The sequence below is a fragment of the Corvus moneduloides genome, chromosome 14, assembly GCF_009650955.1.
Source record: "Corvus moneduloides isolate bCorMon1 chromosome 14, bCorMon1.pri, whole genome shotgun sequence".
NCBI classification, from domain to species: Eukaryota; Metazoa; Chordata; class Aves; order Passeriformes; family Corvidae; genus Corvus; species Corvus moneduloides.
In genome coordinates, this window is record NC_045489.1 from 5,772,941 (window position 1) to 5,912,657 (window position 139,717).

The window sequence follows — 139,717 nt, forward strand, 5'->3', positions numbered from 1 at the left end:
GCATGTGGCTGTTGAAAGGTCAGGGGTCCTGGGGGTCTCTTGGCTTCTCCTGGTAAATTAAGGCTGTGTGTTCCGATCCCATCCGATGTCAGCCCCTCTCCACCTGGGAAGGGGATGGGGGCACCTTCCTGGAGCTGGCTGGGCATCCCCTGGGTGTGTGTTAAGAGAAAATGGAGGCGTCCCCTGCTCTTTCTCCTTGTGCCACCCTCATTAGGGCACAGTGTGTCCTTAGGGATTGAATTCCCAGCAAGGCAGGAAAAGCTCCATGTCTCCACACCTGATGTGCTCAGCGGTGACCCCATTTTCCAAATCCTTTGCTGGAGGCAGCTGCCCTTCCTGAGGCCCTGGAAGAGGGATGTGGTGCCAGGGAGCCCCGAGGGCGGCTGTGGGTCCTGTCCCCGTAGTGCTGAAGGACAGGATCCTCCTGGGAGCCCTTTTCCACTAGCCAGCATCCTGCAGGCATGGCCTGGATGAGCTGTGACCATGCCAGTGAGCAGGAATGTCCCAGGCAGGACCTTGGGAGTGGCTCTTGGTAATGGCAGTGCCAGGGCAAGGAACAGGCAGGGAACGGACAGGGAGCAGACAGGGAACAGGCAGGGAATAGGCAGGGAATAGGCAGGGAGCAGGCAGGGAGCAGGCAGGGATCAGGCAGGGAATAGGCAGGGGACAGGCAGGGAGCAGGCAGGGAGCAGGCAGGGAACAGGCAGGGAGCAGGCAGGGATCAGGCAGGGAATAGGCAGGGGACAGGCAGGGATCAGGCAGGGATCAGGCAGGGAGCAGGCAGGGAGCAGGCAGGGAGCAGGCAGGGATCAGGCAGGGGACAGGCAGGGGACAGGCAGGGAGCAGGCAGGGATCAGGCAGGGGACAGGCAGGGAGCAGGCAGGGATCAGGCAGGAGACAGGCAGGGAGCAGGCAGGGAGCAGGCAGGGAATAGGCAGGGGACAGGCAGGGAGCAGGCAGGGAGCAGGCAGGGAATAGGCAGGGAATAGGCAGGGGACAGGCAGGGAGCAGGCAGGGATCAGGCAGGGAGCAGGCAGGGAGCAGGCAGGGAATAGGCAGGGAATAGGCAGGGAGCAGGCAGGGATCAGGCAGGGAATAGGCAGGGGACAGGCAGGGAGCAGGCAGGGAGCAGGCAGGGAGCAGGCAGGGAGCAGGCAGGGGAATAGGCAGGGGACAGGCAGGGAGCAGGCAGGGAGCAGGCAGGGAGCAGGCAGGGAGCAGGCAGGGAACAGGCAGGGATCAGGCAGGGAATAGGCAGGGAGCAGGCAGGGGACAGGCAGGGAGCAGGCAGGGAACAGGCAGGGAGCAGGCAGGGAATAGGCAGGGGACAGGCAGGGAATAGGCAGGAATCAGGCAGGGAGCAGGCAGGGGACAGGCAGGGATCAGGCAGGGAACAGACAGGGATCAGGCACGGATCAGGCAGGGAACAGACAGGGATCAGGCAGGGAATAGGCAAGGATCAGGCAGGGAACAGGCAGGGAACAGGTGGGGACAGGCAGGGAATAGGCAGGGATCAGGCAGGGATCAAGCAGTGAATAGGCAAGGATCAGGCAGGGGACAGGCAGGGATGCTGAGAGCCACAACATTTTGGGAAAGCGGGAGTCCTTCCTTTGTGGGGGACATGGGAAGCCCAAGCCTGGACAGAAAGCAGCAGGCACAGCTCTGGAATTTTTCCAGCAGAGAAGGGATACGAGTGGAAACGGGAAAGGCAAGGCTGAGGGCAGGAGCTGTGGAATGGGAGATCCAAAGATTTCTTTCAGCCTCGAGGAGCCAAACTTGCCTGGAGGCAGGAGAAAGGACAGGAAACAGGGTTGGCTGAGGCAAGGGTAGGGAACAAAGTCCTCCAGCACTTCAGAGGGAGAAACTCTGCCAGGGAATTTGTGCCTCCACGAGAAACCCACAGGCAAGAAAAGGGAATGAAGGTGGGAAGGACACTGCAGAGGAGAGGGAGGATTCTCTGTGACTGACTCCTTCAGAGCCAATGTGACAGGAACGCCGGGGGCGAGGGGCTGCCACTGCTGAGGAGAATCCCAAAATCCCCAGCTCCAAGGACTACAAGCCCCTCCAGGAGTGCAGGCGGATGGAGCAGCTCCGCTGCCAGACCAAAGAGATCAGGCTGGGAAGTGGCCAAGGAAAAACATGATTGTTAAAAATGCCGATTCATCAACTTTGTCAGGAGTAGATCAGCACTATTTGCCTTTTTCACTGCAAAAAAAGAGAGAAAACCTCCCCAAAATACTGAACATGTTTTTCTGTTTTGAAAATCCTGAAATTAAACTTAATGACAGGAAAACATATTAAAAATAAATGACTGTCGTGACCGAAACAAAAGCTTGGGAAAATCCGGGGGGAGCACGCTTGGGTTGTCCTGAGCTCCTCTTTGCAGATATTTTCCCTTCCTCCACCTCATTTTTTAGATGTGGCATCCCCAATGCCCCATGTTACAGCTGAGGATGGATTTGGATGGAGAGGAGCCCATCCAAGAGGATGATGAGGATGAGATGGAGTGGCAGGAATCCACAAAGGATCCTGGAATGTTGGGAGGGGTGGATGGAGCTGTGAGCCTGAATTTTACCTGCACCTCTCCACTCACTTCAAGCCAACATTGAACCCATTTTGTGTTCTGCTCCCAGGATTCCCAGAGAGGAATTACAAAGTCCTTCAGGCGTAACGAGGTGCTAAAGTTATAATGAATAAGGTTTTAATTAAGCTTGTGGTCCCCAAAAAAGACCTCGATGAAAGATGGGAGCAAATCCCACTGAGGGAATCTCAGCCCTACAAAGAGCGAGGCTGTGTGAGACCCGTAATGGCTCTACCAGAAGGGCTCTCCCTTGGACTGAGAGTGAGAAAAGATGCTTTAATTGCTAATCCAGAGGAATTCGGAGCTATAGGCACAATGTCCCCTCCCCAGTGCCGAGCAGATCCACAGGGAATTCTTGGAGCAATTAATCATGGGACAAAATCATTATAAACATAGAGAGGTGAACCCAAAGACTGGAGGCTCCTCTGGAAAAGGGATTTTAGCAGAGGAGAGGAAGGGGTTGGAGCAGCTCCCAGCAGTGACTGCTCTGGGTGACCATGGTGGCCCCAAGGAAGGGCAGTGGTGGCATTTCCTGGCTGCCGTGGGGAAGAGCTGCTTCTAAGGGAAGATCCCTAATGGAGCTCGCCATCCCGGGGGCTGGAGCAGTGGGTTCAGGATCTGGGGAGCTGGTGGATGCTCCATTGGCTGTGCAGAGTGACCACAGGGCTGTGGGACATTCCTGACAGCAGCACAGGAGTCCCTCACCCCTCTGTCCTGCGCAAGGGAGGGCACAAAACCCTGCAGGACCTCGGCTGGGGATGTGCTGGGGGGATGAGGGCAGGGAGAGGGACAGGGAAAATCCAGCAGGAACCTGCTGGGAAATCCCACGATCATTTCGGTAGGAAAGGATCTCCAGGACCATTGAGTCCAACCCTTAACCCAGCACTGCCAAATCAGACTCTCTGGGGAGCTGAGCGTGCCTGGAGAGCTGGGGGGCAGAATGGGGACCCCCAAGTGCCATCAGCCTGCAGCTGGGCAGTGGGCAGGGCTGGAAGGGCTGGCAGGAATGGCAGGGCTGGACAGGATGGCAGGACAGGCAGGACAGGCAGGACAGGTAGGGCTGGCAGGACAGGCAAGGCTGGCAGGGCAGGCAGGGCAGAGGGCAGCATCCCGCCTCTCCAACCAGCTTGCTCAGCAGCATCGGTGCAGCCCCAGGTCTTGTTTACCCATCTCCGCAGAGCAGCCAGGGGCCCAGGCAAGCTCCCAGAGCCCCGGCCCGTGTCTGGAAGCACTTGTTCAGCCGGAGCCCGGAGGATGGGGAGGGAGTGGCGATGAGTGGAGCCGTTTGTGTGCTGTGGACGCACGATTTAGCATCGTCGCTCTTCTGACACGACCTGCCCGCGGGGGAGATCCCGGTGTCCCGGAGATTCCTATGGCTGCAAAGCCGATCAAAGACCCCTCACACCTCCGGGGGAGATGGCAGGATGGCCATGCCCGGGCCCCAGGCATCCGTGCAGGGCTGGTGTGGGTCTGAGGTCATTTTGGTGCAGAGCTGGGGGATGTTTCTATAACTGGATTTGCTCTTGAGCCGGTGGAAGCAGCTGGGGAAGGTGTGGCCGCTCCTGTTCAGCTGCTCCTGCGGCTCCAGTGTCCTGGAGGGTTGTCCCAGGAGAGGAGACCTGCGGGAAGGAGGGGTGGGATGCCTTGAATTTAGTGAGGGGTGGGATGTCCCCACACCGAGGTGGCTTTGGGAGGCTGGGATTTCCACACGTTTCTCTGGATAAGGACAGTTGTGCCGAGCGCTGCCCTCGTGCACTGACCCGGGGAGGCTGCGAGTGCGGCTGGGAGGAGCAGCAAAGGTCTTGATCAAAGACGGGTCACTCCCGCGAACACCCCCGACCCCCCCAGAGCTCCCTTCCCACCGGCATCTGCCGGGTAATGGCTTTCAGGTGTCCCGCGGGGAATCGGCGGAGGGAGGTTCAAAGGCAAAGGTTCAAAGGGAGAGCGGGGGCTCCTGAGCGAGCCCAGGGGTGCGGCAGGGCCGGGGGGCTGCGGGGGGACACGGGAAAAGGGGGACGTGACAAGAGTCCGGTCCCCCTCCTTGTGCCAGCCGGAGGCCGATGTTGAAACCTCCTTTGTGCCATGGAAGGGCTTGGGTGGAGAAAAATTCAAAGGAGGAGTTTTTATTTCCCCCTATTTCACTCCAAAACCAATGTCCTATTTCCTGCCCTCCCGATTTCGATGAATGGCTCTGAAAACACGATTTTCCCTATCTTTTTTTTTATGTGTGGGGGAAGTGTTGGCCGTTTTCTGACCAGTCTCACTCCCCGTTTGCCCTCGTCCCGTTTTCCCTGAGTCACGGTGCCACCACCTTATCACGGCTGAGCGTGTTCCCCACGTCCCAGGGCTGTGACATTGGCCCGAGGAGGCAGAACCCACACCAAGAGTGAGAAAAAGGAGGAGATAAAAGTACTTTTATCCCCGGGATGTGAACATGCTTCACCCCAACCTGGGATGATGTGGAGAGAACAAGTACAAGGAAAGAACCCAGGAAAGGGGGATCCAGAACTACCGGCGGGGTGATGGGGATAACCAGGACGGTTTTGGGGTGCTGTTGATGGCGCTGGTCCCACCTGCCTGGCGGAGGCTTTGGCATCCCGGGGCGATGGGGCTGCTTTGGCAGCGAACACCTGCGGGGCTGGGCCAGGGAAAACAAAGGTGAGGTGTGGGATGGAGGGCGAGGGGCTCGCCGGGTCGGCCGGCTCCTTATCTCCCGCACTGTTTGCTCCAAGATTAACCCGAGCCTGCGAGATGCGAAAGTCCAAGGAAAACCAGGGCTGGGTTGGGATGATCGGGGGCCTCCCCCCTTCCCCCGGCGGGAGGGCCGCGCACTCCAGGAGGGCTGGGGTTTAAAGTCCAGGCGGTTGCACGGTGATTTACGACTCATTATTCTCTGGTGCAAGAGCTGGTTAATGAGCAATCAGGGGCTGGGCAGGCGCGGGGGAAGGGGGGAATTGCGGGGCATTCCCGTGGGGAAGGGGCTTCTCCCCCAGCTCACTCCGGGAGGGGAGCAGCGAACAGCGCTGGGAAGGCAGGGGAAGACCATTCCCAGCCCCCTCAGCTCAGGGACGGCGCAAAGAATTCCTGGATCTTTTCCATGTTTTACACACGCCCTGCCACCGCGTTTAGCTGTTTCCCCATTACTTTCCAATCATGCCAGTTATCAGGAGCCCATTTATCTGATAATCTGGGACCTGGACTTATTCCCTGTTTTTGTAGTACGTGATAACACTTCCCATCCTGCTGACTCCATCAATTTGTCTGGAGTGGTGTGGACGGGCGCAGGAAACACTCCTCCCCCAAACCGGGCCAGAACCAGCTGGATTACGGTGAAACCTGGAAGAGAGGGAGGCAGCTCTGCTTCGCTCCTCGCTCCCAGCCAGCCGGCGATTCCTGCCCGGTGAGGGGATCTCGCTCCCGGCGGGGTCCTGGAAGAGTTAGGATGGAACAAGAGGATTGCCTGCACCCCGTGCCCTCGGGGCTTTGCCTGCCCTTCTCCACAGAGTGCGGCACAAACAGCAGCAGATAAAAAACCCCATAAGTGACCCCCAGGGCAGGGAGGGAGGGGGTCGGGAAGGTGAGCCAGACCGGCAATGCCTTTGGCAATGCCTTGGGAAGGCGCCGCAGGGAATGGCTGTGCCTGCACCCTCGGTGCCTGGAGCATCCCAAATCCCTGCCAAACCCAGGGCAGGAGCGGGGCAAGGCAGCCCCTGGCTGACCCCAGCTCTCCTGCGGGATCGTGGATCCTGCCTGACTGGAAGGCTCTGGGGCTTCCATGCTCATTCCGAAAGCTTTAATTCCCGGCCGGAGCAGCCCCTCGGGCCAGCCTGTCCCAGCAGGGCAGGGGACAGCCGGTCTGTGGTGCCGGGGGCAGGGACCACCATCAATCACCGCCCCGGGAGGGCTCCGCGGGGCTCGGACGATGTGCTGCCCACGGGTCACCGCCTGCGGCCAAAGGGCACCGCCCGGGGGCTCCGGCTTTGCTCTGGGAAGTGGCTCTGGAATAACAGTCCCTGTTCGGCTCATCCTGCCTGCAGGGAGCGGGCGGCGGGTCCGGGTGTGCGGCGTGGGACAGCCCCGGGTGTCCCAGCCCGGATCGGGGGCTGGACCAGCCGGGTGTCACTCGTGCCGTGAGGGGTTCCCAGCACTCCCTGTCACAGGAGCCGCGGGCCAGCCAGGGAGAGTTTCCCTGCCTGGGGTACCTGCATGGGATGCTCTGCTGAAGGTGTGGGATGCTGTCCTGGCAGGAGTGGTCCTCTCTCTGTGTGGGTGCTCTCCTGCCTGTGTGGAATGCTCTGCTGCTGACGTGGGACGCTCTCCTGGCAGGAATGCTCCCCTGTCCCTGTGGGATGCTCTCCTGGCAGGAATTTTCCCCTGTCCCTGTGGGATGCTCTCCTGTCAGGAATGCTCCCCTGTCCCTGTGGGATGCTCTCCTGTCAGAAATTTTCCCCTGTCCCTGTGGGATGCTCTCCTGCCTGCCAGGCAGGGCTTGTGGGGCATGAGCCGTTTTTGGAGAGGCCCAGCAAGTGCTGCCTTGTTTCCCTTGGGTCCGCGACTCCATCAAAGCAGTTTTCAGCTCAAAGGTCGGCACACAACCTCCACTTTACTCCGTGTCTCTGCTGCAGCGTCCCCAGCCCTGCAGCTGGGACCAGAGAGTCCGTCCCAGCCACTGGGCTGACACTGGTGACACCAGAGCTGCTGCCACCACCCTCCTCTGCAGGCAGCAAGTGGCTGGAACGGGGAGAGGTGGCCCTGGCAAAGCCCAAATGCTGTGATCCAGGAGTGCTGGAGGAGACAGCCAGCTCCTCCCTCCAAATCCCTCCTGTTTTGTCTGCGCTGCAGCTGTGGGGAATGAGCAGAAAGCGGCAGAGCAGGGACGGAGGGTCCAAATCTAATTTAAGTCAGCGCATTAGGCCAGGGATTATTTGGCTCAGGGACTGCTGGCTGCGAACAGGATCCCGGGGAAGCGCTCGGTTTGGGATGTCGGGAAGAGCTACCATTCCCTGGGCCTGGGTCGGATACGCTGTAATTAATATCAGCGAGGAATTAGGAGGGATTTGGAGACAGAATGGCCTGAGATTAAGTCAGACAGCAACGTGATCTCAGCTTTGTTAGAAATCCCCTTCCGAAAGGGCCGGTGCTTCATTGCAGCAGCGGGGCTGGGAGGCCACCCGGAACTGTCCCCCCTGTCCCTGGTCACCCAGGCAGCACTGGGACCATGCACAGTCCTGCGATTCCCCCTCATCCTGCACCCACGGCCTGAGGCATCGCCCAAAGTGTTGGGAAGGGCTCAGAGTCCTCATGTGGTGCTTCAGAAGCTTTTCTTAGTGGCCCTTCTTAAGTCCCCTCTGACAGGGGCAGAGGAATCCTCTCTTCCTCCCCAGGGATCAGATATCAGGGAATTAAGCAAGGAACAGGATCCAAATCCTCCAGTTCCTCCCTAAGCCGTCTCTTACACAATTGGGTGCCTGCAGGACGGTCCCTCTGCCTGACCCTGTCCTTCTGTCACCCCTCACCCATGTCCCTGTGTCAGGTGACAGCTGGAGCATGGGAGGGTGGCTCTTCTGTGGGATCAGAGAGCTGGTGCTGCTTTTGGGAACTTTTGGGGTATTTTGCAATCCAGGACATTGCAGAGAACCCGGACTGCAGGTCCAGAGGCAGGAGAGGAGGAGGAGGAGGAGGAGGAGGAGGAGGAGGAGGAGGAGGAGGAGGAGGAGGAGGAGGAGGAGGAGGAGGAGGAAGGCAGGCATTGGGGCTGCTTTACCCAGAGAAATCCCCATGTTTGACCCAGCCTCCCTTTTGGGATTGCTGTGACCCCCTTGGCTGCAGAATGAACCCGGAGCGGGAGGAGAGGCCCTTTCTGCTCCCCCAGCCCTCGGTCCTGCTGGTGCTCCAGGGGCATCACACCCCAAATTCCTGCAAGATGGAGCTGCAGGACCAATTTCCAGGACTGATTTCCACATCGTGCTCCTTGCACGTGCCCAGGTGCTCTCTCCACAGCCCAGCAGCCCAAACTCTCCCTGCCCCGGATTCTCCCAGTTCTTCCTCTCCAGACGTCACTGCCCAGCTTGGCCCGGGCTCTCCTTCCCGGTGCCAAAGTCAACAGGGCCACGGCCATGGCCCCGTGGTGACAGCCCCCAGCAGCCCATGGACAGGTAGGAAATAAATAATGTCAGGAGATAAACAGAGCAAACACGGCCTGGGCTGCTGCATTTGCAGACCAGTATTTGCAGACCAGGTGTGTCCACCCCACCCACCTGAGTCACCCCGGGCTGGGTGTGGCTGGGGGGGGACGGTGCCCTGGGGGCTCCCCAAAGCTCTGCTGGGGTGCAGCCCCTGCTTTCACCAGCTCTTCTTCTCTGTGCCCATAAAGGAGCACCTGGAGCACCCATGGGGCCGTTCAGGGGAGCGTTGCCCCCTCAGCAGACCCCACTGCTCCTCTCCAGGGTGGTTGTCAAAAGCTTTGGGGGGCCCCACAGCACCCTGAGGATTCCCTGGGAGATCATGGAATCACAGAATGGTCTGGGTTGGAAGGAGCCTTAAAGATGGTCTTGTCCCAAACCCCTGCCATGGGCAGGGACACCTTCCACTATCCCAGGTTGCTCCAAGCCCCATCCAACCTGACCTTGGACACTTACAGATGCCCCTTCTGGAGCCCTCAGTGCAAGGCTTGGTTTGGTGGTTCTTGGAGTTCTTTGAACCAGGAACTCAATTTCCAGACCATCCAAGAGGTTTGGGAGCCCTGGGCGCCTTCAGGGACCTCAGCTGACCCTGGTGACCCCACAGCTGGCAACAGGAGCAGCAGGAGATATCCTGGAGCAATCTGGGTTTATCCTGCCTTGCTCCCAGCTTTGCCTTTCCCTTCTCTGCTCACATCTGGCCACATGTGGCTGTGTCATTTGCCACACCCTGGGCCTGCAGACCGTGCGTTCCCTGCTAGCTGGTGCTGATGGATGAGGGAAGGGCCAGAAGCGTGGATCACATCCCAAACCCAGCTCTTGGCGTGGCAGTGACAGACCCCTGGATCCAACGGGGAGCTTGGAACGGGCTGCTCACTCTGGCAGAGTCTCCAGGGATGTGCAGAGAGATCCCAGGAGAGCCCAAGCTGCCCCATGGTCTTGCTCAGGGCTGGTGAGGGACGGCTCCTCTTTGCCAGGAGAAGTTTGGATGTGGCAGAGATGCTTCTCCTGCTCCTTCCCAGCTCTGCCACCAGCACGATTCCCACAGAGCTGGTGGGGCTGCCCCAACACCCACAGAGCAACTCTGCTCCACCACAGCCACTCCTGGGATGTTGCAGCTCCACTCTCCATCAGGACGGCTCCAGGGTGTGACACAGCAAAGGGAGACTTCCCTTCCTCCATCCTGACTTGGGCTGCCTGGAGAGGTCAGTATTCCATGGGTGCACTGGAAAAGTCAGAGCATTTGGGAAAACTCCCACAAAACAGGGCTGAATTCCTAAAAAAAAAAAAATCATTTGGGAAATTCCTTGGAGCATCATGAAGTGCAAAGGAAAAAGTCCTGCAAAGCACAAAGAAATTTTTTTAAATCACCAGGGAAAGTTCCTAGAATTCCTCATCTGAGGAATTTCTAGGAAACGTTGGAAGAGTCTGAGAAAAGTCCTTGGCTGAGGTTTTCCGGATGGAAAAGTTTCTCAAAATATTTGGAGAATTTCATACCAATACCCTTGACTGAGGAATTCCTTGAGAGCCCTCGTGGGAGTCTTGAAATTCGTTGGGATGCTCCTAGACAGGTTGCTGATAAGGAAATGCCAGAAAACTTCCGGAAGAGAGAAAACTCACAGGAAAAATGGAAAATTCTGGGGAAGTTTCTAGGTGGAGGAAAGTCAGGGAAGCTCTAGGGCATTCCTTGAAATTTTTCATGTTGGAGAAGTCTTATGAAGCCCTTGAACATTCCTGGAAATGTTCTAGACACAAGTCATAGGAAATTCCTAGGAAGCCTTGGCATTGCGAGAAAGGCTGAAGGATTTAGGAGGATCACGCCCTCCTCAAACTCACAGGACAAAACCCTACAGGAGCTGTAGGTCCCTAGAAAGCTCCAGGAATTTCCCAGGAGGTTCCAGGTGAAGGACTCGAACATGGTGCCCACCCTGATCCTCTTTACTTTCTGGCCCAAGTCCAGCAGGATTTGCCTGGAGCTGATTCTGTTTTCCTCATGGATGCAGAGCTGACCCTTCAGATCGGATCTTGGGGTGGTGAGAAGTCTCCACTGGTGACAATTCCCACAGGTCCGTGGAGCTGCTTGGTGGGAAAAGCATCGAATCCGTTGTCCAAGGATCGCGCTGTCAATTTTCCCATTCCAAACCTTTATTTGTCTCTTCATCCCCTTTTTCCTGGTCCATTTTAACTCCCTCCATGCAGGTGTTATCCCAAACCCTGGATCAATGTGGTGCTTTCCCCTGCCATCTCCTCATTCCCTGGTGTGGATCCGTCGGAGCCGAGTGGCAACAGATGAGGGAAAAAAAGGACATTTCCTCTTTTGTTCTCTTTCCTGGCTCCAAGAGTTCTCAATATTCCACTTGCCTTTTTTGACTCTTGCTGATCATTGAAAGGAGGCCTTCAAAGGGGCTCGGCAGCGTCTCCGAGATCTCGTTAAATCCCAGTAATTGCTGATACGGAGCCGCCGCGCGTGTCCGGATGGGGGGAAAAGCTTTTCATGTTCATTACTCTGCAATTATGAGCAGGGAAGTTCATCTGCCATTTTATTGCTCTGTTCCATACGACCATTCCGTTCCCCTGCGATTCCTCAGTGCCAGCAGTAATTTGGAGCCGCTCCGAAGTGCTTGGCTGTGCTCTTCCCTCTCTTGGATCATTTTGGGGGGCACCAGAGGAGGTTTCTGGCCAAACTCCTGTGGGACCTTGTTGAAAGTCCTCTCCCCTGCACAAACAGGCTGTTCCCCAAATCCTGACATCCTTAACCAGGGATTAACATTCCCATTTATCCCCAGGCTGCTCTTGCCTCACCAGCCTCAGCTGAGTGACCTTGCAGAGACCTTTCAGAAACCCCAAATATTGCAGCTTCTCTGCTCCAAGCCTCATCCAGGAGCTCAATTACTCTAATTAAGCTCATGTTACAGCACGGCCGGTGTGGACAGACCAGCTCCAGGACTGCCAGGGCTCTGTGCTCATCCCACTTTTCTCCTGGAGCACCTGAAGCGGGAGACTTGGCAGGTCTCTATCCCAGGCAGGGCATGAGCTGAGTGACCTGGAAATCCATGGACATCTTCAGCTGCTGGTGCGGGAGAGATGAACCTTCAAATCACAGAAACCCTCTGGGAACATGGAGTCCAACCCTTCCCCAGCACTGCCGAGGCCACCACTGACCATGTCCCCAAGTGCCACATCCACATGGCTTTTAAACCACTCCAGGGATGGAGACTCCACCCCTGTGCCAGGGCTGGACAGCCCTTTCCCTGAGAAATTTTCCTGAATATCCAATGGAACTTTCTGTGGCACAGCCTGAGGCCGTTCCCTCTCCCCCTGTCCCTGTTCCCTGGGAGCAGAGCCCGATCCCCCCCGGCTGCCCCCTCCTGTCAGGGACTTGTGCAGAGCCACAAGGTCCTCCCTGAGCCTCCTTTGCTCCAGGCTGAGCCCCTTTCCCAGCTCCCTCAGCCGCTCCTGGTGCTCCAGCCCCTTCCCCAGTTCCCTTCCCTGGACACTCTCCAGCCCCTCAATGCAGCAGCACAAGAAGAGCAGAAGGTGGAGAGGGATTTGGGAAAAGCTCCTTGGGCTTGAAAAAGGTCTTGAGATGCTGCTGATGGTCCCGGATCCTTCCGCCAACACCCGCCGAGGTCGGACAGATGGGAGGAAGGGGGCCGCCAAAGGGCCTCTTTTGATCCAATTTTTCTCCCTTCTTGAGTGAGGAGTTCGATGGGAGTTGGTTTAAAGTAAACAGAGGAGTCCTTGGGATGGGCTCTGAAGGGCTGGCAGCATCCACAGGGTTGGCGCTGCCCCGGACAGGGAGGATGAGGCGTGGGATAATTCCCAGCATCCATAGGATGTTAGTTTTCAGACTTCATCAATAAGACTCTTCTCCTGCGGCTCCCCAAAATGTTTATGGAAGAGATACAGGAAGGGGGGAAGATCAAACCTGCTCTGGCGAGGCCTTGCTGGCTTTATCTGTGGTTTATGAGGTGGCCAGACCTTGGCGGCTCTGCTTTAACTTGTTTTGATCTGGCCGTGCTTTATGATGATTATTCTGAAATGTTTTGACAGGCATGAGCCTCACCCGTCTGGGCTGCTCTGCCGGGAGTCCCGGGGCAGCGCTCCCACAGCCTGGCTTTTCCAGAAAAACCCAAAAGTTCAGAGGGGAGATGATGCCTGTCCTGAGGATGCTGCACCCGTGTCCACCTGGGAAGACTTGGCTTGTTCACGGCCCTTTCCTCTGCTTGCAGCCTCTCTGGGGTTTGCTGGTAGGGCCTTTCCGAACTTTGGGAATGGTTTCCCAACAGATGTTTGGGCTCTCAAGCTGCATTTTTGGTTTTTCCCCCAAAACTATCTCTCATTTGCAGACATTTCATACTTTTAGTTAAAAAATTCCCAGCTGCAAACCACATTTCTGGGAGGACCATCCCTTTGTGTTTCCAGCGAAAACGGGAACGTTTCAATAAATCATTCTTGGGTTCTTTTTAAGTTTTTTTTTATGGACAATACTTGGAGCTCCTGGCTGGATTTGGGGACAAGTCTGGAGGGGTGGTGGGGTGAGCTGTGCTGGGCTCCCAAGGCCGAGGGAGGTGTGGGAAGGTGCTGGTGGTTCCCAGGGATCGGCAGGATCACATCAGAGGCAGCACCTTTCCCACCTCCTGTTTACAGTCCTTCCTACCAGTCTCCATCTCAAAAACCTCAGGAGCTGGAGCCACGCAGGAAATAATCATGGAATCACAGCATGGTCTGGGTTGGAAGTCACCTCAAATTCCATCTTGTCCCACCCCCTGCCATGGGCAGGGACACCTTCCGCTTATCCCAGGTTGCTCCAAGCCCCGTCCAACCTGGCCTTGGACGCTTCCAGGAATCCAGGGGCAGCCACAGTTTCTCTGGGCAGCCTTTAGGTGCTGGAAGGGGCTCTAAGGTCTCCCTGGAGCCTTCCCTGCTCTGGGTGAACACCCCCAGCTCTCCCAGCCTGGCTCCAGAGGGGCTCCAGCCCTGGAGCAGCTCCATGGCCTCCTCTGGATGCGCTCCAGCAGCTCCACATCCTCCTGCTGTTGGCCCCGGGGCTGGAGGCAGCTCTGCAGGTGGGGTCTCACCTGAGCAGGGCAGAATTCCCCCCTCCCTACTTCCCACACTGGGAATCAGCCCAGGCCTTGGGGGGTTCTGGAGTCCCTGGGGCCGAAGAGGCTCCAGCCACGGGCTGGTCCTGCTGGCTGTGCCCAGCCCTGCTGCCAGAAGCTTGGCATTGGCTTATTCCTATCAAGGACCTACTGGGAATTAGGGATGTGCTGCCCTTGGTGTGGTCTCTGCTCTGTTCTCAGCCCTGAAGGACCAAACCCGCCCCTCTCTGCCATTCGCCTCTCGGGGTGGCATGCAGGGCATTAGAAAATGAGGGTAAAATTGCCTCCTGCTAATTTGTGCAGATTCCCTCCCCTCTTCCTGGGTGCTGCTGCCCACCCTTGGCACTGCCCTGCTCCCTGAGCATCCCATGCCTGAGACTTGAGATGCCCTTTCCAACCAATCCACCCCAGGATGCTGGGGCGGAGGCAGCGGGTGGTTCACTGCATCCCTGCACGATCCCAGCTGGAAGGAGGGCAAGCCCAGGTGGAAGGAGGATGGGCAGGCTGTGAGCTGTGGCCGTGTTTGCATCTCCGTGGGTGTTTTCGTCATTAAAATGCTGTGGGAAGAGGTTACCTTGCCTCCCTCAGTGTTTGTTGCTCCTGAGCTGGAAGCAGGAGCTCTTTGTCAGGGAGAATGGCCAGGAGTTTTGGCTGGAAGGCTTTCCGTGGGCTGCCGAGGGCGTGTGGGCACCGGCCGTGGCTGTGGCTGCTGTCCACGGAGGTACCGAGGCTTTGGCAGGGAGAGGACAGGGCTGGGGACTTCTGGACAGTGTGGGTTTGATTTGTGCCACCCCGATGGCAAAGCCCGATGTCCCTTTTAATGGCCAAAGCCCTCTCTGTGCCTGTCACCTGCATTTCTGAGCTCATCTCTCTGAGGACCCCTCCATCCCCCCTATCTCCTGCGGGTGGTTACTGCCAGGAATTATCATCTGCCTCACAACTGCTTTGATCTGGTGCTCCCGGAAAAGGAAAACATGCGTTTTCTCTCTTTATTTTATTTTAAGCATCGTTTATCAGTGTAGCAACACCTTGAGGTGAAGGGGCATGCGGGCAGGGTCCCCAAACCATCCACCCCCTGAGGAAAAAGGCTTGGGAGCACCTGGAAGGATGGGATGGCTCGGGATGGGATGGCAGGGACCCCCTCTGCCCCCCATGGTGGGGGGTTTCACACAGCCGGGCATCCATCGGGCTCCCGATGCTCTCCCAATGCTCTCCCGATGCTCTCCGTGCCTCCAAGCAGGGCTTATCGGGGCTGGACATGCCTTGGAGGCAGCGCTGAAATGGATGCTGCTCACTGAGCTCCTTAATTGCTTTTAGCTGTAGACTTATTAAAGAACAAGATTTAAATAACGTCAGGGGGAGGAAGAGAAAAACACCTCAATAAAAACAAGCTGAAGGAGGGAGTGGAGAAGCTTCCTGTGGTGCCGAGCTGGAGTTACGGCGAGAAGTCGTCAGCAAAGGCTTCCAGGTTTCCTATTTTTCCTCCAAATCTGCTTTGAGTTTAAGCAAATCCCCAAAGATTGCCCATGAATAGTCATGCGGGAGCTGCCTGTGCCTGTGCTCCAGCCGCTATCCCAAAGAACTGGATTCCTGGCAAAAAGGAGATGAGAAAAAGCACCAGGTTTTCCTTGAATATTCCTTATTATTTGGGGAAGGCTTGTAGACACTTGTGCTGAGATCTGATAGGAAAAGATTTGCCCAATTATGGAATAGAAACGGTGCCGGGGGTCGCAGCCAAGGCAGGGAGCGGCTCCCGAGGCTCCGCCAGCCCAGCCCGGGCACAACCCCCCTGCCAGGCAGGGAGAGCTGCCCCTGCCTCTCCTGGCACAGCCCTGCACGTGTGGGTGTCAAACTCCGAGCGAAAAAATCATCCCGAGCACCTGGGGGAAATCCAACAGTGAAAAGGAGCCAAAACACTGCGGGAAAACTTCCCTTGATCACCCCTTGGTGTGCTCAGGGGTCGGGGAATGGGAGATGAATCCCAGATTTGCCCTGCGTGATGGGGGCAGATCATAGAATTCATCCCAAGAAAACACCCCGGAAAGGGCATTAGGAGGGGGACTCGTTGTGTCTCCATGGAGTTAATTGGGATCACGGCAGGAGGTGGGAAGAGGGTGCTGAGGAACCCAACACAAGCCGGTGGCTCTTGGCGTGTCCGGGGGCTCTCGGTGGGATGAAGGATTCACCCAGGGCTTGGAATTTGCCCCAGATTGCCTCACCTTTTCTTGGTAGAAAAGACCTTTCCCCCAGCAAGGTTTCTAGAAGTTGCTCTGGACTTGGATGTTGGGATTTCAAATATCAAAGGAACAAAAAGCTGTGGGTCACGTGTTTCTCTCCACTGTATCCGGTAATCCCACCAGCCATCCCCTTTCCCTGGAACTCAGGTTTTTTTCGGTGGAAATGCAGGAGGAAAATGGCAAAAAAAGGGGGAGAAGAATAGGATGGTAAATGGGAAAGAAATGTGAGAAGAATGGGATGGGAGATGAGAAGGAAATGGGAGAATGGGATGCTGGCAGGGCAGGAGCTCCTGCACCTCTGGAACCGAATGCTCCGGGCTCAGGATCTCTTTCCTCTGCGCCAGACCCAAAACTGCCTGGTCTGATCCCAGAAATGCTTTTGCCTAGGTCTGAAACTGGGAATAAACAAGGAGAGCAGGGCTATCCCTTGGCTCTCAGGGGTGCCCCTTGGCCCACAGAGAGGTCCCTCGGATCACCAGGGTGTCCCTGGGCTCTCGGGGGTGTCCCTGCGGAGCTGAGAATGGCAGCCGGAGCCGGGAATGGCAGCCGGAGCTGGGAAAGGCTGCGGGAGCAGGCGGGAAAGGGGCTCGGCCGCACGGGGCCCGTCCCTGCCGTAGCTGCAGCTCGTTAAAGTCTGGCTGGAGGCGAGAGAGATGCCTCGATAAAGATGTGAAGCGAAATCGAGGGTAAGTACAGTAATCTCCCAACTTCCCACCGGGGTGTGAGCGCCCAGGTTGTAAATAGGCTGGAATCAAAGACTCATAAACCATGCAAATTGCTCCGTGTGTGTTTGTCTGTCTCCTTCCCATGTCTTTGCCCCTCACCTCCTTCCTCTGTGTCTCTATCTCTCTATCTCTCCTCTTTCCATGAGCTCCGCTCTGCTCCCGACGAGCCTGTTCGGGCGAGGGAGGGAGGCTTTAAAAGGCATTTTTGTGGTTCTGGGCAGCAAGTCAAAAAAAATCTGCTTTTTTTTCCCCCCTGCCACCCTGCCCCCCTCCCCATTCCAGACTCAGGGACACGTCACCCCAAACCTACACAGCCATCAAAATAAACATTAATTAAGATATTTCCAGTGATCTTCACTGTCACAAATTACCAGCCCCACAAAAGTAGCGCTGCAACTGCTCAGGATGTTCAGTTTATCCCTTTTTGCGATTGCTGAGAGATAAAACTGAATTTCTCCACTTTCTTCTTCTGCCTTTCAGCCCATCCTGCTCCTCACAGGGAGCCAGCGGGGCTGGAAAAGCAGCGGCACCACGGAGCTGCATCCCCAAAAACTGCAGCGGGGCATGGAGCGATGTCCGAGTGGGAATCACGGAGCCATGACCCACCTGAATGGGAGGAATGTAGAGCCTTGTGCTCTGTGAGAAAGTGAGATCCCCTCCTGGGTCCTGCAGGGGTGGGGATGGGGCGTGGGGGATGCAAGGATTCAGGGATGCAGTGGTATTGGGATGTTGGGATGCAGCGGTGCAGTGTGAGGGGATGCAGGGAGGCAGGGATGCAGTGGCACAGGGATGCAGTGGCACAGGAATGCAGGGGCACAGGGATGACGGGAGGTACAGGGAGTGCAGGGGTGTAGGTGTGCAGATGTGCGGGCTGTGGGGATGCGGGGGATTAGAGGGGAGACAGGATTCAGGGATGCAGGGATGCAAGGACACAGAAATGTAGGGATACAGGGATGCAGGGTTGCAGGGGGTAGAGGAGTGTAGGGGTGCTTGGGTGCAGGACTGTGAGGATGCAGGGATGCAGAAATGTAGGGATGCAGCACCACGTGGGTTCAGGGGCACAGGGATACAGGAGCACAGGAGAGCAGGAGTGCAGGGTACAGGGGTACGAGGGCACAGGGGTGCAGCAGTGAGGGGTCCGGGGGCTGGATCTCCCTGTCCCGGCTCCCGCAGCCGCCCGGGAAGCAGCGTGGGCCGCCCGCAGCAGGCGGGCTGCCAGGAGCCTGAGCTGGCAGGGCAGGGTGGGGAAGCAGGAAAGGGAGCCCCGCTCCTCCTCCCCTCGGGGAGAGCTGTGGCTCTCGGCGGGAGGCTTGTGAGTACACACAGACTCTCTGGAGCCTCCCATGTAAATCCTGGCAGGACGCAGCCAGCTCTGAGCTCATTCACGTGAGATCACCGGCTCGTTCGGGGCACGCGGGTGGGGACGTGCCGGGAGCTCGGCGGGACCCTGCCCCGGGGGGCTGCCCTCCGCTTGGGAGCTGGGAGAAGAGCTCAGCCCATCCAACCCCTCTCCCTCCAGGTCCCTCTTACAGCAGCACCGTGTCCGTGTGGCCACACACGGCATTCCCCAGCCTCCTGCAGCCAGCTGGCAGGAACCAGCTGTCGTGCCAAGATACGGGCTCTGATCCTGGGGATGGCACGTGGGACACTGGGGAGGGAAGGTGTGACACTGGGGATCAGCTCTGGCACTGGGGATCAGGTGTGGGATGGGAGATGGGGCACTGGAGACGGCCGGTGTGGCAGTGGGAATGGCAGATTTGACCTTGGAGATGGAAAGCCTGATCCTGGGGATGGAAGGTTTGGCACTGGGAATGGCAGGTCTGACCGTGAGGATGGTGAGTTTGACCCTGGGGATGGAAGCTGTGACACCGAGGATGGAAATGGTGACACTGGAAGTGGAGTGTCTCATCCTAGGGATGGAAGGTCTGGTCCTGGGAATGGTAGGTCTGGCCCTGGGCATGGCAGGTGTGGCACTGGGAAAGGAAGATCCGGCCTCGGGAATAGCGGGTCTGGACCTGGGGACAGCGAATCTGGTCCTGGGGACAGCAGCACTTGGATTTTCCACCCCGGCCAAGGAGCGGAGGCCACGGCAGGCGGGGGAACAGCCCTGGTGGGGGCGATGCCTTGGGCCACCCCCCGGCAGCCGCGTGTCCCGGCACTGCCTCGGGCTCCCGGCACTTCCCCTGGGATAGGACACAGCCCCAGGTCACCTCCTGCTCCTCCGCCACCCTCCACCACTTTTCCTTTGGTGTTCAAACCCCGCGGGAGCTCGGTCTGCAGTTGCGACTTCCCCTGGCCGCTGGCGCTCCAAAGAAAACAGATCCATGTGTTTGAAAATCTCGGCTTACACAGCATTCCTTCAGCTTCTGCTCCTTTTTGGGGCTTCTCCTTCTTTCTCTGGCTCGGTGACCTGAAAATGCACTTTGTGTTTTCCCCGGGAGAGGTGGATGAGGAGAGCTCCGGCATAGCTGCATATTAAACCCCGCGGATTTTCCCGAGGTGCCGCTGCCGCGCTCCCGCTCCAACAAATTTTTAATCGCTCGCCCCAGATAGACCCGATTAGATTTATTTTTTTCCCCCCGCTAACAAAACCATGGCGTTTCCTGTGCTCCTTTCTGGCTATTCAGGCCCCTTTCATGTCTCCCTGCCTGTGGAAGGACGGCCGGCCCCGCACACCGGGATAGCGGCGGGAATTTCAGCGGGAATTCCAGCGACAAGCTGCTTATCTTCCCTGCCAGGTCATTAACGAGCTGCTGGTGCCTTTTGCAGGTCATTAAGGGAGATGTTAAGGAATGACCTCGGCTGTGTCCCCTTGGATATTCCCGCCTCCTCCAGCAAGCTCTGTACGAGTGGGTACATTGCTACCTTATATATATATAAATATATAAAAAGACACATAAAAATGTATATAAAATACACATATATAATATATAAACATATAAAAAGGCATAGACCACATATAAGTATATAAAACTCATATATATCCACATACAAATATATACTGATGCATATATACCCACATATCTATTTATAAAATTACATATATGTGTATATATATATATATAGATATACACACACACATTAATATATGTCTATAGATGTTCCTTTTCCCACCATATTCCTCGTGGAATCTCCCACTTCAGGGCTTCTCCTTCTCCAGCCAATTTGAGGCATTTTCCTGATATTTTCAACAATAACAGTCAAAGAGTTAAAGGCAGCTCCCCAGCATGTCGCACCCCTCACCTTTGTTCTTACAAGAGTGAGGTGATTCACTTCTGATGGGGTTTTTAGGATGCATCACTTGGTTTTCTGGGAATCTCTGGATGCTCAGGACCCGTCTGTTGCCCTCACTCCATGTTTAGGGTGGCACCAGCTGCCTGCCAGGGATTTTTCTTGTGGTTTTTGTTGTCCCTTCCCTGCCCCTTTGTCAGCCCTGAGCCCCGCTCTGCTCTTTTCCAGGGCACAGCCAAAGCCACGGATTTGCTGGAGGTGGGGAATTATGTGTCCTGCCCTGGAGAGCAGTGGGAAGACAGAGCCAGGAGGGAATTCGGCCTCTCTCACCCATTTCTGTGGCCTCATTCGTTGAAGCCAGTATTCCTCCCTTCCCAGAGGTCCGGAGGAAAGGGAGCAGCTCCAGTGAGGATGTTTAGGATTAAACCTCTACTCCAGTTCCATTAAAACTCCTGATTAAAGTGCTGGACTCCAGACAATGCTTCCCTGACTTCCCAGTGCCGACAGCTGCTCCTCCAGCTCCCACTTTCCATCGCCAGCCCAACCCCTTTCCAGCCACCTTTGAATATTCCCCTTTCTTGCAGGGTTTTATTCTTTTTCTTTAATGTTTTTTTTTAAACCCCAAATCCATGAGTGGCCACTTCTAGAAGCGATAAAAATCTTATTCCCTGCCTTTGGATTTTTTTTTTTTTTCCAGGCAATTGCAGCTTGCAACACCTTAATTATCGCAGCTCTGAAAACCGGTTAAAGATTTTAATACTTCCTTCCCCAGCCTATTATGCAGCGACTTCTCAGCCCCATAAAATTTTCCTCTGGAGCCCCATGGCCTCGTGCTGCTGCATTTCCCTGCTCTGTCCTTTCCCGATGGATTAAACACTCCCAGCTCCCCCTTTCCCTCTCCTCCTGGGGCAGGTGGGAAGCGCCTGGATTTCCAGGTGGAATATGGGGCTTTTTAAAATTGAAATCCGGTGACACAGCCAGCAAAAATGTTGCATCACTTTAATCAGGCAACACATCTGCAGAAGGTGCAAGATTCCCGGAGCCTGAGCGCGGGAATGATGGGATAAATCACGGGAAAGGCGAATCCTTGACATCACCTTCGTGGCTGGGTTTGATGCTCTGATTTCACTGCTTCCCTGGCACCCATCCTGCCTGGCTGGCTGTTATTCCACGGGTACACAGCTCTTTGGATGTCTCCATGCATTCCACATCCTTCAAAAAATCCCTGAGTTTTTTTTTGTTGTTGTTTTATAGAGACTTCGGTTAATCACAAATTTTGGCCCCATCTGTGCAGGGCTCCTTGGAAAAGCACTTTCCAGGGAGAGGGGCCACGCCTCTGCGAGGGTGTTGGGGTACACGTGCCAGCCCGGTGGGATCTCATCCCTTTCATCCTAGAAAACACTTAGGGGGAATCTCTCCCTGGTCCCACAGTGCCTTTGGGATGAGAGAGGTTTATTCCCCACCGATGTTTTATTTAGGTGAGTTTTAAATAACTCCAGAGCTTTCCTGGGGGAACCATCCCCCGGATTTCTGCACTAAGCACTTTTTCCTGGTGTTCAGCCGAATTTTTCTTTTCCTTTTTTTTTTCACTCTGTTTTATCCCATTTCTATTTTTTTTTCCACTCAGAAATTTCTCAGGTTATTTAAATGTGAAGTGGCTGTGGAATACATTGGGCTGCAGCTCATCACTTGATGAGGGGCTGATTGGGCTCAGAGAGACTCTGCCAGTGGCGGGGGAGGCAGGAGAACCGGGAATTTTGGGAATGATGCCGCGTGTCACCATTCCAGTCCCTTTAGAATGGAGCAGGTGAGGGAAAATCACCCGGATCATTCCCAAAAATGTAGTTTTAATGAGGTTTCAAGGGAGGTGAAAAGGGAGGAGAGGGAAGCCAAGAGTCCAGAATCCACACAGTGCAGGAAGGGCACAGTGGGATGTGCGGGAAGGGGGCATGGATAGGACACGAGGCAGCTCCTGGGCCCCAAAAAGGTGAAGAATTTGGGAATTCAGAGATGCCTTTTTCGTCCCTCCCCAGCTGTAGGTGAGGACTCCGGGGAACACCAGGTCTGTGGGTGGCTTTTGGATTGCTCATGGAATGGGAGCCTGGAGCAGCACCCCAGGATGGAGCTGTGTGGGAGCTCAGTCCCCCAAAACCTGTGACACCCACGTGGGAATGTCCATGATAGCCCCAGGAATAGCGGGGCAGAAGCAGGGCAGGAAAAGGGAAGGGAGATGGAAATCCCGGTGACTCTTTGTGGAAGCACCAGAATCACCCACCATGCCTGGGATTTTGGACATGGATGGGGGGTTGTTGTCCCCTGGACCTGCTCAGAACCCCCTGGCTCAGCCCCCCAGGATATGGATCCCCTCCGGCTCCAGCCCAGAGCCCAGCCCAGATCCCAGTGTCACCGCTGCACCTGAGGCTGGGAACCATTTCCCACTTAATTTATTGGGGTTTTTTACCCCGAACCACGCAAGGAATCGCCCTGGTTGGGCACCACCGATTCCTTCCCTTGGCTGGGTGGGAAGAACTGGCGCTCTGCTTCCCTGGGCAGGTGTTTCCTGCTGTGGGACAACGTGGGGAGGGCTGGGAGCAGGTTATCCCCGTTCTCCCAGACTGATTCCCACCTCTCCAAGGTGTCCCACTGCCCTGGATGAGACCTGTTCCCATTCCACGAGGCCTCTCCCTCGTTACAGGTGTTTGCTTTGGTGTCGCTGACACATTCCAGAGTGGGCAGAGGCCACAATCCGGGTTTTTCCCGGCGTGCCAGGTGTGGCTGTGCTATGGAACTCTCCATGAAGTGGTGACCTTTGGAAGCTCGTGCCTGGCTCACCTGTGCCTGGCTCACCTGCTCCTGCCCTCATCCCAAGGATCCACAGCACCAAATTTGTCCCCATTGGGTCGAGGTGATGGAGTCTGATCCCAAAGTGTTCCCAAAGTGTTCCTGAAGGGATCCTGTGCCCTCCTCACCAGGGGAAGTTGGGCACAGGGGAGCCGTGGGGACATCATCCTCCTTTCCATAGGATTCCCGGCTCTGGATCCCCACCTGAGCCTGTGCCGGGAGAGCGGCATTGCCATGGCAACAGGGCTTGATGTCACCGGCAGGGATGGAGGGGCAGGAGAGTGAGAACGGGCAGGGACAGGGCAAGGAAAGCCGGGAACAGGCAACAAGAGCCAGGAATGGGCAGGGAAAGAAGGAATGGGCAGGGAATGGGCAGAGAGACCCGGGAATGGGCCAGGAACGGGCAGGGAATGAGCCGGGAGTGGGCAGGGAATGGGCAGGGAAAGCCGGGAACAGGCAGGAAGAGCCAGGAATGGGCAGGGAATGGGCAGGGAGAGGGCAGGGAAAGAAGGAATGGGCAGGGAATGGACCAGGAGCAGGCAGGGAATGGCCAGAGAGACCCGGGAATGGGCTAGGAGCAGGCAGGGAGAGCCAGGAACAGGCAGGGAATGAGCCAGGAGTGGGCAGGGATCCAAGGCCCCTCTCCCAGGACCCAGCTGGGTGCTCAAATATATAAAAAAATCAAATTTTTGGATGTTTTTTTCCCTCCTTCCTCAGGTATTTCCTTCTCCTTCGGGTCAGGATGGCTCCAGAAGAGCCCAAAGCCCGCTGCTCCCTGTGCCCAGGGAGCCCCCACACTCCATGTGCCACCCCCAACTTGGGGTTTGCATGGAAAAAGTAGAAAAATCGCGTTTAAAACTTTGACTTTAAAATAAATTTTATTAATATGGAGCCAATTTGACCCCGATTTTATCTTTTTTTTTTATAATTTTCTCAACAGAAACTGAACAGACCCCACCATTTTTTGGAATTTTTGAGCTTTAATTTGAATTTTTAAAATAAAAACTGAAGGGACTCGGGGGCGTTTTGGTTTATTTTTGTACTCAAAAGTGACTTTTTTGTTTGTTTTTCAATTTTCTCAAGACAAATGAAAGCCACGCCAAAATTTGTTGGTTTATTTTTGTAATAGAAAGGAACTGACTTGAGGGTTTTTTTTTAAATTTCCTTAATAAAAAGTGAACAGACTCGGGAGGGGGTTTTATTTTATTAATAGAAATTAAACCAACTCCAAAGGGGTTTATTATTGTTCTTGTAATAGAAAGTGAAGTGACTCCAAAGATTTTCTTAATAGGAAGAAAATTAATTCTGGATTTTGGCTCCCCCCTCCCCACGGCCAAACTAAAAAACGATTAAAAAATAACAGAAACTCCAAAAAGTCCAGAAGGCATAAAAAAAATTGCCACAGAAATGAAGAACCCACTTTAAATAAAATTTTAAAGGAACCTCAAAATGCTTCCAACAGAAAAGAAACTTTTAAAACGTTTAAAAAAAAAATTAAGAAAGAAAAGCTCCAAACAATTCTGGAAAGGAAAAAAAAAATTAAAAAGTTTAAAAAAAAAATAAAAAAAATCAGAAGATCAAAAAAAAAAATCAAGAAACCTTGGGAAAAAAATTTAAAATCTAAAAACAACCCCTAAAAACCATCCCTAACCTCCAAAAACTACAATAAAAACCCCAAACTAAAAAAAAAAAGAAAAAATCACGCAGACTTAAGAGGGTTTAAAAAATGTAAAGACCTTGGGAAAAAAAAAAACTTTCAAAGAATTAAAAAGAAAATAAAAAAGCAGCAAAAAAAATTCCAAAATAGTAAAAAAGAGAAACCAATCAGAAAACTGAAAAAATACATAAAAAATACTCTTCAAAAGAGTTTAAAAAATCAAAAATCTGGGAAAAAAAATCAAAAACTCTGTAAAAAAGTAGACAAATACCCAAATCTTAAAAAAAAGTGGTGAAAGGAGAAATATTTTCAAAACACTTTAAAAAGTCTAAAATATTTTTTAAAAAAATTCTTTAAACAAAGGCAAAAAAGTCAGAAAAGACTTAAAAAAAAAAACTTCAGAAAAAGTAAAAAGAATTTAAAAATCTTTTAAAAGCCTGAAAAAAAAAAAAGTTTAAAAAAACTGAAAAAGCCTCAAAAAATTCCAAAAACACACAAATTTTTTAAAAACCCTCGAAAAAAGTCCAAAAATATTGGAAGAGCTTTAAAAAATCCCTCGAAAAAAATAAAAAATATTTTAAATTCTTTTAAAAACCCTCCAAAACGTCCATGAAGTGGAAAATCTTTTTTTAAAATGAGGAAAAATCTGAAAAAATCGTTGAAAAAGCCTCGAAAAAATTTTTAAAAACTAGAAAAACTTCAATAAATTTCTTAAAAAATGTAAATACCCTGCAATCCGCTGGAAAGAAGTCCCAAACCGGTCCAACTCCTTTAAACCCCTCCCAACCGAGATATTTAATGGAATATTTAATGCAATATTCACGTTCCGTTCCGGCTCCGCCGCCGCTTCGGGCCTAGCCAGCGGCGTCCGCTGGGGGGCGCTCTAGGATCGCGGCTGAGGGGGGAGGGCGAGGCCAAGCGCGGCGCGCAGCGGAGGGGGTGATGGGCTCGACGGGGATGGGGCCGGGCCGAGGAGGCGCCCACAGCGGCGCTCTGCCAGCTCGTCCCCAACGCTGTCCCCTCCTCACCCTCCCCCCAGTAACCCGGTAGCAACGGCGGGCAACCGGGGGGGCATAAAAAAAGGCAAAAATCCTCCGCACTCCCCTTAAGAACCCACAATGGGCGTGCCCTCCCTCAAGGCCCCCCCCGCTCCGCTCAGCCATTGGCCGCTGGTCCGGGCTGTCCGCGCCGCTGCCTGCGCGGAGGGGTAGAGCGTCTGCCGCGGCGGGCGGCGCCTCAGTCGGTGCAGGGCGGGCGGAGGCGGCGGGTCGGGAGCGGAGCGGGAGGAGGCGGCGGCGGAGCGTGATGGGCGCCTGACGCCCGGCCCGTCCCGCCGCCGAGGGACGATGGCGCGGCCCCGCGGCGGGCGGTGGCTGCTGGGTGTCCTGCTGGCCCTGTGCCGTCTCGCCGCGCCGCTCGCCAAGAGCCTGGAGCCGGTGTCGTGGAGCTCCGCGAACCCCAAGTACGTGCGGCGAGAGAAGGGGGGGGGGTCGGGAGGGACGCGCCTCGCACCCCCCGCGGGGAAAAAGGCATCGAAACCGCGTTCTAAATGCGAATTTAACGGAAACAGCGAGGTTTTTAAGGAAAAATCGCGCCTGGAGGCTGCGGGCGGCGGACGGAGCGACCCCCGGCTGAGGACGGACCCGCGGCGCCGCGCTGCTTTCCGTACTAAAAAAAAAAAACTCCTTTCATTTTTTCCCCTCCGTTTTTAACTATGCGTTTGCTTTTTGCAGCTTTTCCTCTCTTGAAATCCATTTTTATTTTTGAAAACCACGTTTTGTTTCTTGATTTTTAATTTTTTTTTTTTTCATTTTTCACGCCTCATTTTTTTTCCCCACGGATCGCCGCTTCCCTCCAGCGTTTGGATTTATTACCTTTTTAAAATTTTTTTCTTTCTGGGTTTTCTCATCCGAAATCAGCCGCGGAGGAAGGCGAGGGGAGTCGTTCTGCCTCCACCTCGGGCTGGGTCCGAACAAAGCGGGCGGTGGGGCTGCTCCGCCTGTACAGACACCTAAATTCTATAAATTTATATATTTTTATATAAATATATGGATGTGGACGCGGCCGCCGTGCAAGAACAATATGAAGGGCGAGGAGGAGGAGTGGGGGGTGTTCGGTCGCCCCTACCCCGGGGCTGGTGGTCAGGATGGGTCGGTGGCCCTTGCTCAGCTTTATCTTGTAGATCATGGAATGTTTATTTATCTTACCCCTTTCTCCCTTCAAAAAATTCCTGCCTTTAGCCTGCCCTTTTTTTTTTTCCCACCACACTTCTCAGGGCAAAAAATAACCCAAAAATAATCCAAAGAGTTTTTGAGGGTTGGAAAGAACCGAAACAATTTGGACAACCTTCCTGCCTGGACACGTATTCCAACCAAATGTTTATTCCCTTGGTTTCTTGTGGGGGGGAAGGGGAAGGAACTTTGCAGGCACACTTTGTGTGTCCCCAGCTCTGGAAGCGCCGAGACAGCGGCTCTGTCACTTCGTTCTCCTCGGTGTGTTTTTCCTTTCTTTGGGAGTTGTGTCAGTTGGCTGGGAGCGGAGAGAGCCTTTTCCCTCGGGAATTGCCCCGCTGGATTCGTGAGCTTGGCGAGGGGCAGGCAAATTGGTTCCAGAAAACAGAGTTTTTATTTGAGAAAAGGCAGCTGGAGGTGGAGGCGGCTCCGGTTTGGTGGTGGGGGATGCCATGTCACCCTGCTTCCCGTCCTTATCCTGCGTTTTCCTTGAGCTGCCGAGGCCTGGGAAGTTGGGAGGAGGCCATGGCCATCGGCTGGCACAGAGGTGACACACCAGGACTTCCCACTGAGCCCTGGAGTGGTGGGCTTGGAGATGTCCCTCCCTGGGGTGTCCAGGGAGAGCTCGAGGGGTTCCTTGGTTTTCCCGAATTGGGAGCTTGGTGGTTTTCTGCTCCCAGTTTTTGAAGCTCAGTGGTTTCTGCCTTTGGTTCACCCTTAGTTCAGAGCTCAGACGTTGTCTGGCTTCAGTTTTCCCCCAGTTCGGATCTCGGTGGTTGCCCGCTCTCAGTTCTCCCTGAATTCAGCGATTGGGGTTGTCCACCCTTGGTTTTCCCCAGTTCAGAGCTCAGAGTTTGTGTGCTTCCAGTTTGGAACTCACTGGCTGCCCACTCTCTGTTCTCCCCAAATTCAGATCTTAGTGTTTGTCTGCCCTCGCTTCTCACCCAGTTTAGAGCTCGGTGCCCTCAGTTCTCCCCCAGTTTGGAGATTGGTGGTTGCCCACTCTCCGGGAATTTGGAGTTTAGGGTTTGTCTGCTCTCGGTTGTCCCTGGATTTGGAGCTCGGAGGTTGTCCGCCCTGGGCACAGCTTTCTGGGGATGTGGAGCTGCTCTTGTGGGTGCTTCTCCATCCCTGTATCGCCACAGGGACAGGAGAGAGTGGGAAGCGCCCGAAATGTCGGCGTTTCCACCCAGGAATGGCTTTGCCGGGACGTGCACGGGCAAAACCCATGGAAGTGTTTCGCCTCGGTGGGGATTGTTGGGGCCCGGCCGCGGTCCCATTCAGATCCCTCCAGTCTGTGCCCCTGCGGAGCGACCCTGGATCTTCGTGTCTGGGATTTATTTTCCCAGCTCCGAGCTTTGGAGCGTGGCATCGGGCAGAGCCTCCGCATGACTGCTCCCAGCAAACCCAGTTGAGGAAACCAGTCTGGGGATTGGTGTGCTGGGCAAAGTCCGTCTCCATCTGGAGGAAAAGTCATGCTCTTGGTTGGACCGGGATTATCTTCCGGATAGATCCATGAAAACCCTTCGCCACTGTACCTTGGGCTTCCAAGCCCCTTCCTGGGGCGATGCCGGGGCTGTGCCAGCCCCCATCCCACTCTGCCGAGCTTTAACTCTTGTTTTTAGAGTAAAGAGAGCTAAAGCCTTTAAAAATAACACAGCTAAGTGGAATTTTCCAACGGATCCGAGGAGCAAGCATGGTGCTCCGGGCCCGGCCGGCCTCAGTGCGATTGCCGTAAATAAGGAAAATATTTTCCTGCCCTTTCTGGGCAGCTGGGAGCTGTGGGCTCCAGCTCCACCAGCAGGTCTGGGGCTCCTGGTGTTATCAGAAGGATGCTGATAACACATCCAATAGATGGAATGATTTCCTAATCGAGTTAAGTTAGGCTTAAGCTGTGTGCTGGGTTGGGAAGCCCAGGTCAGCTCCTGGGTGTGTGTCCCAAAGCCAGCGGTGAAGTCATCACCCACCTCCCACTGTGAGGATGTTGGGTCTTAAAAGGGAAAAAAATAGGCCTAGGAATGGTTTTGTTGGAAAAAGTGGTAATTGTCTCAAACCTGTGCTTGGGATGAGCTCACCCTCTGAGTGAGCTTTCCCTGGGATGCCTTCAGAGCCCTTTGGAAGGGGGCTTGGAGAGGCAATATGGCTTTAATTTATTCCATCGTGTCCAAGGGGGGCTTTGGGGAAAGTGCTTTTGGGATTTACTTGTCCCCTTTGCTGCACAGCCGGGGGGCGGTGGGAGCGTGCTCTCCTTGGACAGCCGGGAATTGCCGGAGGAATTCTGGCTAAATCCTTTCTCAACTCCCTTGGCTGTAATTTGGGAGAAATATTGACCCTGGTGGGCTCCTGTACCGACCGTTAAAGGGAAGCATTCCTAATAAAATATGGTTTGGAAAATTCATTTCAGGCTGGAATTTGCCTCCCCAGAAAGTATTTTAATAAGGAGGTGGGGGAAATGGGACACATCATCCACGCGGCTCCAGAGAACGGCTCCTTTTGCCTCTGCTTTTCCCTCTTCCCCTTCCAGAAAGTTTTGCTCAGCTTTGAACTTGTTAAAAACAAAACAAATGCATTTATTTAAGAAAAAAAAAAAAGGTGAGGGGAAGAGGAAAAAAAAACCCCAGACAAAACTCTAATCCTTCGTGGTATTTTTATTCCGCCTTTAATGACATGATGGTGTCCCATGGAATTCTGTCAGCGCTGGGGTTGAAGCCTGGCGGATCTTTGCCTCTTTTAATGCCGTTTTACGAGGGACAAAGTGCTTGCGGGAAGGCTGTTTCCGAGGGGAAAGGCTGGCCCAGAGCTCTGGAGAGGGGGGATTGCACTTGTCGGAGCAGATGGAATGGAATTACGGGAGCTATGGGTGCAGGAGGCGCTCCATGGTGTCAGGATTTGGGAAATAGGGAAAACTCGCTGCTTATTTTTAATTAAAAGTCGTTTCTGGCTTGTGGAGACTCCCCCTTCCTGAGGCTGAGAGGTGGGGAATGGCTTTAAACTAAAAAGATGGGAAGTTTAGATTGGAAATTGGGAAGAAATTCTTGGCTGTGAGGGTGGGGAGGCTCTGGCACAGGGTGCCCAGAGAAGCTGTGGCTGCCCTATCCCTGAAAGTGTCTGAGGCCAGGTTGGACAGGGCTTGGAGCAACCTGGGCTAGTGGAAGGTGTCCCTGCCCATAGTGGGGGGTGGCACTGGATGGGCTTTGAGGTCCTCTCACAACCGAAACCATTCCAGGATTAAGGATTCTGTGTTCCCATCAAGAATCCCATGGCCCCCATGTGTACCTTGGCCTTTCCAGGGCTTTGCTTCATCTCCGAAGGCTGGGTTGGGCAAAGCAAGCCTGGCCAGCCTGCTTTCCAGCTGGAGTTTCCCTTTGGTATGGGGGGGACCCTTTGTTGGGTGCCAGGTCTTTGGGAGCCCTCCCAGCTCCTGCTCCCCACAAGGCAGACTCCCTCGTGCCCAGCCCACGTTTCACCGGAGGTGTTCCCCCTCTCCCTGTGCCAGGGGGAAAGGAGCACCCGGGGCTCCTTGCAGGTCGTTTGGGAATGACTTCATTAACTTAAATTAAAAAAAAAGGGAAGGCAGGGCTGCGGCTCTTGCAGTAGCCGGGTAAATACCACTGGATTCCATAAAATGGATTTAACTGCTTCCTTTAAAAGAAAAAAAGAGCCATGATGGGGTGGCTGATTGATTGTAAAAGGAGCCGGAGCTTTCTCTGGAGCAAAACAGCTGCTGCAGCTCCTTGGATCCGCCTGGCAGCGGGGCTGGACGGGGCTTCCATGGGACTTCCATGCCATTTCCGACCGACAAGGGCTGGCAGGGAGCTGGCAGGGGCTGCTTCTCTCTGCTGCACCTGAGCTCCTGTGTCACTTTGGGGGATCTAAGCTGTTCCATTGAATCCTTATCCCAAATGGGCTGGATGTGGCAGGGCAGGATGTGCCCGTGCCCTTGGTGGTGGGGTGGGGTGGGCTGGGGGTCCCTCTGAGCAGCTTCACGAGGTGCTGTGGGGCCCCCCAAACAGGCTTTATTGGGGACTCAGGGTGTCCCCAAGCCCTGTCCATGTTTTTAGGGATCACAGGGGTCCCAAAGAGCCGGAGCGCACGAGCAGCCCCTTGCATGACGTCCATCAGGAGCGGTTTGGATTGTCGCCTGTAAACCAGAGGCTTAGCAGTGGGGATGATCCCTTGTTTCCATGTTGGATTGTGTGTCCCAGCTTCCCCCCGGCTTTCCCATAGCTTTGTGCTCCCTGCCCCTGTGGCAGCACACCCTGTCCTCGGCACAGCAGTGGCCGTGCTGCTGGGAAGCCTGTCTGCCCAAGGAGCGCTGGACTCCGGTGGGAAAACATCTTGGAGCGATCAGTAGCACATGCTACTTGGAGTCTGGCAGCTGGAATAGGGTGGGGAGAAACAAAGCTGATTCCATTCTGTCTCTAATTAATGATTGCTGGGATCGAGGAGCAGGAGCAGGACTTGCTCGGCGCTATCGCGGCGTCACATCTGGGCAGGAATGCGCGGCCCGGCTGCAGGGCTTTTGTTGTGCAGGGCTGAGGGAGAGCCCAGCTCCTTGCTGCTGTTTCCTGATGCTTTTCCCCTTCCCATCCCTTGCTCTGGGTTGGGTGGTGTGGCAGAGAATCCTGCTCTGGAGAGCAGGAGGGGGATGGTGGTGGTGGTCCTCCTACTCTTGGAGAGAGTTGGTGCACTCCCGGCATCCTTCGGGATGGGTTTTCTTGCCCTTTGCGTGGATCACCAGCTCATGGCTGTGCCAGAGCTTCGGAATCCCATCTGTGGTTGGAGCCCTGATGATCTGCTCAGGGCTGTGCTGGAACCTCTGGGTTCCATCTCCCATTGGAGCATCAGAGCTCAGCTCGTGGCTGTGCCGGAGCCTGGGGATTCCATCTCTGGTTGGAGCAGTGGTGCTCAGCTCACGGAGTCTCAGGATCCCATCGCTGGTTGGAGCCTCAGTGCTCTGCTCGTGGCTGAGCCTTGGAATCCTGGCACTCCTGAGTCCCCCAGCCTGTCCAGGCTTGGTCCCAGAGGAGTTGGAAAGCCAGGGCTAAACGTCCTGCTCGGTGAGGCTGGATTTGTGCACACGGTGGGGTTTTCCTGGCCCCTGCTCTTCTGTGGAGCAGGTTCTGCTGGAGCTGGAGTGGGGACTGCAGGCGATCCCTGGAGCACAGCTTGGGGGCCGCCAGTCCCTCCTCCCTGGAGGATGAGGGGACAGGTTTGGAAGGTTCCTCGTGGTGTTCCAGTGAGCAGTGGCTTCTCTGTGAGCTCTCCCTGCCGGAGCCCCCAGGCGGGATCCGAGCCGGCTCAGGTGCCGGCGTGGCAGTGCTGCCCCGGCCGAGCTGAGCTGAGCAGCTGCACTTCAAAAATGCCAGCTATTTATAACCCTGGCTCGGCTGCTCGGGAATAACCTTTTCCTACCCGCAGCTGGCCCTTCCCAGGTGGGCTGCTCACCCTTTCAGAGGCCATGGGCCTGGGCTTTTCCAAGGGGGCTGTGTGAGGGCAGAGCAGGGGGGTTGGTTGGTGTCTAGCCATGAACTCCCCTTGGTGTTTTCCAAAGGGTCTATCCTGCTGTGGTGCTGTGCCTGCACAGAGATCCATGTGTGCTATGTCTGCTGGGGCTGGGCTGTGGTGAGAAGCTTGGAGTCACCTGGTTTGACGTGGATTGGCCTGCTGGTGCCAACATGGAGGTGCCGGGGTGGGGTATTTGGGAGATGCCACACAAGCTGTCCCAGCTCCTTCTGTCCCAGCACCTTCAGGCCGGAATTTGGGAAGTACAAAGCCCTGGAGTGGGTGCCCTCCCTAGTTGGGAGTTGTGGCGGGTTTTGGTGGCACCCAGGCCTGCGTCACTGCTGGTGATGGGAGAGGAACATCCCACTTCCCAGCAGTCCCTTTCCTTGCCCCTGGCATCCTGCCGGGATGAGCCCAGCCCTGTGCACCAGCTGCCATGCCTGGCTTTTGCCATCCAACCTCTTCTGAGTAGGTACTTTGGGAAAAGCAAAGTGCCTTTTCATGGCTTATGAGCTATAAACCCCCTTACACCATTCCCATTGATCGCAGAGTGTGTCCATGTTTTCCTTCTCATTAGGCTGGGAAGCGTCTGCGGTTGCTCGCGCGGGGCTGAGGCTCGGTGCCGTCTCCTCTTTGCCACTGATTTTTCCCTTTTAATGGATTTCTGAAACGTGGGAGCACGGCCTGGTGTGCGGGTTGGCAGGCGGGGCTGGCAGCCTCTGGATGTGGAGGGATGCAGGGATGTGCTGGCGCTGGGCTCCGCGCTCTTTGTCTGGGCTCGCTGTAGTATCGCAGCCAAACGCGAGAGGGAGGGACGCAGCCCCCTGCTCCCACTGGGATTTCAGGGGGCAAATCCTCAGTGGGGGTTGGAAGGGGAATGGGCACAAAGGGACTCCCCCATTAAGACAGGGTGGCCAGTGTTCCTGTGCGGGGGGTCAGGCGGCTCCCAGTGCCGCAGGGATGCCGGTGTGCCCTGCCTGCGGCCGGCCGGGAGCATATGGAAAGGATCTGGGTGTAATATCCCGGGCTGCTCCGCGGCTTTGCTGAAGAGGCCACTTCAGCAGGGGACGCGGCGTGGTTAGTCCTCCCGGCTGACACATCCCAGGCCTTCCTCCGACTTGAAAGAGCTTGAGTTCGCCTTTGAATCTGAGGATTTATAGCCCTTTTAGGCCTCTCCAATAAAAGCACGGCTCCCTCCTCAGACAGAGCCCACCGTCTCCCTCCTCCGAGCTCATTATCCTGGGGATTTGTGTTGCTTGCTCTCGCTCTGTTGTTCGCTACCGCCGCTTTCTTCAGATGTGTGGCCGAGAACTTCAGAGCAGAAAAGCTGAGCTGGAGCGGCCACAGGGCCCAGCCTCGCTCCAGGTTGGAGCAAGCATGGATCCACATCCAGTGGTGTTCCCAGAGAGAGCCCTTATCTGCTGATGATCCCCTGCAGTTGGGGAGCATTGGGGAGCAGTTCCTTTTTGTTCCGTGTGCTCCCTCAAGGATTGTGAGCACATCAGGATGAGCTCCCATTGCATGGAGAGCTGCAAGTGAGTGTCTGCTCCGTGTATCCATCCCATCTTCCTCATCCCAGCACGTGTGGACACTGGAGCACCCTCAGCCCCACAGATTTCTGCTTTCTAGAGGCCCCTCAAGCCTCGAACTGTTTAAAGGGAGGCTTAGGGAAGAGGCCAGAGAAACGACATAATAATTATTGTATTACAAATTGTTTCCTTTAATGGACCCTGTCGGATCGCTCAGTCTGCTAAACACATTGTGCCCTCCCCCAGCCCCTTCCCACTGCTCCAGCCTCCCCTCGCAGCCCTGGCCTGCCAGAAAATTCCTCCTGGTGAGGAGCTGGGGTGGTGGGATGAGGGATGGGGCTGTGTGTGCATCCACTTGCTCCCTCTGCTCTCCGTTTGTGAGGGGAGATGGCGTGGCTCCGCTTCCGCTTGGGGATCCTCTCCCTGCGGGTCCCTGCCTATTTCCCATGCTCCGGAGTTTTGTATTGCCTTGGATGTTGCATATTCCAAGGGCTTTTGGCTGGTAGCACCCCCAGCTGATTCTGGGGGCTCATGGACGTGGACTCAAAAACCTCTTGCTGTGCAAGTGCTCCCTCCCTCCCATTCTTTCCTGGCGTTCCGGTGTGTGCTGGCGGAGGCTCCCAGGCAGCGTTTTGGCAGCTCCCAGCCCCGAGGGCTGTGGGGTGTAAGGAGAGGAGCCACCAGCGGCTCTGTGAATTTTTTCGTTGCCCCCCAAAGAATAAACGTGTTGGAATTAGGCAGCAGGTTACGTTTCTTCAAGGCCAGGCAGCAAATATGTTTTAAATTTGGCAGCCGACAGCGGAGAGCGGGTGGGAGAAATTTTCCAGGTATTGCGTTACACTTTCCCCTAAAAGGGCTCTGCTTTGGGGCTGGGGATTAAAGGGAGGAGAGGAGGGGGACCCCCTCCCTTTCACGTACTTGCAGCCCCGCTCTGAGGGTGCTGGGACTGGGATGCCCTCCCTGGGTGCTGCCTATCCAGGGTGATGCCCGCCCCAGGTGGTGCCCATCCCGGCTGAGTCAGGCCCTGCTCGGGGCAGAGCTGTGCTGCGGGGGATGATCGGGATTAACTTTTGGGCTTCCTCCCTCTGGGTGCGATGGGAAATTTACAGCGTGCTCTGGGCACCGCCCCGGCCTGCCGGGCTCTGCCTGGCCCCCCTCCCCTCCTCTCCTCTCCTGTCCTCCTGTGATGTCTTTAATAAACGCTTTATGCAAGAGCAGACCTGGGATCCACTCCCAGCACGGACCTGGGGCTCGGCCAATTAGTCAATTATTTCAAAAGAAGAAATTAAAAAAAACAAAAAAAGATGAAATGTTATTTTTGTAAGAGAAGGTCTGGCCCATGGCTCAGCCAGCACCCCCTCTCCTGTGGGAAGAGCTGGGGTGGGGGAAGATTGGGGAGCTCTGTACAGCCCCTCCCTCAGTGACCATAGCCTGCAGTGGCTGAATCCCGTGTCCCTCTTGTGTCTCCCCCCATGTTCCCAGGACAGGGAGCTGCCCCTCACACCAGGCAAGGGGAGGGGGTCTTGGCAGCTGCCTGTGCCCTCTGCACCAGGCTGTCCCTGCCAGCCTGTCCCTTGTCCCTGGGCAGCCAGGCGGGTGGTCCATGAATGTCCATCCCTGCCGGAGCTGGCACTGGTGCATCCATTGTTCCCAGCTTCCTTCATAGCATGTGAGGAGGAGGAGGAGGAGATGCTTCCCCAGGAGGTGGGAAGGGCTGTCCCAGTGCCACTGGGGATGCACAGCCCCCTTCCCTCTCACTGGGCCAAGGAGGCCTGCCTGGATGGGGGTTTCAGGAAGGCGCTTGGAAGTGTGAAGGGCTGGAGGCAGCTGGAATTTCCCCTTCAGCTGTGTTAGGGTTTAAGATTTGTATTATTCTTCTTTCATGGAAATTTGTGAGGCCGAGATCTGGTTGTGCATCCCAGCCGGTTTGTGCCCTCCTTTTCCTGTGACCCCCTTTCCCTGTGCCCCCTTTCCCCTGCCCCCCATTAGCAGTGCCTCAGCTCAACTAATTACTGAAATAATGGAGGCAGCAACATCCTGGCAAAGCAGTGCAGGGAGCGGAAAGGAGAGGAGGGTCCCTTGTGCTTCCTGGACCCCCAGCCCTCTCCTCCTGCTCCGTCATTTGCAGCTTTGTGCGTGCTGCTCATTTAATGGCAGTAGAAGAACTTTTTCCTATTTTCCTTCTTTTTTTCACTCCCCTGAGCTACAGGAAGACTCGCTGGCAGTAGGGGATGGAGGAAAGCCTGCTCATGTTGCCTTGGTTTTCCCTCCCTGCAGTGAGTGGTTCTGGGGTGCAGGGATGGGGTGGGGGGGGCCCAAAGGAGTCCATTCCCAGGAGCAGCTCCCGATCCTGGTGAGGTTTAATACTTGATGCTGCTTTTGATCTCTGCCCTGACATGGTGAGCGCTGGATGCTGTTCCCTAATTACCCCCTTCACATGGGGCTGTGCTGGGTGTTTGTGCTCACCCGGTCTCTCCAGAAGAAAAACCCACCCTGCGAGGGCGTGTGTGGGGTGGGGGAGCCCACGTGCTTTCCCAGACCATGGAGGAATCCTCCGGGCTCTCCATATAGCCCTGGGTGCTCCCACCCACGGCAGGCAGTTTCATGCTCCCTGCCTGGTTTCATAACATCCAGGAGAGGCACGAAAGTCTTCGTGAGCCACCTCCCTCAGCTGCATGTGGAACTCGTGGGCTCAGGATGGTGGGCAGGGGTGCCCCTTTTTTAGGTGCTGGGGGTTTGCTGGACGTGCCAGCCAGCTAGAAAAGTCCTGGTGCCCATCGACGAGCCCTTCTTGGCTGGGTTTTCTTTTTGGGATGCAAGCTGCTTGTTGTGCCCTGAGCACCGTGTGGGATGAGGATATTGCCAGGGAGAATGCAGGGACTCCTTAGCCTGAGGAGGGGGTGTTCAGGGTGGTGGGGAAGGGCTGTGGGATCCTCCTGCTCTCCTAGACAAGGCCTGTTCCTCCTTGTTTTTCCTCTTTGAGGATGGAGGCACGTGGGTTGAGGATGGAAACACATGGTTTTAGGCTGGAGGCGTGTTGGTTTAGGATGCAGCACATGGTTTGAGGATGGAATTGCATGGGGTGCGTTGGAGGCATGGGGACCATCCCACAGAGCTCCCAGGAGTTCATCCATGCCTGTAAAACAGTTGGAGGCTTTTGGGACATCAAACTTGGAAGTAAAATGTTGGAAGTGCTGCAGCGTCGTACCAGGGCACGGGCAGAGGAGAGAAATTGTTGTATTCCTTGTCTGAGTGGGGTTTCCTCCTTAAGGTGCCTACAGGTGCCTGTTGCTGGTGTGCCCAATTCTCCTGTGACCTGGCAGGAGGGACCTTGGCCACCCTGCCCTCTGTCAGGAAAGTCTCCACTGCATCGTTGGGATGAGGGGGAAGAATTCCTTTCCTGGTTTATGACAGAGAGATTGCTGATACTGGGAATGGTTCCTTGCAGAAGGAGTGGGTGACAGATACAAGAGTGCTGGGATAATTGCTTCCAGATGCTGCCTCCCCTTGTCTGCGGGGCTGTGTGTGTTCCAGAGTCCTGCCAGCTCCAGTGAGCGAAACCAGGGAGTCATCCCAAAAAACAGGGCTGGCTGGAGCAGTGTCAGACAGCTCAGAATCCTCCACACGACTCCTGGTGTCACCCCAGCTTCTGGTGGCCAGTGTGACCCTGTGTGGCTGTGGGAGCAGGCGAGTTCGCGGGGACTCTCCCAGGTCTGCCAGCCCCCGAACTGGGGCTTCAGGAGGAATACCGAGTGCTGCGGGACCGGGATACACTCTGGAATTGGCAGTGCCGGCTGCATTGTGCGCAGCAGGCAGCTCTCCTGGATCCTGCCTCCCCTTGTGCCATAAACACGGCGTTTTTGGCATCTGGGCTTTCTTGCAGAGAGCCTGGTTGCTGCAGCAGCATTAATGATTATTTATTGGCTCTTAATGCCAAATAACGTCAACATCTGGCTGACGCAGCACACGTGTCCCTCATTCCATGAGGCATCTCCGGGTGCTTGGCGTTGGGTTGGCGTTGGGCTTGTGCACTTTAGGAATTAGAAGGTTGCAAATGGTGGGGTTGTTTGGATACTCCCCTGAAGGGACAGATTCTTGAAGGGCTTCGCTGCTGACCTTCTCCTTAATTGCTGCTCTGTGGCGCCAGCAGGACCAGCTCAAAGGGAGCAATGAAGCATCGGCACCGGCGCTCGGCCCAGGGTCCCCCGAGGGGAATGCTGCTCCCTCCCTTCTGCTGGGATGGTGCCTCTCTCCATGAGATTCCCTGTGCCTGGCAGCTCGGAGCTCCACTCATAACACCTGTTTTAAGGTTACCGTTCTAACCTTCATTTACACCAGCAGTTGAGGCAGAATTTTTCTCAAGGTGACTGCCACAGAGGTAAATCCAGCTGATTATAAAGGTGCCAGGGAAGAAAAGGGAGGAAAATGGCTTTGCCGCACATTCTTGCTGATGGACACAGGCTTTAGCTCCCTGCAGCTTTCCCTGCTTTCAGCCCCAGACAGAGCTTGGAGGGAAGGAGAAAGGAAAATGTGAATGGAGGAAAATTTACTTCTGTGATTCCTGTGTGGCTTCTGAAGGTGAGAGTTGAGTCACTTTGCCTGGAACCAGCTCAGCAATTCCACCTCGTCCCCAGAGAGTGTCTGAAGTCACACAGGGAGAAATAATGCTGGGGGTTAAAAATAGATGCTGACAATAGGAAGGGAGGACTGCAAAAGCTCTGTGTCAGGCAAGGTGGACAGAGCCTGGTGAATGGCATTGGGACTGTGCACTGCTAGAGCTGGGCTTTACTGGGTTAAACTGGAGTTAAACCTCGTTTGCACTTGGAACCAGGAGCCTATTTCAGTCTTGGGCTTGTGTGTCCATCTGGCATCCTGGGGAAAGCACCTCTGCTTTTAAGGGACTTGGAAAAATGAGGGAGGATGTGGCACTGCCGGGGCCAGGGTTGGGGGAGAAAACAGCTCAGTAAATCCAAATTGCTGGAGGAGGACAGGTGGGACAGCGAAGGGGCAGAGCAGAGTCTGGCACTGGCACCTGTGGAAATGTTCTGGCTCCGCTGGCATTTTAAAGACTCATCTGCAGAGTGAAACGCTAACACTCGATCCGCTTCGTTGCCAGCTGGGATGTGCAGTCATGACCAAGCCCAGAGCGCTTTGTCGGGGTCTCCCAGTGCCACCAGTGGCCTCCATGCTGGGAGTGGGGTGTGCAGGGCGCTGCTTGGCTGGGGACAGCGGAGCGGGATGGTGGCTCCTGTAGCCCTTGCCCGAGGCTTTTGTTGAAGCTCACTGAAACCATCTGTGGCCACCGGAGCCCGAGCAGAGCCCCGGGCGACAGCGGAGGCTGGGGCAGTGAGTCCACGGCCCCGCGGAGGGGACACGGCCAGCGCCGTCCCCCGGGGCGGCCGCCAAGCAGCAGGCGGGAGGAGATGGGGTCACAGCTCCCGCTGGAGCGGGACCAGGAGCGATTCCGGCTTCTCTCTTAGTTTCCAGCTCTTTTCTTTCTCTCCTGTTCCTTTCCCGCTGGCAGTGCGCTCGGCCCTCTCCTGGGGCTGCGAGGACAATGGGGCTGCGAGGTGGGGTGGGAGGGGGACGGAGATGAAAGGGGAAAAGTAAAATCGAAGCATGTCTAGAAGGGCATTTTGATGTAAATGGGACTTTTTGATAGACTTGGAGAGACATCGGCAGAAAGGGCACCGGCCCCCTTCGGCGCACTGAGCTCCGGGCTCAGCTCTTTCATTTCGTCAGGAAAAGGGCATTTTTTCACCTCCTGTTGGGTGCAGCCACGGTTCCTCCTGGTCCTCTCCCCGTCCCCATCCCTGCCCGTGTCCTGGTGTGAAGCACTGTGTGCGTGTCTTAATGAACTCCAGCAACCGGAGCTCCTGTTCAGATGCTGAAAGCAGTGGCTGAAGCTCAGGAAAGGGAGATGGCTGCTTGCAGCCCATGGGCGGCCGGGAGGGCCCGGCTCCATCCCACCTTCCTCCCCCCGGGCAGCTCCCTCCTGAAACCTTCCCCCTCCCCGGGGAAGGCGCGTGTTTGATCCGCTCCCATGCTTTTGATCCCAGCCTTTGTCCTTGGCACCGTCTCGCAGCTCTCGCGTGTCGGTGGAGATGTGGCCTCACCGTGAGTCATCCTCCTTCCTTTCTGCTGCTGTTTTATTTTTCCCTTTTCCTTCTCCTAAGAGAGCACTTAGTAAAAGGAAGCAGCGCATTCATCCAGGAAACAGGAGCACAACAAACGCCTGCCGTTTATCCTTTCAAAGGCGTCTCCCTTGAGCTGTTGCTGCTGCTGTGACAGGCTGGGGAGAGAGGCAGCTGCTGGTGGGGGGCCCGGGGATGCTCCCCTGTGCATCGTCCCCGGGGTACCTGGTCCTGCCTAGCCTCGGGGAGCCCTCGGGGGGTCACCTTCCCATGTGCTGGCAGCTCCTGACCCTGCCCAGGCGGGAGGAGGAGAAACGAGGACAGAGCTGCTCCCTGGAGAGAAGTCTGACAGGTCGGGGGGCTGGGAGGGGGGGCCGGGAAGGTCGACTGGAGCCGGCATCCGTGTCCATGTGCCGGCGCTGGGGAGCCCAGGAGGAGCCCTGTCACTTCTCATCTCGGAGTTGTTGCCTGAGCCCGGGGCTGGGCTCGTGTCCTCCCCGCACCTCCCCGCCGCTGCCTTCAGTTGTCTCGCACACCGAGCTGTCAGCAGCCCAAAATTTACTGCTGGCATAAACCCATCAAAAAGCCAAACTGCTGGTCGGTAAAAATGGCAAAGCAATTGCAGGGAAACTTGTTTCTTCCTCTGACAACTTCTGAGTCAGTCCTTTAATCTCTAATCTAGGTTTATGGTCATTTTATTGAAATGCTGGGCTCTGTGGAAAGCTGACATGTATGACCATCATAAAACAGGAGTTATGGGAGCCCAGAATTGCCTTGATGGTCCAAATGTCTGCAGGAAGCATTTTTAAAATCTGTAATTGGGATTTATTTGCCATTGTGGCTCAAACTGTCAGGAGAAAATAAAATAATCAGCCTGGGATTTTTTTTCCTCTTTGTCTTTTGACTCTTTCCACATATTCTTAAATCTTTTGGTGCTTTGCTTCCGTGCTTAATTCCCTTGTAATGGGGGGACGTGGGTGAGAGGAGGGAGCCCAGCCCTGTGGGTGTCCCGGCTCCCATCCTGGGGGTGCAGGTTCCCCGTGCCCTCCTGCCTCTGTGCCCTCCACCTCGGGATGGCTGGGATCTCATGAGTGTCCCATGGGATGTGGTGGTCATGGACACGTGGGGGATGTGGATGTGGGGACATGGAGCAGCAGGGGAGCCTGGAGGAGGCCTCTTGGCTGGTTCAGTGGAGGATGTGATTTGTGGGTTGGTGAGACTTTGTTGGAGATGGATGTAGCAGGAAGCGTGTGATGGGCTGGCATAGGGAGAAGAGACTCCTGTGTCCTGCCAGAACCTGTGTCAATCAAAGCATCCACTGCCATGGGGTTAAAATGTGCCAACACCAGAGCCCAAGGCCAAGGGCACGTTTTGTACCAAGAGCCCATCTGAGGCAGTGCCATGGAGGGGGGTGGGCGATGCTGGAATGGGCCAAGTCCTGCTGGGTGTTCGGCAAACCTCACGAAGGACCTTGGTGCTCCATGTCATGTTTTTTCTTTTTTGGATGTGTTGAACCAACCCAGCTTTTGGGGTTTTTCTTCCCAGTCTGTGAGTGACTCCTGTGCTTTGCCTTATGTCTGTCCATGTCCAATGGACATCCAGGCTATGGATGCACCGTATGGTTCTTGTCAGTGCTGCCATTCCCTGGCTTGCCTGGTGCAGGATGCACCCGGAAAAACTCCTGCCCCTTCCCCGTTATCTGCCATTCCCAATTTTCTCTCCATTAACCTGCGACCGTAAGCAACACCCAGCAGTGCCAGGTCCAGAGTTACCCTGGAATAATCTGCTGGGCTTGATAAATATCTCTGCTTCCGTTTTGTTTAACAAATATCTCCTTTAATGGCACAGCTTTTTGTTAAGCTTCCTCGCATTATCATCCCGCTTAATCATGCAGGGTGACTTCTAAAAGTTCTTTTTTTAAAAATGCCACTTTTTATCCAGGTTTTAAAATTGAAACTCATTTTTTATCCAGAGGCAGGATATAAATGAGTCTACTAAAATTAGATTAATCCTAATAAGAATGTCAGTTATCATTTCTGAATACATTAATTTTTTTTTTTTTTAAATTTTACATGCCTCTTTAGCTATAATTGCTGGTGTAATTTCTTACACAGACATGGTGTGTCCTCATGGTTGACAGAAATACTTAATGCAGTGTCGACACCGCACTAAGTTCCAAATTAGTGCGTCGCAGACACTGCCAACAGTTTGAACTTTCTCCTTAATAAGTTAAAAAAAGAGAAAGGCAGAGAAAAAAACATCTTAAATGCAATGAAAGACTTACATGGATTGAGGGGGTTGGAGTGAAGTGGGATAGTTGGAAGCTAGAGCCCCATGAAGGGCTTTTGTGGGAGAGGGAAGCAAGAAGGGATGGAGGAGCTGGGGGTCCTGGAGGTCAGGGAGGAGATTTGGGGTCCAGTGAGGTGTTTGTGGGCTGAGTCCTGCCGGGGGCTGGCAGCTGCAGGGCAGGATGGAGGAGCTGAGGGGCAGGGAGGAGATTTGGAGTCTGGTGAGGGATTTGGATGAGTGAGTCCTGCTGCAGGGGCTGCAGGGCAGGATGGGGTGGTCTCGCAGCAGTACCAGTGCTGCTCACTTGGGATTTTCCCAAGCCAGGATAAATGACCCTGTTTCCTGGGGGACACCCCAAAACCATCACTCCAAGGTGGGGCTTGGTCTCTGCTCTTGCTGCTCCGGTGGGTTTGAGGGTGCTCTGTGTTGGGGACCGGCTCTGCCTGGGGGGTCAGCGGAACAGACGGACACCAGCCTTGGAATAAACTCCCGTTGGGTTGGTGGCATCAGCCCTCTCAGGCTCCCGGCATGGTGACATGGCTGGGACGTGGCCCCAGCCTGGTGACACACACTGAGTGGGGCGAGGACCACCGCTGGGAGTGCTGGAGCTAGCGGGATTTTGGGACAAGGCTCTGGGGGATCGCATCTGGCAGCAGAGCAGGGGGGCAGGATGTGGTTGGGGGAGACTTTGGTCTCTCCTGCTGCTCTCGCCAGTTTTCTTCCATGAGTGTGGGTGGCAAGGCAGAGGATTTCGTCTCGGGGGGAGGATTGGGAACACTCCCCGTCCGCAGGCAATTGGAAACTGCTGGCGCTGGAGCGGGACAGGCTGGGTGCTCTGCCCTCCTCCTCCCCAGGCCCAAGGGCTGGGTTATTTTTAGGTTTAAACACGAGCTTTGCTTAGTGCCTTGTGAAAGCTCCCTCTGGGAGTGGGAGCCGTGTGTCCCGGCGGAGTCTGGTGACATCCTTGGAGATGGAATGAAGCACCAGTCCCAAGATCTCCGGCTCTGGCAGCGCCCGTGACTCCAGAGCCAGTGCTGGGTTCTGGTTCCTCTCCTCTCCCATTCCCAGCTGGAAGTTGTCTGTTGGATTGAAGTTCAGCTGTACGGTAAATCTGGCCTAAAAATAAAAGCAAGTACAAGCCAGATCTCTGGACTGGAGGAGAGATTAAAACCTGACACTGCTGTGCTGTGCTGGCATCTCTCCTGGCCCCTCCCTCAGCTGCTGCTCTTCCAATCAGCCTTCAACTGGGTAAACTGGGAGCAGTGGAAGGGCTGCTGAGGGGGAGCACAAGAGAGTCCCAACTCCTTCCAGTGGTGAAACCTTTAGGAGGGTCTTTTTCTGTGGATATGGAGAAAATTTGGGCTGTTGTGCCAAAACAGGACCTCACAGTAAAGAGGGGATGTGGGCAGCACTGGGAAGAGGTTCTGGGGAGAAAGGGGCAATTTCTTCCCTCCTGAGTGACATCCAGAGCAGGGCTGGAGGAGGCTGGATCCAGCTTTCCTGCAGAGCTGGCTCTCCAGGCTTTGCTGATGGCTCAGTTCTGTGCGGGAGGACAAGAGGGGAGAAAACAAATAAACTTTTGAGAACCTGTGACTCATCTTTAGCTTTTTCTCCCAGAGCTAACCCAGCCCCATCCACCCCCGTGGAGTGGGGCCAAAGGTCCTGGGCGGCCGAGTGCAGCGTGCCGGTAGTGGGGACTGGTGTGGGAGTGAGGAACACAGGGTGACCTGGTTCAGCCTGGAGAAGGGAAGGCTCTGGGGAAATCTTGGGACCCCTTCCAGTGCTTAAAGAGGCTCTAGGACAGCTGGAGAGGGACTTTGGATGAGGGACAGGACAAGGGAGAATGGCTTCCCACTGCCAGAGGACAGGGTTAGATGGGATATTGGGAAGAAGTTCTTCCCTGTGAGGATTGCGAGGCCCTGGCACAGGGTGCCCAGAGAAGCTGTGGCTGCCCCTGGATCCCTGGCAGTGTCCAAGGCCAGGTTGGATGAGGCTTGGAGCAACCTGGGATAGGGGAAGGTGTCCTGCCCATGGCAGGGTTGGAACTGGATGGTCATCAAGGTCCCTTCTAGCTGGAGTGGGCAGCTGTGGGCAGATGTGCACATGCCCTGTGTTGGGATGGGGGGGTTGGGAAGCTCTTCATAACCCGCCAGGGCCGGTGGCAGCCGAGCGAGTTCCCAATAGTGACGCCGGGGCTGAGGGCTGGTGATTTGCAGCTGCCTGGGAAGATGGCGCTTCCAGACAGGAGCCAGAGCTGGAATGCCAGAACTCGGAATGCCAGAACTCGTTTGGCCACTCCAAGAGCCAGGGGATCAAAGGGCCCGGTGTGAGTCAGGGCGGCGCGGTGGGGGTGACGCTACTTCCCTGGGACCAGGGGCTGGCAGGGCTGGCGAAACCCGGGAGACCTGTCGGGGCAGGGCAGGGCATCCCACAGCTGGGATGGGGAACCCTCCGCAGGGTTTGCTCCTCCCTGCCCAGTTCCTAACATTGGGATTAATCCTTCAAACTGCGGCATTGCATCCCCAGGCTGAGCCAGAGCCCCAGGGACCTGGGTGGGTGCTCTGGAGCTGTCACCCAGCCCTCAGCGAGATCTCCAGGGATGGAAACATGAGCCCTGGGACACAGTGAGGGGCTCCTGGGAGCCAGGGGAAATCCTGGAGACCCTGTGGTTTCTGCTGCTCCCTAGGACATGTGTGGGCTTTATTTTTGTGGTATTTCTCAGAAAAATGGGGGAGGCTGGTGTCTCTTCGCCCTTGCTTTGGTGGTGGCCAGAGAACTGGGAAGCTGAGGGATTTGGGGAGCCCTCCTGTACTCCTTGGAATGCAGCAGCAGGAGCACCCAGTCACTGTCCCATGGGGAGATTTGAGACTCCCAGCTGCAGTCTGTGTTTGTGAGGTGCAGGGTTAGTGGGGTGTCAAGTCCTGGGGTTCAGGAAGGAAGGGGCTCCCTGTCTCCTAGGGCCCAACCACCAGTTGTAACTTCAGCTCTTGGCTCTTAGCTTTCAGTTCTTCTTTTTTTCCAACTGAGCTGGAGAAGTGAGAGATGGGAAGATGGGGGATCTTGGAAAACGCTGGGGTTTGTGTCAGGTCTGGTGTGCTGAGCCCCCCACCCAACCTTCCATGTGCCCCCAGCCCTGCTCTGGGGAGGGGGGGGCTGCAATTTGCCTCTGTTCTGTCCTGACTGGGGTTGATCTGCATAAGAATGAGCGGGGCTTGGCGGGGAGGGCTTGTCTTGGGTTCCTTGGGCATATTCCTGCCGCTTTCCTGTCCAAGTGGGCGCCTGGAAGGGCAGCCCCTGCCAAAGTAATTCTTTGCTTTGGAACGAGGAGACGAAATCTCCTCCGTTTTATTTCAGAGGGGTCAGGCAAGGAGTGGGAACCCCGCTGATTCAACCGTGTTCCCTTTTAACCTGCCTCTCCCTCTCTCCCCCTCCCGGCCCCCCGTCCTCCGGATGAGCGGGGCTGTAGCCAGGGCACGAGTGGCCAAACCGAAGCCGGAAAACACACGGAGCCGAGCAGGAACATGAGCTGTTTCCGATGGATCATTTAATATCTGCAGCATCCCAGGGCTGGGATTGTGCAGCTCCTGGTGCCGTCAGGGTTTTGTGATGCCTGACGTGTGCTGGACTCTGTCGTTCTGCCTCCATGTTTTCCCTGTGGGTTTTAGGTGGTGGTTTTTGGGATGGGGGTCACGGTGCAGCATCCAGCTGCCAGCCCCTGTTGGGGTAGGGATTGGGGTGCAGGCAGGAGAAGGTGAGTGCCCATTGCCCACACCTCGGCCCCGCCGCCGCCGCCCAGCCTCATTGTCTCACTTCTCTCTCCATTCCTACGCCAATTAAAGCGCTGTGTTGCCATTCATGGCCCTTATGGTTTTGTTCAGTTGTCTGTCAGCTCTTGTCAAGCCCTGTCCCCTTCCCCTCCCCCGTTTCCAAAAACAAAACCCCTGACAAACCCCCCTTTGAATCCCCTCTTACCTCACTCCCAACGTGGGGCCCCATTGCCGGGGGATGCCGGCGGCGGGGAGACCGCTCCCCATGCTGCCTTTGTGGGCCGCCGCCCCCCAGCCCTCGGCCTCCCGCTTCTGCCAGCATTAATTAGATAACTCGGCCCCTCTTGATTCCTCTGAGGGGAGATCGGGACGATCCAACTCCGGGGAGAAAATATGGCTTTTCTTCCTCTTTATTTTTTGGCCAAGCCCTTGGTTCCGTCGCTGCTGGAGGTGCTTATTGTGCTGGGAAATAACATCTTGGGGGGGGGGGGGGGGGGGGGGGGTGGGGGTGAGCCTGGGGGACTCCCAGTGTTCCTCATTCCCTGTCCGTCCCCCAGGTGGGTGTGGGTGGGAGCCCGGGGTCCCCCGAGCCCATGCCAGCGGCTGCAGAGAGTGCTGCAGGTGGCAGCAGCAGCCTGCACCAGTGGTCTGGCCCTAATTAAATCTGCTCCAAAATCCGTCAATTAGCAGCAGGTTTTGTTTCCCCTCCCTTGCAGGATTTGCATTGAGATTGTTCGGGTGCAGCGTCCGAGTGCATGGAGTGTGCGCGGAGCTGGGAGGACGGAGCAGCACATGGCTGCTCCCGGCAGGCCCGGCTGCTGCGAGGGTTGGGAGTCTTCCCTCTCCTCCCCCTCTCTTCTTCCTGTTTTTCGGGGCATGAGGGTGGTCAGCAGCTGTCCCTGGAAGTGAGGGACTGGCATGAGGATACATCCTGGCCGAGCCCATGCTGGGACAAAGGAGAATGTTCTCCTTTTGTGGGCGCTGCCTTTGGTGGTGGTGATCTGTCGTCCTCCTTGGGGCTGCTGGTGAGTCACTTGGATACTCTCCCTGGCCATGCTCTAATTATGGGGATAGCTCAGGGAGAAAGCCCTTCCTGCAGCCCTGCTGTGGCACAGGAGGGCTGAGTCACTGGGGCCAGGGATGTCACCAGCTGTGGTGGCAGCCGCTGGCTGCGGGTGCCGAGGTGTGGCTGGCATCCCACAGCATCCATGCCACCTTTCCTGAAGCCTGCTGACCTGTTCTCCCAGCATCCTAATGGCTGGAATCCTCCTCTGCTCTTGGCTGGTGGTAACCTTGGTGTGACCCTTCCCTAGGAGAAGGGTTCTGGACTGCAGGATGGAAAAGCAGACCTGTCCACAAGCTGCACGTTTGCAGCTGAAACCAGGATCCTGCTCCCGACTTCCTGCTTGAGAAACCCAGCAGTGGTGGGTATTTTCATGGGAAAGTGGGCTCTCTGGTGTTTCCCCCAGATGCTGGGTAAGGGCTTGGTCTTCAGATCTATGGCAGCGACTGCAACATATAAGCAAAGCTCAAGGAGCTATAGTGGGACCTTCCCTGCATCCCACCTTCCCTGCGTCCCACCTTCCCTGCTTCCAGTGCTGCTCAGGGTAAGCAAGGTGCTCTCTTGGCCTTCAGTGTTTGAGGCTGCTTGGGGAGAGTTATGGTCCAAAGTGTTGAACATGAGGCTTGTATTTGCCAAACCTCTGTGTGAAGTGTTGGAGTGGCCTTTTGGCCGTTGCCAAAGCCATGGGAATCTTCAGAGCCACCGGTTTCCCTGCGGAGAGATGCTGGGAGCCAGACCATGACTGGGGCTGGTGTTTGAGTGTGGACAGACTACACTGCCTTGGGCATCACCCCCCTTTCTGGGCAGAGAGGAGCAGTTTGGGTTCATTTCCCCCTGCACTCAGTGTTTCCGTCCCTTCCACTCAATCCCAGCCCTGGCTTGACCATGACCCGTAGTCGGTCACGGCGCAGAGCTTTCCGGGGTGTCTGTGCCAGGGGAACACTGGCTTGGCCATCTTGTAACTTCACCTCAAAAAATGTCACCCCTGGCACCCGGGGGTGTGGGGTGGGGGGGTTATCAGCCTGCAAGGAGCCTCCCAGCTGGCAGGAAAGCAACAAAGGGGTTTTGGGGAGCAGCAGAGTTGGAAAATGGCATCCTGGAGCTGGGGGGGGGGGTCGGTGAGCGTTGCCATGGAGACCCGTTTATGCCTCACTGATGCGTCGTGTAAATCCGTTTGGAAACGAGAAGGGCCTTTTGTCTTTGGGAGGGTTGAATGGGCCTCATTAAACCCGAGATGAGGAAAAAAAAGGCCCTTAGAGTGTATCTGGGAGGGGGACGGGACAGCCCCGGGGGGGCTCAGCAGAGGCTGTTCCCTCTCCCAGAGATGGTGAGGAGCCGGGGGGTCTGGAAGGTGAGAAATACCACTGAACAGTGGAGACCAAAGGAGTGAAGGAGATAGGAGCTGCTTTCAGATACCTGGAGTCGCTGGCTCTGTGTGGCCACCTCAGCTCCAAAGGATGGAGCAGAAATAGAAGAGGGCTGCCGAAGGGCAAGGAAAATAATTATCCATAGATTAGCAGGGGGAAAAAAGATGGCAGGCTCTTCTAAAGGAGACTAATAATAGAGGAGCACATGAAAGGAGTGGGATCTGAGAGCGTGGGGGTTCGTGTGCTCCTATTTACCCTCTTGTGGTGACGAGCGGCACGATGGACAAGCGAGAAGGCGACAGATACAGAGGGAGGAACCTTTTCATTCCACTTGTAATTAACTTCCTTCCATGGAGTATCTTTGTTCCCAAGAGCTGAATGGGAGTCAAAAAGGAGAAAGGGGCTGTGCCTCTGCATGCTGGCACCACTCCGGGGAGGGGCTGTGGATGCTGGTGGTGTGCTGGGATCAGGTGGGCCTTTGGGATTAGGGTGTAATTCCTCTGGTTTGATTGTGCTCAGCTCTGGAGAGCTGAAGTGAGGTGGATGGGGGCTGCAGTGTCTCACTGATACCTCCTGGTGTCACCAGGAGAACCTCTCCCTGTGACATGGGGTGTCTGAGGTTCCCAACTCAATCTCCCTGGGGACCATGTGGTTGTCCCTGTCTGGTAGCACCGTTTGACCTGTGAAGTCCTGCTTGACGTAAGTGAGGTCCCAGTTTTTACTACTGACCTCTCAATTCTCAGTGAAAACACAGATTTTGGCAAGGGCAGAGGTGTCTGGCTGTCACCAAGGGAGCTTTGGACAAGCTGTGCAGGGACCCTCCAATGGCTGGAGTGTGATGTGGCTCTGTGACATCGGGGTCTGGAAAACAGCTCTGCAGTGGCAGAGAGTCCCAAGTACCTGGGCATGGCTGCTGTGTCCCGGGGAAGCTTGGAAGAGTGAGGCAGAGAGGGCAGGGTTGGATTTGTGTGTGGCTGGGCACTGGCAAATCGCAGGGCTCAGGAGTGTTTTTCAGGATCCCACACCCAGTTTGAACATGGGGCTTTGGCTTTTTTACTGGATCTGGCCCTTTCCCATCCCTTCCTTGAGGTGATTCCCAGTGGGTGGGAGCTGTGATCTGTCTGGAAGGACTCACACGTTCTGTTGGTGTGGAGAGCTGGGCCCACGGGGGCTTCAGCTGCCCAGACACCAGGAAAACCTCCCAGCTCCTGCAGGTCTCGCTCTGCCGGGCATTGTCAGCCTTCCCTGCCAGACGTACACGTCCTCCATGTAAGATCCAGTTATTTTTGGATTTCTTTGAAGCAAACAGCATTTAGCATATGTCATCTTATATGTATGTCAGCATCAGCTTTAGAATATCTTCTCCAAGGAGAAGGTTCTTGGGAAATGTTGTTCTGTTTCTGCCAAGCCTGAAATCAGGTGAGGAGTGTCGTATGCCGTGGACGCGAGGAAAGGTGATGCTGCCCTGAAGATTTTGTAGTTGACGTGGTTCAAGGAATGCCTGGATCCAGGGGGAGAGCAGTTGGAAAATGTGTCAACCCATTCTTTAAAAAAATTGTATTTATTGGTCTTCCCTAACAAAGAGCTGAAGGGCTGTTGGATTTTAAGGTTCCAGATTACTTACCTGCAGGACACTTGTGTCTGCAGGATTGCTGGGAATTGTTGGCTCATCCATGTCTCTCCATGTGTGCCCACATGCAGGAGAGGAGCCTGCATGGGAGAGGGGTGTAGAGGAGGGGGGTGTCATTCCCAACACGACTCCTGAGCTTGCTCTGGCCAAACTTGCTCGGTTTTCCTCCTTAACTTGTGTTCTTCCTCCTCTCCCAGCAAACCCTCTCTGGGATGCCTCTGACACCGGGCCCTGGCTGAGTCCATGGCTCTTCCAGCAGGTCCCACCTGTAGCCCCTGGTCACTCCATCAGATCCTGCATTTTGAACCCCCAAGGGGAAGTGAGGGGGGCTCTGCAAGGGATTGGGGGCCCCACCAGCAGCCTCCCAACCAGGGCATGGGAGAGGCTGCACTTTAATCCCATCTCCCTGCTCCGGCATCCCGGCATCCCGCTGCCAACAGAGCTCCCGTTGTTTACCCAACTCGAAGGAATCGGTTTACAAGGCTCACAAATCCCCTTTTCACCTTTCCCATCAGAAAACACCTCCCGAAACAATGAGGAAATTGGACGCTGCCACCTGATCGCTCCCAAGGAACCTGCGGGGCCGGGAGCTGGGGGCCAGGAGCGGCACTGGGGATGAGGATGCCTGGCTGGGATGGCCGGGATGGTCCCTTGGCTCTGCAGGTGGGCAGCCACGGGTGCCACCCAAAAATCACCTCAGGGGCTTTAAGGGATGAAGCTGCCAGTGCTCTCCACCTGTTCAGCTGGCAAAAAAATACTTGTTTTAAGCTTTAATGGCTGTAGTTAAATATTCCTACTGCCTTGGACACCAGGAGAAAGGATGCTGGGATGTTACCTGTGAACTGGTGATGGTGCCAGTCACAGGGTCCCAGAATGGTTTGGATTGGAAGGGACCTTAAAACTCATCCAGTTCCACCCCCTGTCATGGACAGAGACACCTTCCACTATCCCAGATTGCTCCAAGCCCTGTCCAACCTGGCCTTGAACACTTCCAGTATGGGGCAGGAATAAAGCTGGAGCCACTATCCTCCTTGTCACGTGCGATGGGTGAGGTAGAGGAGAGTGATTCTTAATGCTGGGAGTTGTTTCAGCATTAAGGTTGAGCTAAATTTTAGTTTTTCTCTTTTTTTTTTCCCCTCCCACCTTAAAGCAGGGAAATCAAGCTGTGTTTTCCAGAGGAACAGCAGATTCCCCCTCCCCTCCTTGAAATTACACCGAGTGCTCTGAGGGCACGATGAATTTCCCTATTAATTTGAGAGTTGCTCTGTTCATTCCTCCGGGTTAAGATAAATCTGAAGACGTGTGCTTGTGAAGACAAGTCAAGAGTGTAATTCTTTTTTGTCTTCAACCATGCCTCAGAACTAAAATTCCTCGTCTTCAGAACTGGCTGAAATCCTGCATTCAGGCAACATGTGACAATTTTTGCACGTTTTTTTCCTCTCCTTTTCTTGTGATAAATGGTGCTTTTCACTATGTATTTTAAAGGAGAATTTCCCAGAGAACTAGCCCCTGGCATGGTGGGAGCTGTTGTTGGTCTTCCTTAGGATGATCATCACAAGCTGTTCTTATGACAAAGCAGAATTTTTTTGGGAAATAAAGGTCTCTGTGTGTGGTGAAAAGCTGGAAGAGCTGTGTGAGGGGTTCAAGGCACACACCTCAGGTTTATCTCCTCTGCCTGTGTTGCCCAGGCTGTCATCTGGAAACAGCCCTGCTGTTGGAGAAGAGGGGAAATGGAGGAGAAAAAATCAGGAAAATTGGAGGACAAAGGGAAAACCATCTGTGTGCGGATGGGAATGCGGCTGGTGGGGAGCAGCAGCTGGAGGGAGCAGCGCAAAAACTCCGTGCACAGGGAAGTGGCTCTGTCTTGCTCCATGTTTGCATGGATCTGGAAGATGTTCCTGGGCTAATTCCCAGACAGCAGCTGTGTGCTTCTGGAGCTGAGGCTGAGCATTTATGGAAGAGATTTGCCTCCTTGTTTTATCCTTACATAAACCAAAGGTAGGCCTTGGTCCTGAAGTTCCTGCGATGAAGAGGTGCCAGCAGGATGTGGTGCTGGGAGGTTCTCAGCTCCCTGGTTGCTTCATGGCCCCTCCCCTGCTTACAAATCCATTTGGCGTGTTCCCAACAGGCTGGTGGCCCAGGGCCGGGTTGGTTTGTAGGTGTTGGCCAAGGTTTTGGCCACAGAGGTGTGATAGGTCCTCCTGGTATGGAGATGAGGGTGGATAGGAGCCTTCTCCTCCTGCTCTGGCGGTGCAAGACATCTGCTTGACTTGTTTGTGGCTTCCTGTTTGGCATCTTCTGGGCAGGAGGGAGCTGGCAGGGGCTGGAGGAGGGAGCTTGAGTCACTCTGGAGTCCTGTGCCAGGAAGCCTCTGACTCAGCCCAACCGTGGAGAAAGGAGTGTGGGATCCAGCTGCCTCTCGAGGTGGGAACCTGTGCAAGTGTTCACTTGTGCTGCGTGTCTGCGGCCGGGCGGGGAGGGAGGGACAGGGGCTGCTCCCGGCTCCTGCTCCCGCTCCAGCCTTGCGTCAGGGCTCCGGCCGTGGGTGGGGAAGCCTTTATCACTCCCAAGCCCTTGGAAGCGCGTGCTGGCCACTGGCCAGGTGACCTACTTGGTAGTGTGAAGCAAAGCATGGCTCACCTGCCAGCAGTGCTGGGATGGAGCTGGGCTCTTGCATCCCACCTGCATCCCTAAACACTCTGCAGGGGTCACGTTTCCCACTCTCTCCTGGTCACCTTCTGCCCAAATCGTAACTCGTACAAAACTCCCTGCAACCTCATGTGGCCAAGGTGCTGCTGTGCCAGTGGTGCTGGGGTTGGTATGATCCCAGCTGCCCCGTTGTGCTGCTTTGGGTACTACTGGAGCTGATGTGGTGGAGGCAGAGCTGCAGCCAGGCTGGAAGGATGGATCCATAAGCCCTCTAAATCCAGCTGCATGGTGGGGCTGTGCCTGCCATCCCTGTGCCGTGCCCTGGGTGCCAGGGGTGCTCCTCTGACCTGGTGAGCTGCAAGTGAGGCGCAGATGATGTCTGTGTGTCTGCCCTGCTGCTACAGCTGGCACCGAGCTCCGGAGCCTGTGCCAAGGGCACTGGGGGTGCGTGGGCTCTGGCTCCGCCTGCCTGCTCCCAGCCCGGCCTGTGGATCTGCTGGGCTCCTGCAGCCAAAGGCCTGGTGCTGGTTCCAGCTCTGTGGCTTCTTGCTAAGACTTGCATGGAGCCACGGAGCAGGTTGGTCTTGTGTGTTTGATCTTCCTTCCGTGGAGCCTGCAGCTCCTGCTGGAGCAGCTGGCTGGGGGAGAAGGTATCTCGGCCCCCGTCCTATCTCCAGGGTGGGCTGGGGCAGGGATGGGCTGTGTCCGACAGCGGAAGGGGAAGCGTGGCCGTGCAGCCTTGGCAAAGCGCTCGCTTCGCACTTTGCCGTGCCCAGATTACATTAGGGAGTTGCAGCAGAGATAACTCTGCAGGAAAATCCATTCCCACCTTATCTCCCATCAGGAACGCGTTTAGTTGCCTACATCAAAGTAGATGATCTGCTGCTTCACTCCTTGCTGCCCTAATGCTCTCCTTCACGCTGAAAAAACCTAATCAGAGCCTTGCCCCACCATAACGAGATCCAAATGTTAATTATCAGCATCTTGTCTTCCTTGCCTTCCCAATGCCCTGCCTTCCAGCCCCGAATAGCTTTCCTCCCTCCTTGCTCCTCTCCATCCGGTCCTCCCACGCTCCTGGGCACGCTGTTGAGCCTGGCTCTGTAGAAGTTGTCCTGCAGGATGCTTCCTTCCCTTCCATTTAAGGACAGGAATTCCTCAGGGAGCCGGGGTGTGGACGGGATCCCTCCCTGCGCCCCATTGTCAGGACTTCTCCCTATGCCTAATTATTGCCTGTCCCTGCAGGAAGCTCCTTGCCTGGCCGTCGGGCAGAGCCGTGGCGTCTCCCAGCCCTTTGTGGGAAGACTCATTCCCGGTTGGATGCCAGGCTTGGGGCCGGGAAGGGTGCCTGCCCTCATCATGGCTGGCGAGCGGGTCTGACCCAAGCCAGCCCTCGTTTTGTCAGCAGGAGCCTGTGCCGGGTCCATGCACAGGCTGGAATGGTGAGGGAAGAGGAAAACTTGATTTCGGTGTCAAAACCCATCTTACAGAGGGGGAGCAGAAGAGCTGAAGCACAAAGTAAATGGTGTCAGAGTGGGGTGGGCCAGGCTGGTGTGGCCTCTGCTCCAGCATGTGGTAACCTCTTACCCTCCTCTCTTCCAGGTTCATGACTGGGAAGGGGCTGGTCATCTACCCGGAGATTGGGGATAAACTGGACATTATCTGCCCCAAGGCGGAGCCGTCCAAGCCTTACGAGTACTACAAGCTGTACCTGGTGAGGAAGGAGCAGGCGGATGCCTGCAGCACCGTCATGGACCCCAACGTGCTGGTGACGTGCAACCGGCCTGAGCAGGAGATCCGCTTCACCATCAAGTTCCAGGAGTTCAGCCCCAACTACATGGGCCTGGAATTCAAGCGGCAGCAGGATTACTTCATCACATGTGAGTCGCCCTCCTCTTCCTTGCTGCCAGCCCTGGCTCGGGAGGGCTCGGGTGCCTGGAGAGTGTCACCAGGCGCTTGTGTGTGACTTGGCCGGTGCAGAGAGCTGACACGGACGGAAAATATGTCCCGCTGGATGGGAGCAGGGGGAGGAATGTGTCACTGGCCGAGTGGGTCAACAGTCCCTATCTGGCTGCTGTGCTGTGTCCCCTGCCCTGCTCGTGGCTGGGAGCAGGAGCACATCCCCATCTGGGGTCGGCCCTGCAGTGCTGTCATGCCTGGAGCCTATTTTTTGCTGCCATCTTTGCTGGAGGTGTTGCAGGGCTTTGCTTTGGGGCTGGGGAGAGAGAGGAATGGTGTCCAAGGAGATGCTTGTCCTTATTCCTGGGTGTTGCCTCCCAGAGCAGCCCCAGCAGTGGCAAGTGCTGGTGGTGTCCAGTGTGTGATGTGATGGAAGTGGCTGAAAAATTCTGCACACTGGCCTGTTCTGTTTGTGTCTTGGTGCACCATGGCATTTTCTGGAGGGGAGAGAGAAGGAGGATAGAACTTTCTTGGAGCCTTTCTTGGTAGTCTGTGTGTGCAGGGGATCACTGCACAGAGATGTATCCGCTTGTGCCTGCTCCGGTGTGGATGGTGGGGGACCTGGGGAGCTCGGCCGTGTCTGGGTAGTGCTGCCAGCTCTGTCTTTGTCCCCTCCCCTCCTCCTCAGCCTGGCTGTCCCTGCCTGGCTCAGTGCACTGCAAAGGGCACAGCGGCTGCGGCGGCTCAGCTCCCCTCGCTGTGTGCCGCGGGCTCTGCGGCGAGCGGCCGGCGCAGGGGTCACCGCCCGCGTGGGAGCGAGCGCCCGGCCGTGGGAGCGGTGTGTTCCCGGCTGGAAACAGGGTATTTTTAGCCTGGAATCTTTGGGAGGGGGCAGCGAGACCGTGGTGGGCAGTTAGGGGCGGGGGGGAGCTGTGCTGTAGTGTGATGCCATGTCCCCAGCGAGCCTGGCTGGGGCTGTTGGAATCTTGCTGCACAATAATTTGGAATAAACCTGATGCAGAGGAAGCAGCTGGGCCTGGCTCTGGCAGGTCAGCCTTGAGCCCTTATTACTTCTGTTATGGCAAATTTTGCCGAGTGCTTCCCGATGCACAGCTGAGCTGGGTGGTGGCAGGGGCTCATGGGGGGCTCTGTTCCCTGTATGGCCGTGGAGATGCCAAAGTGGCTCCTGGATGGTCAACCAAGAAAGTTTCCCTAACAGGAGGGGTGGCAGGAGGGACGACCTGGCGCCACAACCCACGGAGCCGGCTCGGCTCGGCGCGGTGCTGGCAGCAACCACGGGCTCTGCAGGACTGAGTCACTGTGGCAGGGCCGGGCTCTTCCAGAACAATGGTCGCTGTCACTGTCCAGACATGGGGATGTCTGTCCTGTGTCACTTGAGGGGCACCAGCTTTGAAGCCATCATGGGGGCAGGACACCCTGGTTCCAGCCCAGATGTCCCAGATGGGCTGGGGATCCCAAAAGCCCTGGCACAACTCCCATGTAGGCTCCTATCTCCCTTACCACAGCCGGCACCAGCCTGGTGGCTCTGGGACCCCAAAGTTCAGCCCTTCTGCTGTCCTTCAGCTGATGCAAAGCTTGATTGAATACAAGCTTTGCCTGCAGTGGGCAGAAATTGGGAAGAGAGGCCAAAGTGCCAGGCTTGGGTCAGGCAAACATCTTGAAGCACTCGATCAGTGGCTCCTCTGTGTTTGGGGGTCAAGTTCAAGCACTAACGTGGTCATCAAACTAATGAGGGCTGAAACTGGGGTCCTCCGAGCTACAGCCCATGGGACTCTCAGGCTGCAAAGAGCCCTCAAAGACAAATAGGTTCCCCAAAATGAGCTCAGGAGGTGAACAAAGCACTGAGAAGAAGAGATATGGGATCCCTCTTATGGTAACCGAGTCCAGCAGGAAGGTGGAGGCAGAAGGATTTACCAGCCCCTGAATTACCCAAATTTTAAGGAGCTGTTTTGCATTTCACACGAAAACTTAAGTGAAAATCAACCTCCCGGAGCTTTGGGAGGCGCTTTCACAAGCGGCCGCCGGTGCATTGCCGACTCCAAACGCGGCTCCCGCGGGGCCCCCGCGGCTTTGAGCCGGTGCCAGCTCCCCTCCAAGGCTGCCAACACACCTGGGTCACTGCAGGTGACCGGCTCCAGCTCGCTGCGGATCCGACGGGACACGCAGCCGGGATTTTGCAAAGCCGGCATAGCTCAGCTTGGGAAATCCTGGCTGTGCGTCCCGTCGGATGTTGGGCTGAGCCTTTTAAGCTCATTTTTTAATATAAAATCCTATTTATCCTCTTGTTCCCAGTTTCAGGCTATATAGGGATGCAGCAAGCGGGGTGCTTGGAGCATCCTGAGCATCCCTGTGGGATGCCCCCCCTCTCCTCAGGGGGCCGGCAGTGCCCTCTGCCCCTGCCATGGACCGTTTCTGACTTTAATTTCTCTTGACTCCTCCATGCTTTGATGCGAAACCCCTTGGAGCTGGGAGCTGCCAGCCGAACTTTGGCCCCTGGGTGGGCTGAGGATGCTCCTGTGATCTGGCCGTACCCTCTGCCGAGCAGCCCCAGGAGTTCTTTCTGCCAAGAAATAAAATAGCCAAAAAAAAAAAAGTCAAAAGTCTCCTGAGCGGACCACCCACGTGTTGTCTTCTTTTTTTCCCCCCAATTTTTCTCCCCTCCCTTTCCCCAAGCTTTGCCTGGACACACAAAAGGTTTTTTTCTCCCTTTTCATTTCTAAGCCGGGGAAGCGATGCTGGAGCCGAGGGGAACAGGGCGTGTGCCGCTCATCCCCCACCTTCCCCAGCGGCTGGAAAACCTCCCCACCGGAGCCGGGGGGCTTCCCGGGGTCCCTCCTATTCAGGATTGCTCCTTGCCATTGCTTTGGATATGCCAAGCCTTGTTTAGGGACACTTTTATCACGGAGGGACACGGCCCCAGCCCTCAGCTTAGCAATGAAAAGGCTTTTGAAAGCTGCCGTTCCCTGTCCCCGTCCTCTCCGGAGCCTCACACCGACCCCCTCCACACCAGCTCCAGGCTTTCCTTAGAAGCATCTTTGCTCCTGGGGTGGATAAGGAAAGGTGATGCTTATTCCTAAGGCTTTCCGTAAAGAGCAAGATGCAGCTGCTCCTACCTGCAGGTCTGCACTGGAGACTGAGACTGGGCGGGCACATGGGACTCCAGCAGGATATGGGGACCATCCCCAGGATCAAGTGCTGAGAGGGTGAAGGAGCTGGGAATTTGGGAATTGTGTGTTTTATATCACGATGTGCTGTGGTTTCTTCCATCTCTGGTCTCCTGGGTGTTTCCCTGCTTGCCTTTGGTGCCTTGGTGGAATTCCCTGTCCCCAGTGTCCTATCCCCTCCCTACAACATACATCCCACTGGAATAGCCTCCCCCCTGCCTGGTGCCTGCACTCGCAGGACGTCGTGGGCAGCTCCAGCCCCGCCACAGCTTATCCAGCCCTGCAGGTTCAGCTCCCTCCACCTCCCCTCCTAATTCACTGCAGCTCCTAATTGCATTTGCTGCTCCTCTTTGAACTTGCTCCAGTTTTACTATCTCTGGTAATGAGGTGCCTGGATAGAGATCCATTAATCCCTGTGTCCTGGCAGCAGGGTGACGTGAGGAGGAGCTCCTGGAGTGGCTCCTTGCTATCCCAGAGCTCTGGATCAGGGAATCAAAGAGTGGTTCGGGTTGGAAGGAACTGCTAAAAGTCACCTAGTCCATCCCTGGAATGCCCCATCCCTGAAAGAGTTCAAGGCCAGGCTGGATGGGGCTTGGAGCAACCTGCTTTAGTGGAAGGTGTCCCTGCCCATGGCAGGGGATGAACTGGATGGACTCCCATAGTTCCCAGTCCCTTCTGCACTTGGTTTTGGGGCTGGTGGTGGTCCTGGCAGCCCTTTCTGTGTTCAGTGGGGTGTGGAGACCCCAGGCAAACCTTGCTCAGCCTTGGGGTGTGCTCCAGGCAGCTGTTTGCAGAGGTGGTGGTGGTTCCGAGGTGTTCTTCCAGGTGGGATCTCTCACCTGTCCCTCTCCCAAGCCCCAGGGCATGGCCGCAGTGTCCCACATGTCCTGTGAGCCTCTTTAAAGCACAGAGCCCTTGTTTGATGACAATGCTGAAGGAAAAGCAAGGTCCCAATAGATGTTGCCTCATAAATCCGAGGCGTTTGCTGTTTATTGTGAGTCCTTAAGCCCTTCAATCCATTTTTGATGTAATAACGTCCGTAATCCAATCCAACGCTTTTTGGCAGCGGGATGCAGCGAGAGTGGATCTATTACCCTGAGTGTTGTGTTAAAGCCCTTGTCTTGCATTTCTGTTTTTAGATGCAATTAGTCTTAACCTGGCAAGAGTTATTTGTTGTAAACCATGGCTGCTGCTGCTGCGACGCAGCTTCGTCCCTGGGCCGCACTCTGTCAGCGTTTTCCTGCAGCTCAGCATGGGGAAGGGGGTCACCTATACCCTGCCAGCTGCCAGGATCATCCTTCCTCCTTGGAAGCTTTTTTAGGACACGTTGCCATACTCGCTTTTCTGGCTGCGCTCCTCCAGCTTCCGTTGGTTTGGGAAGCCTTCAGCCCCTGCCAGCGTGTGTGCGGAGCTGCTCGCGCTCCTTCCTGCATTCCTTGGGATTTGATAATTCCCTCCCTGGTTCCTGGGGCTGGGGGCTGTGCCGGGGGGGGGGGGGGGGCTGCTTTGTCAGCCCGCCAGCTCTTTGCTGATGCCATTTGAATGTGGCCACTTTCATGTGCTCCTCATCCTCCTTCCCACAACTTGTTCGGTGGAGGGGAGTTGAAAGCCCAAGGGCCGTTTGATGCCATGATGGGACCTGTGAACTTCTGCTGATAAAACCCAATTAAGTGGCTTCCTCATTCTTCCCCCAAACGGGCCTGGCTTGTGACACACCCAGGCCAAGCAGAGCCGGCCTGGTGGCATCCATCTGGTTTTGGGGCTTTGCTGCTCCATCCCCATCGCGCTGGGAGCTGCTGGCACAGGGTGGTGATGCCGCGTGGGAGCTGGCGGCCGGACACAAATGGCTCTAACGGTGTCCTGCTCCCGACTTCAAAGCCCGGGCCCTGGCCACGTCAAACCCAAATAATGGCCCTTAGACGACACGCAGTTCCTTGTCTTGCAGGCTTGTCTGAAGAGCGTGACCACAGTAAATGTGATTTTGTTGAGCCCTGTCCCTTAAGCCTCTGCCTCTTTTCTCTTCTCCTCCTCCCTCCTGACCTTTTCGGCTCAGCACTGTCCCTGGACAGCCCCTGGCAGCTGATCTCATGGCTCAGCCTTTCATGGCCCTAATAGGGATGAAAAGCCCCCTCAGAAAGGGCCGGTGTCCTGCGCCCAGCCGGGAGGTAAATACCCCATGCTTTGATCTGCTCTGGGGCCAGGGGGGCCCTGCCTGCCACAAACCCCTGCCCAGGGGTCCCTGCCTGCCATAACCACCCACCCAGCATTTCCATGCCCGCTCAGCTCCCTGGCTGCTGGGCAGCCCAGCCCTGCCCGCGGCCCTGGCACAGCCAAAGGCTCTGGAGCCGGGCACTGGTTGCTGTCTGCCTGGGAAATTCGGCTGGCTGCGTCCCAGGATGCTCTTCCCCAGGAGAAATGATTTCCAAGAGCATCTCTAGCATTGTCACGACCCATTAGGAGAAAAAAAACGTGTTTAACTCCTCAGTGCTCCTGAACACTGAGGTGACAGCAGAGATGACGTGCAGGAGTGATGGCAGTGAAGAGGTGACATCTTCCCCTGCATCACCTGCCTGATCCTGCTCTGCCCCCCTGTTCCTGGGACACTGGGAATCTGCCTGTCCCCCCCCAAAGAGCTTCCTTGGCAGCTGTGTTGGGGAGCTCACAGCAAAGCAGGTGTTTTGGTGCATCCCCTCTTCCTTTCCTCATCCTGCTCTTCCGGCCCTTGCTCCTCCTGCTATGTCTGCAGCAAATCCCAGGGCATCTCCTGGAGCTGCAGCTGCATGGACTGTGGTGGACCTGGCTCTTCAGTGATGGTCACCTCCAAGGGCTTCCTCTGGGATACTGGAAGAGATTAAACTTGGCTCCTTTTGGATTAAACGTTGAGTAGGAGACTCTCAAGGCAGAAGGAGCTTTCAGCTTTATGAGGAATTGAAACAAATCCTGGCATACTGGTGTGTCTGGGAAGCTGTGCATGGAGAAGTGCAGGCATATTTCTTCCTTGGTTTATTTTTTTAAATAACTATAACATCAAGACTCTCTCCCTGGGCTTTTCCCCTGGGATCCCTATTGCATTCCACTGCTCCTGTAGTGCTGGGAAGAGGCTTGTCGGCATCACTGCCGCTCCGGACTGGTGCGGAGGGGCCTGTGAGGGTGGATGCTGGGTGTGTGATGGTGGGTGCTGGGATGTGATGGTGGGTGCTGGGATGTGGTGGTGGGTGCTGGGATGTGATGGTGGGTGCTGGGATGTGGTGATGGATGCTGGTGATGGTGGGTGCTGTCTATCAGACCAAGAGCTCACTGGGGGCTCCAGGAAGCACTGCCACACTTGGACCCTGAGATGCGCAGGGTGCAGGGAGTCTGGCATTAATGAACTGTGACATGCCTCCCTTTTCCATCCCTAATTTCTAGGGATCTGTGTCTGTCCACCCCTCAGCCAGGCTGGCCCAGGTGGTGTGTGGCACCTTAAGCAGGTCATCTTTCCAGAGAGGATTGGTGTCACCCTCCATATGGAGTCTCTTTGCCCTGGGAGTGATGGTTTTGCTGCTGCTGTGTAATGCCTGAGCTCTTTTATCCCACCCTGACAGTGTGGAGTGGGAGTTACACAGCTCATGGAGAGGGGGCTTTGGGAGCACAGGGATCCAGGGGTGGCTGCAGTGGCTCTCATCTGGGGGTAGGGAGGCCTTTTCCTCCATCCATTACTCACCGAGGAGGCAAATCCTTGTCTGGATAGTCAGGGGTTTATGTGGCATCTGTTGGAAATTTCCAAACCCTGTAACTCAAGGTGTTGCTGGAGACCATTTGGTCCATTCACTGCTGTCCACCTGGAGCAGAGACCAACTCCTGCCATGCAATCCCCAGGAGCAATGGATCATCTCCTGCTCCAGCTGTTGTGGGGTGCAGCACTGGGAGCCACAGGTGATCCTGCTCTGAGCCAGCCTCCAGTGGGTGCACGACCACAGTGGGAGCAGTGCCTGGGCTGGCTCCTCTTTGCAGTTCTGGGCCAGGAGTTTCACCGATGTCACCTCCCCACATCCAGAAGTTCCTGGTTCTTATGCAAAGTTTGCCTGTAATTGCACTGGGGTTTCCTCCTGGCTGTCCCACAGCACCTGGAGTTCCTGTCCCTCCCCACTGCCTGGCACCTCCTTGGCTCCCTGAGCTCTCCCAGGCAGCTGGAGCTTCCAGAAGATCTGCACATGAATCAGCCTCTCTGTCCCTGATAACCTGAGGTTTCTCTGAGCCCCTGGGAGTGAGGATGGAGCCCGAGCTCAGGTGGGCAGCTGGTGTTGGCATTGGTCTTGCAGCTGGGGATGGCACTGTCTGTCCCCATCCTCTTCCCAAAGGATTTCTCAGTCATCTCCCAGATGTTTTGCTACCTAACAGGAGAGATTTACCCTGTTAAAAAGCAATAATTGCTTTCCTCTTCTCCTGCTCCCAGTGGGGCCCACAAATGGCTCTGTCAGAGCATCAGGTGGGGAATTACCTGGCACTTTCATCCGACCTGTCTCCAGTTGCTTGGGGCGACTGCAGAGACTGTACAAATCACCCTCCTCTCCCAGTGATGTGCTCTTTGTTTGGAAGGGATGGATAGACCTGAAGACAAAGGATTTATTTAGGGCTGTGGTCCCCCTGAGCTGGGCAGGGAGCAGGATGGGGACACTGGGAGTCTCCACAGCTCATCCACACGGACATCTCACAGTGTTGATGATAAAGGGCTGGAGTGAGTCACCAAGCCGTGGTCCTGCAGCCAAGATGTGTTTTCCAGCCTGGATGAGGTTCCCTGCAATCAAACAGTGACTCTTAATTACTATACTAATTAGGGTTGGTTATAATTTTCCACCAGAAAGCTGATTTAATGGGAAATTAGCTTTTCACTTAAGCATTACTTGGGTTCAAGTGTCTTTTTCCAGTGGTACTTCAGTGTTTGCCTGTTGTTCTCCCTTTGCCCCAGGAAAGAACGGGAGAGAGTGGAGCTGTAGGTGGTGAGGATGAGTGTGGTGGGTGGTGCCCTCCCTTCTTCCCTCTGTAACTGTGTGAGTGTCCCTCTGTTCTCTGTAAGGAATGGGTCTAATTTAACCCTTTAATTTGATTTTGGGGGTGCTGACCCTGGCCAGGGAAAGCTGAACCCCATCCCAGCCAAACCCCATGCCATGGTTTTCATTCCTGTTTCCAGCAGTGCATTTGAACTGGGGATTTTCCCACTGCCTTTGCTGGAGCAGGGAGCGTGGGGTGAGATGGCCAGATTCCCAGTGCTCCATGGGCTGGCTGCAGCAGCAGGCTCCTCACCTGCCCGGTACAGATGTGGGGAGAGACACAGCAATCCCAGCTGGCCTCATGGCATGGGCATGGGCCTGGCCTTGCCCTGATGCCAGGGAGGCGAGCAGAGAGGGCCCTCCCGGGGTCAGTGGTGCAGGCAGAGCAGCCTCCATGGCTCTTCTCTTTCCATGCTGGACGATGTGGCTGGAGCAGCTCTGGAGCAGCTCTGGAGCTGGCAGGAGTGGCTGTGAAACCCAAGCCTTGTACCTCCTGCACCGTGTGGGGATGGGACAGGGCCGGGCTGGCTCGCACAGGCGTTTCAGGGGCTGCAGGGCCCCTTCCCGGTGCAGCTGCCTCGGGAAGGCTGGGAGAAGGCTGGAAGAAGGCTGCCGGCCCCGCTGGCAGTGTGACAGCGTGGGGTGGGCTCCCCCCGCACAGCCCCTGCCCCGGCGCTGGCAGCAGCCCCAGCCAGTGTGCTGGAGCTCAGGGAAAGGGCTGGGGGATGTGTGCGGGGTGGGGGGCTCATGTCCCCACAGCTAGGAAGTGACACCGATATCAATATTAATAATACCGATAATGGGATGCCCTGAGCAGGAGCTGCGTGGCCCTGCTGGCCGGGAGGAGCAGGAGGAGGAGGAGCAGGGGCTGTAAGCAAGCTGTGCTTCCTGGAGGCCCCAGGGAGCTGGTGTGCAGTGGAGCAGGCGGGTGCCTCCAGTCGGTGACCTGGAAGTGGCTTCGTGTCCCCTGGGGTGCCAGCCCTGGTTGGGATGGGGGAAGGAGCTCAGTGCCCGTGGTGGGTTGGGCTCCAGGGCAGCACCTCTGTGTCGGTACTGAGGGGGTGTAAAACAGCTTGAAAGACCTGGAGAGGGGAGGTGGCAGGAGCTGGGATTTTATTTGGAGTGCAGTCTGCTTGTGGATTCCTGCAGGGATCTCTGGCAGTGTCTGAGCATGTCGGAGATGTGGGAGGCACATCTCCAGGGTGACCTGCAGGGGCTTCACCTGTGCCAGGAGGGCCTTTCAGCCCAGGGGTGTCCAGGCTGGGCTGAGGCTGCTCTGCACCAGCTGCCCCTTGCCAGGATCAGTCCCTTGGCTCCAGCGGGATTGGGATCAGGCTGTGGGGCACCGGTGGGATGCTGCCACCTCTCCTAAAGTGATGGAAACACGAACCTGGTGCAGGTCTGGGGCAAGGGGGGTGGTGGGGACGGCGGCCGGGCTGCGGCCACGCCGTGCCTGGCTGGGGCTGGAGCAGGGCTGTGTTGCACAGATGGAAGAGTGATTAAGAGCAATAAAAGGAAAGAGACTTGGATTCGCTACAGTCTCAGCACATTAATTGTGCTTTGGGGCCCAAATCATAACGCAGCCCTGCTAGAGGGAATCCAGCAGAGAAACCAAACATCTCGCTCTGGCCAAGGCTGACCATTTAAGAGACCCTTGCCTTCATCTCTTGCCAGGTATTACTTCCAGCGTCTCCCATCTGCCAAAACCCGAGTTCTCCTTTGAAATATTTTTAGGGGAGGGAGAAAAGCTCTGGTGACACCGAGTGCTGGCGGTGGGGAGGCAGCAGGGAGAGCACATGGCATTGCTGGCTTGGAGACGGGACCATGGGGTTGTTGGGTGTCTCAGCCATCTGTTCCAGCTCCGTGGTGTGTGTCACTGGGCTGGATGGGCGTGTGGGATTCCAGGAGTGGAGGTCCTGCCTGGCTTCCATGGTGGCTGAGCATCTCCTCTAAATTGACAAGCAATTACATGGTTAATGGTATCACTGTTAAATCCTCATCACTCAGCAGCCCGAGGCTTAATGCTCCATTAGGGCAGAGGCATCTGATGGCTCTCCGGGCTGGGAGTGGCCTTTGGAAGTCGGCCTTTGGAAGTCGCTGGCCAGAGGTTATTTTTGCTCTCCCAGTCCTACAGCCAACCTGTGAATCCATCCAAAATGGAATAGGGCAGGAAAATGCTCCTGTACGCTCAGTGTTGCTGGGGCTGGCTGGGTTGAGCCTTGCTGGTGTGGCATGGGGAGGTGAGAGTGCTGTTTGAGACCTGCCATTTCCTATTCCCTGGGTATTCCCAGCTCCCTGCCTGGCTTCCTTCGTCGTGTCACAGCCGTGCCTCCTGCTGCTGCCCTGCAGCCGCCTCTCTCCAGCTTGGGGCTCTCCCAGCTCTCCTGCAGCCGCTGCCTTGCCTGTGGATTTAACATTTTCCTCTGGGTTGCTGACTCTGGATTCCATTGGCAGCTGAGGATTGGTGGTGTCACCACGGCTCACCCTAAGCATGGCGGTGAGTGGCACAGGCACCTGGGGAATCCATTAAGTGCCACCTGGATCCCAGTCTGGATCCACTGGAGCTGGGCTGAGCTGAGCCTGGAGCCTTCTGCTGGGGCTTCTTCCACTGGGAAAGCAGGAAACAGAGCAGGAGGAGCAGCTCTTCATCGCTGAGCTTCACAGGGAATTGTGCTGGAGGAGCCTTTCCTGATGGATCAGGGACCTGCTGCTCTCACATCACCCTGTCCTATGTGTTCACGTCAAACTCTCTGGACTCTGCACCATTGGATGGATTTGGGGATTTAGGATTTTGACTTTTGGAAGCCCAACCAGCTGCATGAAGCATCCAGCTTCTCTCCGGCCCGTTGTGGATTTACATGGAATGTGGCAGCTCATGTCCTTGTTTCCAGAGGCCATTCCAAGACCATCACTATGGGTTTTACAAATGTTTTCCCCTTTTTCTGTTCCCTCAAGCAACTGCTTCATTTTTCCACGTGGTTCCCTCTCCAAGCTACTTTCTCCCTCATCATTTCCATGGGCAGAACAAGAAGAAACTTCATGTCCAAGTGTGGGGTGGGAAGAAGGATGCTCAGCTGTGTCCCTTCGTCCATCCCTGCGGCTCCAGCTGCTCCCTGTGTCCTCTTTGGACGTTTAATATTTTTGTTATACGTGGATGGTACATCTCATAGTTATTTGCAGGAACTGCTGCCTTTATGGGATCTTCTGGTTCCCCCCGCAGTGAACTTCGCTTGCTTGTTACCTCATTTTGATATAATTAGTTAATTATTTATAAATCAGACCTTGTGAGGCCTCACAGGGACTGGTTTTTACAGACTGCTCCCTTCTCCCTCGATGGATGAGTCTCTTTGAGATGGAACAACCAATGGCATGGAGCGGGGAAGCTGGGAAACTGTTCAAGGAGCTGCTTCAGGGCCGTGAGCTGGGATGTATCTGCTGATTTCACCCCCAAACCGGCGCCTCTGGCCTGGGAGAACTGGGCTGCCGAGCTTTCTGCTGGAGTTCACTTCAGATGTGTTTTTATGGGGAGTCTGAGCTCAGGTCCATCCTGTTTGGATTCCAGAGAACTTGTGCAGGCTGTCGGGGGCGTTTCTCCGCATTCCCAGGCGTTTGCGTGAGGCTTGGTGCTGACAGTGCTGCTGTCGGAAGGGCCGCCAGCAGATCCCAGCTGGATGCACCATCCCAGCTGCATGCACGGCTCCATCCCGGGAGCTGCTGGCAGGGGGGACCTGCTGCGGGAGAGATGATAACTCAGCAAATGGCCCAGGGACTTCCTGATCAGGAAAACGTTTGCTGGGGTTTCAGGCAAGAGCCTTGATTGCACAGAGGTGTTTGGAAAGAGCTGATGGACTTGGAGCCTGCTTCCCGGCAGGATCTGGGGGTGCTTTCCAGAGTATCCCAGTGTGGCGGCTCATGGAGGCACCCAGCCTCCTGCTGTGGGCAGGGGAATGTGGAAAGATGTCCTTGCTCTGTAGTCCAGCCTCTTCCTATCCCCTCACCAACACCCAGCAGGGTCCAATGGATTCATCCCAAATTTCCATCAGTCACCTGCCCTCCCAGACCTGCGTTTTTGCGGGATGGAGGCCAGAATAGGGCTGCACAGGGAACCTGAAACCCTGGGGCTGAGCTTTGGCCTTGAGGCTCAGGGAGGTGTTGGCTGTGCTGTGTTGGCCAAGTCCTGCCTTGTGTCTGGAAAATTATCCCTGGACTCTGTGATTCTCCATCGCATCGCCTTCCCCAAGCTGTTGCCGAGCTCCTCCCAGGTTTCACTGCTTCCCTGGGTGAATTGTTCCCTGTGGTTGGATTTGGTGGAGCACTGGGATGATTTGTGTTTGCCACGATGGAGGGAGGTGCTGGGGTAGGAACCATCCTGGTCCCTGGGCAGATCTGGCTCTGTGCCAGGCACAGCGGCCACATCCAGGGCGCTTGTGGGATCAGAAATGAGTTTTTTCAGTCTGTTTAGCAGAATGTGCCATTTAGGTGCTTAATCCTGCAATCCTCTCATTTGGGTTTGTTCTCTCTTGTGTCCCCCCTGCCCTGAGCCCCGCAGAGGGCCAGAGGGTGGGGGACCTTCCCTGTGCTCCCGTGGGATCCAAGGGCTGAAAACTCCGTGCCGGCTCCATCGAAAAGTTAATGCGAATTTAAGTGACTTCTGCCCTGCAATTAGAGCCCCCAGAGCCCACTGGGGCTCTGAGTTTACATTCTTCACCAAGGCACAGGGTGTAATTAGAGATGTATAATTTAAACTGTGCATATGCAAGTGTTCCCATTCTGCACCAGGAGCAAAGGAAATTATCCAGGAATTAAAGGGGGAGGAGGGTGCAGGCATGGAGAATGGCTCACTTGTGTGGATGTGGCAGTGAGAGGAAGCTGCAGGGATCATGTCCTCACTGCTGCAGGCAGCTTTGGAAGGGGCAGGAGCCGGGAATTCAGTGGGCTCCGGGTTGGGGCACGAAGATGTGGCTGTAATGGGGGATCAGGAGTGAATCCCTTGGGTAGGAGGTGCCAGGGGATAGCTGGGACCTGCCTGGCAGTGCCAGGGGGTGGTGAGGACCTGCCTGGGGACAGGTGGGGACCTGCCTGGCAGTGCCAGGGGACAGTGGAGACCTGCACAGTAATGCCAGGGAACAGCAAGGAGCTGCCCAGCAGTGCCCTTCCAGCTCCTAGGAACCTGTCTAACATGCCCTCTCTTTTCTTGCAGCCACTTCCAACGGCACACTGGATGGCTTGGAGAACCGGGAAGGAGGGGTCTGCCAGACACGCTCCATGAAGATTGTCATGAAAGTGGGGCAGGGTGAGTCCTCCCGTTCCCTGGGGTCTCCTGCTGCCTGCTGACACAGGGTCTCTGTCCCTCTGGGGAGTGTGGGAGTTCAACATTCCAGGGAAACTGAGGCCAGGCCAGCTGCTCCTGGGAGCACTCCTGGGTTAGTTCAGCAGAATTTCATTTTTAGGATCTTGCTTCCTGCCTTTTTTCTCTTGCCAACATGGCGCATGTGCGGAGCACTGGGGTTGAAAGGGAGCGATTGTTCCGGTTACCTCGTGGGCTGTATCCCTGCGGGAAGTGACCTCGGCACAGGACCCATGAGCCCTGCGAGTGCCTTAGGGGAGCTGGCACAGGCAGTGCCCTGTAACTTCCCGGGCATCCAAGGGGGGATTGGAGCTGGCCAGGCATCAGGGCTTGGGCTTGGTGGCTCTCAGCTGTGGAGGCCACCGGGCTTTGGGGATTCTGGTGGCAGTGGGACACCAAGGATATCACCAATGGGCTCTTCTCCTGGAGCTCCTACTCCCCACCACCTCTATCCGGAGCTGCTTCCCAGCCCCAGCGATGCCCCGGGCTCATTTCAGCCCCAACTCGGATGCGCAGCTCCCGATTCTGCTTCTCATTATTGTGTTTGCACGTCAGGGCCTATATTTATAATAAACAGGCAAAGCTGTGCTGCAGCCTTGGCCTCCTGCCTGCCCTTCCCTTCCCTTCCTCCCGCTGCCCGAGCAAGAAACCTGTCCCAGCCCACGCACGGGAGCTCTGAAAACAGCAAACCAGGGAATTAGGGTGGGGACCTCCTTCCCACAAGCCCTGGAGCAGCTCAGCCTTGCTCTGTTGCTCTCGGCATCTCCCAGCACTCCTGTGCCCCGTGGGAGTGGCTGGCATTTGGGGGCACTTCTTTAGGGGGGAGCAAGCTGCTGCCTTCCAGGTTGGATTAAGGCTTCTCATCCATCCATCCCCTCCATTTTCCCAGATCCAAACGCGGTGATCCCAGAGCAGCTGACAACGAGTCGGCCGAGCAAAGAGTCAGATGACACCGTGAAAGTCGTCACGCAGAGCCCGCGCAGCAAGGTCCCGGCGGTGGAGGAGCCCGGCAAGCCAGGTGGGTGTTCCAGGGATCCCCAGGAGAAGGATGGGGTTCTACCTGCCGTGGGGCCAATGAAGCCCCTCCAAGCTGAGCTTGTTGCTTGGATCCCAGGGATAGCAGACTCTCCGGATCAGGGATCTGGATGGCTTTGCCGTAAGTGTTGTGCCCATCTCTGCCATCCTGCTGCTGTCCCAAGCCCAGGGTGCAGAGCAGCTCGGGTTTGTTTTCCCAGCTCTTGGCAGAGCTTTGCAGGGAAGTGCTGTTTCAGCACTCTTCCTCCTCCTCCTCCTCTTCCCATGTGTTCCTCACAATACATCTGGGAGGGCTTGGAGGAGGTGAGGTCCTCAGGTGTGAGAGCCCTTTGAAGGTGGTTTCCGGAGTTCCTGGCCCTTCTGAGAGCAAAGTGGAATCAGATGAAGCCAGGAAGAGTCTCTCTTTTCTTTCTGCCTGGATCGGCCTCTGAGCTCCCTGCGGGAGCTGTGGCTGCCCTGGCCCAGGGGTCAGTAATTGAAGACTGGGGGGCTCTGGATGTCTGTGGAGGGCATCCAGGTCTGTTGTGGGGAGCGAAGGCTCCCCGGGTCTGGAATGGTGTCACCTGGACACGATCAGCACTCTGCTCCATAGGCTGGGAGATGGGAAGGGGAGCAGTGGTGCAGGGTGGGGGACAGAGCATATGGTGCCCCCTCTGTGCATGCCTGAGGCTCCTGCCTGCCCTGCCCAGTCCTTCCCAGGGATGTGTGGGTCTCACTGGGGAGGGAGGGTGGGGAGCAAGTGCCATCCCCTTGGAGGTGGGGGGCTCCCCTCCTTGGGAGCATGGCAGAAGAATGTTGTACTGAGTTTGGGGGGCAGAGAGGAGCTATGGGCGACTCATCCCCCTGCTCCACAGGTGTAATCCATGCATGGATAGAGCATGGATCTGGCTACCTCTCTGACTCATGTCCCCTTGCCTTGCAGGCTCCGTCAACCAGGACGGCCAGGAGACCCAAGGTCCCAGCGATGGCTTCCTGAGCTCCAAGGTGGCCGTGTTCGCGGCCATTGGCGCTGGCTGCGTCATCTTCATCCTCATCATCATCTTCCTCGTTGTGCTCCTGATCAAGATCCGCAAGCGGCACCGGAAGCACACGCAGCAGCGAGCCGCAGCCTTGTCCCTCAGCACCTTGGCCAGCCCCAAATGCAGCGGGAACGCGGGCTCGGAGCCCAGCGACATCATCATCCCCTTACGGACTACAGAGAACAACTACTGCCCGCACTACGAGAAGGTGAGCGGGGACTACGGGCACCCCGTCTACATCGTGCAGGAGATGCCCCCGCAGAGCCCAGCCAACATTTACTACAAGGTGTGAGGAGCAGCCTGGGAACGGCCGATGCAGCAGCGCGGGAGCGCCGGGCGCGGGGCTGGCGCCGCAGGGAGGAAGCGAAACGCCCCACCCGGCACGGCGCGGGCAGCGCCGGGAGCGGCGCCGGGGAGCGGAGGGCTCAACGCTCACGTGCTGATTCTCCCCTTTGTATTTAGTTTTGTAGTTCTCAGCTTTTGTAATCCCGAGACTCTGAGGGTGAGCCTTCAGCCTCCTCCTCTTCTTCTGCAGACTGTGGCCGGCCGTGGGGGGCAGGCACTGTGCCTTTCCGTGCTCGGCACACCGCTGGCAAACCCGGAGACTCCACCTCCCCTTTGTGGTTTAGGATTTCCCCGCGTCACCCCTGCGGCCCTGCGGGAAGTGCCCGCCAGCACCACGGGCTCCCCGAGCCTGGAGCGACGCCGGGGCCTCGGTCCCAGGAGCAGTGAGTGCACAGGGGGATGAGGAGGAGGAGGATGCTTTGCCAAGGTGCCAAGATGCAGACAACTGTGCAGGGAGGAAGCTGGCAAACCCGATTTACTACTACTACTATTATTATTATTATAATTATTTTAATTTTTTTGTAACATTTTTATTTTTGTGAATTCCGGGTGGGACTCCAGCCCGCCGCCTCTGGGCACACGCCATCACCTCCTTCCAGCACGTCATCCCGCCGGCCACGGGGCAGATTCCGCTCCCCCCCGCTGCCCCTGGAAACTTTTGTGTTCGTAGCTGTTGACTCTTGTTTTAGTCTCTTTATAAAAAGAAAGAAAGAAAAAAAAATTCTATCTCCACCCTGTCTCAAGCGTTCCGTGCGCGAGGGGCCGGACAGCGCTCCTGCCCCACGCGGAGCAGCCGTGGCCTGGCAGCTCTTCCCAACCCCTCTGGAGCATCCCACTGTGGAAAAAAGCCTTTGGCTTTCCATCGGGCTGGGGCTGAGCCTGCTGGAAGCAAAGTAGGGGGTGGCAGGGGGAAGCTGCAGCCCCCTCCTAAGCTGGGCATACTGCAGGTGGTTGTCCTTGGAAAGGAAAACTGGAAAACAAAGGTTCCCGACCTGCAGCTTGTGCTGGGGGTATCAGGAGGAGGCTGGTGCTCAGGGCTGGAAGCCCCCAAAGAGGCTGGAGCACCAGGCTTGGCTTGGTTGGGAGCTGAGCCAAAGGCTTTTCCGCCCTCCTGCTTTACCTGGAGAATCCAGTGCCCCTTGGCAGGACCTGCTTTGGGGACCAGCCCCTGCTGTGCCTGTTCCCCACCCTGCTCCTGGTGCAGGAGCGTTCCCTGTCTTGCCGCCTCCCGGGGGTCCCACAGCCCGGGCTCCCCTGCCCTTGCCTTGCCCATCTCCTGCCCAAAACTGGAAGGGGTTGAGCCTGTGTGGTGGGATCATTCCCAGCTTCCTCTTGCCAGGAGGAGCTGCCGGCACCGTGGCTGATGCCAGTGAGCCCAGCGGGGCTGGCAGTGCCCTGTCACTGCCTGTTCTCGGGCTGTCCCCCCTTCCTCACTTTCTTTTCCTTCCAGCAGTAGCTGCTTTTGCTCAGGGAGCAGGAGTGGGGCCAGCGGGGCTGTTCCCACCTGGGCTGTTCCCGCCTGTCCCCAGGGCCCCGAATCCCGCGTTAGGAAGTGCCCAAAGAGCGAGGGAGCTGCTCTGCTAAAGTGCCTTGACGAGGAGCGGGCGGGGGCGGGGGCAGAGCAGGGACGGAGGGGATCCATGGCCTGGGAGGATCCGGTGGCTTGGGGGGATCTGGTGGCCCGGCTGCTGCGCTGGGGTTTGGCCCTGAGCGGGATGGGAGCATCCCGTGGTGTCACGTTGTTGGGTTTGTGGTGGTTTAGGGCAGGAATTTGGGGTGGAGTGGAGCAGGATGTCCCAGCTCCCCTCCTGCCCTCAGCATCCCAAGGTGGTTCTGCTTCCAGGGCCCTGAACCGGCTGCTTCCCTCGGGAGAGATGCGCTCCAGCGGGTGCTCCCCCCGCTTCCCCCGTGTAGCACCTTCTGTCCCCCTCTCCTTTGTGGGATCCGCTGCCCATCCTGGTCCGGGGGCTGCCCCCACCAGGACCCCCGTTCCCCAGTAGGGAAATCCCAGAGAATTGTGTCTTAAAAAATCCCCCTTTCCCTCCTCCCTCTGCCAAACCTTGGCCTGTGTTTCCCAAAGTGGGCAGAGCCCTGGCTGGGCAGTGGTGGCAGCAGTGATGGTGACAGTGACAGTGGAATCCCTTGGGAGTAGTGGCTGGAGTGGAGGGGGAAGTGGGGGGACGATGTAGTTTTGGTTTAGTTTTTGTGGAGAAGGGACAGAGTCTGGCCATAGGTTGTACCAAAAGTGATCTGACAGCGCCGGTGGCTTCCCACAGTGGCCATCCCCAGCTGAGGCCTCCATCAGTCCCACTCCTGCTGCTGGGAACAGCTGGAAAACCTTGTAAATATGTGAAGAAAGGGTGAAATCAGAACTCTTGGTTTTTGCTGAGCACCTCGGGCTGCTGGGTCCTGGATCAGAGTGTGTCCCTTGGGTTCTTTTTGTGGAAAGCATTGAAGTTTGATTGATTTTTCCTTTTTTTTTTTTTTGGATTTTTTGTTTCTTCCCCCACCCCGTTTTGTTTGTGTAAATACTAGTCTTTTTTGGAAGAAATAATGTAAAGATGTTTTGTATAAACTCCGAATTATTTTCTGGTTGCTTTTTCTTAGAAAAACAAATGAGAACTTAAAAAAAAAGACGAAAAAAAAAGAAATTTTAACCACAAGAACGGGTGTAAAACATTGTCATAGAGCTCAGCCCGGAGCCCATGGGCTGTGCTGGAGTGTGGGAACTGCCGGGATCGGGACTGGGGACCTGCCCTCGATGTAATGCAGGATCAGATGGGCTCCAAGCAGAGAGTGAGCCAGGAGTCTGGGATTCTATTCCATCCCAGAATCTGTGGCTCATTCCCAGTGAGTCCCAGAGCTCTGAGCTGTGCCCTGGCCACAGACAAAGACTTGGGGACACATGGTGACCTGAAGAAGCATCAAATTTATCTCCTTTCTTACCTTTAACCAAAAAATCCCTGACCTGGGGATGCAGAACTCAGTGCAACATCCTGAGATCCTGCTCTGCTTTTTCAGGCCTGTGGAGCTGCTCCTGCTGCAGATCTCTTTCCCAACCATCCCTATTTTCAGTTTTCCTGTTTTGGTTGCCAGCTGCCAGCTCACCGTGGCCCCATCTCTGCTTGGTGCCTGGGCTGAGGTGGCTCCTCCTCAGCCGTGCCCACCTCAATGCAGGGGCCCTGCCCAGGAGTGGTGACTTGCCTGGAGCCATCTCTGGTGTCACCTGGCACTTGCTGGGAGCATTGGGGACCCCCAGTTGTCCCAGTTGCTCCCGGGAGCTGGGCTGTGAACCTGCATTATATCGACACAGGGTTCCCGGGGGGTTCTGGAGGTGCCGGAGCAGGGATGAACATCCCTCTCTCCATCCTGGCAGCGCCGCACCCCAGCACGTCCTCACCGCGCTCCCACATTTCAGAGCTGTGCCACCTCCACATCCCACAGCGTCACATCCACGCCGTCCCCTGTCCCCAGGGGCCCGGCCCTGCCATCAACCAGCCGGGGCTGCCGCTGCCCCACCCCTGTGCCATGGTACCGCTGGAGCAGCCGGCCTGCCGGATTTTCCCTGTCCGCTCTCCACTGCCGTTACCGAGAGGTGGATACGGACCTGGAGCCTGGATGTGGTCCCGGTGCGGGGCACACGGGATGGGGCTTGGGCCGAGCGGGAATGGTTTGGCGCCGTGTGGGGAACTGGGCACGGAGGGAGCGAGGTCCCTCTGTGCCGGCACCTCCTCGGCTGCAGGGGCACATCCTGGCTCCGGCCTCAGCATCCCCGTGCTGGTTGATCCTCCTCGGCTCCCGGTGGGGCTCCGGCGGTGCCGGGATCTCCTCGGCCGCGCTCCCAGTGCCGCAGATTTTCTTTCTTTGTGTCATGTTCCTGGTTTTGATTCCTTTCGCCTTCTCCCAGCTCTCCCGCCCAGTAGCATATCATCGGCATCGGTAACAGCTCTGTGGCAGCTGAACTCCATGGAGCCGTGATGGAACCTGATATATTGTTAAATAAAAGGGTTTTTTTCCTATGGAATCCCGGCTGTCTCCCGTGTGCTTTATTCCTGCCCCAGGTTTGAAACCGCAGTCTGGGCTGAAGAGATCTGGGAAGCGTTGGCTGGGACAGATCCTCACCGGCTGGTCCTGGAGGGACCTGGTGGGTTTGGTTTGGTCAGGAAAAGTTTGGAGATTTTCTGTCCAGTATTTACAGCATGGACTCAGGATTGGATGAACACGGGGTTGGATATGGATGGATATGGTTGGGCACTCCATGGATATGGTTGGACCTGGTGATCTTAAGGGTCTTTTCCAGCCCAAATGATTCTGTTTCCATGGCTCTGTCCCTGCAGCTGGAGGCTCCTGGAGGCCACTGGATTCCCCTCAGGCTTGAGGAGCTGCTCCTGTGCTCCAGAGCAGGCCCAGCCTGTTGGGAGCTGCTGGTGGCTGGCACAGGACAGGGGTGTTCTGTTCCTGGCAGGAATGAGCCCGCTCCAGACAGGCACAGGGAAAAACAGGAAGGGAGTGAAGCCGGCTCCTCCTCACTCTGGAGATGCTTTAGGAGAGGATGGAGTCATGGAAGTTCCTGCCTGGTGCAAACCACACCTGCTCCAGTCCAGGTTGTCCTGTCAGGAACTGTGGGTGCTGAATTCCAGTGTGACCACAGGGGTATGTGAGGGAATGGGTCTGGTTTATGGGATCTTAGAGTTAAAGTGGGGCTGAGGCACCAACCAAGAGAGGTTGGAGAAAACTCATCCAACATGGAGGGGTGAGGTGAGCCTTGGGGATGGAGCACTGCAGGAGCTGCTTGGGCACAGCCGGAACCACTGGGACAGTGCCAAGAGCCTGCTGGAGCAAGCAGGGAATGGCAGGATGGGGGTCGGGATGGGGGGCCCTGGGGTGCGCCAGCTGGGCTCAAATGTGGTTTGCTGGTTTGAAAATCCTCCTTCTCTGCGTGCTTTGATCCCAGTGGGAATGAAATAAGGCTTTTAATTCTAAACAGCTTCGCTGGGCCCTGATGCCCGCAGGGATAACTGGAAGTGCCAAACGTGCTGGGACCTGCCAGCAGAGGGAAAAGTGCTTTAACAGGTTCCTGGAACCGCCCCCGGGCCGGGAGCGGGAGGGAGGGAGGGTCCCCCCGGCTCCGGGGCTGCTCCGGGTGGGACCGGCACGGACTGGGGGTGCAGAGCCTGCCAGCCCCACGGGATCACTCCTGGTGCTCTATGTGTGTCCCGGGGCAGCTGCAGAGAGGGTCCCACAGGGCAGGGATGTGCTGCAGCTGCTTTATCCCAGGTACACCGAGTTTGGGGAGTCTCCGTCTCCTGCCGATCGCACCCCTGTGTGAGATCCTGTGGAAGTGCTGGGAAAGGTTTGGTTGGGAGCACCCTTGTCCCTGTCTGTAGTGGGAGGGGACATCAAGCCCTGGTGCCAGTGCCCACGGGGACATGGAGGCTGTGCTCTGCTCCCAGGGGCCGGCTGGCAGTGAGGGATCAGCAGGATCCTACCCAGGAGCCTCTGGATCTGGAAAGTTCATTAAAGCTGCAGAGCTGCTGATGGTTTTGGATGTCCATCAGGACTGGAGGAGTTATTTTAATTATTTCACATAAAGGAGCTTTTTGTCGAGTTTATTAACTCGCCCTTGGCCGGATACCACTTGGGAGTGGGGCGGCTGCCAGGCCAGCAGAGCCAGAGCATTTGGGGGGATTGGGATGCTGGGGGTAACCATGTCCCTGGTGCAGGAGTGTTTGGGGGATCGGGATACTGGGGGGCACTGTGTCCCTGGTCCAGGAGCATTTGGGGGGATCAGGATGCCGGGCTCACCCTGGGTGCAGGAGCAGTGCCACTGTGTGCCCTGGCCAAGGTGGAACCCCCACGGAAGGGCAGCCTGTATGGGAAGCACCTGTATGACCTGGTTAAGTGATGGGAAGCTCAAAGCCCCTTGGAGGCAGGTGAGCAGGGAATGACGGATCTGCAGCACTTCCAGCTCCAATTTGAGACCAGGCTCAGCTGGAGATGGGACACTGGGGCTGCTGGGGGGCTCAGGAGGAGCTCTGCTGTGGAGGAGCACGGGGCAGGGACACCCCCAGGACTCCTGGAACGTCGCCTCCATGTGCTGGGGCTGTGCTGGTGGCACTGGTGCTGACAGGGCGCTCTCCCTGTTCCACCCATCCTCTCCCTCCTAATCCCAGCAGTGCCAAGGCATTGCCATCCCTGGAGCTTCTCACTCCCGTCAAGGGCCTGAGCAGCTGTTGCTGCTGCCCATCCATGGATGAGCTGGCCCTGGGAGGCAGCAGGGATGGAGCTGGAGCACCAGTGCCTCCAGCCCCTGCTCTTCCCAGCCTTGGCTGTGTTCCCTGGATCTCGGCTGGGCTGAGGGTGAGCAGGACAATGTATCCCAGGCTTCCTTTCCAATATCACACCCCATTCTCCCATTGCTGCCGCCTGTTCCTGGCCTCATCCGCCCTTCCCAGCCCACTCAGCCTCCTCTTCTGGCATTTCCACTCCAAGGGGAGCATCTGAGCCCCCCAGCCTGGAAGGGGCTGGATAACAGCAATTCCTGCTCATAAACCTTGGCTGGACCAGCTGCGGCCGCCAGGACTGGGAAGTTTATCCTTGTTTTCCCTACAGTATATCCAAAATAACTAACAGGTTTTCCTGGTCGAGGCGCTGGGCTTTTCCCACAGCCAGGCTTTCTGCCGCATCCACTGGCTCGCCTGCACCTGGTTTCCAGGGAGAGGAGCCTGGAAGATCCATTAGGCTGTCGTGGAATGCAACGAGTCCCGCGGGCTCCGTAATAAGAGCAATAACGGGAATGCACTGGGGGGCTGTTTGTCACAGGGATGGGATGGGATGGGATGGGATGGGATGGGATGGGATGGGATGGGATGGGATGGGGATGGGGTGGGGATGGGATGGGGATGGGGATGGGGATGGGGATGGGGATGGGAATGGGGATGGGGACAGGGAGGGGATGGGATGGGGATGGGAATGCGGACAGTGGTCTCTGCTTTAGATGCTGAATGGGATGGGAGGAGGAGAAGGATGAGGAAGAGGAGGAAAAGAGCACAGCTGGTGCTGGCAAGGCAGCGGGTCAGTATCCAGCGCTCTCCCTGTGTTCCTGTGCCACTGCCAGCCCCATCCCTGTGCCAGGGCAGCCATCTGTGCCCGAGGCGGAGCAGATCCGGGCAGAGCAGGCCCGGCGCCGCTCGCACAAAGGCCCCGCAGTTGGACCCAGCGAAGCTCAAGTGCTCGGAGAAAAGCGTCACATGCTGCCAAGGTTTTTCCTCTGCAGGCAGGCCCGGAGCCAGCGGGGATGGCTGCAGCCTTTTTCCCCTGGCAGCGCTTCCAGCATCCTGAAAGGCTCTTCCCTGGTCATATCCCAGCCTGCCGGGATGTGCAGGAGCTCCCATGAATGACGTCCCTGGGTTTGCCAGCTGAGATAACCATGAGCAAAGAGCTGGGCTGGAAGGGTCACAGGGCTGGAAAAGGCAAAGGAGTGCGCTAGGAAGCCATGGAGGGACGAGGAGGAAGCTTTCTCCCAGTGAAACAGGGAGCTCTAGGATAAATCCTGTAGGTTTTGGTTCATTAAGAAGGAATGAACACGACTCTACAGCAAACATCAGTTAATTATGTGCAAGGTTTTAATGTTCCTGAAACACAACCCTTGGAGAGGGTCCCCCAGCTGCTGGAAGGGGGTCTGAAGGAAACACAGAGCTTTTCCTTTTGTTTTTGATGAAGGATGAGAGAAAAATGGGAAATATCACTGCTGTGGCCACCCTGAGAGCTGCTGCTGAGCCAGCCCAGGATCCTGCTGGGGTTGGGGTGTTCTGTCTCTCTGCAATCCCGAGAGTCTGACAGGGGCTTGTCCCGGTTTCCAGCAATCCTGGGATCCTGACGGGCTTGTTCTGCCTCTCACTAATCCCGGGACCCTGTGGGGGTTTCTCCCTCCTCTGAGCCAGCCCAGGATCCTGCTGGGAGGTTGCCTCATTTCAGTGGTCACTTTGTGCTTCTTCCCTGTTCCCAGGGGCACAGGGATGACACCGTGACTGCAGGGTGGATGTGTCCTGGGGGAGGTGTGATCCAGGCTCCCGCCGCTCCACCACACCCCAGGGAGGGTTGTGGCTGAGGCCTTGGTCAGCTCCCGTGTCCCAAGGCCAGCGCCCAGAGCTCAGGGATGGGATTTGGGCAGAGCCAGGACAAGCCGGGCTCCTGTTCCCATCCTGCAGCTCCTGTTCCCGTCCCAGCGATTGCCCCAGCCTTGGACCTGCCCTGGCTGGGAAGGGCCGAGTGAGGCTTTGGTTTCAGCTGAGCTCCCCCCTAATTCCTGCAGCCTGGTGTAATCCTCCCCAGTGAGCCCAGCGCCAGGTTCCTGCTGGAAATTGGCTCTGGCTGTGGCTCTGGGGTCTTTGTAGGGAAGCTGAGCCAGGAGGAAAAGCAAGCTGGAGACTCCAAAGGGCCGGGGAGCTCTGCTCTCCACCTGAGGGCTGGGGGAGCTCAGGTGGGGACGTGGCGCAGCTGGTGCCTGGGCTGGGGTGGAAAAAACCCTGAATCCTGCTGGGAGCTGGGGTGGGATCATCCCTGCGGTGGGGGGCAGGGGATGGGGTGCTGTGCGGTGCCAGCCGTGCCCAGCAGAAGGTAAAGGGCTTCCTGGGGTGCCCAGGAGGTGCCCCAGCTGGAGATGAGCTTCTCCTGGTGCAGATGGAGGTGGGGAGGGATGCAGGGAATACCTGAGGAGATGAACCGGTGGGTGAATCCCCAGCCAGGAGCACAGAGACAGCTGCCTGTGGGGTGATTTCCCTTTGCACCAATGAAGGGAAGGCTCCAGGAGCTTTCCTGCTGCCCCAGCCCCAGCAGGGAAAGCTGCCCTTGGAAAAATGGGGTGGAGGGCTCCCATGGCTGCTGTCCGTGTGGGACCCCCAGTGTCCCCCCAACTGCGGCTGTGCCAGTGCCCAGCTCGCTCCAGTGCAGGGGCTGCAGGAACTTGCAAGGATGGCAGCTCCCAGCCCTGCATCCCTGCATCCATCACTTTGTCCTGGCTGGAAACCAGAGAGCAGCTCGTGAGGAGGATGCGGGATGAACTGTGGCTTCCCACTGCTTGCTGTAAAATGGGATTGGCCATTAATTATGGACTTAACAGGCCCGGGCTGGGGGGACCCGCAGGGGCTGGATCGCAGCGAGGATTGAGGGGACCATGCGGCAGGGGAAGAGGTTTCCCAGGGGAGGGATGGGAAGGGCTGAGCTTCATCCCAGCAGGAGAAGGCAGCTCTGGGCAGGCAGAAGTGGTCCTGCTGGGGTGCCCATCCCACCTCCCACAGGGAAGGTCCCTCCCACGAAGTCCTGGCCGCAGCCCTGCCAGAGCCTGATGCCTCTCCTCGCCCTCCCTGGGCTTCCAACAATAATCCCGGTGCCGGCTGGGCTTTGCTGCTCTTGGACGCGGGAGTGGGGCCGGAGCACTCGGCTCGTAAGGCGATATCCCGATATCCCGGCAGCCGGAGCAGCAGAACAAAGGCGCAGTGTCTGCGGCCCCCCGGGTCACCCGGAAACCCGTCCCAGCCTGGGGGGAAAGGGTTAAGGAAGGCTGAGCCTCCAAACATCCCGCGATCCCTCTCAAAACCAACAGAGGGATAATTAGCTGCTAACAAACGGGAGAGATGAGCCTGGGTGTCCTGGGGGGTGCCGAGGGCTGGGGGCCGTGGGGTCCGCGGTGCAGGGGCAGCAAGGCCGGGGGGACTCATCCCACATCCCAGGCAGCATCACCCACAGCTCAGGCAGCGAAGCCTGGGGGGTCGGGATTTTATTCCATGTCTTATCATAGGATCACAGAATCATCCAGGTGGGAAAAACCTGCTGAGATCGTCGAGTCCAACTGTCCTCCCAGCACTGCTGCGTCCCCAGGTGTCACTTCCATGTGTTTTTTGAACACTTCCAGGGATGGTGATTCCATCACTTCCCTGGGCAACCTGTTCCGGGGCCTGACCACCAACTTTCAGCCAAGAAAATCCTGCAGGGTTTCCCAGAGTCAGTTTTGCACCTTCCTGGTGATCCCAGCTGCTGGAGGTGGATTTCCAGGCACAGAACCCCTGTGTATGTGAGGGGAATGCAGGAATTCCCTCCAGGAATGCCATTTGGACATTAGAACCCCCTCATTCAGCTGGGGATGGGCAGGGGGCTTGACAGGAGACAAAAAGGCTCTCCAGCAGCAGCAGTGGGTCTCAGGCATGTCCTGCCCGGAGATGCTCCGTGGGATGCTCCATGAGGTGCTCCATGGGATTCTCCATGGGATGCTCCATGGGATGCTCCATGAGGTGCTCCATGAGATGCTCCATGGGATGTTCCATGAGGTGCTCCATGGGATGCTCCATGGGATTCTCCATGGGATGCTCCATGGGATGCTCCATGAGGTGCTCCATGGGATGCTCCATGGGATGCTACGAGGTGCTCCATGGGATGCTCCATGGGATGCTCCATGAGGTGCTCCATGAGGTGCTCCATGGGATGCTCCATGGGATGCTCCATGGAATGCTCCATGCACTTACCCGGCCCCGCCACATCCCGCGCTCCCTCCACTCTTCCCTGCGGCACCGCTGGCTGCGGGAGAGCGGCGGGGAGGGCCGGGCAGGCGAACGCTGCCCTGAATGAGAGAGAAAGGCCCTTTCAGGGAGTGCAGCCAAGCACAGAGCGCAGCCGGAGCGCGGCCGCAGCCGGGGGAGGCCCCGCAGCCCCAGCGGACGGGCGGGGAGGAGACCGCTGGGGCACGGATCTGCTGAGCCGCAGGATGAGGAAAATCTCTGGAGCAAGGGAAGGTGGAGGCTTCCTGGGAGACCAGGACTTGCAGCTGGACCCTTTGGATCATCCTGACCCGGCACCGGGGCTGGTCTTGCTGCAGGTGGGGTGTTCCAGATGGGATGGGCATCTTGGCTGTGGAGCCACCCCACGTCTCCAGCATCAGGGGATACTGGAGGAGCAAAGGGCTCCTCGGCTGTGTGGGATTCATCCCTCCAGGAGCAGGAGCAGGCAGTTGGGAATGCTCCCAGCATCATCACGGAGCTGGGGGGTGCTGGGGGAGCCGGGGGGGGGGTCTGGGGGAGCTTGGCTCTCACCCTCCATTGGCAAAGTGATTCCTTCCCCTCCAGCAGGTTTTTAAAGGGATGGTTTTGCCCTAGAAGTCACATAATTAACATTTCCCAGTTCACTGTGTCCTCTGGGCAGGCTGGTGTCCTGCACAGTGTCCTGTGCCCAGCTCCACAATTCCAGCACCAAACCTGGAATTAGCTCTGCCGTGGTTGCTTTGTTTCCACCGGAGTGGGGTGAAACGTGTCCAATTAATGCTGTGCTCAACAAAAATATGCAGTTTTGGACTGGCCTGGACTATTCATTTGTTCTGGCTTCAGAGCCAAAAGAATGGATTTTTAAAAATATAAAAATGTCTCACTTCAACATTTTTTAAATCAAATATTTTGGCTTTGCCTTTGGAGTCGGAGCTGGGAGATCAGGTGAAGCCATAGGGAGCACTTTTAAAAACATTTTTTCCAGCCTAACTCTCCCTTCCCAAACAAACTTGGCCTTTTCTCTGGCTGTATTTAACGTGGGATTGTTTGTTTATCCTCGTGCAGACCACGGCATTTGCTTTTGTGGTGTTTCTTGTTTGTTCTGGGATCCTTGAAATGATTTGGGTTTTGTTATTATTTGCTTGCTGAAGGAAACCCCAAATCCGTTATTTTCACACTTCTTGTTGCAGTGGGTTTTCCTCCAGCACTTTCCCATTACCCACCAGAAGGAAGAGGGATTTGGGGCGTCGCTTCACATGGACGGACCCTTGTGGGGTGGTTGGGGTTTTTTTGGGGGGTTTGCTTTAGGGTTTTTAGGTTTTTAGGGAGTGTGTGTGCCTGGGCTGGGAGGATTTTGTAGCAGCAAAGCCAAGGGGAGGTCATGGGAGCCATGAGAAGGGGGTCCCTGGGGATGTGTCCTGCTCCACCACCCACTCAGCCTCTCCTCAGGGGGTCCTGGAACATCTCCGAGGTTTTATCCAAGCTAAGTAATTCCAGGATTCCGTGTCGATTCTGGGCTGGGCGGCGGGTGATGCTCCATGGGGAGCAAACGGGGGGGTTCCCGTGTGAGCTGAGCCCTATCCCGTGCTCCCCTTCCCCCCGAGCGTCCCTGCGCGCTCCGAGCCCGGCTCGGGCACCGCCAGCGCTGATGATGCGCCCTGGCAGCCGCCGCCTCCGGCTCCTCGGAGCGCGGCCGCGCGGGTGACGAGATGTGCCCTGACGGCCCGGCCACGGTACACAATGGGCTGTGCTGGGGAGGGCCCGGGGGCTGCGGGCACCGGGACCCCCCCACGGACACCCCCCGTGCCTCGTCCTGCCCGGCTGCTGCGCTTCCCGCTCCGCTCCGTGGGGTTTTCCATGGGGATGCTGTGCCGGTCACTGCGGATGCTCTGCCGGTCACTGGCCTTATGGGCTGGGAGCAGTGAGCCGTGGCCGAGGGAGAGGATGGTGGGGGAGGAAGCTTTGGTTGTGCAAGGCCTCCTTTTCCCTGCTCCTCACCGCTTCCCAGATCCTGGCCCTGCTGGAGTAGCAGCTCCCCGGCATCCCTGTGCCGGCTGCGGCCCCCGGGACCGGCTGGGCTGGTGCGACAGGCGTGAACGGCGCGGTGGTGACACAGCTACGTGTCCTCATTCTTCACTGTGGCCGCTGTGTGCAACTTTTAATTGCTTTTGTGCCGTGGGTGGCGAGTCCGGCAGCCCAGGATCCGCGGCGCCAGCGGAGCTGGCTCTTCCTCGCTATTGTTGGTGCCCCTGGAATGTTGGAGCCCTGGCACAGCTCCGGTCTGGAGAGACCCCCGAGCCAGGATCAGCCCCCCAGACTGGGATAGAGACACCTCCAAGCCATTCCAGGTGCAGGGAAGCCTTTGTAGCCATTTCCATCCTCCCTGTCCCCACATCCTCCCACGCCAGGCTGGTGGCAGGCGCAGAGCGGGTGGCAGGGAGCTGGAATGGTGACGGGGGTGCTCATGGCCAGCTGAAGATCTTCAGTGTCTGGTTGGACTTGGCATAAAATATTCATTGGAGGCAGACCCATCCCGCTGGCTGCGGGACAAGCCATCAGCTGGCAGGGGACGGGAAAGGCGGTGGGAAGAGGCTGTGTCCCCACGGTGGGGACAGGGGGGTGGCACCAGGCATGGAGAGCCCCCCCAGCCCTCCTCCTCCACGGCCTCCAAATGCTCGGGCCTGGTGGGAGGCTGCGGGTTCCTTCCGGGAAGAGCAGAAGGGTCCTGCAGATCTCAGCATCCTCCTTGGCTGGCGGCTCGGCCACCTGGAAGACGACGGGAATCAGCCTGGTTTGGAGCGGGTTGGATCCCGTCTCCCCACCCGGGATGCCTTGCATATGCACCGGGATGGGGGGGAGGGGCTGGGTCCTCTGAGCACTGCCAGGGGGGATTTGGGGAGTAATCGAGTGCCAGGACAGGGTCAGCCCACCTCTGCTAACATCCCTGGGCGAGGTGAGGAGCAGGACGCTTCCGCGTGGACATCTCATGCCGTGGTCCCAATCTGTGCCAGGGGGTCTCATCCATCTGTCAGCGGGTCCAGCTCCCAGCTGGAGCATCAAGGACCCACCACTCCTGTGGGTTCCTGAGCCCCGGGAAGATCCAGCCGGGAGATTTCACGGTAAATCTTGGAGCTCAGCAGGAGCCCAGGGCTGCAGTACGTGGTGAGGAGGGTGAGAGACCTGGAGCAGCCCTGGGAGACGCGGCAGCTCCTGCACCTCCCACAGCTCCATGCTCACTGTAATCAGCAGTACTGGGAATCTCAGCTGCTCCTCTGCTCCCTGCAGCTCTATGGAGTGAGTCTGGAATCCGGGAGCCACAGCTGTTGGCATCCAAGGGCACTTCCTTCTATGGCTGAGGCAAACAGTTCTTCATTATCATTATGACTATTATTATTACTATTGTTATTATTACTATTTTTATTATTACTACTACTATTATTATTGTTATTATTATTATTATTATTGCTGCTGCTCTGGGGCTGAGCCCCCCACTGTCCTCTCCCTTTGGGGCTCCCTGGGATGCTGCTCATTCCGGGAGGAGCTGTGACATTCTCAGTGTGCAGCCACCGAGCCCCGACAGCCCCCTGCGTGGGAAGGTGCCATTCCCATCACAGGGACCACAGGGAACACATTCCCCCTTGGCTTTTTCAAGCTACAAAGGTGTCACGGTCCTTCCCAGAGCACAAAAATTTCGGTGGCAATCATGGACATGGGGGAGCCATGTGCTGCCCTGCTGTCACCCTCTGAGCCTGCTCTCCTGCTGGCACTGGGGGTCCTGCTCTGGGATGGATGGTGCCGGAGCAGGATTCCAGCACGGATGCCTCCTGGTACCCTCAGGGCAGGATGGACACAGGGAAACCTCAGGAGAGGCTGCACAGAGCCGGGAGAGAGGGACCGTGTGGCTGAGAGAAGGGTAGCCCTGGCCTCCCAGTGCTTTTGGGGGCAGGAAAAGGGGTTCTGTCCCAAATTCTCCAGGGTTTGGGTGCTGCTGGCCCTGGGTGATGGTCCACCTGCCTGGCAGCACCAAAGCTGGAGAGCAGCAGTCCATTTGAGCTGGAAACCATTACCAGTGTCATGCATCCTGTGAGGAGGGACCAGCGTTCCTCATCCCATCCTGCAATTCTGGGCAGCAGCTTTTGTCCGGCACTGGGCAATGCCAGGGCATAGAATTGAGACCCCTGGAATGGTTTGGATTGGGAGGGACCTTAAAGTTCATCTCATTCAAAGCCCTGCCATGGCAGGGACCCCTTCTACTACCCCAGGCTGCTCCAAGCCCCATCCAGGTGAGCCGGAGGTGGGAAGCCAGCGGTGCTCTGGCTCTCTCCGGAGCCCCAGCACCAGCTCAGTCCTCCAAACCAGGTCACAGCATCCTTGTCCTGCTTCCATCGCTCAGTCCCAGCTGATCCCTGCATATCGCCATCCTCCTCCTGATCCTCAGGCCATGGATGCTGTGGCTGTGCCTGCTCTGCGCCTTCTCCCAGGGCCTGGGGCTGCTGCAGTGCCTCTCGCATCCAGTTGGGAACTGGGCTCCTGTCCAGGCACAGGAGCCTCGGCGGGGCTGTGATTTACCACCATCAGCTCAGTGCCACGGGCAGGGCTGCCCTCAGCCCTTCCCGCAGCTGCTTTAATGACCTACTTTTAATCCAGGGCCTGGGATGAATTAGAGGCAGCAAAGCCTGGGCAAGGTTTTGTTTGGCCTTTCTGGGGTGGGTTTGTTCCCGTTTGGGCAGTGCAAAAGGGAGCCCCTTCGCTCTCGGGGTCTCTTTCAACTCAGCTCCTTGAAAGACTCCCCCAGAACTGCTTCTCTCTTTAGTGCTGTGATTAAGCTCCTCTCCCCACCCCTGTATCAAATCCAGCTGCAGAACTGAAGAGATTCTTGGCAGGAGACTCAAGACAGAAACAATACTTCAAGTGGAGAAGGGGGGCCGGGGGCCAGAGCTCTTCCCAAAGCCCTGGAGAGCTCTGGGGCTTCATTAAGGGGATTTTTGCAGCCTGTGGTCAGAAAATCCTTCAACTTTGTAGCTATAAAAAGTAAATTTCCATCATCTGTTTTGCCCAAGCAGATGAAGGTGAGCATTCCGAGCTGGCGCCTTGGCTGGATCCATCCTGAGGTCACCTGAGGGAAAAGCTCTCTGAGATCCTCGAGTCCAACCATTCCCCAGTGCTGCCAAGGCCACCACTATGTCCCCAAGTGCCACATCCCCAGATCTCTCAAATCCCCCACTACCCCGGGCAGCCTGCGGCAGGCCTTGACAACAATTTCCATGACAAAATTTTCCCGATATCCAACTAAACCTCCCCTGGCACAGCTTCAGGCTGTCCTCCCTTGTCCTGTGACTTGTTCCTTGGGAGGCCCTGCGTGCCCACGGATGGGTGACACTCTCTGCACATCCTGGCATGGAAAAACCTTGGGTTGCTTGGGAAGATGGTGCCCACAGGAGCCTCCCAAACTTTGGGAAGTCAGTAATAATTGGGTGGGGGGAAGGAAGGGGTAATTAAAATAGTTCGTGGACTTGCCAAGGAGGGAACGAGGCTGATCCCTGCCAGAGGCTGCCCATCATAGAATCCCAGAATGGTTTGGGGTGGAAGGGACCTTAAAGCTCATCCCATTCCACCCCATGCCGTGGACAGAGATACCTCCCACTGGACCAGGCTGCTCCAAGCCCTGTCCAACCTGGCCTTGACCCAGCTGGAGACGGGAAGAGCAAGGTGTCCATGGTGCTCAGTGGGATGTGCCACTCCAGAGGGCTGGGATCAAAAGGCAGCTGGGCATTGTCCCAGAGGAAAAAATCCAGGGAGGTTTAAAACTACAGTGACAGGAATATTGGCTGGCCTAGAGTGGCACATCCCTCCCGAGGGGTTCCTGCCCTCATGCCAAGCCTCTCCATGCCTGTGGAAGGGCATCCCACGGCACTGGAGGGACAGGGAGCCAGGGAGGGAATATCCAGGGCATCAGCAGCCGGTTTGGGAGGTGAGGCCGCCCCGGGCAAGAGGCAAGAGCAGACCCAGAGCAGGAATGAATGTGAGAAAAGCAGACTTTGCTCTGGGTGGGGAATCACCGAGGGATTAAAGGTTTAATAAGATCAGAGGGACAAAGCAATAATTAGCCTAAATTATGCTGTAATTTAGGAAATTAAAAACAAAGCCTCTCATGTCAGAGGAATAACTCTGCCAGCAAAGTGGGGGAAGAGCTGAGGAGCAAAGGGGGATGTGACACCTTGGGATGAGGAGATTGGAGGAACGGCCACAGCTCAGCCCGGGCAGGGCGAGGGAAGAAGGGAGGGAGGGATGGAGGGAGGGGAGCCTGGAGGGTCGGGGGCTCGGCCCCAGCCCCCCAGGGTGTGCTGGGTGTGCAGGCTGGGACAGGCACCCGGCTGCAGCTCTGCCTTCCCTTCCCTTCCCTCCCCTCCCTTCCCCTCCCTGCCTGCAGCAGGGGGAGTGGGGCTGGAGCTCAGCCCTGGGCACTGGTGGGGGTCCCCACTCCCACCAGCCGTGCCCCTGCTGCAGCCTGGGCTCTGGGGGGCTGCTGGCTGGCAAAGCCCCTCCCGGCCTGGAAAACCCAACCATCCCTGGGATGGGAGCTGGGGAAGTGGCTCCAGGCTGGGAGCAGCGTTTTCACTGGCGCTCAGGAATTCGCCTGGAGAGACAATCAGCTCAGCCCCCAAGACTTAGCTCATTACAATAACATCAAGATTAAATGGGATATAGAAACAGCTGTCCTAAAGCTCCTTAAAGGATCTGAACAGATGTAACAAAAATAGATTTACATTTAATTTATTAAGTTTTTCCTCCCTTACCATTTAGATCATTTGGGTTTTTTTAATAGTGTTTTATCTCAGCCTGGGCCTTGCCCAGCCCTCTGTTAGCTCCAGTCCCTTGTTCCACAGCACAGGCATGAGGAAAAGCCCCATTCCGGGGAGCAGGGATGCTGACCTGGCTGTTTTGGGCACATTCACATTTGGATCAGCTGCCCAGCTGCAAATGAGATAAATGTGCAGAGCAGAACTAGGGCAGTAAATGCTCAGAGCAACTTCGGACCTGACCCTGCTGAGCCTGGGCTGCTGCAGGCGCCTGCCTGTGGCTCAGGAAGCTGATTCCAGGCTCTGTGTCACCAGATCTGCCTGGTGACAGGGGATGGAGGGACAGAGCTTTGCTCAGCTCCACAAAATGGAGCTTGGAAAGGGATGGAGGCTCCCTGGAAATTTAGGGGAGAAAAAGGCAAATGGGGAGGGAGAGCATTTAACTCCAGTGGTTGTATCAGTGCGAGATCAAGTGGTTCTAAATTGGTGAAGAACTAATTTAGAGTGGGAATTAGGGAAAGATTCCGACCAGGTGATGGGTGGAAGTTTTTCCCTGGAGAAAGGGAAATGTCAGGTGGGGACCAGGAGCCTGGCTGGGTCCAGGAAGGAGCTCAGTGGGTTTCAAAGAAATCACGGAATGGTTTGGGTTGAAAAGGGACTTTAAAGGCCATTTCATTCCACCCCCTGCCATGGTGGAATGGCCCCCCCCTTCCACTGTCCCAGGTTGCTCCAAGTCCTGTCCAACCTGGCCTTGGACACTTCCAGGGATGGGGCAGCCACAGCTTCTCTGGGCAACCTGTGCCCTCACCAGCCTCACTGTAAAGCAGTCTTTCCTTATATTTAATCGAAATCTTCCCTTTTTAGTTTTAAACCACCTCCCCTTGGCCTATCACAACAGTCCCTGCCCAAATCCATGTCCCCACCTTTCCTACAGGTCTCCTTGAAGGACTGGAATTTTCTGGAGGGGTTTGTGGTGCTAGACATGAAACCACCAAACACAGGGAAATTTATTGGGAATTTGAGTCAGCCCAGAGGGAGGTGATTCATTTTCGTGTGAATTATGGGGAGTTTTTATTCCTCCACCCCTGGTATCTGTGAACAGAGCTCTGACCTTCCAGGGTTTGCTGTCTGCATGGGACAGCAGGGAATGTCACCTCCAGGGAATGCCACCCACAGGAATGCCAGCGCATCCCTCAGCCACAGGGCGTGGAGCATCCGCGTGCCAGCTGTGGATCCTGGTTCTCCTTTCCCTCTCCCAGAGATGCTCCCTGGCCCTCCCTACTCCCTCACTGCCACCTGTCCCCTTCACTACTCCTTCCCTTCCTTTGTCTCTTCCTTCCCCCCGCTCCCAACCCCTTTTCCTCATCTGCTGTTTCCCTTCCCCCCTGGAGGAGGTAATTTTGCTGCCGTGTCCTGTGCATCCATCACCGGCACAGCCGCGCTCCCGGCCCCTTCCCTGGGACTCGGCTCTTGCTGAAGGATCTGCCAGTAAATTGCTTGGATGGCAAACGAGCACCTGGGCTCATTACAGCCGAGTCGGGGACATGGTAATTACCTGCCTGCGAGGGAGCGGGGCGGGACCTGCCGGGAGAGCGGCACCGCCGGCCCGGGAATGCTCACTGGGATGGACACAGGCTCAGGGACAGGCCAGCGCCGGGGGAGACCTCAGGGACTGGGAGACGGGAGAACTGACCCCTGAGGCAGAGCCTGCCCCACACCCTGAACCCCTGCAGTCCCTCATGGAGGGAGTGTCGGGATTTTCGGCAGCTCCGGCGCACGGAGGGATTTTCCAGCTGGGGTGGGCTGTCAGGACCCTCCCCGGGTTCTTCCCTAGTGCCTCCTGAGCAGCTTTGCTCAGCCGCTGGAGAGGAGGATGGTCGGGACACGCTGCCTGTCCAAGGGCACTGCCGGACACGGGATTCGTCCTTCCCGTCCCGCGGCCGGCGGGGAACAGGAGGAGGTTCTGGTCTCCTTCTCAAATGACAGCTTTTCTGCTGAGCAGTTTGTTCTCTCCTTGAGGGCGGCTACTGAAGGGTTGCCAGGCTGGGTGGTGGCCGCTCTCCTGCTCCTCTCTGAAGGATTTCAGGAGCATCCTCCGTGCTGGAGCCAACGCGCGGCTCCCCTGGCTGGGGAGGGCAGCAGTCCAAGCCTCCGCAGGGCCGGCGCGGGGCCAGCTACCCCCAGGACAGGTTTTAGCCCAATTTCCAGCCCCGGTGCCACAGACACCATCTGCCAGGGCCAGCCCGGCGTGTCTCACAGTCCCTCTCAGCCCCCGGCCCTCGGCCCCTCCTAGCCCCGTCTCTCGGCGGTGGCTGGGGCTCGGTTTTCCAGCGCTGCTGGGCACACGCCGCACCCCCAGAGTGTCCATCTGTCCTCCAGTAATAACTTGGAGTCTGCTGCCTAATTTTAACCGAATCTGACAGCTCTTTCGAGCACATCGTTCCAGCAATTCTCCAGCGAGACAGATGCATGGTAGCGAGGCAGCTTCCGATGGGAAGCTCCAATGCTCAGGGAAACGTCAGGAGGGATTTGAGGCTGAAACTGCTTTTTCCGGGCAGGGGAAGGAGCTGTGCGGGGATGGACCCCTCGTGCCCCACGGCCGGGCGGCGTCAGGGTCCCTCACGGGGCAGGAACTTAAACGGGGTCTTTGGATAAGGACAAAGTGTCTCAGCTTTCCCGCAGCCCCCTCTGCGCTGTCCCAGCCCCCCACCCGTCTGTCAGCTCCTTTCCCCGGCCCGGGCGTTCTTCAGCACCAGCCTATTCCTCGGTGATGAAACGGCCACTCAGCCGCTGCCGGCGAGAGACAGTGACCTTGTGTGTCCCCTCTCGGTCTCCTGCAACAGCAGCTGAAAGATGGGGACAAGGTCAGTGACTCCTGCCGGCAGGTTTATTGCCGAGGAGGGGCGGGAGCTCGGCTCCAGGTTCAGCTGCCGTGGCTCCACCAGCATACACACCTCCCCGGCTCAGGGGTGCTCCAGGACGAGGGGGAGCATTATTCCACCGCGAGGGCACGGGGCTGATTTGGGATGGAGGGCTGGATTTATCTTTATTCCCTCCATCCCTCCCAGTTTGTTTTTCTCCACCCTCGTGGCCGCTGCACGGCGGTGGTGGCGGGGAGCATCCCCCGGCCCCGTGCGGGGTGACTCGGGGCGTGCAGCAAGGTCAGGGACCACCCCGCGGCTCTGTCCCCTTCCCTCTCCCTCATCCTTCGCCTCCCATTGCGTCAGGATGAGCTCAGCCCTCCCTCGCCCGCGGGCGCGGTGTCGGCAGCGGTGGCCGGGGTGGAAAATCTCCCCAGCTCCTCCAGGTGGGAACTGGGTCAGCCGGAGCGATGGGAGCGATGGGAGTGATGGGAGCCGGGCCGGCACTCGCGGCACCGGGCCGGTGATTCAGAGGGTGCCGGCTGCTCCCTCTGAGCCAGGGCTGATTCAGCAGGGCCAGGGAGCTCTGCTGCTGCAGGCCCGGCCTTTGGGCCACCCCCTTTTCGCTGGAAAAATAAAGGATGGGGTATTTTTTATAGTTTAAAGGATTGCTTTTATGTTAGAGAGGGAGTGAGAATCCCAGAGCAGCATCCGGCACATCCCTGGGAGCGCTGGGCAGCTCCCTGTGCCGGTGCTGCATCTGCTGAGCCCGGAGCATCACCCACCTCCCTGGGAAAACTGGAATTCCAGGAGGCCTCGGGCAGAGCAAAGGTCTGGTCCTGGCAGTGATGGTCTCTGGCGTGTACCCCGAGGTGCCACCACACACTCTGAGGTGTCACCGTGCACCCCAGGGAGCCACAGCGTGACCTCCGTGTGTCACAGGGCAGGAATGTCCCCTGTGGGACCTCCCCTCCCTGGCCACTCTGTCACCCACTGATCCAGACATCGCCGTGACAGGGCCTCGGGGACAAATACCCTGTTTGCAACAAAATCCTGCTTCAAAGAGTTCCCAGCACCCCCGTGATATAAAAAGAACTCGCCTGTCTGTAACAGTATTAAATCCATCACTGGGAGATTAAATTCTAAAGGGATTTTGGCTTTCAATATAAACAGCAGATTCTTAAGTGCCTCTTCATTTTCTGCGTTCAGGAAAGACACAGAAAGGCCTAAAATCCTCCCAAATCCCTTGGCATGGCTGAGCCCCGAGCGGCGCTGGGCACTGGCGCTCCCGGGAGCTGGTTCGTGACTGCCCGCGCTGGCGGGGCCGCGATTCCTGACCGACCACCTCGGGAAGCGGAGAGCTGGAAGGTCCCCAGTCCCCTCGGGGCAGCGACGCGGCAGAAACACCAGGGGAATTCCGGCTGCACCGGGAGCTCCCTGTCTGGAGCTGCCGAGACGGGGAAGGAGTGGGGGAGCTGCGGCGGACGGGGAGCGGGGGCTGCAGGGCGGGCACGGAGCATCCCGCGGGATGAGAGGGAACTGCCCCCGGGGCAAGGTGGGAGCTGCCACGTTCCTCCCGAGATCCGGCTGCAAGTTTCCCGAGCGCCGAGCACATCCCAGACAAGGCCGGAATGACGAAGCCCTGACGAGACACCAGCCCGGGGACAAATTCCTGCTCCGGCTCTTTGTCTTCGGCTGGGTGTGGCTCCGGGCCGGAAGGGAGGGCACGGGGTGTGGCCCCCGCTGTCTGGGGTGCCTCCCGTGCCCCGCTTTCATCTCCCCCACCCCCAGCACCGCTGGCTGGGGGTGATGGGCTCATCCCTGCAGGAGCTGAGCTCCCAGACATTCCCCCTGGGCAAGGTGAGCCCGGCTGGCTCCCATCCCCTGAGTCACTCCAGGCTCACCCGGGCCTGGCAGCAGCGAGGGCAGAGCTGGCAGTGCCACCTCGTCCGACACCACCTGGTCCTGCCACCAGGGAAGCATCTGGAACACGGCAGTGGAAGAGATTTCTCCCTTGGCCTCTGCTTTGTTCATCTTCTGACTTCTCAGAAGAGTGCCTTGAATTGGTTTAATTTTATTTTCTTTTAGTAAATTTTATTTACAAGGGTTTTTTGTAAAACTGAAACTAAAACTGCAGCAATTCCCCATGGTCCAGTCGCATCTCACCTTGGGTGGCCAAGATTCTCGTTGTCCTTGTCTTGGATTCTCCAATGGTCCCCCAGCAGCAGAAGCCAGTGTGGAGGCTTGGGGTGTTCATTTGAATTTTTTGGAGGTGGATGATTTTTTCAGCGATTTTCCCTCCTTTTTTTCCTGCCAAAGCCACCCCTACTGCCCCAGTGCCTTGTTCTATGCTGGAGCCACCCTTGGCTCTGGATCACAAGCAGCAAGGGGTTAACGGAAACGCTGCTTTGAAGGTGATTTCTCCTTTATTAAAAAATCCCCAACCAAAGCAATGTAATTCCATAGGAAAATAACCCAGCTCGGGAACGAGGAACCACCTGAAGGCTCACGCTGGCTCTGAACTCCTTTTCTCCCCAGCTCCAGTATCTCGTTGTGCATATTTGCCATAAAAGCAGCCACACGGAGCTGTTGGGTCATGTAAAATCCTGCCCCAGTGGCCACAGCCCACGGCAGCCATGCCCTGAGCCACGTTATCCCAGCTGGCACTGCTTCCCGGGCACGACACAGCTGGAGCTGCCTCACAGCCCGGAGAGTCCAGAGGGATGGGGAGTGGGCTGGGGGGGCTGGGCTTGCCCGATGGACAAGGGAGACCTGTCCATGGAGATGCTGCTTCTCATGGAGAGACCGAGCTTGGTGCAGCTGGAGCAAGGATTTGTGCTGGAGCTGGATCCTTGGCCATCCAAGGAGATGTGGTGGTGGGAATGGAGAGCCCTGGCCACCTCCCCAACAGCAAATGGAGGGAAATATGACCTGTAAGGTAGAGGGTTTATGTTCTGGAAGTGTTCCAGGAAGGGTTGGATGGGGTTTGGAAAAACCTGGTCCAGTGGGAGATGTCCCTGTCCGTGGCAGGGGGTGGCACTGGATGGGCTTTTAGGTCCCTTCCAACCAAACCCCTCCCATGATTCATTCGAGGATTTTGTGATTCATTTTATAGTTCCATGGTTCTCTATAAACAAACCCTTCTGAAATCTTCCTTACAAAGTCTAAAATATCAACAGACTTATTTACCCTCCAACTCCTCCTCCGTACCAAACACTGAAATATGAATTCTGTTCCTCCCTGTTACAAAACATGACATGAAGTGGGAATTTGTTCTCCCAATCCCCACCACTATTAAAAAATAAATGCATGAATTTGCATCTCTCTTCCCTCACACACCTCAGCAATAAACCAGGATATCTCTTTGTATCATCTTTCCCCTCTTTCCCATCTCCAATATCTGTGGGGTCACTGCAGGGCCACTTCTACAAAATGAAAACCTCTCTAAGACCAAGCAGTTCAATCCCCCCCAGCACGCTCCAGCTTCCAGGTAAAGCCCGGCTCTGGTCCCTCCCTGAGGCATCGGGAGCTGAAACAGCAATTCCAAAGCTGGAAGCAGCAAACCCAGCGCTGGGATGTGCTGGGAGCTGTTTGCAATCAACCCCAGCGCTGGAGTCGATGCACATGAAACGGATTTGGAGCAATTATGGAGAGCGGAGAAATTAGTAAAGAATCAGAGGCTGTTCCTGAACAATTCCCAGGCAGGAAGAAAGAGAAAAAAGGGCAAAATGCTTGGAATAAGTTGTTTGCTATAAATAGTCTGCCCGGTTCGAGGAGCTGGTGACAAACAGCGGCGGGGGAAGGCGAGGATAATGCAGCACAAACTGTACTTTGTTCATTTATCTGACAAGTGTAGCTAAGTTTTAATTATTTATGATTAGACTTCATAATGTGGTCGCACATGTTCTGAGGAATATTTTCGGCTTGGTAATCTGAGCCCTCGCTCCAGCACTGTCCGGGCTCTGAAATCCCCGCGGCTCCGCAGGAAGCCCAGGAGCTTCCACGCACAGGGAATCCATGCGGATCATCCCATCCCACGGTGTGTGTAAGCCAGGTAAGGCCCAGGACGCTGCAAAACCCGGGACTGTGAACCTGACAATACGCCTTTAATCTTTGTCACTTCACATGCCAAATCCCAGAAGTGCTGAATTATTAAGTCTAAAGTTCCAAAATAAACTCGCACTCCGAAGATTATTTCCATATAATTTGAAATTTCCTGCTCTAATAACTCCTGCGCTGGGTCTGTCTCTGCCCTAATCCTGTTTGGAGAGGCTGAGCCCAGCCCTGGGCTGGGCTGAGCCCCTGGGGTGGGCTCACCTTCCCCTTCCCTCCCCAGATAAACCCCCAGTCCCCCAACTGCTGACGGCTTAATTATTGCCTGGGATAATTAGCACGAGGAACCAGCCTGAGTCCTCTCCAAAGTCATTGCACTGAGGAAATCAATCTGATCCCTCCCAAAGGGCTCCGCTGCCAAACTTAATTCCAAATAATTGAACGGAAAACTCCTTTAGTGTTTCGAAGGGGGAAATGTGAGGAGGTGGTGACCGGGCCCTGGCACCCTGTGGGTGCCCACCAGGACTGGGCAGCCCCTCACAGGGATCCCAGGATCTGGCAGCCCCTTGCAGGAACTCTGGGATCAGGCAGCTCCTCACAGGGATCCTGGAATCGGGCAGCTCCTCACAGGGATCCTGGGATCACGCAGCTCCTCACAGGGATCCTGGAATCGGGCAGCTCCTCACGGGGATCCTGGGATCATGCAGCTCCTGACAGGGATCCCGGGATCACACAGCTCCTCACAGGGATCCTGGAATCAGGCAGTCCCTCACAGGGATCCCGGGATCACGCAGCTCCTCACAAGGATCCTGGAATCGGGCAGTCCCTCACAGGGATCCTGGAATCAGGCAGTCCCTCACAGGGATCCCGGGATCACGCAGCTCCTCACAGGGATCCTGGAATCGGGCAGTCCCTCACAGGGATCCTGGAATCAGGCAGTCCCTCACAGGGATCCCGGGATCGGGCAGCTCCTCACAGGGATCCTGGAATCAGGCAGTCCCTCACAGGGATCCTGGAATCGGGCAGCTCCTCACAGGGATCCTGGGATCACGCAGCTCCTCACAGGGATCCCGGGATCGGGCAGCTCCTCACAGGGATCCTGGAATCAGGCAGTCCCTCACAGGGATCCCGGGATCACGCAGCTCCTCACAGGGATCCTGGAATCGGGCAGTCCCTCACAGGGATCCCGGGATCACGCAGCTCCTCACAGGGATCCCGGGATCACGCAGCTCCTCACAGGGATCCTGGAATCGGGCAGCTCCTCACAGGGATCCCGGGATCGGGCAGCTCCTCACAGGGATCCTGGGATCATGCAGCTCCTCACAGGGATCCTAGAATCGGGCAGTCCCTCACAGGGATCCCGGGATCACGCAGCTCCTCACAGGGATCCTGGAATCGGGCAGTCCCTCACAGGGATCCCGGGATCACGCAGCTCCTCACAGGGATCCCGGGATCGGGCAGCTCCTCACAGGGATCCCAGCTCCCTGGGGCTGTGCTCCGCGAGTGCTTGAATCCCCCTCTGTCCCTGCTCCAGTAACCCCAGTCCCACCCGAGGATGTGCTGAAGGCTGCAGAACGTCCATGGGGCTGGAATTCCCCAGGCAGGGAGTAGCAGGAGGTGGGTGCTGTGGGCTGTGGGTGGGCGCAGGGAAGGATTGGACCCAACCAAAGCTATTTTTGCCATGAAAAGGAAAACTGTGCCTTTGCTCCCTGGATTATGGATCTGTGTGTTTTTCCCCCTGCAGTAACTGGAGAATAGAAATAAAATACTGAATTATTAACTCTAATTACCCCCAGAATTACTTCAATAACAGTGCAATTTCACAGACGGCTGCTGCGAGGACAATATGCAGGGATAAAAGGAGGAGAGAATCCACTTCCACCACAGGAATGTTTGCAATTTATTATTTTCACATTAACCCTTCTTTTTTTTTTTTGGTTCCCTCATCTTTTCCTTCGCGGTGGTCAAATTTCAAACGCTCCGAAGCATCATCCCGATGTGTGGCTTTGTTTCAGGAATATCCCAAGCCCTCCAAGCTGCAGAGCTGGGCTGGAGACTGCACAGGGATGAAGCCATGGGGGTGGAGAGGCAGGGATGGAGCTGCAGGGATGGAGCAGCAAGGATGGAGTCCCAGGGATGGATGGCTAGGATAAAGCTGCAAGGACAGAGAGGCAGGGGTGGAGGGGCAGGAATGAAGGCTCAGGACTGAAGCTACAGTGATGGAGCAGCAGCAAGGGAGCAGGAGTTGGAATGGCAGGGATGGAGCTGCAGGGATGCTCCTGCCCTGCATCCTTCCCTGCTCTGCTGCCCATCCCAGCAGTTGGATCTGGGAGCTCCCAGCTGTGGGGGGATCTGCTGCCTCAGCAAGGTCGGGGGCACACTCAGAGCAGAGTTTCCTCCAGCTTTCCTGGGTTTTGTTCCAAATCCAGACCCGATCCCACTGAATTCCAGCTGGGAGCCTGTGTCGAGGCCAGGCAGTTGGTCCCCTCCTCCCTCGCTGCAGGTGTAGCTGATTTGATTTTCATTCCCTTCCTGAATTTGCACGGGCTCTGGGAAGGTTTTCCACAACAAGAAAGCTTTGGGAACTCTGCAAAATGAGACCTGAAACAGGGAAATGTTCCCTGGTGCTCATGGTCCAGATCCAAGAGCAACACTGGGACAGGGAGAGCCTCTCTCCTCACTGGGATTGGGGATCCCTGGCACCGCCTTGCTGGTGCCTTTCCCCACACAGCTGCATTTGGGGTATCCAAGCCCATTTTCCATGGGATTTGAAGCAGGTGCTCCTGCTCCCAGCCCGGCTCTCTGTTGGGTACCCGGGCACGAGCAGCACTTGGCATGGCCGGGACGCTCGGGCACCATTCCCAGGCCGGTTTAATCCCGAGCAATCTGTGCTGTGCTCGGCTGCTCCGGACCTGAACTGCCGCTCAGGGCCGTGTCCTGCAGCTTTTCACAAGCACTAAATCAAAGGGCACTCCTGGAAGGGAGAAGGGGAAGAGAGGGAGAAAATGCACTTTCCACTGGAATGTGCCCAGCTGGGTAACTCAAAGCAGGAGCAGCCGGCGGCAAGCAGGCAGCTGGCAAGGGGCTGGTGGGGCTGGCATGGCCCGGGCCTGACCTGCCAACAGCCTCCCAGTGCTGGATTCAGGGAAAAAGGGAATCCACACCAAAAACATGGTGACTTGGAGAGCAGCTCCATGCTCTTTGATCTGCAGCTCAGGATTGGGAATGCGGCATCTCCATGGGGCAGGGAGTCAGTGCAGTGTGACCCAGTGATGGGCTCAGAGCTGGCAGGGGGGTGACAAGGTGGGAACGTGGAGGGAGCTGTGTGAGGGTTACAGGGTGGGTGATGGCACCACAGAGGGGCAAATCAGCCTTGGCAAGGATGTGGGGAGGAATGGGATCCAGGGACCCATCCATGCGGGAGCACGATGAGAAAAGTCACAGAATCCAGAATGGTTTGGGATGGGAGAGACCTTAAAGCTCATCTTGTTCCACTCCTGCCATGGGCAGGGACACCTTCCACTATCCCAGTTTGCTCCCAGCCCCATCCACCCTGGCCTTGGACACTTCCAGGGATGGGGTAGCCACAGCTTCTCTGGGCAACCCAACTTACCCACAACCACATCCAAACCCTTTTCTGGGATGAAGCCTGGATCCCACCTCCATGCCCATCCTGAGCTGCTGGAGACTGTGCCGGTGTCCTGGTGCAGTGTCCCCACGGGTGGGATAACGCTGGCAGTGCCACCCAGAGCAGCAGCTTGTGCCCCACAGCCGCGTGCCGTTGGTCACCGCGTGTCCCCCCCTGGGGACACCTCCCAGCCTGGCACTGGGCACCCTACCTGGGGCTGCCCTCTCTGCTCCTGTGTTACCTCTCCAGCTCCCATCCTGGCTCCCGGCAGCTCCCAGGGTCTCTGGATGCTGAATGTGCCATGGGGACCGGGACAGATCCCAGCCACAGGCAGGTTCTGGCATCCCTGATCCCTGATTCCATCCTCTGTGTGCTGCTGGTCCCAGTGAGGAGCAGGAAGAGAGCAGCAGGTTCCCCTCTCTGCATGCCTGCCCTTCCCAGGCTGCTCATCCCTCTTGCCAACAAGCGCTCCAGTGGAGAGCAGCCGGCTTTTCCCCGTGAGCAGACACTCGGGCAGGGATCAGCTCTTTGAGGAGCTGGCTTGGAGACGGGAAAGGAAATCCCTGGACTCTGGCAGGCTGCTGCTGGAGCACTTGGAGCTCTGCACTCCAGGGCTTTTGGGGAGTCTGCTCGTCTTTCCATGGTTTTGCCTTCATCTGCTGGCGAGCAGCTGCTGCTCCCGAGGACACGGCTGGCTCCGGGAATTTTCTGCATGGAGACCAAGGGAGTGGCTCTCCCTCTCCACCCATGTTCCCACTTTCCAAATGGAACAGAAAATTCACTTTGCTGCCTTTCCTGGCATTTCTTTCCTGAAAGCTGGCTGAGCCCCTCCTGCAGCACCCTCCCCAGAGTAGTTCCCATTCCCAAGGTCTTCCCAAGGCTTCTCTGGCCACGCCATTACCTCTTGGAATGCTGTGTGCCTCCTTCCCGCAATCCCTGCCGGCCTCACTCCATCATCCTTTTGCCACCAGGAAATCATTGTGCCTGATAATGCATTAAAGCAATTGTTATTTCAGTGATCGTGCTCATATTTCCCTCTTTGTTTTCCTGCCAGGCTTGAGGGGAAACCTCAGCAGATAAATCAGGGCTGGGAGCAGGTGTGGGAGCAGCTTTTCCCGTGCTGCTGGGATCACATGGATGCTTTGAAGCATGGACCACTGGCTCCAGCAACACCTGCATGGATCCCTGGAGGGATGGCATTCCCTGTGCCCCACAACCGCCTCTGTCACCCTGGAGCTGCTCTCCTGTCCCTTTCTCCCACCCCTGTGACCTCCCCTGTGTGAGGCAGGGGATGGAGCTGAGCTCCCACCATGGGGCTGAGCTGCCTCTCCCTCTGTGGGGTGCACAGCAGGAATGTGGTGGTCCTGGGATGGGTGGGAGCAGTGGGATCTCCCCTAGGATGCTGCAGGATGCTGCTCTCCTGGGAAAAAGCAGCCACTTTGGGGGGCAGGAGCCGTCCAGCCTGGGAACCAGCGGGGCAGGGGAGGCACAGAGTGCCCAGACGTGCTCCCAGAGCTTCCCTGCAGCCGGGAGCTCTCCCAAGGCTGGAGCACTCAATGGGAGCTTTCAATCCTTCCCTCCCTGTCCCTCCTTGCTGTGCCCCGCAGCCAAGCCAGAACCTCCCCTTTGTTCCTTTTTTAAAAATAAATCATTTTGGGATGAATTCCATGCCAGTGAACAATGCCAGCCCGGCCGTGGCAGGGATGTAAGGGTCCATTATTCCATGGGGATGAGGGGCAGCCGCAGGCAAAGCAGCTCCCGGGATGCTGAGCACCCTGCCCTGCTCCATCGTGGAAGGGATGTCCCCTCCCTGGGAGCTGCTGTCGCCTCCCCTGCACTGCTGGGGGGACCCCAGGCTGCACCCCATGGACTGGGACCCCCTCAGCTCCTTCCAGCCAGAGCCTGGCACTGCTCACTGGGAAGGACTGGGATACCCCGGAGGAAGGACTGAGACTGCGAGGCAGGGTGGAGGGGGAAAGGAGCCCATTCCCAAAACAAGGATAGCTTTGATAATTAGCCAGGACTGGGAAGGGGAATGATGAAAGGTGGGAAGGATTTGTTTAAGCACATGGTGTTTTATTGCTTTCCTCACTCAAAGTTACTCTTTAAAGTGGTTGGAAGATTTTTGCTCTTGTTTTGCCTCAGATGTTGAACTGTAATTACAGCCAACGCACCAAAATACCTGGAATATGAATAAACCATGGAAAGGCTGCTCCCAGGGCTTCATTCTGCCCTGAGCTCTCCCCACCTCGCTGCCATACAGGGGGTCCTGGTGGGACCCAGCTCAGCCTGGGGATGCCAGCACATCCTGGAGATGCCCATGGGCAAAGCCAAGGCTGGGCAGATCCTGGGATGAAAGTTCGGGAGGACCTGGGGGGAAATTTGCCACCCTTTCCCAGCCCAGAATTGCTGGGATCCTTCACCATCCTCTTCCTCATGGTTGTGCCTGGAGGCAGCAGCAAGACTGAACACAAGCGGTGTTTTCTGGAAGCTGGAGCTCCTCTTCCCAACCCCTTCAGCTGCTGGATCCAGGGATGGGGGACAAAGCCCGGGGGCAGAGGACACCCCCAGCCCGGCACGCTCAGCACCTGCCGCCACACACCTCCTTCCCAGCCACAATTACAGAAAGGATCGTTCCAGCCCGTGTGTGCTAATTGTGGCAGAGTTCCTGTCCCAGGAGGAAATCCCAGGAGTGGCCCATGGTTTGTGCCCCTTCCCCTTGTGGCCCATGGGGATGTGGTTGGGTTTTCCAGGTCAGGGAGCCAGGGCAGTGATGGAATGGCTGGAGCTGGCAGGGGACCAGCAGGGATGGGGGGACAGCCATCATGTGGCCAGGGGCTGCTTGGCTCAGCCTGTCCCAGCTGAGATCCCGAGGGATGAGGATCTGGGGAATCTGGGGGGTCTGAGATGTGGGAACGGGGCAGGATGGGGTGGTGGGAAAGCGTCAGCTCCACTGGGGAGAGCGAGGTGTCCTGGCTTGGCTTGGCAGGGGAGAAACAAGGAGAGGCAGGATGCTGCCACATGTCCCTGGCAACCCTGACCCAGGAATTCTCCTGTTATCGATTATTTTTGTAGATTTATTATTCACAGTCCTCCTTAAGTGCTCAGGGTTTTATAGGCAAACAAAGCCTGCGGGCAATGCCCCGAGGCACAGCATTCCCATCAACAGCTCTGACAGCTCCCAGGCCTTCCCAGGGCTGCCCCACTCAGCCCCTTCCCACACCGGGAAGGAAATGGGGACATTCCCTTCCTTCCCAGACAGGGATCCCGGCAGCCAGGGGACCACAGCTCAGCGCTGCTCGCTCCAAACCAGGGCGATGATGTACAAGGCTGGGTAGGAAAAAGCCCAATTAAGATAAAATCACATGAAACTGATTATTAATTAGCAAGCAATTAGTTATCTCTGTGCCATCTGGAGGGCTGAATCTGCCTGTGTGGCACAGGATTGTCTGCTGGGTGTCCCCCACCACGCAGCTGCCCTGTGTCACTGGTGGAGGCCCTCGCTGGAGCCCAGACCTCCTCTGGAATCTCTGCTCCAGGCACTGCTCTCTCTCTGCGTCTCAGAGGCATCTGATGCTGCATTATCCCTTTTTTTTCTGGATTATTCTGCCAGGCTGTGAAGGGAGAGCTCTCCGGTGGGCCCGTGCTTTGTGCAAGGGAACCTGAGATACCGAAGAGCTCAGAGTTGGAGAATCCAGAATGGTTTGGGTTGGAAGAGACCTTAAAACTCACCCAGTTCCACCCCTGCCATGGGCAGGGACACCTTCCACTATCCCAGGTTGCTCCAAGCCCCTTCCAACCTGGCTTTGGACACTTCTAGGGTTGGGCAACCATGAGCATCTTCTGCTGGAAGCTGGAAGAGCCAACACTCAGCCTCTTCCCCAAAGAAAGGCTCATCTATGCTGAAGTGTTTTAAATTTTCAGCCCCCAGCTTCAGGGTGGGGCAGAGACCCCAAAGCCAGGAGTTCCCCCCGTTTGCTGCCAAGGTTGGTGGGGGCTCAGCCCCTTGCCAGGGAGGTGCCTTGTCCAGGAGCAGCCGTGCTGCGCCATGGATTGAATGTGCTCATCCCTACACGGCTCACTCTCCATCCTCCCTGTGCTCCAGAAGTGTCACCAGGCCTGTGACTGCCAACCCCCTCCTCTCTGTGCCCTCTCCCGCCTCCCTCAGCCTCATCCCAGCTCTCTCAGCCTCCTGGGAGTGCCAGGAGAGGCCGGAGGTTTCCATACACAGCAGTGATTGATGCCACATCTCCTGAGAGAACCCAGGGAGCAGGAGGGGAGCCAGAGCCAGAGAGTCTCATTTCCCTCACAGGACTTCTCTGGAGGGGATTTGTCTGGCAAACAGCACCAGCACAAAACCTGAAAGTTTTCTTCAAAGAAATAAAAGGCTTGGAAGACAGAATGAAAACAAACACTATCCAGAGGGTCTGGGTGTTCCAGGGTGGGTGCAGCCCATATTCCATCCCGTGGGAGCTGTGTCCCGTAAGCACGGACACTGTGTGGAGCTGGTGGGACAGGATGGGATCCCCTGGCCAGGAAAAGTTGTGCTCTGGCTGTCTGGCTCCATTGTTCAGCTCTTGGATGCTGGGAGCATCATTTGACCCTTTCCCATCCTTGGGAGATGCTGGGGAGGTTTTGCTGGGGGTGGCTCCTCCTCCATGGCTGTGTGACCCACGGGGACAGGGTGTGGTGCTGCCATGGCTGTGTGACCCACGGGGCTGGGACGTGGTGCTGCCATGGCTGTGTGACCCACGGGACAGGGTGTGGTGCTGCCATGGTTGTGTGACCCGTGGGGACAGGATGTGGTGCTGCCATGGCTGTGTGACCCACGGGGACAGGACATGGTGCTGCCATGGCTGTGTGACCCACGGGACAGGATGTGGTGCTGCCATGGCTGTGTGACCCACGGGACAGGATGTGGTGCTGCCATGGCTGTGTGAGCCACGGGACAGGGTGTGGTGCTGCCATGGCTGTGTGACCCACGGGACAGGACGTGGTGCTGCCATGGCTGTGTGACCCGTGGGGACAGGACGTGGTGCTGCCATGGCTGTGTGACCCGGGGGGAAAGGATGTGGTGCTTCCAGAGTTCTGCATTTCAGCAGCTCCGGAGCTCTGCCTCTCCTGCCCCGTTCCAAGGCCTCCTGCAATAAAGACAGTCCTGAACCAGAGCCAAGGAGTTGTCTTTGGCTCTCCCTGTGGTAACAACTTGGAGGACTTGAGGCCTTCGCAAGACCATCCCAAGGCTTTGCTAATGAACCCCTCCCCGTGCCACATATTTCATCACAGACCCGGAGAGAAACCACACGAGTCCATGGAGAGGCATTTCTGCTGCTCCAGAGACGGCAAAAATGCTCCCATGCAAATGCGTCTGGATTTTGCTTCCATTTTGGAGCCCAGAGCAGCTCTGTGCCTCCCATTTTCTGGTTGCCAGAGCCGCTCTGGGCAGAGCTGGAAAGCTGAAGCCGTGGATTGTCTTTCTTCTGGGAAGAAAACAGGAGGGAGCAGCTGATTTGGGACTTGGAGGGAATCAAAGCCCTACCCAAAGGGCAGGGGGGGAGCTGGGCCTCTTTCTGTCAGTCTTTGAATTATCTCTGGGTCCCCGAGGACATCCCCAAACAGGACACGGGATTTTTCCACTGCCATGGGATTTTTCCTGTCTCCCCACAGCAAAGCACACACTGGCTGATGGTAACTCTGTGTCCTTGGCGTCACCTCAGTGGTGCGATGAGCATTCCTTGGGCAGGCAGAGCCTCCTGTGTCCTCCTGCTCACAGACACTGTCAGATCCACATCAGCCTTCCCAAGGTCCCCAGGTATCCCGTCACTGTGCATCCGTGGGATCCCTCCGTGCTCCTCTCCACCTGCTGTGATTCCCCACTCCAGGGACTGAGCCCTCCCTGGGGACCCCTTGCGATGTCCCTCACAGAGGAGGGTGCACAGAGGATTTCCAGGGAGTCACCTGCACCTTCCCTACACTTGTGCTAAAGGAGTAACAGGAACCTGAAGTTGGATCCACATCTTATGAAAGAATAATTTAATATTTATATTAGTTAGTCTTCTCCTTTACTCCGTGGCCGGTTTGTGCCTGGCAGATTATTCAGCACCTTTTTCCCCTCTTCTGGAGAGGGAACAATCATGGAATCAGAGAATGGTTTGGGTTGGGAGGAACCTTAAAGCCCATCCCTTTCCTGCCATGGGAAGGGACACTTTTCATAGACTGGGTTGTTCCAAACCCCATCCAACCTGGCGTGGATGGAGGTCAGTCTGGAGAATGAAGCTCCGGGATCATGGAGACACACACAGAGGCCTCTCCAGGGTTCCAGAGGGAGGATGAGGCAGCCATTCCCCATCACTCCCTGACTTCTGGGCTCGGGAAGGCCCTTGCTGCCCATCTGTGGGAATCCAGAGTGGAGCAGCTGAAGGAAGATCGCGGAACAGAGGAGGAGTAGGTGCAGCTCCAGGCGCTGGGAGATGCTGGTGTGAACCTCCCTCTCCTTCGTCCCTGCCTTCATCCACAACGGATCAGCCGCTTCCTGCTCTGCCTTTAATTCCTGCCATTTGCAACATCTGAGTTGTGCCAAAGTGTTCTTGAGACCTAATTCCTATTTATGACTCCTTCTGAAAGAGGGGAACTGCTCCATGAATGCTGAATATCCAGAGAGATGGAATGATGCCACCAGAATTCCCTCAGCTGGCAAGGATGAGGTTTGCAAATCCCAGGTGGAATCCTGTCCCACCCCTTCTCCAGCTGCTCCAAAATGGCTGAATTTCTGTGCCCATGTTGATTTTCTTCCATTTTTTTGGCTCTTGCTTCACTCCTGATGAGGTTTCACCCTCTGCAAACAGAGCAGGGCAGAGCCAAGAGCAGGTGGCTGAATCCATGAAATAAATGGGAAACTTTCTGGGAGCACCAGAGAGCCTGGGCCAGAGCCAGGATCTTCTGCTGATATTTTAATGACGATAAATGCAATTAAGGAGGAGAAAGAGGAGCATTAAATTAAATAACCAAAGCTTGGAAATTCTGAGCAGGTGGGCTCATGACCCTCTCCTGGTTTTCCATAGGTGAGGGAAAGGTATTGTTGGATCACCTTCCACCTGTAGAGCTCCTGTCCCGTCCCTCTATCCCTTTGTTGCCTGTCCTGGTGGAGATTGACTAATCCTGACCTTGGTTCTCACCCACGCTGAGCACAGAGCTGCAGCACCAGACAATCCCAAGTCCTCCAACATCCCACCTCGTTGGAGAGAGATATTCAATGTGTGCTCTCTCTCTGCTGTTCCTGTCAGGCTGAGTGTCATCCCAGCTGCTGATGGGACATCCAGTACCTGTCATTCCACCCCTGGGAAGGTCCAGTGGTCTGCTGGAAGACTCATCTTGCCATGAGGAAGGATTTTACCATGAGGGTGGGGAGGCCCTGGCACAGGTTCCCCAGAGAAGCTGTGGCTGCCCCTGGATCCCTGGAAGTGTCCAAGGCCAGGCTGGACGGGGCTTGGAGCAACCTGGGCTAATGGAAGGTGCCCCTTCCATGGAGTGAGATGGTCTTTAAGGTCACTTCCAATGATTTTGATTTCATGATTCCATGTGATCTTAACCGTGCATTCCAGCAGTGGCCAGGACTGTGGTGGTACCAATGGCCAAACTCACTTGGCTCCTGGAGGAGCTGGAAGAGCCAAGGACACCCATTTCCCAGCTGGAACAGTGTTATCATCATGTAGGGGGATCACTGGTGGTCCCAAATCGCTGTGGGATTGACAGCTTGGCATTTGCTGATCCCACCAGGAGCAGGCAGCTTCCCCGCGTGGGAGCACTGCCCTTGGACACAGTGCCTCTGTGTCTGCTGGTGCCGTATCTCCTGGATCTGCTCCTGAGCCTTTCCAGGGGCAAGGACAGGACAAGGGGGTTTTGCTGGGCCTGGAATAATTGCCAGGTTTCCCTCATGCTGGCCTGTGCCGTGCTGAGCCACTGCTTCCCATCGGCTCCAGTGTTCCTAACGAAGTCCCACGGGTTTCCCACCTTCCCTCGCTCCTTCTGGAACAGTCACTGCTCCTGAAGAATTTAAAGCTCCTTTTGTTCAGGACTAAAAGCACCTGAAAATAATCATTAAAAATGAAATTAAATTAATTGAAAAGGGAGCCATTCCAAGCTGGCTTCCTTCTAGCCCTGACAGATTTTCCATCTGGGTTTGCTTCACCTTGGGCTGGGTATGAACCTGTATCTTCCGGAGTTGCCTGGGGGAGGTATCTTTGTGCAGGGATGTCTTGGGGGATGGTGGTTGTCCCCAGCATGCCACCAGCCATGGGGACACAGCAGAGCAGAAGTGATCTGCTGTAGTATCCCAGGAATACCAATGCCCCAGTCCTGGCTCATCCTCCCCTTCCCAATGTGGGCATCTCTGCCATGGGCGGCAGGACTGAGCCCCATCTCCGAGGCTTTCCATGCAAAACCCAGGGTGTGAAATGCTCCAGCCTGTCCTGGGTTATTTTTTGCTCCTTTCAGAAAATTCTAATCCCATCCATGGATTTCCTGGCCAGAAGGGACCACTGTGACCAGCCAGGCTGACCCCCTGCATTCCACAGCCTTGGCAGAGACCCCATTGCTCGTGCTCAAACCGAAACACATTTTTGAGAAAGATCCTCGGTCTCCATGAGAAGCCTTTGAGTGATGGAGATCCCACTCTGTCCCCGGGGATTCATTCCAACGCTTAATTGCTCTGACGGCTCAAAATGTGCTTCTTATTTCTAATCTGGATTTGTCTTGTTTCGGCTTCCAAGGAGGGATGTTGTAATGCCTTTTCCTGCTAGATTAAAGAGCCGGCTGCTATCAGAAATCTCTTCTCCGTGCATATGCTCGTGGCCCGTGAGCAAAGCACCTCTTGGTCTCCTCAATAAACCAAACAGCCGGAGCTTCTTCGCTCTGTCACTGTAATGCACATTTTCCACTGCCTTGACTCACTCCCAGCTCGTTCCTGAACCTGTTCCAAGTTTTCCTGCTCTGGTTGGAAGCGCAGATGAGAGCACTGAAGGCAGCATCCTCCTCGTGCCATGTGGCCTGGTAGGGGTGGTTCTCCCACCCCTTTGTGGCTCAGCCAAGGATGACGCTCCTCTCCCGAGCCTGGATTTGTGCTGCTCCGGCTGTGGGGTCGTGGGGCCTCGACACTGCCAGCTCCAGGTGTCACAGGAGTTGGACACTGCTGATTGTCCGTGGATGCACTTCCCAGGTCTGCAGGACCCAGCTATTTCAGGTCTGCTGAACCAGAGATGTTCCAGACAGGCTGAGCTGTACCCCTGTCTCTGCTGGAGCCTTGGAGAGCTGCCCAGGAGGGGAAAAGCAGAGGGAACCCAACCACCCATGTCCACCCACAGAACTCCCTCTGAATCCTGGCCTTTTCACCCAGTTTCCCAAGTTCAGTGCTGACACGAGGTGGGATTTCTAAGGGCCAAGCAGAGCTCGGCAGGGTTGAGTTGGGGTGGCTGTGGGAAAAGGGAGGGGGAGAGGAAGGGCTGGAATTTGTCCAGTTCATTGTTAAAAGTCAGCATAGTGGGATTCACCCACTGGCTCATTAGCGCTGGGGCTCTTGGAGCTGTTGGAGCTGTGGGAGCAGCTCCCTGCGAGATTAATCATCTGTGACCCATCCAGGCTGGGCTTTGGCCTCCTTTCCAAAGCCTGTCCTGTCCCTGTTCCCTACCCACCGCCAGCCAGAGGTCGGTATCCCTCTTCCCTGCAAACAATGGAGCTTGGGCTGCGGCAGCCGGAGCAGCTGCTGATGGTTGCCAGCTGTGTTGCCTTAACATCTTCCCATTATCTCCGGCCTGCTGGCTAACCCCATCCTGGGGGAAGCTTTGGCCTGGCTTTGGCAGAGGAAGGAGTCTCCCTCCCAGCATGGAAATTTGGCCGGAGGATGACTCGCTCTGCCCCAAACATCTGCTGCTGGCTTGGCGGGAGCGGGGCTGCAGCTGGCACGGCCGTGGGGTGGTCAGGAACACCCACAGGAACATCCACAGGAGCATCCAGAGGAACACACACAGGAACACACAGAGGAACACACACAGGAACACACACAGGAACACGCACAGCCTCCCCACACCGTGCTCTGCCATTCCTGGGGCTGGGACACCAGGCAGAGCCCAGGATGGGGGGCAGAAGGACTGAGCATGGGGGGGCTGTCACCAAGGGGAAGGCCATTCACCCAGGACATCCTTTCATCCTGTCTTGAAGGATCCAAGGACTCCTCTCAGCCCTTTGGCAAGCTCTGCTCCGTGAGGATTGGACACTCAGGATGGAAGTGCCAGAGCCTGGCTCTGTGAAGGGAGGAATTAAGCCCCTGAGCTGGTCTTGACCAGTGAGGCACAGCGTGGGGTGGGACATGGAGTAGCCAGACCAGCAGGGCTGGATAAACTGGCAGTGCCCTTGGTGGACCTGCCCATGAGGTGCTGCAGGAGCAGGGTGGGAGCAGGAGCAGGGAAGTGGGACGCTGTGGGGATGGGGTTGATGCATGCTGGGTACACAGGGAGCCATCCTAAAATGGTTTGGGTTGGAAGGGACCTTTCAAGGCCGCCTAGACCAACCCTCCTGTAGGGACCTTCCACCATATCAGGGTGCTCAAAACCCTGCCTAATCTGACCTTGGATGATTCCAGGCATGGGGCATCTCCCACCTCTCTGGGCAGCCTGTGCTGGTGTTTTACCCCCTGGCAATGCACAGAGGGGTTTAATCCTCTGAAAATGTGGATGCTGATGGAGCTGCAACACTTCCAGGGCTCCAGAGGCTGTCTCATGTGAATGCCATGTGCTCCTGTTATTATGGAGCAGGAGGGGATGTGGGAGCTGCTGTGTCCTGCCTGTGCTCCCTGCTCCTGCTGGGGGAGAAAACCTGAGCCCATGCATCCAGCCCTGTCTCTGGATGTGGCACTTTTCCTGAGTCCCCCTGCATGGCTTTCCAAATCCACGGCTCTGGAGCAGCAGGAGGGAGCCAGGGGGAGGCCGTGCAGAGGGGCCCTGCCAAAGCTGGAGCACGAGAGGGAAAATGAGAGTCCCGAATAATTTGAGAACCTGACCGTCTCTGGCTGTTCAGGTTTTGTGAACATCCTTAACGGAAACACATGTGGAACGAGCTCTCTGCGGATCTACCCGAGAAGGCTTTTCCGTTTTTGCTGCGTTTGCAAACTGCAGACGACTCCTTCTCTCCACCTCAGTGAACTACTGAGCAGGGACCCTGGACTCACTCCTCCATTTTCATCCAGAGCCTCTGCCAGCGTCATAAACCCAGTAAAACATTATGGCACTTTGCACCCACTGGGAAACCAAATGTATTTTAATGTAGATTTAATAGATTTCAGGTCTTTCTGTTATTAAATTTGCTTTTCATTCACCCCCTCCCCCTCTCTTTGGTGCCTGAGACTCAATGGGAAATTTGAAGTGTATTAAAGCAGCATCTCGCAGAAACAAATCCAGATGGCCTGGTACAAATCAGGGAAAAAATCGCATCAGAATCCATTAGAATCCCAGCCCAAATGCAAGGCACATTCCGGCAGGCAGAGCCCTCCCCGCTCCTCAGCTCCTCGCTCCATGACAGCCAGGAAACATGTGCTTTCTTCAGCTTCTTGGGAAGGGGATGGATCTGACAGCCTGGAAGCTGCCGGCCAGATTCCCCCGTGGAGAGTGCTGGTGAAAATAGGCACTGGAGAGGTTGAGGTCAGCTGGGGTGTTCTGGTTTTTCCTCGCTCTAACTGGGAGCTGAATGTGACCCTCGAGCTCTGGCTCTCTCAGAGCAGGGCATGGTGCAAACTTCCGGTCCCACGGGGTGATGTTCCAGGTGCTCTTCTTCCTGCGGGACCAACCTGCCCCTCCAGCCAGCACCAGCAGACTCTATTCCCACTGGTTTTCCAATGCCAGAGGATGCTCCTTTTGGGATTGCAGACACAGCTCAGTGGAGAGGGGACCCCGAAGGGTGCCCATGGCTTTGGTTCCTCTCCCTGCTGAGTCCCAGAAACACAGCACAGGATCATGGAATCATGGAGTCAGAGAATGGTTTGCATGGGAAGGGGCCTTTAAAGGTCATCTATGGGCAGGGACACCTTCCACTAGCCCAGGATGCTCCAAGCCCTGTCCAACCTTGGACACTTCCAGGGATGGGGCAGCCATGGCTTCTCTGGGCAACCTGTTGGAGATGGAAATGGGTGGGAATCTTTCTCCTGCCTGGAGGTCTGCTGCCAGCAGAAGACGCTGGAGAGGTCTCCCCGTCCATTCCCTCCCAGCACACGTATCCCAGGAGTGAGGCTCCTCCGGAGCACGCAGGGTGGGTGGCATTGCAGGGAGATGCTTTGCCAGCTAAACACAATCCCCCATTTTCCAGTTTTTTAGTGCTTCCCTCCATTCTGGTGAGGAAGGACAGCCCGAATCGCCAGGTGAGAATGGATTGCTTCCCTTTCTCCTCGAGCGAGCACTGCTGGGACACAGAGGCAGGAGGGAGCCAAGGTGAGGGCTGGAGCAGGCAGGATTATTTACTTCATCTGCACTGACATTTGTGGAGTGCTCCTCAGTGGAATTCCCCTCCGGTCTCCGTGCCCACTCCTCCGGCTCCAATCCCCACACGGCCCTGCTCTGTTTGCCTTCAGTTAATATTCAAGCAAACAGAATGAGTTACAAGGAAGAATGGCCATGGAAACAGTGAATTTTAAGGCCCTCTTGTAAAATATTCATAGAAAGCAAATTTTGAATTAATACAAAATGTGTGTGCTGAAGCCCCAGTGCTCAGAGTCATCTACTCAGGGAAGGGAAACAATCCCAGCTGACCTATAGGGCCAATAAAGCAGCTTGACTTTGGAATTCTTGCAGTAAACTGCCTGTGAACAAGACACAGGCCAAGAATTATGTGCAGAAATTATTCATTAAGGGCCTAATCCAAAACCCAGCTAAGTCAGTGGAAAGATCCCCCTATGTTAGGCCCCAAATAATTCTGGATAATGAATACGTTGGAGAAAACAGCGATCCTTTCCCAGATAACTCAATGAGCAGAAGAAAAGGAGCAGAACTTCCCGGAGCACAGACAGGGGCTGTAAATAACGACCTGAGTGGATCTTTCCTTCTCCACATCTGCTCCTCCCCGGCCACCGGAGACGTGGTGGGAGCTGGAGGATGCACAACACCCCTTCCTCCATGGCTGCAGCTCCCACAGAGATAGGGATCAACACAAGACACCTCCCATGGAGACAATGCCAACCTGGCCTCACACATCTTCTTCCCTCCACGGGGCTCCCAGGAAAGGCAGGTCACGGATATAGATGGATAAGGGCAAATCCTCCATGCTCGCTGCTCCCCCCGCCGCTCGGCTCATCCCTTCCCGAGGAAATCAGGCTGAAGAGATGGTTATGAGTTGTGGCTTCTCCGAGGATCTAATTGCAAAGTACCCTGGGAGAGGCGGGAGGCACGGAAATATATTATTACCTCTATTGTTGTTAATATTATTATTACTATTCCTATTAGAACACGGCAGTAATTCCATCAACAGATCCCGGGGACACCGTAAAACACAGGAGCAAGGATTGAAGTTGCCCGGGGGCCTCAGAGCTGGAACGACCCAATTAATAGCTGTATATTTTTATGGCCACATTTAACACTATACATTAATCCCACAAATCTTGCCATATTATTAAATGCTGCTTTTTATCCTGCTTTGGGTTTGTTTGTGTTTAGGATGATGCCGGTGGCTGGGAAGTCAGATTTGTCCCTGAAAATTTGGCCCCACCTCCAGGGTGATGGAGGGAAATAAACAAGGGGGTGTAAACAGCCAGACTTTGAGGTTTGAATGGAGGAGGGAATGATTCCCTTGTCCTACTGGGATGGATTTGGGACACCGACCAGGCAGTGGCGGGGAACCAGAGACTTGGGAATGGTGGCACTGGCAGGGGAAATGGCTTAAAAAAACTCAGGAGAACCAGCAGCACGTTGTATTTGTCAGCTATCTGGGTAAAACATATCTGCATCCAATATCAGTGTAATGGGAAGCCAGTGTCAGGGAGGGTGACCCCCAGTCCATCTGGATGCAATTCCAGCTTCACATCTGAAAATCAAATACATATTTTTGAAGCCTATCAGACAGAAAAGGCTCCTTTTTTTGCCTCTCCCTTGGCGTGTGCCTGGCTCTAATGTGTGGGGATGTTAATGGGGTTATTGTGGCAGGGGTGTGACACAGGGGACCGAGTCCCCTTCCCCTGTCTGGGTCAGCCCCGTGGAGAGGGCTGGAGTCCCTTATGGGTTCACAACCAGGGCAAGGCACCCCTCCGGCTCTTCTTGGGACGCGGCACTGGGAAAGATTTCCTTTCCTTCACTTGAGGTCATGGATATGCAGCAAGAGTGGAAATTCACCTTTGGAGACTCCCCTGTGCTCTGTATAGCTTGGAAAATTTGGAGGAAGAAAGCTGTTCCAGGGCTGGCAAGTCCTCCCCGGCTCCTCTCCCAGGTTTGATGGGATTTCATGCATTTGAACGCTTGCAGAAACACAGTTTGGGAGCGGGGGAGAGCCGGGAGGAGCCAGGCGAGTGCTACCAGCAGCAGGGAATGCTGCAGCCGGGAAGGGCTGAGCCGGTGCGTGTGAGCATCCATGGAAAAGCCGCGCTCCGCCAACCCGGGCACGGCGCAGGCCCCACGTGCCTGATGGCAGGCGGCCAAGGCAAACGCCATGGTACATGAACTACAAGTAAACACAGCTTGAGTTTCACATGTCAAATATGCTCAACAAACTGCTGGCGGATAATCTACAGGCCAAGGAACCAGACAGAAAACGTAGATGATGAATCAGTTGCAATGATGAATAAATTAGGGGCTGGAGCAGTTTGCCCATAGGCGGCTCGGAGAGGCCGACGAGGAAAAGCACGGCATGCACAGGGCTTGCCCAGAGCTTGCTTTTCCTCCGAGCCAAAGCTCTCCCTGGTGGCCCTGAGGGATGGGCAGGCTCTGTGCTGCCTCTTCAGGGCTTTGCATGGGTGAAAAAAAGCAGTTTGTGCTCAGGAGGAGCTGCTGCAGCCCTTGCAGAGCATCCTGGGTGGCTGCCACCAGGACAGGATCGCTGTGGCCATGAGCAGCCTCTTCCTCATCCCTTTTTTTGGCTGGTCTTCTTTTATCTGGGTCCAGCTCGGGGTGATACGTTGGCGTGGCTGTAGGTTGGGTCAGGATGGTGGAGGGTGGTGGTAAAGGGGCCAGTGGGGAAGGAGGCAGAGGTTGCACCAGGGGATCTTCCACCTGCCATTCTCCTCCCACCCAACGCTCTCCCAAATCTCTCCCTATGCTCTCCCATCCAACTGTCTCCCACGCAATTCTCTCCCACACAATTCTCTCCCACTCAGCTCTCCCACACCAGGGTGAAGTTTCCAGCCCCCGTCGATTCAGTCGGCCAGAGCTGCCCACGGCAGCTGGAAAGCAACGTTCCCATCTCCCAAACTCAAACAGGAAGATTCATTAACCGTAAAAATATACAGAGCCCCAGCCCTTCAAAAGCTTGCAATTTATTTTCCTCAAGGCGGCCAAACTTTATATAATGGGAGATGAATGCTGGGATCAGGGACCAGCCGAGGAGGAAGGGGCCGGGAGCGAGTGCGGGGACAGCGGCAGGGTCAGAGGAGGAAGGGGAGGAGGAAGGTGGCTCTTAATGAAAGGACATGCTCCGGGGGAGCTGGGAAGAAGGGGATTGTCCAGGAGGATGGAGAACGTGGGGGCAATGTAATGATTGATGAGCAGGCGAGCGGAGCAATCAACATGCCACTTTATCCCAAAAACAACCCCGGAGCCGTTGGTATTTATCCAGGCCCCAGCCTGATTATTATTGTAAGGGAGATTTCTCTAATCAAAACTCCAAAATTACACGCAGGCCTTGCTGATTAATATTCCATGATAACAGCAGTGGGGCACATCTGGCAAAGGAGCTGCAATTTCTGCATTACCAGTGTCCATTGGGTGGAAGGATGAAATCCACATCCTTAGTGCTGCCGGGGCCCTCTGGATTCCCATCGTAGGGCACTGTCGGCACCATGCTGGTTCTAAGTAATGCCTGACTGGCACAATCCTTCTGCTCCAGGGTCTTGGGAAGAGGTACTGTGAAAGGCACCTTCAATAACTATGATTTGGTGCCTCCAGGGTTCCAACAGTGCTGTGGCTAGAGCCTTGCCCATGTGAGCATTCCCACTTCGGGAAGCTCCGCTTGAGCTCTTTGCCGGCTGTGCCGCTCCGCTTGTCCCTGGTGAGAAACAAGAGATGTTAATGGGATTTTTTTTGGAAGCCGGGATGGAAACAGTCTCACCTCATCTTATAAAACCCAACAAATACGTGCAAGGCAGCAGGGCAAGGAAATTCTGTCTGGGATGTCGATGCTGGGAACTCTGCTCTCTGACTCCACTGTACAGACAGGGATGCACATGCTGGAAACAGCATTTGCCTGGCATTACACGGCTTTTATGGAATGATTCCTCTTTCCCAATGGAGATGGTGGAGCTGGGTCAGCTTCTGCCTCTGCACAGTTATGGAGAGGAAATATCTGGGATCCTCCTCCTCACTCCAGCTGGTGGGAAGTCATTTGGGTGGGATGTGTTCCAAGGGATCATAGCCTTGACTTGGACGGGATGTGTTCCACGGGATGATAGCCTTGATTTGGGCAGGATGTGATCCATGGGATGATAGTCTTGATTTGGGCAGGATGGGTTCCATGGGACGATAGCCTTGATTTGGGCAGGGTACGCTCCACTGAGAGGGATTGATAACCAGCCCCCATCTATCGGCTAGTGAGAGGTACAACCATTTTTCCCAGGGATACAATAGGAATCTCAGGCTGGAAGTGACAATTCCTCTCTCACGTTGATGGGAGGGTGCTTCTTATACCCCTAAGACAAGCAGATGGGAGAGGGGTCCTGTGTTTTCCAAATGGAGTGATAAACAGGATCCTTTATTATCTGAGCAGTTTGGAGTGCAGCAGCATGAGCAGAACTGGAAATGCCTTGCGGGAGAATATCCTCATGGGAATCTGGTGTAATGGGAATCTCACAAGATTTCCAGCTCAGCTGGAAAGCTTAAATGGGCTTACGAGAAGCTTTGGATAAAAACTTCTGGACTTGAATGCTTTAACCAAACGTCTGAAGACTCCCCTGGCACAGGGGGCTGCTGCTCGCCAGCCGGAATGGAGATTCTCCTGGATGGAGAATCATGGAATCCCAGGGTGGTTTGGGTGGGAAGGGACCTTAAAGCTCCTCTTGTTTCACCCCCTGCCATGGGTAGGGACACTTTCTACCATCCCAGGTTGCTCCAAGCCCTGTACAACCTGGCCTTGGACACTTCCAGGGATCCAGGGGCAGCTACAGCTTCTCTGGGCACCCTGTGCCAGGGCCTCAACACCCTCACAGGGGGGAATTCTTTCCTAAAAGGAAGGAATTGCCAGTGGGAGACTCTCCTGCCCTTCCCTGCTTTTCCAGTCAGTGCTGACCTCAGGAGCCTGAGCTCAGGGATGCTGGGGACCATTCGCCGCCTCTGCTGTCCCCATTCCCAAAAGCTGCAGTTAGGGCAGCTCAGACCAGAGCGGCTCTGAGTGTGGGACATGGTGGGGCTGGGGGGGATGGGATGGGTCTGTCATGTTCCTGGTTTCCATGTTGCTCCAAGTTTGGTTCCTCTCCAAGCGGAAGTACCTGGAGCTGGGCTGCAGCCAGCATGCAGGTTCTGCATTATCGGGGATTTATGAGCCATGATTTATGGGCCAGTGGCTGGGCTGCTGTTCCATACCCTCACTGAGGAGGCCAATTTTATGCCTAAACTCTATTCTTGGATCGCTGTACCTCCAGAAACAGTGGTTAAAGGAAAAGCACTTCCCAGTCACCCACTGTTCCCAGGCTGGGGAGCAGAACGGGGGCTGGTTTGGTGCCATTTCATGAGTTTCAGTGCCAGAAGTGAGCTCCTGGGAGGGCTGGTTGGGTTATCCAGACAGAAAATCTGATCTCAAGACCCCTCTTTCCCAAAAAAAGACCTTGCTGGCCGCAGCAGAGCGGGATGCCACACGGCTGCCCGGAGGTGGCAATGGCTGTGGCGGGTGGCTCGTCCCCGGATCCCATCTCCTGCCGCTCCCCGGCAGCTGCCCCGAGCCGAAAGCAAATCCCTGCCGGCAGCGTGGGGGCAAAGGGCCGAGGAGCGCTCCGTTCCCTGATGGACGCGGACCATCTGTCCCCTCCGTCCTTGACATTCCAGCAGAGCCGTTCCGCCGCTCTCCGCTGGCAATTTCGCGAGTCCTGCCGGCCGTCGGGAAACGTGCCACGGCCTGGGGACACAGCTGCTGCCGGGGGAAGCCTGTGCTGGGGGACACGGCCACCCCACACCTGTCTGCGGGTGACGCGGGGCCGCTTTCATCCCGCGGCCGGGGTCGTGCTCAGGCTCCGCTCCGCAGCGCCCGGGGTCAGGGCTGGAGGGGCATTGCCACCTGGCTCCCATTAGGAGGGCTCCGTGCTCCGGAAGAGGGCTGTGTCATTCCCTCACTCCTGCCAATTATCCCGCTAGGTCTCTATTAGGCTGCCCAAAACAAGCCGTCCCCATCCCGAGCTCTGACAGCCCGGCAGACGCGGCCGTGCCGAGGCTCTTTCCCGGGTTGTGGCTGTGGAAAAGGCTGTTCCTGCCTTCCCCTGCCTCTGCTCGGGGCAATCAGGCTCGTTTTAATCCTTTTCTCCTGTTTTTTTCTCTTCTCCCTGCTTGGCTGGGCTGAAAGGTGGCTCCTCGATGGGGCTGGGTAAAGTGCAGCCAGAACCTTGGGTTTGATGTCCAGATCCATCCAAAAATAAAGCACAAAGGTGAGCACAAGAAGCCATAACCCCAGCTCCCCACAGCGTCCTGGCTCAAGGGGAGCGATGCCCACTCGGCAGTGCCACCTCCAAGGCCCCCGTTATGGGATGTGGAGCAGAAAAGCAGCTCCTGGGCTGTGAGGGTTTTTTCCAGCTGCTCCTGGGCTGCTCCACCACCAGCTCTCCGCTCCTGGGGAACAAATCAAGTAGCAAACCACTGAGGTTTGCTGCATGGCTGCCCTCCCCACGGCTCTCCAGGTAAGTGTTGCTGTAATAGGATTTGCTCTACATCCCTGGAAACCCCCCGGAGGAGGATGTGGGGTTTTCAGCACGTTAACTCCTTCATGCACCACAGAGGGTGAAACCCCAGCATGGCCACATCAAGCCCCGGACTCTGCTGAGAGCCTTGGCCAGGGCACTGCAGCTGTGGGAAGCAGCTGGTGGGTTTTGGGAGATGGAGGGAGGGAGAGAAATGTCATGGGGGAAACCATCCCGTGGGAGCACGGCAGCTGTGGGCAGCAGAGCCTGTACGTGGGGAGCACCATCAGCTTCTCCCCCAGGGCAAGGGGCACCAGGCTCTGCCCCCAGCCCAGCCAGGCTCACCAAAGCCTCCCCATCTTTGCTGCTTTTCCCTGTTCTCATCCCATTGTTCAACAGCAGAAAATGCCGGATCAGATCCCTTAAGCCAGAGGGCTGATCTGGGAATAAACTGCCTTTCCCAAGGAAGGATTTCAGGGTGTCTGCGTGTGGTTTGGCTGGAGGGTCCCCAGCACAGAGGAGACCAGGCACTCCAGGCAGGGAGCACCCATGGGAGTGCAACCACCTTGTGTGGGGACCATGGAAGTGCAGCGAAGCAGAGACCTGACCTGCTGGCAGGTACAGAGGAGGGAAGGTGCTGTGAGAGCAGATTTGGGTGCCCAGGGCTCCTCAGCCCCCAGCAGGATGGCTCCTTCCCAACCTCCCCAGAGTCCCCTCCCACAGCATCCCTGCTTTGGCCTTGGGAAAGAGCTTGTGTTTATCCCAAACAGCCGTGACTTGTCTTCATGCCAAGCTAGAGGTTATTTGAGGCTGCTGTCTTGTTCATCAGATCCTCATGTTTCATTAAAAGAAATTAAGAAATCCTCCAATTCAGAACAGCAACAGCCTGGAGTAGGAGAAACCCCTTGGTGCCTGAAGCTGCGACTCTCAGTGTGGAGCACCCTGGGCAAAGCTGAACTCCAGCTCTTGGCCAGGGTCCTCCTGAGCTCACCTTGGCCACAGGGCTCCGGGTGCTGACCCACAGGGGGGATGCCTGGTGTGTCCCTGCACCGCTGCCAGCTGCGTCCCCAAGGGAGCTGTGACACAGCCGTGGTCACCCATCTCTCCATCTGGGATGGTCATCCTGCCCAGCAGCTTGTGCAGGGGATGAGAGACACCCAGGACTTGGCCAGGAGCTGTTGGGGGGTCCCATCCGTGCACCCATGGAGGGGAAGCTGTTGGGCTCTGGAGTGGCCCCACCCCGGGGTGTGGGGCCGTGGGACCCTGGGGCTGCTGGGCCCCCAGACTGGAGCGACTGGAAATGGGGAAGATTCACAGCACAGAGACTGAGACTATAAAGGGAGCTGAGGAAGCTCATAAGGAGGTGTAAATTGGAACAATATGGGCTGTGTCGTGTCCTGATTTGGCTTCGGGGAATTAAGAGCTAATCTTTTCCCTGAGACTGGGATTGCTGGAGTTGTGCATGCGGCACACGAGGGAGTTTGGGATCGCTGAGCAAAGCCGATGCAGGAGATGCAGGGCTGAGGTTTGGGATGATGAGTTTTACATTTGGTCTTTCTGTGGTTATTGAGGGGCATGTTTAAAGTAAAAGCCTCCTCCTGCAGATCTGCTTTGTTAATAAAGGATCCCTGTGTGCAGTCAGCCAGGAGATATAGAGACCAAACTGGTGCCAGTCGGCTGGAAATGGGTGGCAGTGGGTTGTAAACTGGAGGCATCTAGGAGAGCTCAAACATCAGAAATCAAAGCAATTCCACCTGAGAATGGGGGGACTGGGTGTGGATGGAGGTGGCTGGGGCGGGGAAGGAGAGGTGGGTGATGCTCCAGCCTCCAGCCCTTAGCCTAAAGTGGGGCTTTGGCTCCTGGCAGGGATTTGCCTCCTGCCCACATCGCTCTTGTGCATGAGATGTGGAATGAAAACAAATCTATATAATGTTCAAAGCCAGGTTGGACAGGGCCGGCAGCACCCTGGGAGAGTGGAAGATGTCCCTGCCCATGGCTGGGGGTAGAACTGGATGGGCTTTAAGTTGCCTTCCCACCCAAACCATTCTGGGACTGTGATTCTATAAATGTGAGCTCCATCAATGAACACACACAAAGACATTAAGAAACTGCAATTCTCACTGAAAACTTGGCATTGCAATGATATAACGCAGCAATACTCCATGGACTCCATCCATGTGAACGCTCTTCAGGAACATTTGGCTTGAGAGGTTTTTTTCATTTGCTTTTTCTCCAAAACTGCTGTTCCTGCTCTCACGAAGGTTTTGGGGCCTCCCCCGTGCAGCCCCCATGCCGTACCCTGGCAGGAGGCTCTGGCTGCAGCCCTGCCTGTGCCCCAGCCCCTGCACCCTCCTCCTCCTCCTCTCCCAGCAAGTTCCTTTGCTATCTAGGTCAAAGATTAGCAACAGCAAAAAAAAAAAGAGGAGAGAAAGCAAAAGCCAGCAGCGCGCCTTTCATGCGGACATTATTTGCTGCTCGGCACGGAAAACACATCCCCCCTGCACTTCAGGCTCCAGCTTTTCCACACCGGGCTGAGTAGGAGCAGGAGCAGGAGGAGGCGGAGGTAGTTGCGTGCCTGTGGAGGGATCAGCAAGACCAGCCTGAAGACAGGACTGTCCCGGCCCCAGGAACACCTTCGCACCCTCCCACTGCCTTGGCCAACCTGGCTGATGATGCCCACGGCTGCTGTGGGGAGGGGGATGAGCCTGGCCCCCCCGGGCAGGCCACAAGCTCCCCTGGGGCATGGAAGAGCTTTCCCTGGAAATAAATCCCTCCCCTGCAGGGCGCAAAGTCCCGTGTGCTCCTGCTCCAATGGATCAGTGTCCTTGGGCTGTGCTGGGTGCCAGGGGTGCTGGGCAGCCGTGGGAGGGTCCTGGGGCTACTGGGCAGCTCCAGAGGCTGCTGAACAACCCTGGGAGGGTGCTGGGAGTGGTTTGTAGTCCCAAGAGGGTGCTGGGGGTGGTTGGCAGCCCCTGGAGAGTGCTGGACAGTCCCAGGAGGGTGCTGGGGGTAGTTGGCGGTCCCTGGAGGGTGCTGGACAGTTCCAGGAGGGTGCTGGGCTGGTTGACAGTCCCAGGAGGGTGCTGGGGGTGGTTGAAAGCCCTGGGAAGGTGTTGGATAGCCCTTAGAAGGTGCTGGGGGTGGCTGGCAGCCCCTGGAGGGTGCTGGACAGTCCCAAGAGGGTGCTGGGGGTGGCTGGCAGCCCCTGGAGGGTGCTGGACAGTCCCAAGAGGGTGCTCGGGGTGGCTGGCAGCCCCTGGAGGGTGCTGGACAGTCCCAAGAGGGTGCTGGGGGTTGTTGGCAGCCCCTGGAGGGTGCTGGACAGTCCCAGGAGGGTGCTGGGGGTGGCTGGCAGCCCCTGGAGGGTGCTGGACAGTCCCAGGAGAGTGCTGGGGGTGGTTGGCAGCCCCTGGAGGGTGCTGGACAGTCCCAGGAGGGTGCTGGGGGTGGTTGGCAGCCCCTGGAGGGTGCTGGACAGTCCCAGGAGGGTGCTGGGCTGGTTGAGAGTCCCAGGAGGGTTCTGGGCTCAGGTGGTGGCAGCCCAAGGCAGCCTGGCCGTGCCTGCCAGCCCAGATTGTTTCAGCCCAGTGCCCGCACAAGTGGGTTTGCTAAAGCTGCAAGTTGATCTCATGGAAGGAAATTGAATTGTCGGCGGGGCCGGGTTTTATCTGGGCTTTGGGCTCCGCTGCCTGGCTCGGCCTATTAAGGTTTGCTCGTCAGATTACAGACACAGCTTGGGGTGAGAGGTCACGTTTAAATCGTGCCTCTTTCCTTTCTCATCAGTGACAGTGGCGCTGAGGGGCTGGAGAGGTTTGGGGGAGCTGGGGGTGGGTGGATGAGCCCCTGGACAGCTGCCCGTGGGCACTGCAGGGTGAGCTGGGAGATGCTGGGTGAGGGACCTTGCTCCTAAATGTGTTTTTCTCCCAGACACAAATGTGGGTGACCTACTATTTTTGCTCCCAAAAAAATAGGAAGGGAAAGGCAATGCTAAAAATGACCTTTCTGCTCTAATCACAGGGCTCTGGGAGCTGGAGATTTAAGGGAATTTATAAATAGAGTCAGAAGGTGCCCACTGATACCTAAAGTGAGGTGTGTGGGGACACTCCTCAGCACTCCGGGAAGCTGTGGCTGCCAGGACTGGCTGCAATGGGATGGGATGGCTGGCGAGTGGCTTGTTAGTGGTGATGGAGCCTGGCTGTCCCCTTCCCGTCCCCCCAGTGCCCCTGGGTTAAGATTCTTTAATGACCTTAATCACCAGTTCATTCACAGCAGTCACTTTCCCCAGCGCTGCCCTCCCCCAGCATGGGAGCAACGTCTGCTCCCCCACATTGCCCCTGGAAACTGCTCCTATTCCACACCACAAAAAATATATCCAGGGCATTAAAGTCAGGATGTTTTATAGGGGAGCTGTCAGGCAGCTCCAATCCAGGCTCTGACCTACTTAAAAGTTGTCCTAATCAGGGGAGGCATTTGTGTGTGTGCTGAGTTCACATCTCCACTTCCATGTGTCACCCTGGCGCTAGGAAATGGAAATGGGAATTATTTACAGAACGGAGGAGTCACATTGCGGGAGAGGAGGAGGAGGAGGCAGGGGAGCAGTGCTGGGTGTCTGAGCAGGAAGGGCACAGCTTTGTGGGGATGGGAAGCAAGGAGGATGAGGAAGGGGTCTGGAATCAACCCTGGTTCCTCTGACCTGCGTTCTGTGGCACTGGAGCCATCTGGAAATGTGGGGTGCTATGGAGGCTGTGCCTGGAGGAGGAGGAATACAGGTGCTCACACTGCCCAGCAGGGACAAGGGTCTTGAGTTTAGTTGCCTTTCCTGCCATAGATTTCCCGTGGGATGAGCTAGGTGTGGCACCCCACGGATCACCAGGAGCTCCCAGCCCCTCCCAGGACCTGAGCCGGCAGGGCTGTGGTGGGGGAAGTCACACTGGGGTGAAGGAGGGTCTCACTCAGCTCACTGAGTGTCACCAGCATCCCATCCCAGATGTGTCCTGCAGCCCAGGGAACATCCCAAGGCACAGATCCCAAGTCCATGCCAAGGGATTTGGTGCCCCTGTGCTCTGATGGGACAGTTCAGAGCTTCCAACGGCCTCAGCTCCTTGAGCACAGGCCAAGCGCCAGCTCTGGGTCATCTGCGTGTGGGATCTCTGTGCCCCCCGCTCCCTGTCCAGTGTGTGCTGGGAGGGATGAGCCACCACTGACACAGCATCCCGAATTCCCACAACATGTGCCTGCAGCCCGCAGCAAGTCGGGAGATGGAGCATGGATAGGTCAGCACATCCTCCAGGGAGCAGGGCGAGGGAAGGGCCCCTTCCTGCCCTCGGGGAGCTGATTCAGCCTCCCAGGATGGCGTACCCAGCACAGTCATGGGGGTGAGGAGCAGCTCCTGCCCCGGAATGTGGGAGCAGAACTCCAGGTCTGGACAGGATGCCGGCACTGCCCAGCTCCCACTGGGATCCTGGGAACCTCCCATGTGGGACAAACATTGGGAGCTATCCCTCACTGCAGGGTCCAAAGGGGCCTCCTTGGCAGGGCCAGGGATCTTCTGGGGAGATGCTGGGAATTTAAATGTTCCTGAGGCCAAATCCCATTTCTGTGTCACTGTTCGGCATCACGCAGGGAAGAGGGGCATCCAGGCAGGGAATGCGGGCATCCAGGCAGGAAATGGGGGCACCCAGGCAGGGAAGAGCAGCACCCAGCTCCAGGTTCCTGGGAGTCAGGAGCCAGCCAAGCTCTCGCACCTGCCCTGGCCATGGAGGTGAAGCCTCTGGCCAGAGCATCCTGTTATCCTTGGCTGTTTTGGAGCTTGTCTGTGCTCACCCTCAGTTCCCACTCCCAGAGGTGTTTGGACAAAATAAGAGGAGCTGGGGAAAAATGGAGCTTCAGCCCTTTGGAGAAGGGACCAAACCAGGGCCTTCTGTGCAGTGCAGCCTCCAGATTCCTGGAGCATGGTGGGACACCGGGACTGCAGACATCAAAGGGGCAGTTTAATGGCCTGTGCCCGGGGTATCTGCAGCTTCCCACTGCCCCCAAGGCTCTCAATCCCTAATTAAACTGTGTACAGCATTCCTTCCCCATCACACCTCGTAAAAACGGGAACCCACCAAACCCGGGCTGGGCTGCTTCAGGATAATGATCCAGCACGGAGCTGCTGCAGATCCAGAGAGGGCAGGGACCCTGCCAGGGGCAGCGGGATCTGAGGGGGACATGGGGGCTTCTTTCTTTGTCCCTCACTTTGGTTTATGTGCAAATAAGTCTGAATCCAGCATAATGAGAGGGAAAAACAACAGCAGAATTGGGAATGTGACCCAGAGTGTGACCGAGGTGGCTCATGGGGACATGAGAGCTGGGACCTGCAAGGACACGGCTGTGGAGGGCAGGGACAGCCCAGCACTGTGGCTTCTTCTAGGATGAAACCCAGGAATATGGCAATTTTTGGAGCCACAAGGCTGTTGGAAGTCACGGTTCAAAGGAGAACATGAAATGGGAATTTTAACATTGATTCTGTAGAGTTCCCAATGTGTGGAGCTAAAATCTTCCATCTCCCAGGCTCTACTTAGGCCAGGAAAACACAGATCTCTCCTGCTCTCTGCTCACACAGAATGTGGGGAGTTTTTCTGGAGCAGCAGCTTGTCCCTTTGTCCAGAGCCATCTCTGGAGGGATTTAAAAAGCTGTGGGACTTGGGCACATGGGTGAGTGGTGACCTTGGCAGCGCAGGGGACTCGATGGGCTCAGAGGGCTTTTCCAAGCTAACTGGTCCTAGGACAGGGACTCTCCAGGCTGGAAAAGCTCTGGGTGATGCTTGGCCAGGTCTCCCAGCATGGGCAGGAGCCGGAGGGCTCCGCTCCTCCGGCCTGGGCCACCGTCCCCCTTTAATGTGTTTTACACATGTGATGAATATCGAAGGAATTTGTTTTTTAAAGCCTGTTTTGATTGAAATCGCACAGAAAGCGCCTCATGCTTGGGGCCTTCCTGTGAGTTATTATTATTTTTTTCATTTTGGGGCAAGATTATGTTTCTTAGGCAAACAGGAAAAACAACAGGGAAAAAAGGCTCTGTTTGTTTCTTTAGCTTGGAGCTCAATCTTGGAGCGGTTCCCTGTGGTGGAGATGATGGAGCAGCAGCACCGTGGCATCAGAGCGTCCTGCTGGTGGTAATGGTTGGACTCCATGAGCTTAGAGGTCTTTTCCAACCTAAATGATTCCATAATGCTGTGATTCTGGGATTCTGTGATGTAGGAGGAGCTGGTTGGGGTAACACTGTGGTCCCCTAAATACAAACCCTTGTCCTCTGTCCTTCCTTGAGGCCCAGCTGTGCCCCCATCTCAAGGACGTGCCTTGAGGTGGCCCCCAGCAGCCCCTGCAAGCCCCTCCAAGAAACTTCAGCATGTGGCAAGTGGGATTCAGCCAGTGGGGTACCTGGGGGAGGCATTTCCCTCTCTTCCCCCTCCTCTGGAGAAGGAGGAGGAGGTGACCGGAGCTGCTGGAGGCCCTGCAGGGTTTGGGGCTGCGGGTGGGAGCAGGAACCCCTCTTGGTGGGAACGAGGAGGCGTTTGCAGGTCATTCCAGCATGTTGTCCCAGTCAAATATTTGTCTAGTTAATAAATATATTGTTGTTTTTTGCAGCGAGGAAATGAGGAGACTGCGAAGAAAAATAATGAAAGGCCTTTCTTGTGCAGCCCCGCTCGGCGAGGAGCTGGATCAGGCCCTCGCCTTCTCCTTGGCCCTCCCGCTCCCAGAAACCCTGCTGCGGATTTCACAACGGCGTGATTGACAAGATTAGGAATTATCTCCCCCTCTCCCTACATATAAGGTTACTGCTGCTCCAGGCACAGTGTGAAATTCCCCTTGCCGGAGCTCATTAAATGGGTCAATGGACGCGTTCCAGCTTCTCTGCAGTTCACAAAGGGCTGAGTCCTGGCCACCCCACCAAACCCTGTCCCAGGCTGTTGACGAGTAAGTGCTTCCATATGGCTCACCTCAGCATCTCCCGAAAGATAACACACAGCTAATGGCTTGCAGATTCCACGGATGCTCGTCGGGAAACGCGCAGGGACGGGGGCTCGGGGCTGCCTTCAATCACAGCTGATTGGGACCGAGGGGACCCGCGGGCTCCCTGCCAGCCCCCGGCCCCCACAGACCCTCCCGTGGGCTGGGGGCACCCGGAAAGGGCAGCGGGTTCACGGAGTTGCCTCAGGAATTGGGAGCAGGAGAAGGGTGAGCGGCAGCTGCCGCCCTGGAGGCACCAGGGGCTGGAGGATGAGGTGGTGCCCTCTGAGCTTTCATGGATCTTCACAATTCCTGGGATGAGGAGCTGCAGGTATCCGACAGTGGCAAGAGCCGGTCCTGGTCCTGGATGCACCCCCAGGGCATCCGGATGCCTTCAGGCCAGAAAGCCACGGATGTGGGTTTGCTGATGTGAAGACAATAAAATGCAAGGAAAGCATTCCTGCCGGGATGTTTGCCTTTCTTCCCTTCTTTTGTTTCTAATTGTACTTCAGAACTGGATATCGGGAAGAAATTCTTCCCTGTGAGGGTGGTGAGGGGCTGGGATGGATTTCCCAGAGAAGCTGTGGCTGCCCCATCCCTGGTAGAGTCCAAGGCCAGGTTGGACAGGGCTTGGAGCAAGCTGGGATAGTGGAAGGTGTCCCTGCCCATGGCAGGGGTGGGATGGGATGAGTTTTAAGGTCCCTTCCAACCCAAACCATCCTGGGATTCTGGGATTCTGGGATTTTGGGATTCAGTGATTCAGAGATTCAGTGATTCAATGATTCAGTGATTCAGTGACAAGGACACTTCTCTGAATCACATTTACTGTGAGGAACAAAATTACAAATTTCTCCCTGACATTCATCCCCGTCCATGAATCCCTGTGGAGCAGATGCTCAGAAATTCATCCTTGTCACCCAGCCATGGGCATGGCCTGGCATTTCTCCTCTCCTGCAATTGGGTGGCTCCTGTCACTCCCTGGCACAGGGAACATTTCAGACGCACCCAAACACGCCATTCCAAACACTGCTGTTGAATATTTGAGGATCCAATTAATATTTCATGAGCCCATGTGCAGAATTCATGCAGAAGAGACACAATGGGGTCGGGAGCTCAGGTGAGTCAAAGCATCCCCATGTCACAACAGGCACTGTGGGACGTGGGTGTCTCTGCTCAGGCTGCTCCAGCACCCGGCAGCACTGTCACTCTGTCCCCACCCACAGGGAGGTGGTTTGGGATGCTCTGGGATACAAATCCCTGTGCTGGAATATGTCAAAAAACAGCCACAGCCTGGCACGGGGGGTTTTCTCAGTTCTCCCATCAGCAGGAGCCACCCAGCGATGCTGTTGTGATGCTGTAGGTGATGAAGTCTAGGGATGAAGTTCCTGTAGTCCCCAAAAATGTCTGCGTGTGACACAGAGGAGCTCGTGGAGCAGGGATGGAAGGTGCTGCTGCAGGAGCTTTGCCCTGGGTGGTTTATGGGCTCCAAATTTCACAGCTCAGCATCGTCACCACCCAGTGAGGTCCCTCCAAGCAGGATGTTGGTGTGACTAACAGCCCAGTAAGGTCCTGCTCCCAGATCCCAGTGCTGATTCCTTGGAATCAGGACGGTGGAAGTGCCCTTGACACCTTTCTGGGGGGTTCTGGCTCCCCAGGACCATGGGCCCTGCTCCCAGAGGGGCTCCCAGGCACGGCTCCACCTCGCCAGGCTGGGCTGAGCCTCACTCTGCATTCCCTGAGCACGGGATGGGGAAAGCCGGGCTCCGGGGAAGCTCTCCCTGCCCCACTCTCCTCTCCAAGGTAATTCCACAGGTCTATCCAGCACAGGTCTCTAGAAGGGAAGGCTCCCTCCGGGACCAGCTTTTCCCCCCCAGAACCACTCTCTGAATGGCCCCACGCCACTGTGGGATCCCCTCTTCCAGGCGAGCCTCATGAACAGCCGGGCTCAGAGAGAGGGACCATGATCCCAGGAGGGAAAAGGGCATCCCTGTAACCCCTGAGAGCAGCTCGGCATCGGAGCTCTGCTTTCTGCCCTCCCCTCCTTCAGTGAGAGGCTGGAAACCCCCACCCCTGTCTGCTTTACACGCTGGAGCTGAAATAAATGAAATTACCTTTAATTATTCTCATTACTTTCCTCGGGAATGCTGGAGTGAAAGGCAGCATTTAGCTGTGAGCTACAGCAGGGCTCTGCCCTTCCTCCTGCCCCCCAAACCGCTGCCAGGGGCCCCTGGCTCCTGCCTCCAGCCCCTGGACACACACGGAGCTGCTGCTCCATCCCGGCAGGATGAAAGGAGGGGACAGGAGGGGAAGGACCCGGACAGAGCGGAGGGCGAGGGGAGAGCAGGGGGGAGCAGGGGTCAGGGCTGGGGGCTGGCAGGGGTCAGGGCTCACAGCCAGGCAGGGCTGACCTGCCCCCTTCCAGACCACCTCGAGCTGGAGGAACCCTCGGAGAGGGGGGAGAGGGGCAGTGCAGGAGGGTGGGGGGGTTCTCACACCTTCACGGCCCATCACAAATCAGCAGGAGGTGTCCGGCCACGGCGCACTTCCACCACACTGCATTCCCTGTTTGTCCACCCTGGGAGCTGCTGGGTGATGGATCCTTGCCCCTCCACAACTGGGAAAATGGGTGGGACCCACTCCCAGGAGGGAGGCGCTGCCTGAGCTCCCCACGCTTGAAAAGGAACTGCCAGTTGTTCTTCCCTCTTTGAGGATTTCTGGACCTGCAGCTTCGTAAAGTGCTGATTGACATCTTCCAGGAGGTGTTTCCTGGGATATTTAAGTTCACAGGTCAGGCAGGCTGGCTCTGGGGGGCTGTGAGGCTCCAGGAGGGTTCCTTGTCAAGGACATCCACCTCACGTTCTGTCCAGCTGTGAGTTGGGACCACAGGGATCAGCAGCTCCTGCTGGTTCCTCAGAGCAGGCATCACTCCACTCCCCTTGGTTTTTCTTTCCCCACCTCCTAGTGTGGAAAAAGAGGATTTTCCTCTTTCTAGGAGCAAGACTGAGGAGAAATTCCCTATCTCCTGAGCTGTGCAGGAAGGATCACCCACCTTTGTGCCCAGCAGAGAAGAAAACCCAAATGAGACCCCCACCCCATGGGACTTCCCAAAATAGACCTTCCAAGAAATCTGAGATGTGGGAAAAGGAGTCGGGGGGTTGGGAGCCCCATTCCAGATGGACACTGGGCCATTCTTCTGGAGAAGGTCCTGTTCCCCTCCAAGGTCAGCCATAAGTGACACTGAACCCAGCAGGGCCTTAGGGAAGGAACCCCGAGACACGTTCGCTGTCAAATGGAATCTATTAACAGGGATTAGAGGCTTTTTCCCTCAATCCCCCTGTGACACTGTGATGGGCTGAAATTGCTGTGAAAACATCATTATTAAAAATGGGCCTATTAGTATTAGAACGGACAGAAGCTCCTCGCTAAATTTAGCAGCAGCCACCAGAGCTGGGAGTGGAGGGGAAACGGCGCAGGCAGCCCTGGGAAGGGGCTCTGGGAAACCTGGATGAGGTGGGAGCAGAAGGGGCTGGGCCATCATTCCTCAGCCCAACACTCAGCATGGGAAGCAAAGCGGTTGCTTGGAAATGCAGCAAACACACCGTCATCCATCATGCTCCAAGCGCATCCAAGAAGATGGAGATGCTCCAGACACGCACATTGTCCTCCTTCAGGGAGCGGACCTGGCTGAGAGCATCACCAGGGACAGAGGGACACCGCTCGAAGGTCAGAGGTCCAGCACCTCTGAAGGGTTTAAGTGGGGGCTGGAGGCTCTCAGGAGCTGGCAGGACCGTGTCCCCCAGGAGGACACATCCCTCTGCATCCAGGAGGACACATCCCATCGCTGTGCCTGTTGGAGTGGAGGCTCGGCGTTGCCAAGCACAACCCGGTGCATCCCAGGATGCCTTGAATCCAAGGAGTGTTACCTGGGCTGGGCTGGAGAGCGGGAATTGGGCATGGGGAGAGCTGGGAGAGCCTGGCACAGCGGAGCCCTGATAGCACCAGGGTGGGAACATGGATCACTCAGGCTGGAGCTAATTCCCTGATGGGGAATTTTAAGTTGGCTGATTCTTATTGGTGGGAAAGCAAACCTGATGATCCAGAGCCGCACCGGTGATTCCTGCCCATTCCATGCATTAGGGACTCCCAGACCACCTCTCCCCTGGGGTGTGCACAGATCCCTGGGGGTCCCGGGGCTTGGGAAGCCCCTGGGATGTGGGATCAGGCCCCGGCTGCTGCATCCCATCCCAGTGGGAACTTGCACCAAGGTGTCGCAGCAATGAGCAGCACCTCCAGATCTTCACCTGCACAGGGACAGGATGGACACATCTTTGTGGGATCCCCCAGCTGCCACAGGGTGTAACCCCTGGGGGACACGGGGCAGCCTGGGGGGACTCCCACGCCCTGGGGATGGAAAACAGGCTCCACAGTTTGGGAAGAGTCTCTCTGGAACCAGCTTGGTTCTGTGGGAGGGCTCAGCCTGGAATTGTTGACAGGTTGGTTTTCCTACTGAGAAATGCAGTTTTATGGAAATCAAAGTGTTCCTGGGGAATCTGCTGGTTCTGACAAAGTTTTTGAGAGGAATGTGTCTGAACAAATCACTTTAACTCTCTTGCTTTATTTTTCACAGAGGTAAAAATAACTCCTTGGATCTTTAGGTGCTATAAATCCCATACAATACAATTAATCTAATATTTATAATATCGCATCTTGCATTGACTTTGTCAACTGCAACATTTAGCTGTTGACGAAAGGACTCAAAAATTCTCTTTCATAAAGCAGCCAGGCTCGTTCCCGCAATGCAAGTGTGGAATTCCTCATGTGGGGCAGGCTCTGCTTAGGAAACAATCTGAGCATGAAAGCCCCAGAGCTGGGGATGGTGGTTTGGGGGGCTGGTGGGGTTCAGCCTCCAAGGGGGGCTTTGAGGGTGGGTTTGAGACCTGAGTCCCTGATCAGCACCCCCCCGGTTGGACTTCCAGGGATTTAACCCGAGTTTGCTTAGTCCCGGCCCTTTCCAGGCTGCTGCAGAGCACCAGATGGTATCTGATCCCCAGCCCTAAATGTTGGCTTTGATAATCAGCTCCATGTCATTAGGATAATTAAGGCTCATTTGTGTGCAGACTTTCCTTTGCTGTTCGAACCTTCCCTTCCCTTCCCTTCCCTTCCCTTCCCTTCCCTTCCCTTCCCTTCCCTTCCCTTCCCTTCCCTTCCCTTCCCTTCCCTTCCCTTCCCTTCCCTTCCCTTCCCTTCCCTTCCCTTCCCTTCCCTTCCCTTCCCTTCCCTTCCCTTCCCTTCCCTTCCCTTCCCTTCCCTTCCCTTCCCTTCCCTTCCCTTCCCTTCCCTTCCCTTCCCTTCCCTTCCCTTCCCTTCCCTTCCCTTCCCTTCCCTTCCCTTCCCTTCCCTTCCCTTCCTCTCAAGGCACTATCTCTGCCTTGGGCTCCCAGATTGTCTGGGAACAGAATTTTTGGCAGGACCTGGAGCGATAGGGCATGGGGTGATGCTTTTAAACTAAAAGAGGGGGGATTTATATGGGATATAAGGAAGAAGTTGGTCACAATGAGGGTGGAGAGCCACAGAGAAGCTGTGGCTGCCCCATCCGTGGAAGCATCCAAGGCCAGGGTGGATGGGGCTTGGAGCAAGCTGGGATAATGGAAAGTGTCCCTGCCCATGGCAGGAGATGGAACAAGATGAGCTTTGTTTCCTTCCAATCCAAACTATTCCATGATTCTCTGAATCCCAGACTCTCCCCGCACCCCTCTCCCTGCTAGCAAGGGTGGTCTCACAACTCTGCTGCTAAAAGGTGCCTGAGGACACCACAACCTCCTCATGACAACTGGGCTGTGCTTCCACCTCAGCCTTCTGAGGGCACAAAGGTCCTTAAGAGCCACTTTCTCCCTCAGCCCCCATCCTCTGGGAACAGCTCTCACCCTGCTCAAGGACCACCTCTGTCTAATCAGTGGGAGATAGACAACAGACAGGACAGAAAATGCAATCCCTCACCTGGGTGTGCAAACCTCTTCTTTACAGCTCCCAAATTCCCTTGGAAAGCCCGCATCCCTGTGGATGGGATGTCCATCCCCAGCAGCATCTCCAGCTCTCTGTGGGTGTCCAGTGCCTTCCCAGGGCCATGGAATTCATGGATGGGCACCAGCAGAGCCGTCGTGCCAGTGAAGCCCCGGGCACATCCACCTTGGGAAAGGGGCTTTTTAATTAACCGCAGGAATAAAGCCGTGGCCAGTCCGTAACCATGGTGATGCAGAGCCAGTCCCAGAGGATCGCCAGCCAGCTGGAATATTTGCTGGATGGCAAAGCTTCAGCCCAACGTTTAACGGTATTCGACTCTATTCGGGGAAACAATTACATGCTCCATTTTCAAGGGAGTCAGCTGAACAATGGAGTCAATGAGGCAATTTCGGCACAGGCTCCTCTGCTGTGCCGGGCCCACGGAGCTGCTCCTCTGCCAGGCTGGAGCTGCCTTCTGAGGGCAGGTGTGGGGCTACCTTGGGGCTGCGTGTGACAAGAGCCACCCTCGTTGGGATGCCACAGGTCCTCACACTGGTGGTGGCCCCAGCATGTCCTCCTGGACTTCCTTGGGTGGCCCAACCACTCAGCTCTTGTCCCAACCTTCACTAGTGCTGGGTGGTTGGAAGGGTGGCGCAAGGGACACCTTGGCTGCCTCCCCGGCTTTGCGCACCTGGAGTGGGAGCTGTCCCTTCCTGGTTTTCCCCCTGCTCAGTTTGGGGTCTCAGTCTCTCTTGGGGGTTCCAACCTGGAGAAAAGGAGGCTCAGGGGGGACCTTGTGGCTCTGCACAACTCCCTGACAGGAGGGGGCAGCCGGGGGGGTCGGGCTCTGCTCCCAGGGAACAGGGACAGGATGAGAGGGAACGGCCTCAAACTGTGCTGGGGGAGGTTTACGTTGGATATTAGAAAATTTCTTCATAGGAAGGGTGGTCAAGTTCTGGAACAGGGCAGTGGTGGAATCACCATCCCTGGAAGTGTCCAAAAACCATGTGGATGTGGCACTTGGGGACATGCGCTAATGGTGGCCTTGGCAGTGCTGGGGAAATAGTTGGACTCGGACTCAGAGGGCTTTTCCCACCTGAATGATTCCATGATTCCATGATGCTTTGCTCCCCTCCTCCTGTGTGACACAGGTATCCGTCTGTTTCTCACCTCCCTTTCCCAGAGCTCGCCCTTCTGCGGCTCCGTGACCTCTTTTCTCCTTCAGGTATATCCTGTTCCCTCTCCATGTGTCACCACCATTGCACACCAGCCCCGTGGCCTCCAGACACACCGGCCACAGAAATGCCTTTTAAGGCCTGATGGGATTTAATTAATCACTGCCTTTATTTTATTAGGATAAAAAATGCAGGTCTGGAAAATCTTTCCGTGGATGACATCAGTGTCTTCAGCTGAGTTTGGATTTGGTTGGTGTTATTTTAGCTATTCAAGGAATGTGAGGAGTAGGGGAGCCTGCTGACTCCTTCCCTGCCGCCACGCCTTGCTCAGGCTTGTTTTCCCTGTCCTTGACCTCAGCACATCCATGGAATGACAATCCACCTCGACCTTCTCCATTCTGTCCTTTCTCTCCAAGGAATTGGTTGGTTCCCATGGTGGTTCAGCTGATCCCTGATACTCGGGGCAGCCTTTCTCCTCCGTGGTGCTCCCTGAGGTTTATTATCCCCCCTTTTCCCCATCCCCACCCTTTCACCTCCGGCTTTATAACCATGGGCAGGGCCAACAGTGAATGGACAAGCCCGCTCTTGCACAACTGCTCCATGAGAACATTCCTTGGATTCGCCGCAAGCATTTCCCTGGCGGTTGAAAGCAGAGGGGCTCTTTGGGGTGCCCATCCCAAGACGTTTTCCAGCCTCTTGAGGTTGGGAAGACAAGCACACGGCATTGATTGTTTTCTAAGTGCCATCTTCCAGCTGGGCTCCCAAATCCCTGGTTATTCCTGAAAATTCAGGCTGCTGCTCTCCCAGTGACTCAGCTCGCATTGATGGAAGAGCTTAATTAGGGTTACTCAAACCAGGGTTACTCAACTGGATATTCACCCGCATAGGAAGAGCTCTGTCTCCTCACTCACCCTTCCTGACTCTTTTGGGAAAGCCAACTCTAGGATTTATTGCAGTTTCTAGCGTGTCCCATCTTGAAGGGAAAGATTTGCCTCCAGGGCAGGAGGGAACCATCTAAGAGCCTCCTCCTCCTCCTCTTCCTCCTCTGACTCTGCCCTTTCTCCACCTGCCCGTGGGCCTCTGGCACCACCACACTGCTGGGCCTTGGAAAGGACCTGGAAAAGAGAGCAAAAAGCAGTTTTTTCGTGAGGATTTATAAATTGCTGCTGGCGCTCCCTGGTCTGGGGATGGTGGTGAAGGAGGGGAGGGAGAAGCTGCTCAGGAACAGCTGTGGTGGGACAGCCTTGGAATGACCCCCTAAGAGAAATACCACCAAAAATGAGTTTGGCCTCTGCTTCCATCATTGAGCTCAGTAGAAAAGGATAAAAGAGAGGGAAAGAGGGATAAGGGAAGAGCCAGGCTGGTCTGAGAACAAATTGTTTATCTGTATTTTCCATGAAGCATCAGCAGTTCTTTAAAGAGGACAAAACCAGAGGGACCTTCCAGAGAGATCCTTGTAGGGTCTGGGGAGGTCTAATTAGTTTCTATATTTGCCCAACGTAAAAGTTTATCTTGAAGCCTCCTGTATTTTTTAAATATGATATCAACGTCTTCAGCTTGGCTTTGATTGTCCTTAACGAGCAGGTTTTATTATTATTCTTTTTTTTAAACTGTTTCAGAAAAATAAGAGGGGAATATTTACTCAAGGCATAAAAATACCCCTGAATTCTGATGGCTTTGGCAGAGAAGTGGTGGCCCCGTTGCTTTTCCATGTGATAAATCCTCCCGCTGCCATGCTGCTCCCACCCCAGATCCAAGGATTGTTTAATTTTCAGCTCGATTTTGAAAACCCAAAATGTTCGGAGCCCAGTTAATGTCGTATTAATTTTTTAAGGCAGCAAGGCAAAGTGGCTCCTAACATAAATATTTTACCAACCATTTATAAATAGTGTGGCTGCTCGAAAAGAACAACACTGTTGATTAGGAAGCTTTGGAGGCTCCATGCTCGGTGCCAGAGGGATGGAGGGATCCAGGGTGGGAGATGTCGGCAGCCACTCCAGTGTGCTGGAAGCTTTTCGGAGCTGGAATTTTGTTCCTGTTTTCCCCCTATTTTTTGTGTCCTGGAGTTGATTGTGGTGCAGCTGTTCCTGCCTGTGGGGAAATCCATTCTTCTTGTGCTTCCATCCTTGTCCTGCCTGGATGAAGGCTGCATCCTGTTGGCACTGCTGGAATTGGCACTGAAATAGTGAGGGCACCAGAAAACCTTTCTGGGCTTAGTTCTCCAATCCTGACCTGAGGATTCAACAAATTCTTCTCCTGTTGATGTTGGAATTCTCTTTGAATCAGTGCTGGCAGCTCCCTCCATTCCATACCCACCCCAGGACCTTCCATGTGCCCAGAGATGGGATGAAGGGATGGAAAGAACTGGAGGAGAAGACACAGGGAGGGAAAGGCTTTAAAAAATTAACTTTTAAACAAGTGAAAACAGCATTAACCAAACCCTGGCCCTTTGTGGGGAGGATAATCCCCCTTTCAGATGTTAACGGGAAGGAATTAAAACAAGGATTTGGCTCTTTTCTCTTCAGAGCAGGAACAGTAATTCCGTAAGTACATCTTGGGAAGGTTTCCAAAGTGCTGGGAAGGGACAGTAGTAAAGCTGGACAGGTACCTTGGAGAGCAGGAATGGGATGTAACGACCAAGAGCCCACAGGGACCTGGCCCTGCATCCTAGCCCTGCCTCTGGAGCAGGGCGAGGGAGAGAGGGTCCAGGGTGGAAAATGGTAACAGGAAAGGGCATGGGACGGGATGGGATGGGATGGGATGGGATGGGATGGGATGGGATGGGATGGGATGGGATGGGATGAGATGGGGTGAGATGGGGTGAGATGGGGTGAGATGGGATGGGATGGTGTGAGATCGGGTGAGATGGGATGAGTGGGATGGGGTGAGATGGGTTGGATGGGATGAAATTGGGAAGCCTCTCTACCAAGCTGAGCTCCTAGTGAGCCTCTGGAAACGGTGGGAGGTGTGGAATGTGCACTGGAGGCAGGAGCACAGAAGAAGGAACGGGACAGAGCATTTGGAGTTTGACTTGGATCGAAGGAGCCAATCCCCTGTCCCTGACCCTTGCACTGCTTCCCTTCAGCTGGAGGCCAAGCTGATAATTCCCTCCCTTAGGAAAAGTCACCAGGGAGGCAGAGCTATTTCCTCCTCAGATTGTGGGATTTTATGGCTGTTTGCACAATTCCTGGATCACGTCAGCCAGGAGCAAGCTGGGAAGAGATCCCCACCTTTCTGGGAACACGTGGGAAAAGCAAACACAAGGACAAACACACCTTCCCTCGCTCCGTGGGCAGCTCCTGCTGTGGCGAGCTGGTTTCACCCAGGGCAATTTCCCTGCCTTCCATCCCCATCCCTCCATCTGCAGGCGTTCTGTGGGATATTTCCCTTCCCAGACATGGTGCCGTGTCCTTGACATCTCCGGATTGACATGGACAGTCTGGAACAGGAGGAATTGCAGGAGCCAAGCCGCTTCCTGCCCATGGAAGTGGCATCGGGAGGAAGATGTCAGCCAGTGACGGGCAGCACCATGAGTGTGGTCGGCAGTATCCAGGGATCCCGGGATGTAAACACCAAACACACACAGGGCTGCCAGAGGAGAAGGGATGGAATGAATAGCACAGGCTCCGTGCCAGCTTCCCGGTGGCACACGGAGTTTGGGGCTGGCACAGGGTTTGGGGGGACAGGGAATGCCTGGAGTGTTTGGGGGACCTGGGGAATTGTGGTTTGGGTCTCCCAGGTCCCCCAGCCTTCCTGGGGAGGTCTCCAACCCAGACTGGGGGCAGAAGATCCGTGCAAAACTTCCTGCCAAAGTGCTGGCAGCCCTCTGGGCTCCTCCTGGAATGTGGCAGCAGCTCCATCCCGAGCAGCTGGGGCAGGACCGAGGGTCCTGAGGCCCAACAATAGCGGAGCTCGGGCCAGCCCTCAGCCCCTGGGGCTCTCTGCCACCCTGCTGTCCCTGGACATGCCGGCAACACTGGGACACCAGCCCAAGCCTGGAGGTTTCCTCCCTCCTCCCCTCCTGTCCCCCAGCCTGTCTTGTCTGCATCCGATGCTCCAGCGAGTATTAATAGAGTTGCAACATCTGACGTCTCAAAGGAATCCCCTGTTGGGAAAAAGCTGCTCTGGGAGCTGGTGGTGGGATGGCTCATCCCTTCCACCACGGCATTCCCGGCTGCTCTCGGCACAAGCCCTGAGCATCACGGGGCTCCTGGATTTCAATCCGAATTCCAGGGGTTTGGAGGTGCACTGCATCCACCCGTTTGAGCATTTAATGGGGTTTTACTCCGGGTAGTTTTACAACTCTAATGCACTTAGCACTAATTTGGGGAAGTTTAATGCCAAACACATAAATGTTGGATGGGAGATGGCTGAGGTGTTTTATGGCCTCTGGGAATTACCCAAAGTATGTGGGGCTCATTTCGGCTTCTGATATCACTCAGCACAAAATTCCCGGTGCCTGGCCAGGTGCCAGGTGCTGGGGCTGATGGATGGCGGTGGCACTCTCGGAGCGGTGACCGTGGCCATACATAAACCCCAGAGCCATGCGAGGGCTCAAAGCCTCGTTAAAGCCTTCCCTAATCTGGAAGGATCAGATTTGCCCAGTGCACTCGTAGCCGCTCCCGCTCCCAGCCTCTGGTTTGTGTGGTCGCCTCAGTTCGTGTTGTGGGGAAAGCGGAGACGGCTTCGGTGCAAGGAAAACACCCCGGGAGGCTGGGAGGGGGAACCCGCCGGGAAAACCGAGCGGGATGTGATGGAGCAGGGACCAGCCGAGCCAGCATTGTGTCTCTGCCCATTCTGTCACACCTCTTCCATCTCCAGGAGTCCATTCCGCTGCATCCCGTGGTCTGGAGGATGGAAATGCCTGCTTTCCACATGGCAGTCTCTCCTGTGGAGTGAGAGATTGCTCCACTGTCAAAGCCAAAGTTAGGACAAAGTGGTTGAGTCCTCGATGCAGTGAGCCTGGAGCAACAGGGAGACCAGGAGTATAAATCAATGGGATGAAGGATATCCAGAAGCCTGGGGCAGGAGGATGGACACACAGCTGCCCTGTCCTCTGCAGGAGCTTTGAAGGAGTGTGGAAAAGTTGCTGCCTCTTTGGAGGAAAGGATTTGGCCGTGGGTTTGAGCCCAGCCTCACTCCCCAGGCTCTGAAATCAGCCTCATTTGTAACAACCCCTTCATGGTGAAGCCTGTGGAGACAGGGATGGCTTGGAAAAAGAGGCTCTCAGTGAAGATCCTGGTGGATACCCAGGTCTGGATGTCAGGGGAGGAGATGGAACTGTACTGTCTGCATCATGTCCTGGGAGCAGGCACTTCCCCAGTGTGCAGGATGCTCCTCTCTCCTGGGGAAGGAGACGACCTTCAGCCCTTCCTCCATGCAGGAGGGACCAGCAGCTCCATGTCCCTGGGAGCCGAGAGCTGGGAGCACATCCCGCACAGCTCACGCTGGGCACAGGGAATGAGCAGGGGAAGTGCCACCTACAGCCAAGGGAGAAACTACACCCCAAAACATTGGTTTCTTGCTTAGTCCTTTAATTTAGCAAATGAGCTGCTCCTTCCCGGGGTGAGCAGGCTCTGCCTTCTCCAGCTAATCCCAGGGAAGCTGTTATGGCTGTAGGAAGCTTTGGGTGCTCTCCTTGTCCCAGATTCACTTGTTATGAGTCAGAAAAGTCTTTTCCCAGCTTTGTCCTTCAGCTAACACCCGTGAACGGTGCCTACCGAGCAGGGTCCGAGCATTAACTTGTCAGTCATGCCCAGTCTGTCACGCTGCTTCCAGGATTTGGGATGAGCTGAGCCAAAGGCATTCAGTGCCTTATCCAGGGTCAGCAGTGAAACCAGCTGGGTCACTTGGGCCACCGATTCCCAGCCCTGTGCTTCCTCCAGGGAGATGTGGCAGCTGCCACTGCAAAGGCTGGGATAGCTCTGAGGTGGGACAAAGCCTGGGAAGCAGCCTGGGAGAGCCAGTGACTGAGGTCAGAGGGGGGGCACTGCACAGGAGGAGGAGGAGGAGGAGGAAGGGAGGAAGGTTGGGGTTAGAGCTGAATTGACGTCATTGTGGCTGTAGATGCTTCACTGCACCCTCCCACCTGCACTGCGGCTGCCTGGGGCTTCCAAAGGGTGGCCCAGCTGGAGCCTCAGGAGCTCCATGTGATCCCAGCAGCTCAGCAGGCACAGGGAGAGGAGATGGCATGGAACGAGTCGTGGGTCACCAACCCCACCTCTCTGGGAGCTGTCACAGGAGGTGCCAGCAGCATCCCTGGGTGCCTGTGCTGCTCCTGACACTGCACCCAGCTTCTCCCACCTTTCCTTTTGCTCCAGGTGGAACCTGCTGGTTTATCACACCAGGCCAAGGGGCAGATCAGCCCCACAGCTCTGGCGGAGCAGTTGGAGCTGTTGCCCCCACACAGCCTGGTTAATCCGGTTATCCTATAACCAAAGAGCTTATCTGCTCCTGGAGCTCAGCCAGGGACTCCTGCTTCCTCAGCTCACAGCCCTGGGCAAGGGGCTGCCCTGGACTGCGCAGTGACCCCAGCACAACTTGTCTGAGCCATCCTGGCACTGATTTCCATCAAGGCACAGCCCAGACACTCGGCCAAGTGGGGAGACTTTGCTGTTCCCGGGCAGCCCTGCCAAATTCCACCGGAGCAGCCAACCTCACCATGCACAGTGACCTGCTGCCCACCAGGATTGCTGTCTCAGCTCCCACCCCAGCTCCTCAGCTCCACAGGGAGTCCAGGCAAGTCCTGACATCTTTCCTGCAGGCAGGATTTGCTCCCTTTCCCACTGGAGGAGAGGAACATGGAGCTCTGGCAGTGCCTTGTGCCTGATGCCTCGAACAAACTTTTCCACCCCTGGTTCTGCAGAGCCCCTTGTGCTTGGAAAGGTTTTAAACCCACTGCACTGGGCTACATTCTCCCTGGGGAATTCCCTCACAGCCCTGCTCATCCTTCCTTTAATTTTATGCCTTTTCTTCCATCATCTCTTTTAATTACTTAAAAACCACCCCAAAATGAAATTGCATCAAATAAATTCATGCTCCCAGG

At 56.1% G+C, this 139,717-nt stretch overlaps 1 protein-coding gene and 1 long non-coding RNA gene across 2 annotated transcripts; both read left to right on the forward strand.

Moving 5' to 3' along the window:
* The first annotated feature begins 18,127 nt into the window (after positions 1-18,127).
* LOC116450983 lies at positions 18,128-20,519 on the forward strand. The gene is made up of 3 exons (XR_004243034.1): positions 18,128-18,213; positions 19,597-19,676; positions 20,287-20,519. It is a non-coding gene; the product is annotated as an uncharacterized LOC116450983 (long non-coding RNA).
* A 5,281-nt stretch (positions 20,520-25,800) lies between these two features.
* EFNB1 (ephrin B1) lies at positions 25,801-74,601 on the forward strand. The gene is made up of 5 exons (XM_032123755.1): positions 25,801-26,018; positions 54,320-54,597; positions 68,032-68,124; positions 69,068-69,196; positions 70,136-74,601. The coding sequence occupies exons 1-5, from the start codon at positions 25,903-25,905 to the stop codon at positions 70,522-70,524; spliced, it is 1,005 nt and encodes a 334-aa protein (XP_031979646.1). The 5' UTR covers positions 25,801-25,902; the 3' UTR covers positions 70,525-74,601.
* The last annotated feature ends 65,116 nt before the right edge of the window (positions 74,602-139,717 follow it).

Coding starts and splice junctions, on each gene's coding strand:
- EFNB1 (XM_032123755.1), top strand. CDS start 25,903: ATGGCGCGGCCCCGCGGCGGGCGGTGGCTGCTGGGTGTCCTGCTGGCC. Junction 54,598..68,031: donor GCAGGATTACTTCATCACAT/GTGAGTCGCCCT, acceptor CTTTTCTTGCAG/CCACTTCCAACGGCACACTG. Junction 69,197..70,135: donor GGAGGAGCCCGGCAAGCCAG/GTGGGTGTTCCA, acceptor CTTGCCTTGCAG/GCTCCGTCAACCAGGACGGC.